Source organism: Scophthalmus maximus, chromosome 15 (genome assembly GCF_022379125.1).
Source record: "Scophthalmus maximus strain ysfricsl-2021 chromosome 15, ASM2237912v1, whole genome shotgun sequence".
NCBI lineage: Eukaryota > Metazoa > Chordata > Actinopteri > Pleuronectiformes > Scophthalmidae > Scophthalmus > Scophthalmus maximus.
In genome coordinates, this window is record NC_061529.1 from 9,316,053 (window position 1) to 9,435,000 (window position 118,948).

At 43.0% G+C, this 118,948-nt stretch overlaps 6 protein-coding genes and 1 long non-coding RNA gene across 13 annotated transcripts in view; 4 read left to right on the plus strand and 3 right to left on the minus strand.

Annotated features, from left to right (window-relative positions):
* Positions 1-4,617: 4,617 nt before the first annotated feature.
* On the minus strand, positions 4,618-40,802 carry rps6ka1 (ribosomal protein S6 kinase a, polypeptide 1). 5 transcript variants are annotated; one of them, XM_035609522.2, is made up of 23 exons: positions 40,218-40,802; positions 33,917-33,961; positions 16,625-16,678; positions 14,038-14,154; positions 13,825-13,906; positions 12,659-12,739; positions 12,435-12,514; positions 12,213-12,319; positions 11,340-11,377; positions 10,643-10,785; positions 10,481-10,551; positions 10,269-10,357; positions 10,077-10,141; positions 9,693-9,795; positions 9,236-9,366; positions 8,746-8,871; positions 8,481-8,570; positions 7,996-8,154; positions 7,661-7,822; positions 7,452-7,528; positions 7,249-7,366; positions 7,026-7,163; positions 4,618-6,581 (listed from the first exon to the last, which is right to left on the minus strand). In XM_035609522.2, the coding sequence occupies exons 1-23, from the start codon at positions 40,278-40,280 to the stop codon at positions 6,459-6,461; spliced, it is 2,262 nt and encodes a 753-aa protein (XP_035465415.1). In that variant the 5' UTR covers positions 40,281-40,802; the 3' UTR covers positions 4,618-6,458. The 5 variants fall into 5 exon arrangements, with proteins under 5 accessions (XP_035465415.1, XP_035465416.1, XP_035465417.1 ...); XM_035609523.2 differs by lacking the exon at positions 16,625-16,678 and having other exon boundaries at positions 40,218-40,801; XM_035609524.2 differs by lacking the exons at positions 33,917-33,961; positions 40,218-40,802 and adding an exon at positions 17,746-17,880.
* Positions 40,803-42,151: 1,349 nt separating this feature from the next.
* Positions 42,152-43,536, plus strand: LOC124849366. Its single transcript, XR_007029764.1, has 3 exons — positions 42,152-42,261; positions 42,529-42,683; positions 42,891-43,536. It is a non-coding gene; the product is annotated as an uncharacterized LOC124849366 (long non-coding RNA).
* Positions 43,537-46,571: 3,035 nt separating this feature from the next.
* cnksr1 (connector enhancer of kinase suppressor of Ras 1) lies at positions 46,572-70,581 on the plus strand. 3 transcript variants are annotated; one of them, XM_035609518.2, is made up of 21 exons: positions 46,572-46,751; positions 47,924-48,081; positions 50,084-50,286; positions 50,672-50,756; positions 57,368-57,412; positions 57,619-57,738; positions 60,098-60,157; positions 61,688-61,756; positions 61,884-62,012; positions 63,181-63,302; positions 64,612-64,757; positions 65,437-65,645; positions 65,772-65,805; positions 66,323-66,498; positions 66,752-66,825; positions 67,027-67,098; positions 67,425-67,495; positions 68,000-68,061; positions 68,165-68,255; positions 68,654-68,835; positions 69,205-70,581. In XM_035609518.2, exons 1-21 carry the CDS (start codon positions 46,700-46,702, stop codon positions 69,646-69,648), a joined length of 2,604 nt encoding a protein of 867 aa, XP_035465411.2. In that variant the 5' UTR covers positions 46,572-46,699; the 3' UTR covers positions 69,649-70,581. The 3 variants fall into 3 exon arrangements, with proteins under 3 accessions (XP_035465411.2, XP_035465412.2, XP_035465413.2); XM_035609519.2 differs by having other exon boundaries at positions 57,371-57,412; XM_035609520.2 differs by lacking the exon at positions 60,098-60,157.
* Positions 70,582-70,776: 195 nt separating this feature from the next.
* On the minus strand, positions 70,777-75,275 carry cldn23l (claudin 23-like). The gene is made up of 3 exons (XM_035609527.2): positions 75,006-75,275; positions 72,910-72,962; positions 70,777-72,784 (listed from the first exon to the last, which is right to left on the minus strand). The coding sequence occupies exon 3, from the start codon at positions 72,436-72,438 to the stop codon at positions 71,722-71,724; it is 717 nt and encodes a 238-aa protein (XP_035465420.2). The 5' UTR covers positions 72,439-72,784; positions 72,910-72,962; positions 75,006-75,275; the 3' UTR covers positions 70,777-71,721.
* A 586-nt stretch (positions 75,276-75,861) lies between these two features.
* Positions 75,862-85,149, minus strand: grhl3 (grainyhead-like transcription factor 3). The gene is made up of 15 exons (XM_035611190.1): positions 84,992-85,149; positions 83,272-83,446; positions 83,096-83,160; positions 82,016-82,292; positions 81,669-81,908; positions 80,903-81,014; positions 80,642-80,736; positions 79,900-80,058; positions 79,725-79,797; positions 79,500-79,624; positions 78,509-78,534; positions 78,314-78,396; positions 78,120-78,205; positions 77,902-77,966; positions 75,862-76,817 (listed from the first exon to the last, which is right to left on the minus strand). Exons 1-15 carry the CDS (start codon positions 85,006-85,008, stop codon positions 76,700-76,702), a joined length of 1,716 nt encoding a protein of 571 aa, XP_035467083.1. The 5' UTR covers positions 85,009-85,149; the 3' UTR covers positions 75,862-76,699.
* Positions 85,150-102,109: 16,960 nt separating this feature from the next.
* Positions 102,110-107,881, plus strand: nipal3 (NIPA like domain containing 3). The gene is made up of 11 exons (XM_035610453.1): positions 102,110-102,335; positions 102,542-102,610; positions 103,173-103,344; positions 103,501-103,560; positions 104,035-104,180; positions 105,109-105,205; positions 105,352-105,487; positions 105,663-105,751; positions 105,974-106,037; positions 106,359-106,453; positions 106,643-107,881. The coding sequence occupies exons 1-11, from the start codon at positions 102,300-102,302 to the stop codon at positions 106,825-106,827; spliced, it is 1,149 nt and encodes a 382-aa protein (XP_035466346.1). The 5' UTR covers positions 102,110-102,299; the 3' UTR covers positions 106,828-107,881.
* Positions 107,882-108,403: 522 nt separating this feature from the next.
* rcan3 (regulator of calcineurin 3) overlaps positions 108,404-118,948 on the plus strand; it is a 36,073-nt gene continuing 25,528 nt past the window's right edge. Inside the window, exons 1-2 of the mRNA XM_035610454.2 lie at positions 108,404-108,703; positions 109,770-110,038. Of these exons, the coding sequence (XP_035466347.1) occupies positions 109,826-110,038 (213 nt within the window). The 5' untranslated portion in view covers positions 108,404-108,703; positions 109,770-109,825. The remainder of the gene's footprint in view (positions 108,704-109,769; positions 110,039-118,948) is intronic.

The following is a 118,948-nucleotide window of genomic DNA, read 5'->3' on the forward strand; positions in this document are numbered from 1 at the left end:
AAGAAATTATCATCAAGAATACTGCTAATAATACCGTCTCACTCAAAAGCCAGTGATTAAGAATTTGTATAAATATTCCTCATTATTTCTGTCATCCTGCGCTGCAATTATTTTTGAATCCAATTTTTTCAATATTGCCGTATTAATGAAGGTCACAAAGATATTGCAAAATCTAATTATTTCAAGTTTTAAGTAGCATCTAACTGGAGGAGAACTGTGTTTGCATGGTCCTCTGAGTCTGGTAGTCCAATATATCAGAGCGTGTAACCCAATTTACAGCCGCTGTGATGGGTTTAATCTTCAATCTAAACACTTTGTCCTGGAAATGAAGTCCTGAGAGTTCTGCTGTCACATGTGAAGGTGACTTCACTTCACAATCACCTCGTCACCACAGTGCTGCACCTTTTAAAGCTGAAATCTGATACTATGTTTTTCAAATCAGCGTTTGTTGGAGCAATGAAGAGCAGTCTCTATCTATCCGAGATACATCATCATAAAATAATGGCTACATTCTCGCTGTAATATCTGCTCCACCAACAGCGACGCTTATCCTGTCTGTCTAGACATATTGACCGGTTCTGCGGCCGCATGGCAGAAGTGATATGATCAGAGTATGAAGTTAACACACAGTAAGTGTGTTGCGTGCACACGCACATGCATGAAATTGAAAGTGGTTTCTGGTGCGTTTAAAGCACCAAGATGTGATGTGTCAAGTAACTGCCTTCAGCTGGAGTGAGTCAAAACAACGAGGCTTTTAGCGGGTCAGAGGTGTGCGCATATGTGCTTGTGTATTTGAGTGTTCACTTAGCTCGTTGATTCCGTCTCATGATGGACATTGCACTGAATGCTCTTTCCATGCTTTTAGCTTTAGTGATCTCCAGAGAGAAGAGGGAGAAAAGGCAGAGAACTACAAAGACAGCGAAGCAAAAGGGAAAAGAGTTTGTACTTTTATGAGCCTATAGGAGAAATAAATGGCAGGAAACCCCAAAGATGCTCTTAAGGCCTTTATCCAGCTTTTCAAAAAAGCCATAACAGTAAGAAGGACTTTTGCAAAAGGGCTTATAACTCTAATGAGAATGACATGACAATTGTGGTGCTGTTTCATGTAGAAACTTAAATGTGTCATAAAATTAAATAATGTATAATGAAACACTGTTATTTTACGATGTTGTGGAATATCCACTGAAATTTGAGTGGGGGTGGTGTGGGGCAGAACACGCAACATGATCATTTACTCGCATGCGTTGCACAATTTCCCCTACATTTAGTCGGTTGCTCAAAATACACACGACGACTCGAGTAAGTTAAGATTTTAGGGATCAAGACAAGATGCTTCAGTGAAATTTTTTTTTTTTTTTCCAACTTGATGCTTATTCTTGGAGGAGTCTACCGGTTGTGCAACATGCCACAAACCAAAATCCACTCACTCTAAACTGATCCCACATGGTGCCGACATTGCTGCACGCACAGATTGCCATCATCGCTGGCAAACATCTCGAGCAACAGGACTTGGCCTGTCTGCAAACACCGGGATGCTTAACACAAAAAAAGAACTGTTTTGTTATTCCAAAGTCAAACACGCGTACTTGGACGCATTGTTTTGCTGACAGCCACGTACAAGACAAATTGTCTCTTCATCCAGTATGCAGAAATAATTTCAAGTGTGCCCAAACCTTACACATAACTCGTGCCCATTTCACAATTCCTTTCTGTATATTTCTCTCTCTTCTCCATTTCAGCAAAGTCTGCTCTCGATCTCTCACACTGAACCCACTGGTCCAGATTTCTTTAATCTGCTTGTGCTTGTGTGTGCGCAAGTGGAGGAGTGACAGATTTTCTGCGGCTGTGTTCTGTCCTATTAAAGTCACTGTGATTGAGTCTTCTGAGTTTCCCTAAGCCGCGGGGTCTTTGGCGTCAGAGTTCAGTGTTGTGTGCGGCTACAGAATTGCGTGTTAGCTGGGAAGCAATTTGGCAGGAGACATCCTATAAAGATGAGATCATCATGTTTGAGTAAGTAAAGTTTGATCTGCACAGGTGAGGATGGGAAAACAGCTGCCACTCACCTACTTCTGACAAATAAACTGGAATGGATTTCTTCTACGTTTAGGAAGAATTAACAATGTTATGGTTTAACTGTCCACTACTGGCATATTCAAAACACCTAAAAAAAAGACTGTGCTTTGAATAAATCAAATGTATGCAAAAGTAATTATTTTATAACTGATTTTACCTCTAGACACAAACATCCATCAAAGATAGTGGTAGAAAAACAACAACAACAACTACTGATGCTTAGTTTGTAAATGACCAAGAAGAAAAAGAAGTCACTTGTATACAGAGGCCTGAAATAAGGAAGATCTCTTCACAGCATTGGGAGCTTGTTGGCCAAATGATAAATGATGTGTCAGATATGGCCTCGATAGTTTAGAAGCATCTTTTCTTTTTGTCATATATGTATTATACTCTGCAGTAGCAGTGCTGTTGATCAGTGTTGGGTAACCTTCAGAGCTGGCGCAGCTATTATTATATACTCCACTATACATTGCATGTAGCATGTCATATTTCATATCAGTATCCAGAATGAATTGTGCAGTGTGTTTTTTTTTCATGTCGAAAAGCTACCATTGTGTTTGTGTGTGTGTGCAGGCTTAAAATAAATTATGTGAGACCGTTTTGTGTCCATAAAAATGATATATCGCCCTCTGAGACACGTGCTGCAGAGAGAGAGCAAGAGTGAGATCGAGTGTCAGTCTGAGGTTTTTGTGCTCCCATGTGCAATTCAACAGAACCTCCCAACCGTTACTCACATCGGCCAGAACAACACACAGAAAATACAGACTGCATCATCGCACACACTTAAATTAGAGAGGAACTTCTACTAAATTATTCAGGCCTGGACTGTGTCTCTTTTACAGATCAGACGAGGACCTGCGTCCACTCACACATATACTCCCACACACTGTCCCTGTTCCAAAAAGCGGAGACGATTCACCACTAGAACAGAGCTGCTTCAGCTGACAGCTGTGGTCAACAAGAGACAGGACCTGGATAGAGGCATCAACACCTTCTTCTCTTCTGAGACGGAGGACAGATGATGGGGATGATGCCGGATTTTTCCACTGTTCTGTAATCAATATCGGTAGCCTCGCTCTGCTGCTGCCGGCCGAGTCAGTCAGTCTGTATATATGTGTTTGTGAAAGAGCAGGAAATCATTCATCGTAGTGTGAATTACTGGTAGGATGACGTCAAAGTACAGGGAACGGAGCCCACTGGGACTATACTGTATCAAAGTATAAATGTGTCTGTGTATAAATAAGTTAAGACTTCATTTCTCTTTGCACATGATGATGCACAGTGCATATGTCAGTAGAATGCAGATGCGGTCCCCAAAGCAGGAGCAGCAGTTGCTGTGCGACGGTTATGTAAGCGAGTGCCGCTGTGCATACGGTATGTGGTGATACTACGAGTTGATTCTGTGAAGCAGAATCTGGTGTTACAGCGTTTGCATGATGGAGGGAAGAAAGACATGAGGTGGAGGAGGAGGAATGAGATGACAGACTGCTACTGGCAAGAAGATACAGATGGAGAGGTGCTGATGCAGAAAGTCATTTACATACAGATATGAATGTAAGCTGTCAACAGTGTGCATGTATAACTTACTATGTATAAATTAATTTACATTTGAAATACTTTATATGATTACAGATGCAGACTACTTCCTGTCCCTTTATTTCCCAGAAGGCTCAAATTTATCATTAGCTGAGATAAGCTGTGATTTTTAAAAAATATTTAATCGGTTGGTTTCCACATTTAAAGGCACCATGTAAAGAAACGGGTTGAGTAAACCGTAAAGTAAGAGTCTGCCCCATTAGACCTGGTCAGTAGGTAGGTCTGGATTTTCTGGCTTTTACATGAACACATGCTTGCACTTTATCTCCCTCCAGTGACCAGCAGAGGAAACACACCAGGCCGTGGGCCCACAAGAAGGTGGGAGCTGAAGGTCATTTAAACAGATGCATTATGGGGGATGGAACCAGTCCACCATTTTCTCTCCCTATACCAACGTCAATACTCAACTTAGGTTATCAGTGGATATAGACATAACGTACGACTGAGTATAAGGACATTTTGAAGAAGAAAAAAAAAATTGTCTGAAAATTTCTCGAACAAAGTTGTAATATTACGAGAATTAAGTTGTTACTGAGAAGAAAGATGGAATTTAATGAGAGAAAAGTTACCTAGCAATTCCTCCTCCACAAGAGAGGCAATTTCTTCCAATTCTGTGTCGTTCCTTCTTCAGAATATACCTTCCAAAGTCCTTATTAACAAATCAGTTGTGTAGCACTTTAACATTAACAATTATTTCCGTCTTCTCCACATGACAAAAAGTCATCGATCTCCAGAATCATGACCTAGTTACGGGACAAGAATAAATGAGAACCTATGTTTAGTCACACTCCGCTTGAAGTAAAATGTCATCTGTGGCTCTGGAGGGACTTTCAAAATAAAATTATTCTAATGATGTCATGGGGGTTATGGGGGGTAACTTTGGGTTTTCTAAATTTTTCACACAAACAAAAGAATTTTTTTTTGATTTTGAAGACAGAACAAGAGACATTTTGTTGTAGCAACTGGATTTTTTAATATTTGTAAGATATAAAAATCTTCATCTTTATCATACAATGACATCTTACCATAAATTTAGTCAAAGGAGGGGGAGAGTTTTGCCACCAAACAATAATTATAATAGAAATTTTGATCCCTTTTTGAGGTAAGACAGCTGGTTCATGGATTATTCAGCCACAGCACAGGCCTTCCCTTCTTCACATGTACAGTATCTTCCGGCTGCTTGGCTTGTTTTCACACGTTTTCCATGTAAGACATTCTGCCTCACCTGTAGGCACCGAGCTGAAAGCAGGATCCGGCCTATGAAGCTACTTACAGTGACGTTAGTCTCCAATTCAGTGTTAATGATAACAAAGAAAACGGTGAAATAACAGAATCAGCGGAAATTCAAATGAATGAAAAGGGTCAAAACACAAGACGGCTGAAGATACTCCACGCTGAGAGTAGGCCTGTGTGATATTAACAACCAGTGACTTGACAGAATTTCCGGGAGAGAGAGAGGCTGACTCAGACAACAGTCAACCCCATCCTCCCTACATTTCAAAAACAGAAGAGGAGCCCTGTACGCCAGCAAGTCCACGGACTGTGATGTGCTCAGCATGTCTTTCCCTATTTTAAATCAGCACTTTCTTTGGACAAAAACAAACAAAACAAACAAAAAAATCAACAACAAAAGCAGCAAACACAGGAAACAGCATTCAATATGCATTATCCGAGAAACACAGTGGGAAAAGAAGGAGAAAACAAGAAAAGCTAAATAGCAAATATAGAATTTTAACATGCCACACTGTTCCTTGGGCAAGTTTTCTTTCACAGAAAGCCACCTATTTTACTAGTTTTTAAATTTTTTTAGTAGTAATAAAAATAACAGACATCTCAGATGGTTGCCAGCAGGAGGACCAAGCAGAGTAAAGGGAGAGGAGAGAAGAAACAAGGAAGCCACATGACATCATCACATCACCAGACCATGCACATGACCCTGCAGCATCCCGCAAGACAGTACACACTCATTCACACACGCACACAGAGCAAGTCATGCAACTGACACCCACCCACACACTCTCTCTGTAAAACAAAACACAAAGCAAAGATCGACATTAACCAAAACATCAGCATTTGACATTTCCCAGAATTCCCGTATTCTGGCTGTACCAAAGCCAAAGAGGCCTTTTATGGCAGAAATGTTCAATATTTATATCAATAATGCTCCATTAAACATCAGCTGGACAGTACTGCGGGCTGGTGCTGTCGGCACAGATTGATTTGGCAGCACGGCCGCTAATATAAAGCTCATCAACTCGACAAAAAGAACAGGAGGACGAAAAACAGAACGAAACAGAACGGGCGGACAGACAGACCGACGGGCGTGCAGCAAGCTGAACGACAACCAATTACAGCAGCGATGGCGAGAGAAAAAACTTTCATTGTCACAATCAAAACAGTGGCTGCATCCACTCTGTTGGCATGTCATGCACATACGCACACACATACATACACACACACGCGCACACAGCCACTAATACATCTGCCAAAAACCTGCACCAATTTTTTTTCTTTTTTTTTTTCCCTTATCAACCCCCTCATCCATCTTCACTGTCTTTTTGTCCAAGGACATTGACCAACAGCAGCTGACAAGCCCGAACAATGAGGATGACAGCGAGAGAGAGGTACAACTGAGGTCACGTGAACGGGGGCAGGATCACAGTCAACGTTCCTTGGCTGGTGGTGACGTGTGGACAGTGAGTTCCCGAGCAAGCCAACTGGGTGGTTTGGAGCCAGGAGGTGCGGTTTCGGTCGGTCTCCAGTGAGATGACTGGTCGTTCGTGGAGTCTCTACAGGGAGGTGGAGGGAAGCTTCTTGACGCGCCTCTGAGCGAGGAAGGAGCTCTCGATGGGCTTGAGCTCCGGAGTGGGCTGGGAGTTCTTCAGGGCGGAGTAGGTGGCCGCCATTGCGCCCTGTGCATAAATAGCAGCATGGTGATTGTAGCCAAAATAACTATTGTGAATATCCAGAATGTGCATATGAGAAAGAGAGGCATTCAGTAATATTATGATATTAGGCTGATATCCAGGAAAAAAAACTATTTCCAAAGTTATTGAGGTTTTGTTAATTTTACTCACACTTTCATTCAGTGCAACATAAATCATATGGCACCATTGTAACTAAAACATCCTTAACTTTTACAGGGACTGTTGGTCACAGTTTTTGTTTATACGAACTGTACAATGTACTACTCTTACTTGTTGCCATGTTAAAAAAAAAAACATGATTTAGTGAGTTATTAAAATTGTATCATGTAGAATAATAAAACATCGGATAAGGATCTGATAAGCCAGTGTTTCATTAAATGCCTCTTACGACCCCCCTTGATTAATTTAGGCAACTGGCTCAGTTGTTACCTTGACCAGTTTGGGGTCCTGGTGTGGGAGCTGGCTGTTGGGTAGTTTGTCTCTCTGGACAATCCAGGGGTGCCTGAGGACCTGCTTAGCAGTCAGTCTCTGGTGAGGATCCACATGGAGCATCTTGGACACCAGTTCCTAAAAGGGAGCACACATTAACTATGACACGGAGAAGGGGATAGGAGCAGGCTCGGGGGTAAAAAGTGCAAGTTAGAAGCTCTACCTTGGCAGCTTCAGACACAGTATCCCAGTTTCCTCCAGTCAGGCTGAAGTGGCCGCTGCCTATCCTGCTCAGGATCTCGTTGGGGGTGTCCTCAGGTCCGTTGGCAAATGGAGTAAAACTGGTGAAACAGAGGATAGGGTGAGCATGAAGGGCAAATAGTGACAAATAGGAATTGGTTTCAGAAGAGAGTATTTTGTATCTACCCAGCCAGCATGGTGTACAGTAAGACTCCCAGGCTCCAGATGTCACATCCTTCATCATAGCCCTGACGCTTCAACACCTATAATAGATAGTCGCGCACAGTATTTCAGTGACTAACGCATTTCATGTTAACATCATTCAAGGTTTTCAGTTTGAACAATATGCAGTCTCGACTGGTAAGAGGAGACTGACTATATGTCGACCTCCTCACCTCTGGGGCCACAAAGTTAGCAGTGTAGCACGGGGTCATCAGCAAGCCGTTGTTGGCACGCAACTGCTTGGCGAAGCCAAAGTCGCAGATCCTGATTGACTCGGGATTCCCCGACTCGTCCACGTAGAGGATGTTGCTGGGCTTCAGGTCCCTGTGCACCACCTGGAGAACAAGTTTACCATATTTAATGTTTCATAGATGACTCCAGTTTTACATAAAGCAAATTTCAATAACATGTTTGTCTAGATAATCTTGGTACATTGAGGGATGTGCTGGTCAATAAGGAGTGAGTAAGTGTACAGGGGCGTAGGATCTCGTTCCACAGTGGTGCTCACCCCCTGTGAGTGCAGGTACTCCACAGTCCTGGTGATGGTGTGAAGCACTGCGCTGGCCTCTCTCTCCGAGAAGAACTTCTGCTTGAGGATCCGATCCAGCAGCTCGCCGCCGCGCATCAGCTCCGTCACCAGGAACACCTGCTTCCCGTTGTCGTACACCTGAGACGGAAATGCACACAGAAGCACACGACACTCAGTGCACTTAACACCCGGGGAAAATAACAGTGTGATACAAGTGTGTGTTTTTTGTTATAGACTGTATATAAAAATGGACGTAGTCACCGGGTCCAGAAAGTGAAGCAAATGCGAAAAGTGCCCGAAGCCTGTATTCTCTCCTGCGAGAAACCGCTCCAATTATAGTTATCTCTGGTTTCAAAAAACCAAGATGGCGCTGGCCAAAAATGCTAAACTCGAGGCTTCAAAACGTCAGTTCGCAAACTAATGGGTGACGTTGAGGTGGGTTGCCACCTGGTTTTTATACTCACATCCTTCAGGGTTATGATGTTGGGGTGCTGTCCATATCTAAGTAGAATCTCAATCTCTTCAGAGGGGTCTGTACTGGTCTTGTCAATCATCTGTAAATCACAAAAAGAACACTCACATGAATTATATTCCTCATATTTTATTCTTTCCAATCCACAATTTGCATAATTACGCTTAATATGGTTTGACATCGCTCCTTCAGTGGTATGCAGGAGACAGGAGTAGTGATTGTTCTGTGTAGTGTGTAGCTGCGGTGTGTGTCCGTACCTTGACGGCGTATTCTGTGTTGGTGGCTTTGTGGACGCATCGTTTACAGACGGAGAAGGAGCCCATGCCGATATCCTCCTTCAACACGTAGCCGTCGCTGAACAGCAGGTTCTTCCCGTGTAGCTGCTGCAGAGGCAGAGAGGAAAATTGAAGAAACGGCTGTGAGCGGAGGCGTAACCGACCGACCGACAAGAGCTGACGAGATAGAAGGATGATGATGGCTTTTGCGAAGGAGATGAGAGGCATTTTCTCCTTCATTGTCTTTCTCAGTCTACCGCATGCAGTTAAATCGCTACTGCTGCCAAGCATGAAACAGGATCTGTTAAGCCATTTCACTCCCTTTTTCCTCCTATCTGCCGGCTCACACATTAGTGTGTTTGCTTTGCTTTTCTCTCCTCCATCACGTCTTCACCCATGGAAGCTGCTATACAACATGTTTCACTGTGTTGTTTATGAACAGTTACACTGCGACAGTTAACTGCAGTCTGACCTGGACCACTGGATGTGGCAGAGGCTGCACTGGCTCCGCTGAGCCGTCCTCTTCCAACAGAGTCGACGCGATGAAACTGAAGCCTCTGAAGAGCTGGTGCGCTCCGGCACTTGGGGGCACGCCAGGGGAGTCTGTAATATAATGATGCAAGGTCAAGTGTTTTTTTGGGGGGGAAAAAAGGGAGACTGGAAGTAATGCTGGAGATGTTCATGTTCAAAAATGCCACTGCAATAAACGGCACTTCAAACTAATGAATTTTTTTATGAGCACGGTAAAAATAAAGTATTACTGCATTTTGATAGTCTCGAAATCACCACAGTGTCTCCTTAATACAAACGACACCCTGTATTGATTTTATCTTTTCAGAACTGCTTTCAGGGAGGAAATAGACATAGACAATAGACAATAGACATTCTCACAAACCAGCGCAGAATAATTCTCAGCTTGGATCTCTGACCTTTAGGGGTGCGGGAGGTGAACTCGGAGTCAAAGTAGAAAGTATCGTCTGGACGCGCCACCGCCGGTCTGAATGGAGGCTTTAATTCTTTCCTGAAGAGTTTCTGAAAAGAAATAAAGGAACTTTACTTTCACTCATGCAGTCAATCTTAATTTATATAGCACCTTTTAAAACAAATCAAATGCTTTACAGGTAGCACAGGATGTCAAAACTCTGATGTAGAGACTAATGCATACCAAAATAAACAATAATTGAAAAGACAACAATAAAAGAAGGGTGGTTAAGATAAGAAAATATGAAAATGAAAAACAAGCATAAATTATACTAAGATATTAAAAGGTCAATAATGTTAAATATAATACCATAAGTACTATTAACACTTACATTCCAGTCTATGGTGGAGTAGAAACCGTGTCTTTTGATCTCCTCCGCACCGTCGGCACCCGATCCTGTGAGCAAAAACATCAACACTTAGCAGGATAAATCTCAACCGAAGACCAACAAGAACATTTCTGAAGAAAGACGGGGTGTAAACGCTGCCATCCGTGATCGTCATGATCAAGAGGTGAAACTGACCCAGCCTGTTGGCGGGATTCCTCTTGAACAAAGCCCTGAGCAGAGACTGGGCCTCTGTACTCAGGAACTGAGGCATTCCCAGACGAGCCCTGCAGGGAGAGACGCCACGACACACACAGCTTCAATTACTGCACCGAAAACCGAGGGAGGTATTTTTTTTTGAATCGCTACCGGCTTCTGCGTGATCATTCCTCCATGCAGAGGATACTCACTTCAGAATTAAGCCCATGGTTTCTTTGCGGTCCTTCCCTTGAAATGGCAGAGCCCCGGTCAACATCTCAAACTGCGAGAGATAGTAAACAACATATCGCAATTACAATCAGGGGTATGTTGAGTACACGCACTCATGATCACACAAAGTAATCGTATTTTACCATTAGTACTCCGAATGACCACCAGTCAGCGCTGTGGGTGTGTCCCTGCCTGTTCACAACCTCTGGTGCCATGTACTCCACAGTACCACAGAAGGAATAGGCTTTCTTCTCATGATCGATGGCTTCTTTACACAAACCAAAATCTAAAAAAAAAAATACAGGACAAGACACAGTCAGTGCTCTACTACACAGTATCCTACAGTACTGTACTACTTTACCCTGTCATTCTGAATCCGTGTCTTAACAATGTAGCCAGCACTTCCTCAACATCCCTGTTTATGTTTTTAATAACATATTCACTGAAGTGAATAGAAGAAGCAGAAAAGCAGCAGAGCTGGCTTAAACATGAATCTCACAACACTTTATTTGTCCTTCTAACCCCTTGTGACTTGTTATATTGCCTCCCTTAAACCTCCCAAGTTCACCTTTGGTTCAACAGCGGCCGCCAGGACCTGAGGTAAATAAATGGCCGTGACTATAGACGACAGTTAGATAAAGTATAATAATTAACTTGGGGGAGGCACACACAGGCCCATAGGCAGATATCTTGAATAGGCGAGCTAAAGCTGTCACCGCACTGTGAGAAATGGAGGTCAGTGTGTGTGTGTGTGTGTGTGTGTGCATCTGTGTGTGTGTGTGTGTGTGTGTGTGTGTGTGTGTGCATCTGTGTGTATGTGTGTTTGAGGAAGAGACTAACCTGTGAGTTTGATATGACCCTCCTCATCCAGGAGAATGCTAGAAGAAGAAAACATTGCCAAAAGTTAGGAAAATTAAATGAATACATTTTAGACTGAACTCGCCTTTATCTGTGGCACGCCGTGCTCTAATGTACTCTGGGTTATCGCTTGCAAAATATAGAAAATAACCTTTAAAACTTGAAGGGGAATTCTTTCCAACTTTCTGATCACTGGCAGTATTGTGGGCTAATGTTTGACAAATGCATTTAAATCTTGTTCTACCACTGCGTACACGAGGGTGTGCATACACACCACAAAGCCTGAGGGGCAACTGCAGAGGATGGGGAATGAATATCAACAGCTGGTGTCACTAATGAACCATACAAAAAAAACACTTAAAATGGAGAAAAGAAGACTTGCAAGCCGACGTAAACAATGCAGCGTCCAAAACATAAAAAGACTTTGCATCCAAGATGCTTGTTAGTGAGGAATGATACTTCCACATGTTTAAAGTGCAAATTAAAAATCCCACCATTTGTTTTTAAAGTACAATAAAGATACAAGGGTTTTGCTATAATTTTAAATGCTGATTACAAAACAGTGTCCTCTGTATTCTCACATGGGCTCACTCGGTCGTTTTCTGGAAATGTTACTTGGGGGCCGACAGAAAAAGTTTCCGGAAAATATCCAGGGCGACATTTGCGTTCTCACATACAAGAACATATCCAGACTTCAGTGCATGTCTGAAAGCAGCTTGAGAGGTAAGTGAGGCAGTTGTCTCTCACCTGCCTCTGATGTATCCAGATGGGTTTGGGTCCAAGGCGCACTGTTCGTCAAATATGCATTTGCGTATGTATTTTTCTGTATCTTCGACCGTACATTCAGTTTCTTACTTTTCAGGCTTCAGGTCTCTGTAAATGATGCCCAGGCTATGGAGGTGGTCCAGTCCTAAGGCCAGCTCTGCCAGATAAAACTTCACATCCTCCTCAGTGAACATCACCTGAGAAGACACGCAATCCAACAAGACGCACACAAAAGGGGGAGATGAAAGCATGAATCGCTGAAAAAGAATAACGCCACAAGAGCGAGACAGTAGAGAAAAACCTCACTCTCACCTCTTTAGAGAGTCTAGTGAAGAGGTCTCCTCCTCTGAGGAAGTCCAGGATCAAGTACAGCTTTCCTTCAGTTTGGAACCCTACAGACGCATGAAAGTGTCATTCAAACTTGATTCGCCGGGGAACACTTTCTGTTTAAAAGCGATAAAACTAAATCTGTAGATTCAATGAAGTGATTTCCAGGTTAGGGAAGTAGAGATAAATACGGCTTCAGGCCGACTCACCATAGTGCAGTTTGACAACAAATGGGTGGTTGACGTCTGCCAAAATATCTCTCTCCATCTTGGTCCTCACACGATCTCTCACTGAAGGACAGAATTAAACATAGACACTATTACTTGAGTGTGTGATGATCCTCTGGTAATGGTTGTCAATTAGGAATACATAATTGAATACAAATTAAAGACAGAAAAGTGGTGCTTGTCTAGCAGCGGCATGAGGTAATCAGGTTGGCTGTGTGACAAAAGGTCGATACTTTGCGGCTTCCTCGTCACACGGAGTTACAGTGTGGTACGGTAGAAGCTGGCAGGAGAACAGACTTGAGATTTTGGATTTAAAAAATACAGTACAATACTTAAATGACAATATTTAAATGATTGTGTTCCAACAGAAAGGTAAGTTAAGTTAGCGCAGTACACGCTAAATGCCCATGCCAATAATAATTGAATTTAAATGATGCAAGTGAAATGTGAAAAAATCTGCACAACTGAAACTAACCACATCTATTCAGGCGACTGTGAACAAATTGTGATTCCTTGATGTTTAGCGCGGAAGGAGATAAAACTCCCAGCAAGCTGTGGTGGTCTTAAACATATGACTGTGTGCAGTTCTGTTTTACAGGAAAGCCAACACCCTCTTACATGAAACCAAGGGTATTTTCACCTGCGGAAAGTCAATGACAGCACCACCAAAGTCAAAGAGAAAGCTTTTGAAAAATCCTCTTAAATGATCTCAGAGCTGAGGCAATGCAATAAACACACAGTTCTCACTAAAGATGATTATCCTAATCATCCATTAATGTGTGGATTCAGAAAAGAGTTAAAAATGCTCATCACAATTTCCGTTCCCTTTGAGGTGACAAATTCACACATGTTGCTCATGTACTCTGACCGACTGCCCCAAACCCAAAAATATTTTATTGACACAGTTAGGAAAAAAAGAGAAATGCAGCAAATGTTCACATTAATAGAGCCTGTAATCGGAATTATTTGGTTCAGATAATTTTTTTCCCAATCGCCTCTCAACACCAATTAAATCCTGTTCATAAATGTTGCTAGAATTCCTGCGAATTATGAGGGGGACATTTTCTCCAATCTACAAGAAGATGTGTCCGATCAGCTGGGTTCAGACGGGTTTACCAGCGCGCCAGTCACATCACAGGCTACTGTACCTTTGAGTGTGGCCTTCTTGAGGACCTTCATGGCATAGAGTTGGTTGGCATCTGGAGGGGTCACCTTCCGCACCAGGAAAACCTGCAATATGCAGCAAAAGCAAATTGTCATATCAGATGAGTGATTGAAAGTCTCAGATGCAAAGGAGGGAGAACAACAAAATGTGGGAGAGAGGGAGCAGCGGAAAGAGGAGTTGTGAGTGAGTGGGTCACCTTGCCGAAGGACCCCTGTCCCAAAACTTTGAGCAGCTCAAACTGAGAGGCATCGGCCTTCTCCGAGCCCTCTTTGACCACATGGGTAATGTTGATCTCCTTGATGTCTCCATCCTCCTGAACAGTGAACAAGCAGAGAGGTCGAGTTTAATAAGACAGCCTGATCAGAGAACTCATGGCTACAACAACAAAGACACTGTGCGTTTGAAAAGGATTGCGTGAAGGGAGGTGTAGGAGGCTGTAAAATGAACAGTAGATCAAAATGAAAGACGGCAGAAAGAGGAAGCACGGTAAAGAGAGCGATGTGTGTGTAAGTATGCGTGATTACACCCAGTGGGTAAAGTGTGATTTTTTTTTAATTTTTTTTTTTTTAATGGAGGTTTCTGGATATGATGACTGCAAGATAAAAAAAGGTGCATGCACACTTTCCTGCAATGGGTTTGTTTTTTTGCGGGGGACACAAGCTGTATAGTCTCCAGATGAACTTTTTGCTCATGAGAACTTCTCGGGCTCTCGTACAGGGTGGAGCACCGCAGGAACAGCTGACCGAGGACACTGCCGTGTCAACCTCAGCCACAACTCATCAACGCCCAACAGAAAAGCACCAACGCATCACCAGCGAGCATCGACAACATCAACAACAGGTCACACAGAGTGACTTCCCAGTTCTCTGTGTGTACCGTGCAGAAAAGCACTTCACTTCACAGCTGCTTACAGGTTTTAACATACATTTGGGACTAGAAAAGTAGGACGTCTTTGCTGTTCTACAGTGTAACCCCTGGATTTGTCATCTGCAGACAACCATGTGCAAGAGTGTACCTGAGGACTGAGGCTTCTATTCAACTATTGCTTGTGTATCTTTTATCATTTTCTTTTGCCTTTTATCTGTTCAGAGTGAGAGTAAAAGCTTGTTTTTTTGCCTCAGAGTCTAAAAGGCAATTTAAAGAGGTGACCTTGGCCCTGAGAAGTTGTGATGGGACTTTTAAACTTCTTTCTGACACAAGAAAAATGACACAGAGAAAATAAATAACCATGTGATCAAACCGTGTGAACACTACAGACGACTTTAGCCCGATACTTTATTTGACAACAGGAAACCAGCGTTGGTTGAACATGCAGGCGTTCGGCTGCAGCAGTTTTTAAATAACCACAACACAAACACTTAATTCCACTTCCCTGCTTCTTCAGCCAGTTACCGAAAAACCCCCAAAAAATACCATTCACAGCTCTCTGGAGGCTATTCAAAGTTTATTGTGCTGCCAAGTGTCACTTTACCGTCCAGTGGTTCCTCGGTGCAGGAGAAGTGTCAGTGCCGTTGCCTGTTGCAGCCGTTGATCTGCAGCAGTTGGAGGGAGCAGCGCTGTCGGCCAACGCTTTGTTCTTTTTGGACAGGTAGAAGGTGAGCAGGTTGAAAAGGCTGAACTTTCTCTTGTCCTTCTCCATCTCAGCATCGCCCGCACTGTTTCCTCATCCAGCCCGTGTCCATAACAACGCAAACACCGGTGCTGCGCTTCACATAAATCGACTTGCTCGAATCGCTCAGCCTCTGCCCGTTATCTAGTCTCTCTGCAGGGCCAGGGGCCTCCTGCTGCATTTTATCACTAACTCTTCATCTCCTTTTTTAAATCTTCCACTGTCCCTTCCTCTCCTCCATCTGTCTCCGTCTCCCACTCGCTTTCTTTTGCTCTGATTAGCCTGGCGTGCCCTCAGTGACTTAGTGCATCTGAAGTGAACTGGAACCCAAACGTGCAGGAAGGAAGAGCCTGCTCTTATTCTCACAGTCCTGCACCCAACCAGTCCCACACACACAGAGAGAGAGAGAGAGAGAGAGAGAGAGAGAGAGAGAGAGAGAGAGAGAGAGAGAGAGAGAGAGAGAGAGAGAGAGAGAGAGAGAGAGGGAGAGGGAGAGAGACACACACACAGAGAGAGAGACTGAAGACTGACACGGTTGAAACATTTTTTTCTCTCCTCACATTCTTGAAGATAGCACAGCAGCAACATCATGTGTTTCTGTGTCATCAGCAACTGCCGTTGACTCAGAAAACCCATTCTCTGTCACTTCCTTTTACCCACAATTCAACAGAGCAAGAAGCTAGAGGTAGGTAGATGGAGGGAGGCAGAGCGAGGACAAGGTGTGCCCCCCCCCCTCTCAGTGTCAACACAGTTATCCATCGTGTCACTGCCTGTGGATGACAGAGACTTTCCTGTCTCTGGCCGGGCATGTCCCTCTCTCTTCCCTCTCATAATAATCTATTCCTGTCCATCCTGCCTCTGAAAAGCGCAGAGCATGAGTCAACCTCTCTTGACCCAACGGTGTCATCCTCCAGTTTGGAGCAGATGTACATTTCACCAACAGCTGATAACGCAGCATCGCAGTCCGTTAAATCGGGAAAAGCTGATTTCGAAAGTGTTTACCGTTGCAGAATTAAATTTCCAAGAGTCGAAAAAATGACAAAGAGAAAGAAGGCGCTGAGGTGTGACAAAAATGTAGACATTGCTCATGTAAGCGACAGTGTGTTTGCCTGGCAGGGGAAGAGCTGCAGGTTGGCCTAATATGAGGAATCTGTACACATCTTTTAGAGCTTACCTGGCTTCTAATAGCGGCAAAGTCCCTCTCAATCCAGGTTATATGAGGCTCAATCTAGGACGGGAGCATGGTTGTGTTGGAATGGAGAAGTAACAGAGACAAACATCTGGCATTACATTAAACGTATCCCTACAGATGTATTGGACACAAACACACAAGTATCTTTGCAGGTGCACCTCACGCACGCACGCACGCACACAGACTCAGAAGAGGTTAGAAAGGGGCAAAATTGCGACGACACCAGTGACAGGAAACGTCTCTTCCCTCCTACTTCTCACTTCCTCTTTTCTCAAACAGATCTTACTTCCTTCCTGCTCAGTAACTCCGTAAGGGCAGCAGCAGCAGCAGCAGCAGCAGCAGCAGCAGCAGCAGCAGCAGCAGCAGCAGCGGCGGGGAGACGCGTTTCCCAGCATGACTGCTGCTCAAGAAGTTTTGGAGGACTGATCAAACATGAAGGTGCTGGCAATATTTAAATCAATAGAATTATCCAGTAATAAGTCTGTGTCATTTGACAGCACTGCACACGGTCACTAGACTGTGTCAAACCGGAATGAGTCACCATATTGGTTTATAATTTAATGGACTATTTAGTGCAACAATGGATGGGCTGAACAAACTAGGGTCGCAAATCGGGGGCATGCTGACACACGTGAAGTGTTCCTCGATTAGCACTGCCTTGAAAATCAGTTGCACTTGCAGATTTGGGAGGACAATAAAGTTTCAGTGCAGCCGCGAAACTAAGCACTTATGATTTGGGGTGAGAGGAGGTGGGAGAAAAAAGTCAATCCCGTCACTTCACGGCTGAGAAGGCGGCAGCTCGGCTTCACAACCGCCCTCGCAGATGAAATCCCTTCTCCTCGCATCCCAAAAATATGACACGGACACCTGCAAAGTCCCCGGCATCAATCACATCCATCACCCTGGTACCACACACACACACACACACACACACACACACACACACACACACACACACACACACACACACACACACACACACACACACACACACACACACACACACACACACACACACACACACACACACACACACACACACACACTTCAAATCAAAAACAGAGGTTTGACGGCAAACACGCATGAAAAAAGCAGCCACTTGCCTTGTGCGCGCGGGTTTTGGTTCGGAACAAGAGCCTCCACATGGCACTGATGCTGTCACGGTGACAACTGGTAACGACTCTCGGTCTTACAAGTGCACAGCCTCTGTGACAGAATTAGCCAACACTTTCTGTGTGCAACACACCACAATGAGAGATACAATCGGAGCGCACAAACACGCCGCAAAATGGGAAGTGAAGTCATAAAAGTGGACATGAGCAGCAGAGATGTTGCAGGAGCACAGAGCAGTTCCCGGCAAGATGTGATCAACAGTCAAACAAAACGGATATTCGCATTGCATATTTGAGCACTTGTGTTGTGATTACACCCGCAGAAAAAGGGGAGAAAATGGGTTTCATGCCGACGCACAATTGTCAGGAACCGGAGAGGTTCTTGAGAAAAAAAGAGGTTTTCAACTCCAACCAAACCTTGAACTACTACTGTACAATGACCTTTCACGACGAGGGTCTCCAAAATGCATTCTGACACAACTCAAAGCTAAAACTGACCAAACCAAACGCATCGGTTGTACTTAGAGGTTTTATTTGAGTTAGCACTTGAGCGGATAGTGTACTGCGCAGCCTCCCCTCGCGACACACACGGTGTAATGCTCTTTGGTCAACACCAGGGGCCAGTGCAAGTCCACAGCCCAGCTGGTGGGAGGGGAGGGGGGGTCACCAGAGAAGTGTGAGAAGTGTGTTATGAGATGGAGCTTTAGCCAAGTAAGGGCATGTTCACATTTTTAGCTTCGTGCCTCCTCTAAATCGCAGTGCTGCGTCTGACATCAATTACACCGGGGGGAGACGTAAAGTGGGACAGAACGGGAGCACGGGGGAGACGGTCGAGACTGAAGAACCTGCCCAATCACGGCGGTAAAGTTCCTCATAGGATCAAGCCCTGCAGCAGCCAGGCCTTGTTAGAGTGTCTCAAAGAAATGCACCAAAGCTCTAACCTGCTCAATACCATGGTGAGGTCCAAAGAACAGAGTCGAAAAAAAATTGGCTGAGGTAAAGGAGAGACAAACGAACAAAAAATCGGAGCAAGAAAATGAGTTATTTCAGACTGTGAGCGATCTGAAAGACTCGAGACAATTGCAGTGCTCGTCTCTCACTGAAGCCTCTCCTCTTTCCTGGAAAATGGAGCAGCAGCACCTGCACGATTTCAAATACATGACAGCCCCGGACTGTTGGAACAGGGAGGAGGAGGAAAAACAAGAAAGAGCCCAGAGAGGGAAGAAAAACCTAAATGACTATGAGTTCGTGGAGGGAGACAGTCTAAACATCCATCCACACCACGATGGTACAGTCTCATACTGTGAAAAACACTTGATTTTTGTCTGACGATGCCGCACCGTGGGTGATCTTAGACAACATGGCAGCATTGCAGACCCAGAGTCTGTCCCGTCATTGACACTGACGTCGCTTGGGCTCTGTGACTATACATCCACTGCTGGGATAAAGGCAGAAAAACAGCCAGTCTGAACTGAGCAATATACGTCTATAGGTGCTCCTCAGATTGACTATACGTGTGCGCTGATGTATGGGAATTTAGAGATGCCAAAAGAGGCTCGTGTTTGTGTGTCTTTGTAAGAGCGAAAGTCCAGACATGTCTGCAGGCAGGCACCCAAATCTGTCAGGTGAGAGACAGGAACAGACTCTCTGTCCTCTCTCTTCCTGCATAAGATCGCAAGACATGGGCCGACGAGCGGCGCTGCTATATTCGGCAGGCAGGGCTGACTCATTCATTCAGACAGTGTCTTTCTCATTCATTTTCTTTCATTTCCACTATGATTAACGGACTGTTCCTGTGGCACACCTTCTTTTCTCTTTGCTCAACAGCCCATCCATCCGTCCAGGTTCACGTCGTCCTTTCCCCTGACCCATTCGCTCTCTCCCTCTTTGCACTTTCGCAACGCCCGCTGTGATAGGTGTTGCTAAAGTAGGCGTAGGGTTGGGTGGGTGGCATAAGTGGGAAGAAAGAGTGCTGCAGATGGACATTCAACTGGTCCAGATGCAATCCACAGACATCCCATCCATTGCTTTACTTACAATATTAACTAAGCCCGGGGCAGACAGGCAGAGAACAGATTTTGAAAAACATCATAAAAGAAGAGAGAAATTGACAACATGTAAAAAAAAAAGATTGCGATCAAGCAGGGAGAATAAGCCAGAACAGAGAACTAGCAGCACTGCATAAAGTTAACGTCTAAATCCCTCACTGCTTAACTTGATTATCTCCGTCTTTGCCAGTGAGGCTGCTGTTATCCCGCAGAACGATGGAAGACAGGAGCATTTAGAGAATAAGTAGAGAAAGAAGAATATCGAAAATTAAAGAATGATGATAACGGGCAACACTTGCTTCTGACATCCATTCAATGTGCCAATATCTTCTTCTTTTTTTAAGTCAGTAAGTGCTTCTCAGTACATTTCATACTGTATAGCACACATGAAAGAATTACAGATATATACAGAAGGATGTCACTGGGTTTTTGGTGAGTATTGGTGCCTATAGTCAAAGGATGTTTGTCACTGAGGAGAGGTGAGAGGTTTTGACCCTTGTCCCTTTGGTGGAGGGCACCGCGAGGGTTAATACCCATCCTATAGCAGACTGTGCCATCTGTCCATTCTCGTCATCCAGTTAAGATAAGATGAGATTGTCCCAGTGGGAAATTTGCCTTGAACATGACGTGCCTACAGCATAAAAAACCCAACAACAAACACATTCATCCACCACACATTCATCTCCATCAATAAGATTTATATAAAGTGCAATGTAAACCAGTGGTCAATGACACAAAAAACCCAATATACACATATTTCAACCTAGGAGCTGTTAGGGGCTTTAATGGACCTGGTGGTGCCTGCTGCATGTTCATATCATCCACACACATGTTGTTTTATACACAACCTAATAATGAAAAAACTGTAGATGTCACAGAAAACATTACAAAATACAACTAATGCTAGACACACAATACACTGCACGAAAAGGTATCACAACAGAAGAAGTCTCTGGAACATTGAGTCTCAACTGGGACGGGTGCTGGTTTTGTCAAATGCCATACACATGAGAATAAGATGACGAAGAAGAAGATACTACAGGAAATGTACCAGAGGTAGCACAGGATTAGATGCTACAGGAAATCCTGCACTGGCATCTGTAATATGATCAGTAAGATGATCGGCAGTTCCGCACTGGGCCAGTTGACATGAAGCCATAATGGCGTTGTGTAATATCCACAATGTCAGGAATCGTCAATAAATACATGGGGGGAATAACAACGAGGGACGTGACAGGGAGGAGGAGTAAGACAGAACAAAAGTAAGGATAGAGAGATAATAGGGAGCGATGGATGAGACAGAGGGGGAGAGGCATGAGTGGATGCTGGTTATATACACAATGAGGTCATCGGAGTTGCAGCTAAGCTGGCTGACTGCAGTGGAAATGTGCCGCACTCTATAGCACCATGTAAGGAAAACACACACACACACACACACACACACACACACACACACACACACACACACACACACACACACACACACACACACACACACACACACACACACACACACACACACACACACACACACACACACACACACACACACACACACACACACACACACACACACACACACACACAGTACAACCCATAAATACACAAACAATAACATCGCCTGAGCTTTTAATCATCAGTCATCTTTAATTTCTATGTTCATCACGTAACCGTTCCCACTCTCAGGGTTCAAAGTCCTCACACCAGCCACGAGCAGTCGGAAATAGCAGCTTCCTATCTAAGTCAATACTTCCTGCTTCATCCCTCGCGTGGTTCTCTCCTGTCTCCTTAAATATCAGCTCTCAAAACACACAGGCATAAATCAAAACACTGGTTTTGTGCAACTCGTCTTAAACGCTCCTAATCATTTGTGTATCTGACCATCAGTCTAGTTCTTAAATCTATTGGGAGCACATTCATGACAAGACAACGTCACCACCGTATACTTGAAGCACATGAAACACACATGATGGTTAGAAAGCCAGGATCATTTTTCTTTTCCCAAATTTGAGGCTTCAATCCAAAAATGTACATCTGAACAGGAATAGACATGACATTCTGACAGATTATTTCTCACTGTAAATATCAGATTTTATTGATGCTTTTTGGCAGCACAATGCAACTTTGACGTATCCTGACGTTGATAAGGTGATAGCATCAGAGCATAATTCACTCATGTTCCTGGTGATTTGACAGTCCAAACGTCACTCTCTTTTCACAATGTCCACTGGTACTGACACAATAATCCGACTCACTGCAGTTGAAAATCAGGAGTCAGCTCTCAAACCAAACAGAAAAAATATATGGAAATATATATAAGGCAGGTTACTGCTCTGTGGCTACCATCCAGGGATGATGAATAGTTCTGTTGTTTGATCAATTTATTTGGAAATAGATGGAGTGTGAAATATATGGTTGTTAATGCAAGCGTGTCCTCTATGTCACACTACACTGCTGCTATGGCAACCAAGGTCAAAGGTTACATGCTCCTGGGTGCAACACCTAAAACTGCTGAGAAAGAGAAAATGATGAAAGGGAGAGAAAAAGAAGAAAATGCGAGACATTCACTTGATAAAATCAAACAATCCAATGGAAATATTTAAGGAGAATGCAGCAGAGGTTTTACTAAATCAAACAAAAAAGAAAGAAAGGGCAGAGATGAGAGAATAAACATAATCAGCATGAATATTAATGAGAACCTTAAAGGATGAGGGAAACTGGTAGGAACATTTTCCTTAATCAACCCTGAGAGGGAGAAGCGTGAAACTATGGCAACTGTTTTTTCTCCGTCTCCATTTCTCAGCATTCTCTTTGTATAACAAGAGGAGGTACCAGAGGCAAGGCCCCACACACACACACATTTGCCAGCCTCCATCTTCACAAACAAGAGCAGTTTTGTGCCTTCACACAACACTTCGACACGCAATTTTGATGCCCAGAATCCTCCCCTCCACACAGCCCATGCTGCATGACAGGGGACTTTTCTATTTTATTCTGTAAGGTAATATATTATGATGGCCTTTAAAGGTTGGCAGTGTGGCTTGTGACTATAATACCTGAGAGCTTTCAGAATACACAGACTTATCTATAAGACGTTGCACGTACTAACTGGATGATTAATGGTGCTGACTCTTTGTCAGAGTAGCCCTGTGTAATCATCACTACTGTACTTGAGTGTGTGTGTGAGTGTGCGTTTGTGTGAGTGAGTGAGTGAGTGAGTGAGAGAGATATGTTGCAGTCAGCATATGCATTCTAAGCCAAACTGATGTATGAATGAAAAAATCTATGAGTAGACCACTGGGGATTCATGAAATGTGTGAATCTGTGTGCATCGGTTCTTGTGTGTATAAATATATATATGCGTTATCATAAACCGTTTGCCTCATGGTGGCACAAGTCACACGCTTAGTAACGCCATGGACACAGTAACCATGACAACTAGGCCGGCAAAGCAGCCATGAATGGACGGATGAACGGCAGAAGTGAAAAGATGAATGGTTCATGAGTTTGAGGAGTATGCGATTTAAGTCTCGATTTTATTGGTTTTCTTGGACTTGACATGCTGCATCCCATTCACAGAGCAGAATGATCAGCAGAGGTCTCCTCCTCTCCCAAACAGACAGACCTCATGATTAAATCTGGTAAAAACACAGAATAACAGGACACAGGACATCAAGGAGGGGCTGTGAGCTGAACTGCTGCAACATTTTACTCAGCTTGTTTCTCTGATAACGTTAGATCCAGGCATCCAGTGACTTAAATCTTTCATCCACTTAAAATACAAAGTAAAAAAACAACTAAGATCTAATAAGAGTATGGTCAAAATGTGGCTTAAAACTCGATAAAAAGTCATGTTTCATCCAAAAATCGTTTTATTCATTAATGTGGCTTGATGAAGTCAGGACAGGCACTACTGTCATTTTACATTTCCATTGGAAGGACTATGAAATATTAAGATTATAACATTATGCAGCCAGGCCATAAGAGGAGCGCTGACACAAAAAGACCTATGGAACCAGGTTTGAGGAGTCTTGGTTCATATAATCAAAACCAAATATAACACCTTGATGTTGGCTTGTTTACACCCTTTCTAATTTAAAATTTGTCATTGAATCAAAATCTTATGACTTTGGTGAATATGGTGTTTTCATAACCATTAAAAATGATGGCTGAAACTACAAAAATATGACCCCATTAAACTTCAATAAACCCTGACTCTTGTTTAGATAATCACCTGAAGCAAAATGAATCCTTTGGGATGATCTGAAAAACTCTGGTGGTGAGATGAAGATCATCTTAACAGCATCGCCAGAAAGAAAAAGAAGGAGAGAGAGCGAGTAACAGAGGTTATTGTGTTCAACTGAATCCAGAGATTTAAAGCCCCCTTCAGGCACAGCAGCAGGCTGGGTAATGGGGCTGTAAACCATCTCTGTGTGTGTGTGTGTGTGTGTGTGTGTGTGTGTGTGTGTGTGTGTGTGTGTGTGTGTGTGTGTGTGTGTGTGTGTGTGTGTGTGTGTGTGTGTGTGTGTGTGTGTGTGTGTGTGTGTGTGTGTGTGTTTTGACAAACTGCTGCTGGCATTAACAACGTGTCTGCTGATGATAAGCTCAGATAAGAGGATACTCACTTGACAGACAATGCAATCGATGCCCCCCCCCCACACACACAGTTGCGCAGCAACTTCACTAACAATCACCGATTTACTGCCTCAAGGCACTGCTGCACGTAAACCACATTAAAATGCACACGCACCCCTCCCGGGCAATCATAACATGGTTTGTTAGCTAGAGGCAAACAATAAGGAGCCATTTTAATTTGTGTTAAACCTTCTGGAGAGGCTCAATTACCTCGCTGCATAAACACAACACTGGCTTACATCATAAAATGTAAGAATGTTAGAAATCAGAAGATTTTGTGTGAGTGTGAGTGTGAGTGTGTGTGTGTGTGTGTGTGTGTGTGTGTGTGTGTGTGTGTGTGTGTGTGTGTGTGTGTGTGTGTGCGCGCGCCTGCGATCAAAGTCTGTCCAGCTTGCGTAATGAAGCTGATTTTCCATTCCTCACTCTAGTTAACCAACTACCTTGCCACATAAGAAACAGGAACACCGTTTTGATTAATACATAACAGATGAACTAAACCTGGCTGCGACTATTCACTGGAAGCTATTGATTTGCTGAACGCCATTCAATCAGGCGGTACAATGTCAACCATCCTTTCTGAAAGACTTTCATATGGCCTTGCTGAAAAGCTAGCATTCAGCCCTTTACAAAAGGGTTCAGCCAGAGTTGATTTGAGGCGGTCGCCATCTTTGAGTGACTAACTTCACGGGGGGCAAAAGAAGTTTGGCTGAGAAACTTTGGCAAGAATAAAAAGCGAGCAGGATAAAAAGGGTGCAGGAAAATCAAGGATACCTGCTTAACTGATCACCAAAGACTTTATCTGGATTACTAAACAGAAGGATGAAATGGGCTTTAAGGAGGAGTGCTGAGAAGGTGTGGTGGTAGTGATGGAAGATAGGGGGGGTGAGGAAGAGAAGAAGAGGATGCTGTATTGGAATGAACAGAGTAGAATGATGGAAGGGCAATGAGAGAGAGAGAACATGAAGAAGGGCATCTTCAAGCCTCAGTGCCTTTTCTCATTTAGAAAGTCTGCGCGTGTGTGTGTGTGTGTGTGTGTGTGTGTGTGTGTGTGTGTGTGTGTGTGTGTGTGTGTGTGTGTGTGTGTGTGTGGTACAGGTATTACAAATGTTGTGGGGATCTAAACCTGTTTACACATTCACATTATGGGGACTTGTCTTTCTTATGGGGACAGAAAAGCAAGTCCCTGTGTGTTTGTGTCATCAGGGCTCAACCAAGAGGCTGTTTCCACTTGTTGCGATCGCAGGTATTTTTTATCGTCTGATGAAACAAGAATCAAAAGCAGTAATGACTCGTTCACACTACAAAAATTTGAGCCCCATCCAAGATTGGAGCCAAATTGGGCTTCAATCCTGCAAATCGGAAAATGCTGTGTGAACTCTTCAAAGACGCGATTTGAGAAATCTAATCTCCTCCTCCTCCAAATAGATTTCTAGCAGACTGAGTATGCGGACTAATCATGCGACAACTACAGTCATTCAGATAGCAGGACGACGGCGTAATCGGGGGGTTATCCTGGTGAATGATCACGTAGTGTGACCCCCACCACCTGTCGCCAGACAGTCATGAAGTGTGAACTGCACAGTGATTCTGACGACTTTGAAAGTCACATAGTCTGGCCTTGGCATAACTGACAGGTCTGGTTGTTCCTCGTCAGCCTTATCACATAATAATCAAATGAGCCACACATTGCAGCCTTTGAAACTGACACATTCATGCCCATCGCTGTGTCTGATGTAAGGAGGCGGAGAGGTGGAGAGCCAGAAAAGTCACACGCGAATAGATTGAGTGTAGAAAAGAGACGTGTGGGACGTAATCAGGTCATGTGGCAACGCCCATGATGGCAGCCTCATAATGTCACGTCTGTATGATCAGATCTTAAATATGTAATTGAAATGACCACCAGCGGCTGATACATCACTGCACTTTCACAAAAATCTACGGAGCTAAAAAAAAGAAAGAAATAATACTAGGAATTAGGGTTTTCACCATACAAAACAATACTCGATGCCACAGTAAAAAAAAAAAAAGAGGTCTTAGGCACACAGGATTATTAATTTACATCTACACTGCAGACCTAAGGATGGTCTCTCTTGTGCACTCCTACTTCTTTAATCCAACCTTACATGACCCCAGAATTTATGTGGCTTCAAGTGACAATGGAGTCTATCAACCAGCAATCTCTCCAGCACCTGTCGTGACAACAAAGCTTTGGGAAATAAAGAGGCAATGGGTGGTGAGAGAGAGAGAGGGACTCCATCAGTATCTTGTAATGAGCCCTCATTTTGAGGTTTTCAATGTGCACAGTTATTCTGAGTGATTTAATTGTGGGAAAATCATTTTCTGCCACCCGATTGCCTCCTGACATGCTGTGCGTGGCGTGTGTCTTTAATGAACAGCTCTCGCGCGTTACTGTGAAAGATAACTAGTAGCCGATCACACACCCAGGAAATAAAAGGAGGCGCTGAGGTATGAAGGGTAGGAATGTATGATGCCACGGGAGGAAGAAGAGACTAAAGAAAGAGAACAGAATCATAGGGGGGGAGGGGGATGGGACTGCAAAGAGCATCAAGTTCTGTCAACAGATCAGCACATAATCCAGATTAACAGTCGTTTTAGAGGCTTGTTAACTGTCGGAGTCAAGTGCAACAGGGAAGAGTCTCCACTACCTGATCGCATCAAGGAGCAGGAAACAGTAACTAAGAGAATCAAATTCTGCTTCAGAGGCAAACACTGCACAGCTTCTTTATCTGTGCTATATCAAGGTCCTGTGCGTGCGTGCGTGCGTGCGTGCGTCTACAGGCTGCCTCCAAGGTGTTCTGTCACAAAGTGGCATCCCAGACAATGCCAAATACTGAATTGTATAATGACCGAGCTGTCAGCACAACAATGCTACAAAAATACACGCCCTCGAGCTCGCACCCTGCTTACTGTTCTTACTGGTTGTCATGGTAAATGTGTTGACGTGTGTGTGTGTGTGTGTGTGTGTGTGTGTGTGTGTGTGTGTGTGTGTGTGTGTGGTGTGTGTGTGTGTGTGTTCCGGAGTCACGTTTGTAGCAATGCCCCATATTAAAATGTAAAAGCTGACATTTTTATTTCCCTTACTGCTGCAGACAGTTCAATCAAATTCTGATTTTTTTTTCTTTCTTGGGTGGGGGTGGGGGCGGGTGCACAAAAGGCTCACACAGACATGGTAACACTCACAAAATAGTCTTTCAGAGCTAAACAGCAAGAATTAAACAGACAGCTGCAATATTTTAGGGGTTATGTGCAACAGGAGGAACAACGGGGGGGGGGGGGCACACACATGGTTCTTAAATCTTAAGTTCAACTCAGTTGGGGGCTGAAAACTTCCCACGCGCAACCAGAGAAAAATGTAGACGCTGCCACAGACAGACCGACACAAAACACATCAATAGCATGTGCACAGACAAGACAGTAATGCATTGAGTGCATATTTTACCACATCCTGAGGCCTGTGATGAGATATAATCAGTCACAGACAGCTCCGTTCACTTCAGCCCCAACCCCGCTGCCCTGATAATAACCCCTCCCTCTAACCCTGCAGTGGAATGTGAAGTGTTAAGCTGTGCGGAGCTCCAAGGCGTGTCCAAACCTTGTTAAAACAGGCCTCTGCTCATTGGGGATCACAGCCAAGCAGAAATGATGCATAATGCAATACTCCTCTGGCAAGATTTCTCTGTTGCAAGATGGTGATCAGGTTAAACAAAACAAAACTAAAAAACTCACCCGGCTCACAACAAGACAAATGACCAAGCTGAAAGTGAAGATCCACAGCTGTCCACTGTGTTTACAGTCATTCCTTCCATAAAGTTAAATTGTATTTACTTTGAACCTTCATTAAGCTTGGGAGGACCACTGAGCATGGATTTCCTTAACCTGCAATATCATTTCATTTCAGACATACAAACTTTGTGCAGAACCAAATCTTTTATTCCCAAAAGTGACTGGGGGCTGACTGAAGGTTTTGTGGAAGGAAAAAGAAAACACGACACAGGACAATATGTAAATATAGCAGATTAGGTCAAATTTATAGTTCAAATATTGTAACTCTGCTCAGATTCATTTATTTTCAAGTAAACTGATTCAGGATCGCAAGTTTAGTGGTATAATCATCATAGTATTTGGAAATAATTCCTGGCGTTTGTTGGAGCTTGGCAAACAGGAGCAGCAGATGGTTGCGGAATAGTACCATATTCAGAGGGTGTCAGGTTATTTATTAAACACAAGAAAACTGATGTATGGGTTCCATGTTGCAATCTCCAGCTCATTGGAACTCCACAGAAAACGCCAACATTTGCTGAAAGACAACAGCAGTACTTTATCCTGATGGGAGTATGATCTTCAGCAGGAGCTCGGGGGCAAATATCACACACCTCTGCTGCAAAACTCCCGCATGCACAAACCCAGTTTCTTCACATAAATCCTACCATTAGTCAGCACAAACCCAAAGGGGCAAAGAAGTTGAGCGGTTTATAGGACGCATTGCATCAAGAGGTAACATGCAAACAGCCCCTGCTGGGATGTGGGCCGAGAGAAAAGGAGACAGCAAAAGCAGAGGGGCAAAAAAGAGGAAGAGACAAGCAAGTGAGAGGGCAGAGAGGAAAGACGTTGCCTTTCTTCCTGCTGTGTCTTGTTTCCGTCAATCCCTCTGATTTACCAGATTGAAAATCCTTGAAAATGTACAGTGCTTGCAGCATTACTAAGCAATACTAAAGAGAGTGAAAGAGGGGGAAGATGGGAAAGTAGGTAGCCCCCACATGAGAAGACTTCTTCTGCTGGGAAATGTGCTCATTTGCTCTCAGATGACAGAACTGATTTCCCCTCTTCTATACGTCCAGTGAATATGAACATACAGTCAGTCACTGCAAAGCTTTGTTATGTTATTGTTCTGTCTTAATGAGTGTCACTTAGCAACCACAACTATGCACCAAGAGGCGGGGATCGGCGCCCCATTTACTCTCACACAAATCCATAATGCACAAATGTCATGATATGTGGTCATCAGTGGTATGCAGGATGACTTCTGGAGTATCATCTACAGCTTCATTTTAGGATGACAGTAAAGCCAATGTTGCACAATGACCACGGAGACAGAAAAGACGGATACACAGACCCTGCTCACTGCAGGGAACAGATTGCATACGATCGTCTTTGGTGTATAATCTTAACTTCATCGAGGATTTAATATTAAACAGATAGACCGATTCTTCAGGACTTCTTCAGGAGCTTTTTGTGTCTACTTCTTTGGATTATATACAAGTGTGTGTGTGTGTGTGTGTGTGTGTGTGTGTGTGTGTGTATTTAAGAGTGTCTGTATGTAGGGGGAGGGAGGTGTGCAATGCCACATATATCGAGTGCGAGGTCAGGTTTGCAGTTGCCATGCCTACAACATGCATGCGCAAACAGAGAGGCTACAGAAACACACTGCACGAGGCCACGCAGCCTTGACTTTCCCCATTTCCTGACTCGCCAGCCCCGCAGCCATCTACGGTAGCCCAAAGGTCAAAAAGCTCATCATTAAATCCCGGCCTACACACTCTCTCTCTCTTTCTCTCTCTCTCTCCCTCCACACTGGTAAATATTTAATCAGTCCTGGAAACACTCAACACCAAGGGTGCGCTGAGCCCTCCTACTGATTAACACACACATGAGCAGAAAGGCGAGGATGCGCTGCTCGTGCAAGCCCGTGGTTAGCGATTCTGAGGATAAAGGGAGCTCAGCCAGAGATGTGTCGGATCACACTTCACAGAGAGCCGCGGGCGTGTGATCATTTGATTCACAAAAAAAATCCTTCCCAAGAGAGCCAAAGTGTGCGTCTGAAGTGCTAAGTTATTTTGCCACTTCCTCCTTTTTTTGGCAACCTGCACGCTGTGTCTCTCTTCAAATCACAAAGAACCTAAACTGTGTGACTATGTCGCGTCTGCACAATCGACCCAATTGGAGGGAGAACTATATACGCCAGGGCGGCCTCCTGTTTTCTCTCCTCTCTGTACTTTGCTTCTGCAGTCTGCAATTTGCTCCTCCCTCCCCTCCCTCTCCACTCTTGACAGGTCCCTTGCACCCGCCTTCGCTCCGCTGTGCCCTCGTGTCACTTCGCTCAGCACATAGCCACAGTGAAAAGCCATTATGTACATTAGGGACTACAAAAAAAATAAGTCACCGACACCAATGGAAAAGGCATTACGTCTTTCTGCTGCCTGCCCTCCAGCTCAGTAGGCGGGAGGTCATACTGGAGTCACGCCAACCGTAATGAAAACACGCACGCACGCACGCACGCAGGCACGCACGCACGGCCACACTTTACTGACAAACAATAAAGTGTTTTGAGTAGGAAACGATAACCTTGTGTATTTGAGAAAATAATTTGCTTTTCTTTTTCTTCTGTGACAGTCAGTGAAATATCTTTGGGTTTCTGGAATGTTGGCTGTCAAAGAAAATGTTTCAGGCATTTGTTTTGTTGAATTATTTGATAATGAAAGAATTCACTTACATAAAAAGTTAAACTAAAATCCCCTTGTGTAGACTCTATCTATCCATCTACCGAGCATATGTACAGTTTCTTCCAAAGTGGTTAAATGCTTATTTCTCAGGGCCCAAGGGCATGACTTCAAATTGCTTGTTTTGTCCAACAAGCAGAGAAAAACCAATAGAATTGTATTAATTTTTTTTATTTGAATGTCATTCTCTCTTTTACACTGCATGGAGACAATGGGACCTTGAAAAACCATTTAGGGAAAAGGAGGATCAAAATGGTTGACTTTCACGGGGGCTTGATTAGTCGTACCAATTGACAGAAACAAATCAACATAATAATTATGATGATCAATCGAGGTAAGTTTATCAAGCAAAAAAGAAATTATCTAGAGAATTTCCTCTTGGTGTTGGGCGGACAAACCTGACAGATGCCATTTTCCATTACCAATCGATGATAGTCATCACAACGTTGAGCCCAGCATTGCCTCGACCACCTGGTTGGGATCAACTGTACAACATTATCAAATGTGGTCACTCGAGACTTATATATGAATGGTGCAATTTACTTGCAGCCCTCGTCGGCACCAGATAACTACCTCGCTTCTTTCTGTTTTTATGAATCCCGCTTCCTGAAACAGACGACCCCCCCCCAAAAAAGGCTTTAAAATAAAAAGACCATAAAACCCTGCGACGAGCCGAGCCTCAACCGCTGCGGTCACCTTTACTATCAGGTTAATGGCTCAGAAAAAAAGCATGGGACGGACAAAGGCAGCACTACTGGCTGAGTAATATGCAGTTGCGTTTTTATTAAATTTTACACCATATGAGGAGTCGGGGGGCGAAATGTCAGGAGACAGTGGACGGATCAATCGTGCTGTGGATGTTTTCTCCGGGGACAGAGGACTGAGTTAACCTCACCAACCCTCACACACCGAGGACTATACCGTCACCTTTTTTAAACCTATTTCAGGTTTTAACATTCAGCCAGCAAAGGCACGTACTCTCTCCCTCCCTTGGTCTCTCAATTGTTACCTTTATGCCCTCCCCCGCACTCACCCTCCGCTCCTCCCATTAGGTCTGCTGGAGCCAGGTAACTCCCATGGCTGGAGTAGATAACAGCAGCCATTATCAGATTCCCAGCATATAAACGGCAGCTCGGCATCGATCATTGCCCTGCCTGCATGGTGCCAGAGCAGCCCGGGGACAAAGTCTCACCCCTGTGCACGACAACAACCCGGATCTAAAAGTGAGATGTATATATTTGAAAAGGGTGTTTAAATTCTGCTCACTTATTCTCAACACAATGCCACATCCAGATCCATTATCCATTTTTAAAATGTTCATATTATTAATAAACACTGTCCATCCGTCTCTTTTGCGAAACATGACTCCTGTAGACTCCCAGACACACGGTCTGTTTGAAGGACATCCGATTTAACAAGATTACATAAATGATCAGATTACTGATAAATACTCCACAATCAATTAGCACAGCGTGTAATGTACATAATCACAACACTGCGCAGGCCTGAGCCATGATTGAATATTATCGAGCACAGTGATGGTGATGTGATTAGGGATGGACCAATCCGGTGCAGGAAGGATTGACATCACTGCCGATACTGACCCGGTTATATGGATCAGGTGTCCGCCATGATGTGAGCAATCCAGTTTCCTAGTGCCACTGTAAAACTTGGTGATTATCATCTGTCACAAACGTTGGCTACCTTTGTTTTTAGTGCCCCTGCAATCTCTGACCTCATGTTGTCTTAAACAAAAATGACTCCAAACTGGTTAAGGAATCAAAATCATTATAAAGAGGAAAAAATTGTCATGCAGAGCAAATTGCAATGATTGTTCGGTTTTGATTATTTCATGTGTGATTTTGCACTCACTTGCCACATCCTGTATACATTGATATTGGAAAATATTGTGATAATGAAGTCCACCTCTGATTTTTCTAATATTATTCAAATCTGTTTAAAAGCCTGTGGTCCTTTTTTTATTTGGCCATCAAACACTAGTGGCGACCCCCTGTGTGCTGCATCCTTTTACTGAAATCCCTCTTCTTTCTTTCCTTTTTTCTTTCCAGCGCACTCAGCTCTCCTCGGTTCATTGTTCTGAACTGGAAGAAAAGACGACAGGCTCTTCGGAGCTCTTTCCCTCTTGAGAGCGAGGACAGAAAAAAAAAAAAGGAGGCTAAGCAAGAAAGAACAGTTCCTTGTCTTCAGCTACATGACTAGAGCGTAATAGTCTACGGGAGGAAACAGGATCACGTTTCACGTATGCACAATAAAGCATAGAGGCCAGCCAGGAGGCAGAAAAAGGGCTGAGTCAATGATTCTCGGGGAGCGTGTGTTTCTGTATGTACAGCACGTTTGTGTGTTTTTGTCTCTGTGTGAGGTGTTAACATCCTAGCAGGATAGATGAGCACATGCAGCGTGCGTAACACTACGCCCCTATGATATTGACCCAGACACATCGCAGGACACAGAAGCCCGCACCGCTGCCTGATCGGCCTCACCAGACAGTGTTCAACGCATTAAACTCCGGCCAGCTAATGGCCTCCGAGGGCCGCCAATGCAATTGCTAATGGAACAAATCAATGCACGGTAACACATTTGCGAGCATGGACGCGGGGGAGCGCGGCGGCTTTTCGTGCCCTACCCCAAGTAGAGATGGGAACGGCTCAGATTGACGACTGACACAGGAATTTGTCCGGGAGAATACTGTTCTCTTCCCTGTGTTGGTCACGCAATGGGTGACGCAGTTCCTTTGAGTCGTCAGTTTTTTCTATAGTCATCACACTGTGCAATCAGTTTTAAAATCATAATGACAAGTTTAGGCCAAAAACATGTCTATTTCCGCTTTATGCTACATGGATATGAATTGGTCACCTTTGTGTATGCACAGTATGTATGTATGTATGTAGGTGTGTGTATGCTTTTGCATTTGTGTATCTGTGTTCCAGAGAAGCAAAGTACCTTGACAGCAGGTGTGACTCCGTCCTCAGTGGTGCTCTGCCCATTCTGTCAAGAAAGCACGAGAGAACCAGTTAGTATGTGTAACAGTACATTTATCGTATATGTGTATGTGTCTGTGTGTGTGTGTGTGTGTGTGTGAGAGAGAGAAAATTTACTAGAACGAGAGATAGAAAGAGAGACGGGGAGACAGAGATACAAGATAATATTTGCAAGATTGCGTGGGTGGCAACAGTCCATTGTATCAAGCACTTTTCGCCTCCGCTGGTAAACCTAATAATCTAAGGCTGACACACAAATGCACATCCTTCATCCGTTCCCCACTAGGTGAGTCTTGTTGAAAAGGCTAATCATTGTTATTTGTAAAACAATGGCTTGCCACTGGTGATTCAGAAAAAAAACAACACGATGTTCATGGGGCAGAAGAAGTGGGCGGCTAACACTGAACAACATTACAAGGATTATATTGTATATCTCTTGCACACAGAGCAAAAAAAAGAACAACAAGGAGAGTGATGAAACAGAGAATGAGGTGATTTTGTCATTTTTAACAAGCAGGGGTAATGATGATGTCATGTCAAAATAGGATCACGTGTTGGTATACATGGCTACATATGGGGCAGACAGGTGCTGGAACTAAAACACATCATCAGTAAGACGAGCTGTCGAGTAGAACTCATGACATCCAATAGGATGTTGAATTTTATTTATTCCCACCAAAGCAAGGCCTGCAAGGCCTCTAGCCATACTGGAGGCTGAAAAACATGAATGAATTTAATTAATATTAGATGCACTGTGCAAAGGGAAGTTTTTTGGTTTGTTGTTTTGAATCCATTCATCCATTACCAGTTGTGGTCCAGATCAACTGACTTTCAAATCCTAACATGGGTCAAACTCTGAAAACTCAGGATCCTACATTTTCCATAATGCAACTCAACCTGCAACCGCAACTAGTAAATTAACTAAGTTTAGTCTTGCGCCACTGATGGATGTGACAATAAATCTCTGGTGATAACTGACTCCTTGCACGGATCAAAGAAACACTCCTGGGCGCAGAGTCAAGCAATTTGGCCGAAAATGTGAGAACAACCAAAATAAATCAACTTCCCCCCCTTTTCCGCTTCTAGCTTTGTTTTTCCATTACAGGAGGGCGACCCGAGGCTGTTAACTTCCTTCATGCCCTCTTCCTCCTTCCTCTTCCTTTAGACTACACAAAATAAGACAGGGAGTCAACACAATGACAAGCAGTGGCCCTAACAATCAAACACTAAACCTCAAGGGTACAGAGCGGGTGGAGATCCTGAGGGGGGCAGAGGCAGCAACATCTGAGTTAGTTTACTGGGCTCAAAAAGAATGTCTCCTGAACATAAAGAATGCAGACTGGATCTAATTAACTTTCACTGTGATACCCCACAATACATTCTTGACTCCATTTCAGGTTTGTATTTGTTTGGGCAGCTGGATGTTTTTTCCCTATATGGCATCAGCTGTATATTGGCTGCGTGCTACAACCACTGGGATTTTTACTAGAGTATATATATATATATATATATATATATATATATATATATATACACACACACACACACGCACATGCCGGCAAATTTATTGGCTGAAGTAAGTGGCCTACATATATGATGTTCGATATTTGCTGATATGAAAACCGATACTGAAAATTATATATATATATATATTATAAAGAATATCAGCCGATATTTCAATATTCAAAAACTTTCACTGCCTAAAACCCGGAATGATTAACTTTAACCAAACGTTTTGTATTGTCTGAGCTCCAACGTGACGTGGAATACGAGATGTGGAAGCAATTAAGCAACCAAGGGTGTGTTCCAGCGGTGAGAATTTAAAGAAAGACCCAGAGGAGTTGCGGTGTATTTTGCTGAAATGAACTTGGCAGGCAAATTGAATCTCCCTTTAAGGAACTCAGTATTCTCACTTCCCTCGTTTGCTCCACTTTCTGATTCCCTCCTTTTACTTATCTTCCCTCAGTAAGGGGTATGTGGTGTGGTTTCGTTTAACCCAGGGTGGTGAGGACCAGCAACGGGAATCCAAAGTGAGTGAGTGCAACTGTCGGAGTGTGTGTGTATGTATGTGTGTGTGTGGTCAGCAATGCCTTCCCGTCAACACATTTCTACCTCATTAGTTCTGCATGGCTGATCCAAGTGGCCCATTTCATGGTGCTTTCCCTCCCCTGTACTTCCTCAATGAGCAATGCTTTGTATTCACCGCCGGTAGTTGAGATGAGCACAAACCAGGAAGCGAATGCAGGTGACATGTTCTCAATTTCTGCCGGTCCATAGATGCAGCCCCGACGTTTTTGAGCCAAGAACAGGCCAGCAGCGTTTAGAAAGTTCTGTTTTAGGTGCTCAAAAACTCTGCAGTAGTCTGTGTCATGTTTTAAATGTTGCAAACAGTTTAGCCCATAGCCTGGTTTGAGTCTGGATATGCTCAACGGAACATTTCAAAGGAAGAAAGTTTGTGATCGTGACTGCGTTTGAAACAGATTGCAGTTCACAAGAAGACGTTTACAGGCCACAAGCATGCAGAAAAACCTTCCAATCTATTAAGGAACCAGAGTCCGACGGAAGAACGTTTAATTAGACCGAGTAAACCATCTCAGAGCGATGTTGGTGTGTGCATTTGATAGATAAACCTGTTTGAACAGTGTGATAAGAACAATGCTGCCCTGTAACTAGGCAACTAAAAAAAAACACTTTAACTGTTCTTTGTTGGGGTCTTTGTTGTCATCTCACCTGCCACTGAGTATTGACAACGGATCACATTACTAAGGGCCTCTTTTGGTCAACGCCAGAAAAAGGAAGTAGCTAGTTTTAGTTTTATTTTTTTTTTAGTCTGCCCTCAAAGGTTTCTGCCTGACATCAGCGACAATAAAAGTCTGGCGGGAAGAAATCTGCTCCACTCCCCGTAGGTAGGACCGCAAATTGACAATACGCAGCCTCTGTTTCCAGGAATGATTAACTTTAAACTCCAAAGGAATGAGAACTCACTTTCTCGCAGCACCTTTCAAGCAGAAGGGTTTTGTTATCACATGCCCACCCGGCCCGCCTACACTACCACAACCCTGCTCAGGTGTTCCGCAGGGCACACCCAGATAAAAACTGCAGCCGAGCCTACACGCACGGAGTGAAGCGAAGCGCACTTACATAAGTACAAGCACAAGTACTTGAGTGTACACTGCTGACCGACCACACCTGGCTAACAAACACGGCATGCATTCCTCTCATTACCTCCACTTTCTCCTCTACACATCCCACATTGCGTAATGGAGAAAAAGACTCCACGCCAGTTGTACCAAGTCTCTGTGCCTCTCCAACATCATCTAGGTTTGCTCGGCCCTGCTCTCTAAACCCTGGCTTGTGCAATCCTGCTTGCAAATGCATACACTTTTACTTTGAACTTTGCCCCCTCTTTTGAAACATAAGGAGGGCATATAAAGCACATTACATGACAGTATGGAATGGTTTGAAGCCCCTGCTCAATAGACAAATTTAAATCTAGACTGGGAACAATATTTTTTACCAAACATTGCTTTGACATCACCTCACTTCATCATCTATGTCGTCTAAGGGACAGGAGAAGGCGCTGTTAGAAAGGCTTCTGTGCGAGGGCGATAGTTCAGGTTGAAGAAGTGAAAATGGCAGGTTCACACTAACTGATAAGTTAGTGTGAACCTGAGAGGTGAAAGACTAGCAATGAAAATATTGCATTTTTCAGGATGGTCTGGCCCTATCCCCTCAGAGGCATAAACCCAAAAAATCTAACCAGCATCATTTCATAATTTCACAATCACCTATGTGGATCAATGAAATGAGCCTAAGTAACAAAGTGACACTTGAGTTTAGTTTTGGCAGGGAAGGGATTTTCCCTTTTTTTTTTAAAACGATCAAAAAGGAACGTGGCTCCATGTGGCATATCGGCAGTGAGAGACTGACCGCTAAATACTAGCAGAACTAAGTGTGATTCAGATCTTCAACAGCAGTGACCAATGCAGGAGGTACAGTGCAGTGACTCAACTGGGACTGGATGGGGTTGATTTGTTGGCAGTGGCTTTATCACAAGGGAGTCACTGAGGATTAGTCCAATCACGACAGACGTGGTCTGATGGCGAATAAAAAGGCCTTAATTACATTTTGGGGGGGGAAAGCTCTGTTTGCACATTTATTGAAGGGTGAAGGGGGGGAAAGTAAAACTCTCATCAGTCAGTGTATCATAGCACGTCTAGATGAGGATAGTGTTCCTCCCTTCCATCCTCCAGCTTCCAAATCTGCCTAAAAGTGTGTGTCCCTGTCCGTCCCATCTGTTGATATGACTAGTTAAGACTCTCATTGCTGTGCCTCCGCTTTTGACTCTCCCAACATGTTCGCTGGCATGAGCACCCAGTTTCACTTGCTCTTTATGCTCGATCAATCTGAGACCCGAGCCGACTCCCGCTCTCTGCCATCGGGAACCAGAGTGCGCAGCTGACTGGTAGCTTGGTGACGGAGACAAATGGCACCGGTCCCATCCCGACTGGCAGGGACGGGTGCGATCGAATGAATAACAGATACTTGATTTCGACGGGGCAGATGCTGATACATAAGAAGAAAAGTGATTTGTCCTCCTGATGCACACAGGCTGATATTAACACACATATACTTCGCAGGCTCTGTGCCACCATCTGTTTAGCTCCCCAGCCAACTCACGAGCAGCAGCAGAAAACTGTAAATAGTGGAGTATGCTGAACTAACTAACTATGTCAAGATGACAGCGTTTTTTTTTAAATGACCTGAAGTGCTTCTTTCTGCTCTAAAAACCAACCGCAACAACTGCATCTCTTTCTCTCCATCAATCCAGATTTTCAGCCTCCTTGATGTAAGTAGTGGTGGTACGCTTCTGATTAATCGCATGGCTTGATGAGTTAAGACTCATTAACTTTTCGGCAGTATTCCATTAAATATGGCCTCAAGTTTAATGAGAAAAATCCAGTTTCTGAGAATCACGACAGCCATTTTTCACTCACAATTTTGTTTCGCAAATCCTTCCTGTCAGAGCTATTCATCAGCGCAATCAGACATTGGCAGCGTAATTCAAAAGAGCCTTTTCATACAGCTAGACAGACTGTAAGGGTTATATTAAAGGGAAAACAGTAAGGGACATTTTCTAACCCTCACCCTATTTCTGCTCATAAGAACCATAAGGTTAATGATGCATTTTCACCAAGCAACCAGTCTCCTCGAGAGGCAATTGATGAGTTCATGAATAATGATGCGGCATCATCAGAATAATAGGATCTGGACAACATTGGGGCGGGGGGGGGGCACACAATTCTCTCGCTCTCTCATCCGGTGTTCTGAGGTTTCCTACAAGGAAACACTGTGTCGATAAAGTCATCCTCTACTTGCCCTGTAGTCATTAGACACGTAAATCATAGTTGTCTGATTATAAAACACACAAGCCGAATGACACTGGTGGCAACAAGTGCAGGTGTCATCATGTTTGCACCACAATCTATTCGCACGGATAACAAAAAGGAAGGGGCCCCCGCTGAAGACAGCTCTCCACTGACACTGAAATGAACTGACGAGTGAACAGTGAACTGAATTCGAGGTGGTGCAGCTCTGACAGCTCAGCCTGTTGGCTCATATACTCTAATGACCCCTGCCCCTGTGGGCCCCTGGGGGCCACTTCACAGGTGAGAGCAGTGACAAGACAGTGAAGACGAGTGTGTGTGTGTGTGTGTGTGTGTGTGTGTGTGTGTGTGTGTGTGTGTGTGTGTGTGTGTGTGTGTGTGTCCTTTTATATCACTTTCACCCTCATGAACTGGAGCTGCTCCAGACCAAGAGGGTTAAGTGGAATTCTAACTAATTAAGAGCCATTTGAAAACCAATGATGGGGAATGAATTAACGAATGAATGAATAGTTTGTTCTTTGGGTGAAGACGATCAAAACAGGACAAACTCCGAGTGTATCAACGAGGGGTGTCCTCCGGGGAGATTGACAGCCCCAGTCATCACATTTTGAGAGCTGGCCTGATTCATTTGAAGAACGCCGATCATACACTGTGATTTATTTATGAAGTTGACTCGCTCCCAGCTACAGTGAGTGAGCTGCGAACAAGTCTTAACTAAAACCAGCGGAGTGGGCCCTTGGAACTACACAACTTTAAATTGAGGGGAGGATGTGCTGATTATATATATATATATAATTTTTTTTATCAAATCACGCCTTGTTCCTACGATCTTTTCACCTGCAAGCATCAAGTCAAAGGAAATTCGGCGCTCGTTACCTCCGCGTCGAGCTGCACCAGTTCCATCGTGGGCCATGGCTCCGCGATCTGTGCAAGAGGCATTCTCGCAGGGGTCGTCGGTTTCGCCCCTTCCACGCGGCGGCTCGGAGGAAAGAGCCCGGGTCGCCCGCCGGTTCCCCGTCAAGTGCAGCTCGCTCCAAAGGTCCCGGGCAGCGCGGGCTCCTGGACTCTGCGCTCCGGCGAGACGAGGCGACGCGCACGCAGCCGCCGCGCGCACCGAGCCCGGGGCTTCACAAACAATTGTAATCCCTCTCGGCCGCCGACCCCGGCGTCGCTCGGCCCCTTTTGCGACGGGCAGGATGAGAGCACACCGACACAGCGCCTCCGCTGCGTCCAGCGTTTACGCGCGTCGGCTGCTTTCGGCGTTTGCCGGGGCAAGAGGAAGAGGAGAGCGGTGCCCAGCAGTGGGATCCAAGCGCCCGCGACCTGGGCTGTGCAGGCGTCTAATGTGCCACTGAGATTCTGTGTTGTGTTTGCGGTCGACGTCTTCTTCGCGGCTTCTTCCTCTCCCTGTGCGCTTAGTTGAGATTTCTCCCGGGGCAGAAGGAGAGGGGGTGGTGGTGGTGGTGGTGGTGGTGGGGGGGGGGGGACCTCGCTCCGTCCGCCTGGTGGGGTTGTGCGATGCGCGCAGGGACCTCGCTGTGGCTCCGTAGTAAGAGCAGTCGCCAACTCGAGCTGTCATTGGCCAGGCTCCGACGGGATTTTATCCGGCCCCCCCCCCTTTTTTTTTTTCTTCTTTTTTTTTTCTATCCCTTGTGGTTCCGCCCAGGTGTGATCGTGCCACCGTCTGGCCGGAGAGAGGAACTGCAAATACGTAATGCAGGGCTGCGTAATGCCTGGCGTCAACGGACGGGCCCCTGCTCTGCGCCTCCATCGCGCAGCAGCAGGTGCACCACCAGAGGAGCACACAGACCTCGGCCTTCAAGGGAAAAGGCTGCCAGTCACCTATGGCAGCCAAAGAGCACGGAGGGAATATACGGCTGTGTAACATCTCCTGGTGTGAGATTGATCCCAAGAGGTGCAGGATGTCTCCTGGAGTCTGAAGTGGCTTTGCTTTTCCCAAACTTCTATATATATATATATATATTTATATATTTATTTATTTTTAAATTTACCACATCACCCCTTCCTCTCTAGGCCTAAAACAACACGCACTGTTGCACAAAGAAATCCCATAAAAGACAATACAATGATTTTAAAGAATAGAATAAACTAGACGTTGGGGTCGTGACCAGGGCGGTTTGATTTCGTCCGGACATTACGCCGTCGCTGCAGTCTTTTCATTGACTACTTTTACTGATCTTCAGCAATATAAATATATAAATAAATAAACCTCCACCCTCCACTTCTCTGCTTCATTCACTGCCGAGTGGATTTTGCTGTTGGCCAGCCTTGGTTACTATTGGCAACTGGAGTGCATCAAACGATCTCGCCGTGGATGGTTCAGATCCATTCTTTCTTTTAAAAATTCAAATTAGGGTGAAGGAGGCATGGCATTTCATAGAGGGAATTTTTTTTTTTTTTACAATTAACTGGAATGGAAAGTGGAACTCATGATTTGGTGCTTGTGTTTTTGAATGAGTGCTGCTTCTGGCTGCCACACTAGTAAAGCCTCTTTATCACACTAACCTGCCAATGCAAACGGAGCTTTGTTGCAGGTCAAACACAGATATAATCTGTGGAGGAAAAAACACACAACTCCCATCTTGTGCAATTGCTTATCGTGTTCTTGGCTTTTGGACTCTGTATCCAAGCTGTTACTACACAACACCTTGTCTGCTCACTCCAGACGAAAGTGTCTGATTCATTCACGTCTGAAGGCTTTACTGCTGTTTCAACACATTCATGTATTTTTTGTAACATATGACTTATATTCATGTTTTTTTCTCACTGGCACCTTCTCCTCCACATTTCAGAAGGACTGTGAAAGTCAATGGAGGCTTTCCCTTCAAAGCGTCGATGTGCAGCTGATTTATCTCCCCTCACAAATCCATACCACCCCACTGAAAAGGGTGGTTGGAAGGTGAGATTGTGCCACCTAAGGGGAGGGTTATCCATCATGCTCTCATTGCGGTTATCATATTCAAAGTCACTGTCCATCCCAAAGCTCACATTAACCCATCGATTTGTTTCTATGATGGATAAGCAGCTGCGGAAGGGAACACTCATGGCACCTCCTAATTCTCTGTTGGTGTTTGTTATTTAGTGAAGGCATGCAACAGAACACTGGTCCTCTCCTCTTCTCTTCTCTTCTCTTCTCTCATCTTTTGTCCTTGTCCATTATGTACAGGTCAGCTCCTCTTTCCCTCCAAGGATACCAGTGGATTGATGCTGGACATTTCTCATTGTTAATGCCTCCTCCTGTGCCGCATGATCAACTACAGCCTTTGATGAAAGTTTGATCCTGTGGCAAAAGTAAAAGGGTTCAAAAGAGAAAATGTATAGGTATGAATTAAAAAAGATTTTTTTAAAAGATGATCCGGAGGAATGAAAAGTTGTGTCAAAAGGCCTGGAAATCAATACAACTGTAAAAATGAGGGCCACTCGCGGATGGAAGGAAACGTCCCAATTTTAAAAACAGACAAACAGCCATTATATTGATTGACATTTTTCAAAGAAGTACAGTAATGTGCATTGCTACTGTGTCTGCAGGGAATCTCCTTCTTCTATTCCTGGTGCTCCAGTGACAACACAGATGACAGAGATGACTCAGAGGTGTCTCCCATCCATCGACAGAGACTCCAGGGAAACCCCACCCCCCACCTTGGACTAGAAATGAAGCATCATGGGAAAGATGACTCAGTCCAGCAGCTTGACATGCACAATGCGAGAGACTCCACCCTGACCTGTTGGGTGTAGTGATGCAGAAATGCAGTGTGTTTGACGAGGAGCTGTCAAACGCACGCCCTTTAGCTGAGCGGTGACAGAATAGATTTGACCGGATTTAGTCCCCAGACGACAGCCTGCAAATTAGATAAATGGATGCAAAGATGGCACTGTTGTTTAACCTCATTTGCAGTTGGAGCTGAAACCACAGAGGAGGAGGAGACGGAGAGTGATGTCAAGTATGCAGAAGAAGAAAACATGAGTATAACATCATAGTTCTCTCCTCTTTAAAAACACAGCATTAAAAAAAATGAGATTATTTTGTGAAATAGCAATTTGTATTTCTTTTCCCTGATTTATTTCTTCTTTTATATGACTCCCTTCAGGCGTAGTCACACTGGCATACACAGACGTGTGTATATTCTATGTTCATCTATGCCGGATGTTCCTTTATTTCTGTTCTGTGACTGTTGTGCTTGCTGTCTGTAGGCGATTTCTTTAATTTCTGCTCCTGGGTTTTCCCCCCACTATTTGGTTTCTGCTTTTTCAAATGTTATATAAAATAGTAATGGTATGATTTCCTTAATTACTGCACTTACAACTTGGTGTGAAAGTAAATCTCTCTGAGGAGGCAACTCAGTGTAGCTGACAATCTGTTGGAGTAACTTCACACAAAGTCTTAAATAATAATATTTTAATAACCGGTCCCCTTTACTTTCCCCTTGCTGCCTGCCATAACAAAGATGAGTAAACCTGAAATGCACCGAGTTTATCTGTCGAGCAAAGTGTTTAGTTAATCCAAGGGATTAATTTGTTGATGCAACACAGGAGCTAGGAATTTACTTCACTTAAAGTCAAGTGCATCCCAGCGCTTTAAAGCAACACATTAGATGCTATCTATCTGTACAACACAGATAGATACAGGATTCAAATGCTAATGAGCATGGGTATTCTCACTAGCCATGTAAAATTCATCTTAGTACAATTTACTTCAGTTCCATATTTAATAGTTTGGGTGGGTCAGGTTTCAGCGAGAGCACTTTCAGATCCTTGATGATAGTTGATGCGTAGCTGCGCTGAATAAGCTTCGTGTGTCTGCATTGCAAAGAGCAACGCCATCAGTCAGGCAGTGGCGCAGAACAAATGAATTAGCTGCTCAATCGTGAAGCACTGCTGTTTATCCAGTCTCCGCTGACTGACTATGGCATGATATTGATGATATTGTATGATTCAAAATTCACTCTGGGCCCGTGCCTGTGCAGAGATGATGAACAAAGAGTGTTATTGTATTTCAGACATCAGTGGACTTATCATTTGTCATAGAAATGGGCTGACGGGACAAGAGAGTGTTATTGATCCATGAAAGAAAAGGAAAAAAAGATAAGGAAGGGGAGAGAAATGAAGACGGGCTGTAGATGTACAATGTAAAACACAGTGTTTCCCAGTGTTGGTTGTGAGGTGCAGTCTTGTTCCTCTTAATCACAGCAACAGCTCCTAATGCAAAAAAAGGCATCTGCAAACGCCATAAACACGACTGGAGTAATGGGTGTGCTGTCAAGCAAAAGCAGCGTGTCGAGGCTTGAATCTGTTTCTCTGGTATTTGGGCTGGGCGAGACGACGGGGCCGAGCACACTGTCTTTACTGAACACCACCTCTGAGATCAAGTTCAGCACAAACAAGCATACGCTAACACATCATCATGGACATGAATCAAGCCATCGTGAGGTGCAGGAACTTTACAAGTCAATAAGTATGTCCAGATTCAGACTGTTTGGATCCATCAGCATTCACAAAACTCCTACTACTTCAATCTGGGGACTAAGTGTGTTAATAAGCGTTAGTTTTCCTGTTTAATTAGTTCTTTTTACTTAACAAAAAATAAAATAAAAATGATATATATAGATGTAAATAAGTCAAATCACACAGGTTTTAAGCGATTATAAACTAGGATTCTATCTCACATAATTGGTTTTAAAATAACACGATTAGATATCCGAACATATTGGCATGAAGCACACACACATATATACAGTATATACCACAGACATGGGGGACAGTGCCATTTCGCCTGCTGACATATACGAATCCCACGTCTCCCCTTCCTCTGTCTGTTTCTCTCGGTTGAAAGAGAGTTACAGCAGGGGGTGCCAGATCAAGGCAGTTCTTTTATGGCCGTAGCCCTTTCATCAGGCGTTGACCTTTACCTCTGCGGGGACATTCAACGACAGATTGGTTGCAAACTGTATAATATGAGACGTGAACAATGATTTTTGCTTCTTTCCCCCGTGATGCTCAAAGCATAGATGTCACAGTTCATTCACTAAAACCTTACATTTCATGGTCATGGGCATGAATGGAGCACACGCTGATTCAAAGATGTCGAAAAGTAATAGATTAAGTAAATTCAACGGGTTTTGTCATGACTCATATAGTCGCCTCTAAGAACTCGTATTACTGATAATAGAATCTTTGAACCCCCAAGCCGGTTATTGCTCAGCTTCTTTGTTATGATATTAAGTGCTGAGGGAGAATAAATAATAATAAATATACAAAAAAACATTGTCTTTGGCTGCTAATTCCCAAATAGTCTATGTACACGACACTGCATCAACATAAGATATAATATAATACAAGAATAGCCTCCTTGCGTTTTTCTCTTAAATCAAACACTCCATGTTTGTGCAGATATGGATAAATTATTCATGCACAAAAAACCCTCAAGTAGCACACATCGGACTTAACTACCGATAAGTGTTCTCATTGTGTAAAAATATTGAGCATAAATTAAATATTGATAAAGTTAAGGCAATGATTTCTTGACCTGGAGTCAAAGCAGTTCAAAGGATAAAGTAGGAAGCGTTCCCGCGAGAGCAGCCTGACCAGTGCACTTGGAAAAGAGGATTAGATGTGCTGGTCTGTGCAGGGGCGAGCAGGTTTCCTTTTCTTTTTCTTTTTTGCCCTTTAAGTCTTGTGACAATTGAACTCACCGACTGTATGGGAAAAACTTGAAAGAATGCATCAGCAACTGAGGGAGTTATGTTTCAAAAAATGCACATCGTCCTCTTTCCCTCTACGAATAGCACAAGTTGCTCTGTAATGCAACCGAATGCAACGCTCACCGCTCAGGAACAACAAGTTACGGCGGGAACCTCTCTGACTCCGCACTATTCTAGGTTATTGTTGTGTACAGTGAGTTACACTGTACAGGTGTTGTTGTCACACGTCCAGCCCTCGGTCCCTTCCACATGCTGCTGCGTGATCGCCACAGGCTCTGCGCCTTTTCCTTTTCTTTTTGGATGATGATGACGTGATTGTACATGAAAAGTATGAGGGAAGTTATGAATCCTTAAAGCTGCAGCACCTTTTACCGTTTATTCCTCCAGGTAAGCAGGGGGTGGGAGGAGGGGGGAGTTGGGACGGGAGGGAGGGGTCTTTGCTCCCGGTCGGGCCTGACTGTGTTCCTATTGGCTGACGAGCAGGGGGGGACTCTTACCTGTACCTGTGCGGAGGAGTGCCACTCGTCATCGTCCGGCTCCGAATCAGCGTCGACTTGTCCTTCCTCCTGCAGCGCGGAGTGGTAGAAGTCGGCCAGGAGGGCTGGAAGCTGGACGAGCGACTGCAGCAGGACTCCGAGCATGGAGCCTATAACGTCCTGGAGCGAGGAGCGAGTCGGCGAGTGGCTGCAAGGTGGGGATCATGTCTCTGTGTGTGTGTGTGTGTGTGTGTGTGTGTGTGCGCCGCACAGGTTCTTTGGCTCGGACGGCAGAGTCAGAAATAGAAGCGCCACACAAATCCTGTCGGAAGTGAAAGGTGGAGGTGGAATGAGGAAGTGGCCCGCGCGGGGAGAGGAGCCACAACAGTGTCACCAGCAGAGGAGCGGAGCGATCGGAGCCTGAACGTCGCGTCTCCACTTCCAGGCCGTGTTGCGTTCACGGGCCTGATCGGTTTAGGCTCTTGTATAATGACGTGTTTATTTATCGGCCCGAAGTTAATGTGAGCCATTACTAGTGGTACATTCACACGAGTGCTCTCTCCAAATACACTTGTATATACTTGTACTTCATTTGATTATCTCAATGCTAGTTTTTGCACTTCCACTTCCCGCTATTATTGTTAATAACATGTGATTGTATTTATTCATCATCATCATCATCATCATCATCATCATCAACAACAACAACAACATTAAGATTGAGAACATTCAAAACATAAGATCAGTATAAAGTATGATACCTTTACTTGACGGATTGAAGTACCAAACAGTAAATGAAACGTTTTTTTTTATAGCAAAGTACATCCTACATATTAATTCATCAATAATTATAATTATAATTAACAAATTACATAATAACATAATACTGACAGAGATCGTTATATTTAGCATGGACCACGTTTACTCTTAATACCTGCACATTTAATTTTTTGTCCATAATCTTTTTTTACTGAGGTAAAATATTTGAACACTTTTTCAACCACACGTGTAAAAAACACTTTTGTGCCCTTTGTGATTTTATTTTGAAGTTGCTATTGTTAAGTCATCACTTAAGAAAAACTTACAGTGACAAGAATTGATATTCGCCTTACAATATCAGTGTCATATATATGTACATGTATATATATATATATATATATATATTTTTAGCAAGTCAATTATAAATAAAACATCTATTCTTTCACACATCTAACATGGAACACAGCGGATGTCTTTTAAAAAAAATTTAATTTGATCTTATGCCTCTGTAAGTCCATGCTCACTCTGCATGTCTCTGCCTGTACCATGTGTTGTTCTGACTATGTGGGGGGTTTCCATCTGTACTTGTTCCTTGCATGTGTTTAAAGTGTTTGTGTACTGCGGCCAGGTCTGGATGCGCCCCTGCATCAGTACCCAGTCTTGGAGTGGCAGTTGACAGGTGTGGATCTGCTCCAGTTGACCTCTCAGGACCTGGAAAAGTTGGGAGTCCATAAGATCGGACACCAGGAGCTCATACTGGAGGCGGTGGAGAAACTCTGCTCCCTGGTGAGTGAGGGAGCTGAATCGTGTGTGCGTGTGTGTGTGTGTGTGTGTGTGTGTGTGTGTGCGCGCGCGTGTGTGTGTCTGTGTGTGTGTGCAATAAATATCCATGACAGCGCTCTGTGTATCCAAGGCAGTGTGTGTGTTGTTGAAGTAATGTGCAAGGAGAGGTGTGCTCTGGATATTTACTGAGTAGTCATCTTCCCGTGTTGTTGCTGTTGTGGAGTATTTGTCCTGACACTGTTTTTAGATCCTGCAGTTGCAGGATCAGAACCAGCAGATGTTGGAGAAATCCAGCCAGAATTCACAGCAGCTGCTCTTATTGCCATATAAGTCCAGCTTCACGGAAATTCCCAGAGCCTTTATAGGGAAATGCACAAGGTTTGAGTTAATTGCTTAACTTATCCCTTTATTTTCAAATCAAAACTCCCCCCCAGTCAAGCACATCTTTGGGAAATAGTTGGTTTATTTTTGTAGCAAACATCCAAAGGGCCAGTCATGCAACCAAAGCAGATTTCAAATAACAAAAGCTTGCACTTAATACTTTACATGTAAATTTCCTCAAAAGTTTGCAGTCATCTTCCACCTCCCCTATTATTTTCTATCCTCTTTTCCGTCACCTAATACATTTTCCAAAGTTTTAGGACACTTAAATATTCATGTTTGTGTGTGTGTTGGGGGGGGGGGGGGGGTGTTTCCAGAGTGGCCTCTACTAATTTAGCCGGATAGCACCAGGCAAGTTTCCAGCTCTGGTGGCGCAACAACATCAGAATAGAGCTCAGGCTACTTAAACTGCCTGTTGTTCAATTATTGAAACAACAGTTTCACAGATTGAAATTAGTTATTATATTAGTTGTAACAGCGTCAACAGTTCAGCCCAGTCCTGCAGAGAAAGCAAAACAAAAGTGCACTTCTGCAAAATTGTTTAACATGAGACGAATTCACAGAACCCATACATGTGTATGTGTATGTGTATGTGTACGTGTGTATGTGTGTGTTTGTGTGTGTGTGTGTGTGTGTGTGTGTGTGTGTGTGTGTCTGCTTCTCATCCTCTCCTCCCTGTCTGTCTTGATGCTCCGTGAAGTGCTAACACTGTGCTCATTCATAAAAAATAAAAAAACCTTTAGAAGCTCACATGAAACAGAGCAAACACATTCGAATGCGCAGTTACATAATTAACAGCCACAGCGTTGAAAGGGGCCATGCAAATTCATGAACACTTGTTAATAGAGGATCGTTCCGGCTGGTCGTCATGTAAACCTCTTGACCACCAATGAGTGGGTCACGACATTAAACCTGCCCCTCCTACAGTCGCCGCGCAGTATCCTGTCTCACGCCGACGTGTGTGAGTTCTCTGGGCAGAAAAACTGTGATAACAGGCTTATAAAAGAGACATGAGAAGCTCTGTCTTGTTAACCCTTCGAAGTTATCTCAGTTTTATTTAATCCCTCGCCACAGTTTGATTTGTCATCTGCGAGAGTAACGAGTTTGTGGTGCCTTTGATTTGTGACGCAAATCTGTGGGGTTTATTGAATATATAGTCTTTCCCCATGAAAAGGGATAAACAGATACCAGAATTTTAAAAAATGTGATAGCATGATACCAAAAGCACATTACTGTATGTTTTTTCGCCTCTGTTTCTCAATAGATTTTACAAAAACATCTATGTCAAAATATGTATCAATATCATGTTATAAAATGACGTATATGATGAGAGATGATACCATACCATACCATACGTATTGCTTACTTCTATGTCATGAAATACATTTTTTAGGTTAACTGTGATGAACTTGTTGACCTATCAGCATTGATAGGTTATGTATTTATGTATTTCCACATTTAGTCTCTCAAAAAGGAAAACATTTGTCTTAGTAGACACTAACATCAAAGGAATACTCCTTTAACAAGTCTCACGTGTGTGTGTGTGTGTGTGTGTGTGTGTGTGTGTGTGTGTGTGTGTGTGTGTGTGTGTGTGTGTGTGTGTGCGTGCGTGCCCTCTCTCCAGACGTATGGTATGGGTGGAGAGAACCTGCGGGGTCTGACAGAGAAGCTGCGCGCCGTCGCCCACACCCTCCAGATGGGCATCCAGAGCCGCTGGCGCCGCAACAGCTACGACGGACGGAGCGCCACCAAGCTGCCTGCCGGAGTACTGCAGGTTGTAGTGGAGCTCGTCACCTCCGCCAAAGGACTCTTCTTTCTGCTCAACAGGTTTGTAAAGAGGGGGCTATCTAACTTTTATATATGCTGTGCTTGAAATCCTGTTTGATCCTGCACTTATTTTTTCCACTCAGAAATGTTCTCTGCTGTGTCTTATGAAAATAGTTCCGGCTGTAGTTTTTGTTGCTGTGGTTTTTTATGTAAAAATGTAAATGGGAATGTCTTGTTTACATGTTGTCCCTAAAGTTTAAACCTGCTACATACAAGTCCCTTCTGTTTGGTGTCCTTTGTTTCCTCTTTTGTGATTTTACTTGATCCCTAATTCGTCTTTGTTCATTTTAATTACCTGTGTGAAATTAAATCTTTGGACTTGTTCACAGTAGGTCCTTCCAGTCTCTATCCAGACTCATTCAAAACACAACGCCTGTCTTTCCAGGTATCAGTTTCTACAGCTCAGTGGATACACTGCCACCAAGAACATCTTCGGCTACTGCAGAGAGCTCGGAGCAATCGTCCACAAGGTCGGTCCATTAATGGCTTTAAGGAATCAAGTACATACAACTCTTCTATGTCTGTCCATCTGCTGTTGGCCATCAAGAATTCGGTTTTACGCAAGTGAATTCTTTCTCTTTTATCTTGGCTGTGTGCAAGTTTTTTCAACGTTTTGCTGCACATGTGTTCACGTTTATCTATAAGAGGAACCACACATGACCAAACCATGTTTCTAGTGTCGTTGTCATGCAAATTAAATTTCCGAAGAGGAACTACAGCCTGTGATCAGCCCCCAAAAAGGCAACCAGAAAAACAGAAGCAGGAACACACTCCCTGTTCCTCAGTTTAGCTTGAGTAATGCATTCTTTATCTTTTACATTCCTGGCATATTTCAAAGGGGGCAGTAGGTTGAAGATGCTCAGGTTTGCAGGATTGTCAAAGAGGAGAGCTGGGGTTTGTTTGTGTTTACCCCTTCCTTCATGATGGGAGGGAAGTTGGCAAGGAAAGGCAGGAGGAAGAATATTCATGCCTGGGTGAATGTAAAGTGGTTAAAAAAGTTTTTCACGGGCTGCAGAAAAGACAGGCCTGGATATGTTGTAGTGCCTAGGGGAGGCAGGGAGGGAGGGAGGGTGGGAGGGAAGGGCAAAGGGAGGCAAAGAAAGAAGGAGGAGGCTGAGAGAGGGATTGCACCGCCACTGTTAAATTACCTTTGACTCCTGGGGGAGTGTGTGTTACTGAACACTCCGCAGAGAGCAACAGGCAGAGAGAGAGAGGGAGAGAGAGGGAGAGAGGGAGTGTCTGAAACGACACTGCAGTGACATTAGAGATAAAGAGCATGAAAGAAGGGAAGAAGACGTGGTGAAGATGGTGCCTCAGAGATAGCAAGGGAGTGACGTTTAATGAGAGAGAGACAGCATTAGGCTCAGCAAAGCTCTGGGTGAAAAAAAGGCAGCTCAGTATTTACAGGAGTTTATATTTAGCACTACTATAGCCAACTCTGGACGCCTGCCCGGCACGACAGGTACAGTTTACACCTCTTTGAATGGATTCATCTCCACAAAGTGATGATGCTTTTGCTGCTTTCCCCCCCGCCACTATGCTTAAAATGACCTAAGTCTACTCTCAAGTGTGTTTTCTGTTTCGTATTCAAAGTTGTTTAGACGTACTGTAGTCGCCATATGGGGAATTGTCTGAACCAGATTTTGCAGTTTCACATGTTTCCAGTTTCACGACTCCTGCCATTCACAGCAGTCACAACAGGCCTACGGGACTATGGTGTCGGTCTCTGTGTTGGTGTCAGTAACATCGTTCTCATGGAGGGGAAGGAAGGAAGTACGATTTTCAGAGGAAGATTTAGCTTGTTGACTCTTGATGGGATGTTTTTGCCACGACGCAGTGAATCACATTTGGGCATGCAGACTTGTGTTTTCATTCATTGAGTATTTAGCGAGTGGTATGTACGTTAAAACCTCCACAGCTTTTGTTGTTGGGCCCTCTCAGAGGCTGATCATCGTTTGGCAATGAGTGGCCATTGTTTGCTCAATTCCTGTTTTTGAATTTGGGCTGTTTGTCTGCATGCAGGTGTTTTTTAAAGGTGAGAATCAATGTCCATAAAGAAGTAGATTTACACCACGAGCATGTTGTCCACTAAGATCAGGGGTTAGGTAAATTAGCCGACGATTCGCTCACTTGTCGTCGGCCACTGAAGTAAAAGCCGTTGGACGGCTTTTTTTTTTTGGACTTCCCCTGTTCTCTAACGTCACCCATTGAATGTGTTCAAGGTTTAGGTTACCTCAAAGTAACTAATGCCATTCACGACACAGCAGCGGTAATGAATAGGGTAGATGCACATCTTTCTTTTTTGCAGGTGCAAGATTTATTAATAATAAAAAAAAAGAAACTTGGCAGATGAGCTGAAAGGTCAGTTTTGAGCAGCTGCTTAACAGACCAGAGAAAATGAAGAATCCTCCAGCACAGGGGTTCAGACTTCATCCATCCAACTGTCGTCATGGTATTATCAACCTGCCGGCTGTGCAGAAGAACACATAGTTTCTCACACACACACACACACACACACACACTTGTAGAGTGTACTTTACAGCCGAGTCACATTACATCAGCGCGTGTGTACCGTACCATAGCAATCACATCAAAAGCATTGCATCTACCCTATAGCCTATGCAGATTTACACACTCACCATTGCAATGTAAGTTAGCTCCTGGCTAATTGAGGCCAGTGACGCCCTGCACCCGTGACATGTGCCGTGCTGTCAGGAGGCCGCAACTTCATCATCTGTGTCTTCTGTTTTTTTTTCTTTTTTGTTATGAAGAACTGCATTCACATTATCCACACCACATCTTTTGCATCAATGAAAGGCCTCTTATTTCCCGTTTGGCTCTGTGTGCGCGTTTGAGTGTTTGCTTCTCACACCCTGAGGGAAATCAAGGTCAGCAGTCAGCTGGTGCTGTTGGGATCCCACACTGGAGCTGTCAGGTCTTCCACAGCAGCACACACTCCGTCTGCTTTGAACCAGCTGAGCAGCAAGCAAAGTTCAGGAGAGAGGGACAGACAGAGAGAAAGAGGGGCAGAGGGAAAGAGAGTTGTCTATTTGAACTATGAACTTGGATTTTTCGAGCACAATGGACTTTGAGGCATTACGTGAAGGTATGTCGTATTAATGTTAGTTCTGTTTTTGTTACAAAATCTTACTTGCGCTCGAAAGTGCCTTGAATCTCCAGGTGAAAATATAACTAAGAGATTTTAATGTTTAACCTCTCCGGTTTCTCTTTGAAGAACAATGAGCTTCAGAGACAAGTCTGTGACTTCTTTTTTTAAATTTTTTATTGAAAGGGTGACATTTTGTTTTAATACTTAAGCTATTGTAATATTTAACAACACATGATAACAACACTCACAACACAATCGACACGTTCATCGATTCTGAGCTGCTCTCAAATGACTTATTACAGGCGCAGGGGGCAGAAAATCATAAGAGGCTTAAATACAAACAGGACAGGTTGGCAAAATAAGGAATGAAAAGGCTTCAGCCATGTGGGTTGTCAGAAGACTTCAACTTTTATTATGTACGGGGCTGAAAAAGAGCACAGGAGGAATCTAAAGCCTGGAGAGGAGTGACAGAAGCACGAAAGACAACATGGGCAGGAAATGAAAAAAAGGGGAAAAATGATAGTGAGATTTGGATGGAAAGATGAGGGGCAGGTGTGAAAGAGATCTAACATGGTAACAGTAGTCTCCCAGTCTTTTTATAGCAAGTCTGTGACCTGGTGGCAAATATCTAGTGGTGAAATCCAAGTGTATAAACAAACTTGCAGACATGACTGGACTTGACAAGACAAGGCTTTTGGCTCATAAGCCTTTGATATACAGTTTTTTTTCTAAATTGAGCCGCAGATAACAACAAGAAAGACATAAGAACTTACCCTGTTCATTAGTGCACTATAATCAACAGGCCCGGTTTGAACATGCACGTACCTTCATGTGTGTTAATGCATCGTTCTGTGTTAGTTTCAGCCTTTCTCTGTGTGTGTGTGTGTGTGTGTGTGTGTGTGTGTGTGTGTGTGTGTGTGTGTGTGTGTGTGTGTGTGTGTGTGTGTGTGTGTCCATGGCTGCTCACATTCTTGTTGTCTCCTTTTTCCTTTCAGAATGCTACACCCACATAATAACTTGTCTTTGTCTCCTAGACAACTATAGAGAGAATAGCTTTCAGGCACAGAGCACTGCTGTAAAGTTGGCTCAGCCATCACACCTAAACACAAGCTCAACCCAATGCCTTTTTTCCTCGAGCGAGGTAGATGCATGTTACATTACAGCTATGACGACGCTGCAGGTCCCTGTCGTGATTTACACAAAAATGTATTTCTGTTAAGGTAACTTGAATCTTACTGCGGCACATTCTGCAGGGGGTTGTCTCGCTTTTGTCAACAGAGTCTGCAGCAGTTTCTTATCTTCTTTTTGTTCTTGTTTCGACACAAAGCTCCAAAAATCATAGTGAAATTATCATTTGGGTCACTAAAAGAACTTCATGTTTCAGCCCCTTGTTCTGGTTTAATAGATGGAGAATCGAATCTGTACAGATGGATGAGACCATTTACAAATCTCACGTGGCAAAACCCGAGGGGTTCCTGGAAAAAACAGTGTCAGTTGTTTTCAAGTGAACTATTTTAATTAATAACTTCAATGCTAAATGAATAGAAGTGTTTGCTAGTGGAGTGAGAACATGCTAGAGGCTTTTTGGATCTAAGCAGGTCTGTCCCATGCCAGTCCTCTCTTCTTGTCTCCTCTCCTTGTCCCTTGGCTTCCCTCCTCTTATCTCGTCGTCTCCTCTCCTCCTCACATGTCTCTGCCTCAGAAATGAAACATTGTGACGCATGCAGAGGCATCATATTCTTAGTAAACACACTAAGTGCATGTGTGTATGTGTGTGTGTGTGTGTGTGTGTGTGGTGTGTGTGTGTGTGTGTGTGTGTGTGTGTGTTTGTGTCTGTGTGTGTGCAAATACTTTGTAACTGCATTTGTATACGATACAGTATTTTGTTTTTGTTTAGACACACTTGGCATTTGTTAAATAACTCTTAATTACATCAGAAAGTGATGACATGTGCATACACCACGCCCTCCTCCCGGCATGACATCAGTTTCATGGCAGAAGTGTACCTGTCGCCCGCTTCACACACAGGAAGGTGTCAGTTCCTGTTCTGGCCTGAGTTGGACAATAAATGCAGAACAGGTTGTGGAGTTGTGCGGAAGCTTCCTGTTCCAAATGTCTAAGAAGCAATGGTGAGGTGCTGGAAAGAAAAAAAGGTTTTGACGAGAAGCAAAGGCAGAAGTGGTAGGGTGGTAGAAGAGGTGGCAACGAGTTTTAATGTCAGTTACTATTAGCACAGATGTCACTTACCATGTGGATCTGGTCAACTCTTGAGTTCAGCTTTTACCCACTTGCTTAAGACTGACAGGGAATCCTAGAGTGTCTGACCTCGGCAGAGTGACCTGGCTTCACAGATATTGAACAATATGTGTTCTTATCACTAATGGATCCGGTGTGTTTTCCACCACACTTGCAATGCTGCTCTACGATGTCGTTTTGTCTATTTAACTTTTGGATAAGATAAGATGAGAAAAATCAAGACATGACAGGATAAGATAATAAAAGACAAGATGAGATAAGATAATATTTTATTAGTGCCACTACTTTGAAATTTGCCATGGATTGCTAATTGTCTACAAACATGCGTGGTCCTCATAGGAGGAAGTCCCCTGACTTTGATAATCTTACTTCTGATGCAATTTTACTGTAGTCAAGTGTGTTAACAACCGTTGGATTGGTTTGTTGGTAAATTTGGTGCAGCCGGCCATGTCCCCTTAATGGAATAACTTGATATTGTTCAATACTTTTCTTCACGACCAAATGCCTGCAAAACTAACGATATTCCCACGAGCCTGGTCTTCTTGGGGTTTAGTGGTAAATAGCAAATGTATGCTGACGTACATAGCTGCTGGAATGGTCTGAAAAACTCTGTCTTGTGACTGTCTTTAGTTTCCTGTGGTATTAGCATGTGACGCAAACTACTTTAGGCGTCTGAAATTAATTCTAGATACATTTCCAGATGCATTCAATCGCAGAGGACTGTTTTGCACAAATATGTCTCGGCAGCAAGCTCTAATCTTTCTTCTAGTTAAGTTCCCTTTTCAATTTTTTGCAGTGCGGCGTCATATCCTCGGACAATATGACAATACAGCAACGTGCACAAAACAAACACGGGGCAGACTGGTTGAAGTGTTTCCTGCAGCAGTCATGACAGACACCCCTTCCAGTCATTTCCCGCTCCCTCCCTCCCTCCCTTGTGTCACAGCCTTTAATTAGCCCAGAACTCCGACCGTGTTCACCGTTGATCCCTTGTTACATTTCACAGGGATTAGTTTCCCCTTACAGTCCTTTATGTAACTCGCGCATCATCAGGCATTGCAGATTATCTTATATAACAGTGATGGTATGTGACTATTAGTCATATTCAAAAGTATTCCATACTGCACCTTCCTCTCCTAAACTCATCATTCTCTTTCATACACCCCCCCCCCCTCCCCCCTCCCTCCTCCCTCCCAGAAACAAGAGATTACACAGTTTACTTCCACTGTACGCAATCTATTAACATTGACTTTCTGCATGTCTGTGTGTGTGTGCTCTAACTGCACACATGGGCCACACGGACTGAAGAGTGTGTGCGCATGTGTGCTGGTTGGGGATTAGTGTGAATCCTTGGATTAGTTGGATTTAACACACCATTAGAGGTGTTGTTGTCCAGTGCCGCGCTGCCAATTTTGTAAACTATTTGTAATGTTTCATGACGGCTATTTATCTACTTGCCTCACGAGAAGCTGCTCTTTATAAAAGCCAGTTGAAACACAGCCAGAGGTTTAATTGGAACAATGCCATCTTTTCCCTGGTACCTGTGGCCTAGCTTTCACTTCCAGACTGATGCTGTGAGGAGGAAATAGGACAGAGTTTTGAGTCAAATTGTCCCAGTTCCACAAATCCATATCGGCATTATGTGCTGTAGGCTGCTTGTGTCATTTTGTTTTTTCCCCCGCTTTGTTAAACTGGTACTCTGATTCACTCATCCAGCAGGATACTACTGTCTATGAAAAGGAGAAGGACATCATCTCTGTAGTAAGTGGCGCTAATCAGCTTTATATTTACTAATGTTATTTTACTTTGTCTATTACACTTAAAATGTTGTTGTTTCCTTTGATTTCATCAAGGATGAAATGAGATGCTCTTGATCGTATGCCAAATTGATTTAATATGCATGCCAAACAGATCGTAGTGCCAACCGACTGTTCCTCTGAGTTAATTCTTGCTTCTCAATTCTCCAGTGCCGTCAGTTAGTGGTGGTGTGCGATCAGATCCTGAACTCCAGCGCCGAAGGGCTTCTTACCCACACTGCTCAGCTCGAGAGTGTTGACCTAGTGCCCGTGTCACCTGGCGATCAGCTGGTAAATACGTCCTCTTGGTCTTTCTAACTCTGACTGTTTACTATCAGATGTCGAGCCAATGAGATGTCATTTTTTTAATGTAACGTGTCACACACAGATGCAGATACTCTATATGATTTTCTCTGATTTACTATATTGAGTCCCAAGTTTACTGTGCCATTTTATACATTAACCGTAGTACATTAGTCTAAATGTAACTTTCTGATGTTAAAATCATACAAAATTTGAAATCAGAGGATTTAAAAATGCCTTAATTTAGTTTCTATTCAATCACCTATAAATGGTCTATTTGATAAGCTATAAGAAGTATGGGAGAAACTGTTAGTTGATTATTCAGTTTGTCAATCAACAGAGCAATAGCTGGCAACTTTTGATTACCAGATTGTTTAAGGCAATTTACTAGTCTCTGGTGTTTGGACTGTAATTTATACTTAACAAAAAACGTGAAGACTTTATCTTAGGCCCTGGGATATTTTGATGGCCTTTTGTCACAGGATTCTTATTTTTTTTGCATCTGTGCAGCATCTTCTTCCATATTTGAAATGGTAATGTTGTTCTTGCCCTGTTCTATCGCTTTCTTGACAATCAACGCCTACTCTGTGTCTCTCTGTCTCTCACTCTCTCTGTCATTTCCAGCATTCATTTTCTGCCTTCATTACTGCCTGGAAGTTTCCATCAGCATTTGGTTGCATTCATCACTTCTGTCATCTAACTCAAGGTTCTCTCTGAACCCATTTCTTTTCTTTCTAATTGCTTAAAAACTTACTTAGGAAAAACTCTTTCTAGTTATAATAGCGGCCACACATCTCATCTTCAGCGTGTTGTCTTTGCAGAAAATATGCATGTTTTTAGCCCCCTGTCATCACATCATCACGATGTAGACAAGCTTTGGTTTTGTTTGTGTTTCTCTCCGTGAATGCATAATCCCATATATCTGTGGGATGCTGCAGGTGTGTAGGAGGAGTGGCGCTTAGCTAAATTACTAGGTGTAGCTTTTGTTTCAGTGTTTCTAGTGCAAATGGATCATTTTTACAGTTGCACTTAACATCTGTGCAACAAAACTTGATTTTCCTGAACTGACAGAGAGGAATTGATTGGAGCACATCGGCAATAACAATGTCTGTCCTCCAAAAGATTGAGGGTAAATGGACCTGTAATCCGCATACACTGAATGTACAAAACATCATGTACAATTCAGGAAGTAAATATGAATCTAAATATAAAAGCACATTCTTTCCTGTTTCATTTTCCTCAAATTGAAGTGTGCACCAGTCACAAAGGAGAAGGTGGAGATTGCAAAATCATTTCTAAGATTTCTGACAGTTCAGATATGAATTGTATGAAAGAAAAGTGATTTAGCAAATTAGAGACCCAGCCGCTGTCATTGTGTAGATCAATGGTAAATGTCTGAACTGTTTGCATAGGTGATGATAGCTTACTACATTATGTGGTTGTGAAGTTTTCTCTGGTAATTGTAGTTCTAAAACCCTCCAGATTATTTACCAAGATGTCATCCAAACCCATAAAATATATTAATACAGTGGCATAATTATACTTAATAACTTTTATAAGCACTAAATAACATGTGATAAATAGTTTATAACACACTGTAATTTATCTGTACGCAACAGATTTTTTTAACAATGTACATTTTTGTCAAAAATAGTAACTTCTATTTATATATCATTATAACTATCATTTACTACACTGCCATTAATCTTCTGTTTATCCGCCAGCCTCCACAGATTCCTTATATTTGATCTGTTCTACATTATTGGATTAGTTTTAAACCATGTATTAAATGTATTCATGTGACTTATAAATGCTAAATAGGGAGTTAAAGTAATTTGACATCACTTTTACACTGATCTATATAAGATACTGTACATTTCATGACATTGTCATTGTTTCATAGCTACAGATTTTAAATGATTTAGTTCACAAAATACATATGTGGGGAAATAAACCGTACATTAACAATAATGTATCCTATGTTGTTTTTATGAGGGATGAGAGGAAATGGTTTCTGTTCCTTTAAATTCAAAGTTTAAATCTATCCGCTTTTCTGTTGTCATGTGACATGTATTGATTGTGTGATCTGAGGTATGATTAGTCGGATCTCCCCATTCTCATTATGAATTTGAATAATCAATCAGGGCGGGCTGATGGGTAATTACAGGCTAAACCATCAATACATCTGGAGACAGACATCAATTTTTCCACAGACAGAGCAATGTACATTATAGTGAACCGATTTGACTCAGTGATGTGACACGCTATATGGCAAAGCTCCTGCTACGTGCAGCTTTATCAGTCTGAAGTGTGTATAAGCCCATAACATCATTTCTCTTTCTCTCAGGGGATTGAGATAACGTCCACTGGCTCCAGTAACCACTACGTGACCGGCACCGCTGCTGAGGTCAGGGACTCGCATTTACTTCCTTTCTTTCACTGTTGACTCACAGGTCACACAGAGTCAAACCATCGCTGCAACCTCGGTGCGCTTAGCCAGTCCGTTGAAGAGCAGCCATGACTCACAACTCCAACCACAGTTTGCCTCGTCGTAAGAGGCCCATGCAAAGAGCAGCGGGTTACATCCCAAAGAGTCTGGTGCCTCACAGTGTTTCCGTTTTGTCTTTTTAAAAAGAGGCAGAAAGCGGAGACTTACGTGTCAGAGAGGAACACTATAACTAGTTATATCTCTGTCGTTCGCGTTTCTGCAGGATATTACACACCTGCAATCGCTAAACACTGACATTGCTCTCATCTGTCTGGCTCTGTTTTCAATTTTCAGTTATATAAAGCAAAAGTAAAGAAGGGGGATTATAAGTCAAAAAAACCAACACATGAACTCTCAATTGTCTTTTTGGTGAGAGAATTAAATTTTGTGTTTTTCTGTGCAGCAGGAGAATCAGTATACAATGCTCTCTTTCTCTACTATGAATTCTGCTTTTGCACAGTCTCGCTGTTCATGAAAGCATGAGTTCCGTACCAGGCAAAAGAAATCCCAGTGAAAGTACTTTTGTGTGACACGTTATTTTTAGCTATTGGCTTATCTTTTTTTGCTTCGTTGCTTTGTAATAGAAACCAATCTGAGCCCCTGTGCTGCAAATACTTTGTATACTTAAACACCTACTTGGGGCTCCGTGTTCAAAAGGCTGCGGTCAACATGTAAACAGTCAGTGCATGACACATCATGACTAACAGTATCTTTGTCAGTGTATTTGTCGCAATTGTCGTCTGGAATTTTTTCCATATTTACAACAAACATACACATTGAGGTGGAATATTAAAGTGGATAGAAACCACAGATGAACCTAGTGAATAGGAATTATGACATTGAAAGGCTAAGTGAGTGTGGATTTAGTTAATTTTACTCGAAACTGATGAGACTTTTAAAACGCATAACTGCTTCTCTGGGAAAATGAAACCATCCTGTAGAAAGAGCCTCAGCTTCTCTGAGATCAGGGGGATGGTGAAATAAACAAGTGAGTGATGGAAGGGTGGAGGAGGGGTTTTTCAGCCAGAAAAAAAGGGAGGGCTTGTAAAATGAGAGTGAGTGTAGCGCTCCAGAGTGACAGAAAGTTGGAAAGGTTTTTTTTTCCCCATGATGTCAGCATTACTGTACCCTGGACTCTGCTGCTGCTGCAGTTGCATCACCACAGTTGACTCCTAAAAAACAGATGCGACTTCTGCCCACACAAACACACACGCGCACACACACACGCACACACACACACGCGCGCACACACACAAACACACGCACACACACAAACATACACACACATACAGGTTACATGAATGTGGGCAGGATCTTTGTACTGATACACACATAGAATGTGGAAAAAAAGAACTGAACTTAAATAAAAAAATATAACTCCAGAGGTTATTGTGCAGGGTATTTTACTGGATTTTGTATGTTTGAGGTTGTTTGTTCCTCCTTTTGCAGCCCTTGAACGATGTCTATGTGAGGATATTGGCGGGTGATGAAGTGATTCAAGTCAACAACCAGATAGTGGTGAGTGATACAGTGAATACAGTATGTGCATGCACGTCTGTCTGTATTATGGATCCTGCCAGTTTTTACTGTCCATGCAAAGTGTCTGAATCTGTAACCTTCATCCTGGAATAATTGCCTGTGTCAGGTGGGCTGGAGCAGAGCAAATCTTGTGAAGAAGCTGCAGGAGAATCCCAGCGGAGTGACCCTGGTCCTGAAGAAGATCCCCGGGTCGGCGCGACGTAAAGACCCGGTCCCACAGGTCTCCTCCCCACAGGTCAGGGCATCATTGAAGTCATTCTCCACTTACCTCATCACTCCAATAATATTAACTACTTAGGTAGTCAATGAAATGTGTGGGTACATGTTCCATTTTAGGTCACAGAGAAAGGATTGTGTACTACCAAGGAAAATTGGTATAGATATATTACTGATCTTCAGAGGATGATAATGAATTTTGTCAAATGCCATTAGAATAATTGAATAATCACTATGATGTTAGCTCCGTTAAATACTTTGATAAGTAAATTAATCAAACCTTTGGATTTAACGAACACCAGGGCAACTTATGGAGTTTAAGATAGAGATGTGTTCAGTCTATCATTACATCAGTTGCTTTGTCAGCCATGTGTCATACATAGCACCTTCACCGGGAACATCACATGCTCAGAACAGTGGAAATGACACATGCATATTCACACTGTCTACCGGTATTCTGGAAACTCAAGATGAGGATTTGATTGCTCATACTTTGACCCACGAGCCTGCGGGCTTGAAAACCCAATCTAGAAATGTTCTAATCATCTGTGAAGCCATTACATGATGCCCCAAGCCAACACTTTTATTGTTGCACACATACAATTTTAATTTGATCTATTACTCAGTTTATGATAATTACATCCGGGGGTGAAACATCAAATCATCCCCCAGAAACTGGATTGTTGCATCACTTATGTCGAGGGAACCCGAACCTTTCTCTTCGATTTCTGTTTCACATCACTTGGGATCCGTTTCCACAAACACTTTCAGTGGTCGCTATGCCAACTGTTGTTTGTCTGAATTGCACACTCCATCTGAAAGCACAAACACACTCACACACTTGGCATTTCACACCCCCTTGTGACCATCACCATGTTAATCTCAGATCTAGGCTGTGAGAGCACTGAATCAGTTTTGTGTATCAAGTCCTTACTGCCCTCACAAGATTTAGCAAGAGTTTCTGTGTGTGTGTGTGTGTGTGTGTGTGTGTGTGTGTGTGTGTGTGTGTGTGTGTGTGTGTGCGTGCGCGTGTGTGCATGCGGCTGTGTGTTGTCGACTCATCTCCCGGTCTCTCAGAGCGAGTGGATGGAGACCTGAGGAGAAGGCACCATTACAATCCACATGACACCCGCCTCCTTACCCCTCCACTGACTCACATGCCTCTATATCTGCTGATTTCATTTCAGGAAGAGGAAGAGGTGAGAGACGAGAGGTCAGAAGAGGAGGAGGAGGAGGAAGGGGAGGGGGACAATCCAAGGCACTCCATATTTGAGAGGGTCGCAGCTTCTGTCAGGTCCCTGTCATTTAGGTGAGAGCAAAAAGTCTGTTCATTCTGGGTTTACTATACCTATTGTGGGCAGTCGTGGATTTTAATGTGATTTTTACAGCAGTGTGATAAAGTTTTCTGATATATCAGCCATTTCTTTCAGTTGATTAGCCAAAAACAGAAATAGCCAACTGGGTTATTTAATCCATAAACAGTTTCTCAATTGATATTTCCATAATATTGACTCTTATAATAGCAAAACATACCAGTATCATAATATGAAGGCGGCGGTGGTGGTTAGCACTGTCAAAAGAAAAGTTTCAGTCGTTTGAGAAGAAATGCCAAGATGCAAGAGCTTTATTGTTGTATACATGGCTGGAGCCAATCCCAGCTGACATTAGGCGAAAGGCAGGGTTCACCCCGGACAGGTCGCCAACCCATGTCTTGCATGTCTCTGGACCGTGGGAGGAAGCCTGAGTACCCGGAGAGAACCAAGGCATGCACTATGGAAATTAAGCATTTTTTTTTTAATTTTCCCGAAAAACCAGTAAAATGATCTGTAATCCGTGGGAACTCCCAACTTTCTCCTTCCAGCAAGTCTGTTTATAAGCATGATGACGGATCTGTATTCATACTGAGCAGATTGGACATGAGTCTGGTTCAATAATTTACCAGAGATTTACTCAATAAAGCTGAACCTCCCACGAACCGCTTTGACCTCATTAATCTGCCGGGGACCGGCAGGTTTGCAATGAGGTCACAATGCAAATACCATAAATTCCACTATACACACCCGCCACCCACGTCTGACGGGAAATGAGACAAGGGGAAGAGATGAGGAGAAAGATGAATAGATGAGGGAGTTGTTTTGGGGCAGAGATATATAAAGGTGATTGAGAGGCAGAAAGAGACCGTGGAAGCTGATGGAGAGCAGGCGAGCGCAGACAAATGGAGGGAGTGGGCGGGGACGATGCATTAAGGTTGTAAATAATCCTGTCACGTCCTGATACACTGCAACTCGAGTGTGAGGGAAACAAACAGGCAGAAACTGCGGGCAAACAGAGTCATATTTCATCGCTTCAAATGACGACACAGGTTGTTAATGCTTTTTATATTACTACTGAACTGTTAGACACAGGATTTACTTCATAACAATATGTCTGTAAGGGACATCTCCTCTTTTGTTTGTCAAACACACTTCCATGTTCGCTATTTGCTTACTTTTCTGTAAATTGCCTGCTTTTCGATTGTTAATTCTACAATCCCAGAGGTTTTGTGGAGTCACCTTAATGCACCTTCAGTGAGTTGTTTCAATTGTTCGTTTTTTTCTCCTGTTGTTTTTACGTCACAGGAAAGCCATCCACGGGCCAGAGGGACCTCAGGCGCCTATGGGACAGGAGGAATCGGAGTTGTCCTTTGACAAGGAGCTGGAGGGGAGTCTGACCCTCACTTCCGATCAAAACCAACAAGGGGGGTTGTCACCGCTGTCCGCCTCAGGTAAGAAATGTTGATGCAGAGGAAATCCAGGTTTTCATTCCTCCAACGTCCTCGATATGTTTCAGTTGTTAAAGCAGGATGTTGACTGAAACGTCGTGCAGAGAGGGGTTCGGCAGCGAAAGCGGTCTCATTTAACAGTTATGAAAAAGGAAGTATCACTTATGCCACTTAATGTATCTTTTGGAAAAATGTTGAAAATGCTCTATAATGTAAAGAAGGAAATCCATGATAAAAGATACACTGTCAGGTAAAAATAAAAACGCCCTTTTTACAGTGAACTCCTACTGTAATCATTTTAGACTAATTCAAGTTTTTTTTAGCCTCAATTCACCACTTTTTCACCTGATTCTCTTCTTTCCTGTTTACCTTTTCGGGGACTTTTTAAGTGAATATGTTGCTTTTCATTTTACTGTGACATTAAAGAGTTTTCAGACTCTGACCTCACTTGGATGAGATGCCAACAAATCACAAAAATCCTGTCTTTTTAAAAGAAAACAGTCAAAAGTCATTGATAGCTTGGTGGATTTATTAACATTTTTATTGCTGACACCATTGAAATGTATTGCTCAGACACAATGGTGGTGGATTGAAGAAAGGATCATTCAATGTGGATCACAGACTGTTCACACAAATTCAGGCCGGAACACTCACAGTAATCGTGTTTCACAAACGTTCTCAGGGGAGACTGAGGGTTCGGACAGCTCAAGAATCTCCCCAAGACTCAGGAGGGACCAGTCGCCGACGCCCAGGACTCCTTCACCTCTCCTCCTTGGGTCATTCAGAAGTTCTTCACCTCTGCTCCTTGGGTCATTCAGAAGTCCTTCGCCTCAGGGAGCCAACCAGGAAAGAGCGAGCATCAGTTCCTGTCCGGAAATGGTGGGACACACGGTGAGAGGAAAAGAACCAATGTTCTCTGCCGGAAATCTGGGTTTCAACCACATCAGATGATAGGATTTGTTTTGCTGTAAAGTACATCTGAAGCTCTGAATGAACTCTGAATGATTCTCTTTTCAGGGTAATAAAGAAACTAAGAAGAGTTCTACAAAAGGTACAGTTCATTTTTCCTTTTCATAAAATCATAAGGACATAATTAGAACATTCAGCCGAAACCAGGTGGAGCTGAAATAAGAATGGGGTTTACAAGAGTCTAGACAGATTCAAAAACAAATTGAGCTCCAATTTAGAGGCAAAATGGGAAAAAATACAACTTTAACATCATCAGATCTGTCTGCAGGACCTCAGTATTACAGTATACCACTGTTAACTGCCTAATGAAAAGAATTTTTTCGCAAATCAGTGCATACAGATTTTAGGTTCATTATATGCTCCACCAAAACCAATGATTAGCCAATGCATTTCTATGCTTTCTGTAATGAGTCTTCTGGGTTTGCTCTTTGAAAAAGTCCCAAAATAGGTGTCAAAAATAATGTATATACCAACGTTTCCATAAATCAGGAAAGAGGTATTATAATAATGAAGTACACACTTATCGCCACCAAGAACTAATTCCTTATTGCGCCCCCCCCCTATTCTAAAACTGACATCACCACCGTATGTCATTTAAGGAATGACGACGGCGCTGAGTCGGCGTCGCGTGTCCTGCCGTGAGCTGGATCGACCCGACTGCGACGGCTGGCTGTGGAAGAAGAGGAAGGAGAGCAGTGTCTTCATCGCCCAGAAGTGGCAGCGCTTCTGGTTTGTCCTCACGGGGCCTTCGCTTTACTGGTACACCAGCCAACAGGTGGGAGTAGAAAAAATCATTTCATCTCCTTGAACCAGTTTAATGATGTCATTGTTTTAGTATTTTACAGACTGTAACTTGACGTGTGATTTAAAATATTACTGGAACATTTTATTTTTTTTTAGATATGAGGGGCGTTTCCAAGTTATTTCAAACTATATTAAAAAAGATCATTTTTAGACAATTTATCCCAAAGACATTTTATACATTTAATATTTTTTTTCCTGTTATTTTCTTTCTTTTGTTTCTACAGGACGAAAAGGCGGAGGGTCTGGTGAATATATCCAGCTACAACATAGAGAGCGCCGGAGAGCACAAGAGAAAATAGTAAGGATGAACTCAATGATACCACCAGGCTTTTTCACATTTTTTGTGAAACATATTGTGGAAGATCTGATTTGGTTAAACACAGTAGGTAGATTTTTTGACGCAGGAAACTGTGCTTTTGATTTCCTCGTGACAGGTTTCTTGTGCTCCTCGATTCACGTGTTGTTTGTGACCCTCCTCTCTCTGTCCCCCCTTCACCAGCGTGTTCAAAATGTGCCACCAGAGGTTTCACAACTTCTTCTTCGCTGCTGACAACGTCAGCGACATGAGCAAGTGAGTTGAGTAAATAACCTGTTGCAGAGTGCATCCGAACAACAGCAGGGTAAGGACTATAAAGGAGGATCTACATTGTGTTGTTGTTGAGCAACACCAGCTCCAATACAATGAAGTAATTCATTCATTTTATTGAAAACAGCGAGGGGAGCACAGACGTCAAATCATACTCTCACAGTTGTTGGTCTGCACTGCCCCCTACAGGGGGCTTGTTTTAGAACTCTGTGCCGTTTTCAGTACTGATCATTTCTGTTGAATATCAAATATGTGGAAGCATAGTTCCAAACATAAGTGATATATTGACTTTATTGTCCTTTTGTGTCCAGATGGATTAACTGTCTGATCACTACCATACAGAAGCACAAGAAGCTCAGCAGGGGCCCTGATAGTGAGGAGGGTAGGTCGATGATTTACTTTTACCTGCCACCTCATCACCATCACCGACTTAAATATCCATGTAGTAATTTCTATTATTGAAAATTTCTTGCACCAGCACCTCTGTGCATTATTATTATTATTATTATTATTATTATTATTATTATTATTATTATTATTATTATTATTATTATTATTATTATTATAATAATAACAATAATGCCCAATCGGCAAGTGTTGCTTAGATTTCCTCCTTCGTCTTTTATCAGAACACCTCACACTTATTTCCTCACCAAAGATGATATCAATAGTATAATATTGAAGTCCTCTTAATAGTTGTAGCCAACGGACTCAAGGGTAAAGTGGGATAAAGCATAATTACTGTTGCTATGGATACCTGCATCTTAAACCTATGATTTGCCAGTCAATGAAAAACCCGAAAAGTTGAATGTAGCACACAAGAATTGTTAGAATACTGACATTTGCAATATCATGTGTCTAACGCCGGTGTTGATTCGTGAAACAGAATGTTACAGTGAGACTGAGTCGGAGAGCGAGACATCTCCGTCACCACGCAGGAGAAACAAGGTCAGTTACACATGCTTGAACACACAAACACACACACACTCACACACGCACACACGATTGAGAGCGTCGTTCACATCGTAACGTGTTTCATTTTGTGCCTCAGAAAGTGCAGTCCCACACTCTGCCTCGCCCCAAGGGGACGGCCACTAGGGTGATGTTGTCGAGTCCTTCAACAGGGGGCAGCAAAGGAGCAGGTTTGTACTCTGTCTCTGTCTCAACTCCTTTCTTGTTTTCTCTTTTGCTTTCTTTTTGTTTTTCTCCTTCCATGAATAATTTCTTTAATATGTGGAGACGGAGTTCCTTTTGATTGATGTTTTAATAATTTGTGTTGAGAAAAAAAACTCTCTTCTCCATGTCATGTTGTTTTCCTGACTTTTCCCCTGCGGATATTTTGTCCAATCTGCTGTCCACAAACGGATGGTGCGTAACAGCTGTGTGTGTGTGTGTGTGTGTGTGTGTGTGTGTGTGTGTGTGTGTGTGTGTGCGTGCGTGCGTGCGTGATGTTGTCAGCCAAGTCCCACTGCCCCGTTGTGTATTTAAATGTAAATGTCTTTCTCCTGTCACTTCCGTTGTCTTTGCCCCTCGTGAGAAGGGCCCCCAGAGGATGAGATGGGTCAGATGTTGAACAACATAAAGGAAGGAGGAGTTTCACTGATCGGCCACGAGCAGCCGTTCACACATGACCACTTCAGGAAATCATTCATTCGCCGCAACAAGAACCCTGTCATTAATGAGAAGGCGCACACGCTCCGGGCCCTGCAGAGCACTCTTAAGGTGAGGAGAAAAGTCAGTTGGCAAATGGCACAGGTTTTTTATTTACTGTCAAGACACGACATCACACGACGACATACTGACACAGAGCAACCACCTTGTTGGAATCATGTTCTTTATAATCATGTATTTGCCAATTAAAATCATTAAATCAGTGTTTTGTGTCTTAAGTTCCCATATTTATTTTGCTTTTGATTGAATTCTGCAAGTTTTATTGACAGTCTTGAAGGAAGAGATCAGGTTTAGATCAGGGCGATTTCTCTGGGGGAAGTTAACCTGTGCAGCAGGCGTGCCTCTGTTTTCAATTTGCCTAAAGTAAATATAGATTTCTTACTTCTGCGTTCTCACCGAAGTGTCCCGTTGTCTCTGCAGGCAAAAGAAGCAGAGCTGCAGCAGATCAACAAGATCTTGGACGACTCCAGTCTGACAGCCTCAAGGTACCGTCAGTGGAAGGAGCAAAACGAGGAACTAGTGCAAGAAATCGAGAAACTGACCACGCTCAAGGCCTCCAAAGGTGGGGACGACGCGCCGGTGCAGGACGTGCCTGCTGCTGCGGAGGTTGCCTTGGAAACTGTCTCTACGGAAACAGCCGCCGCAGAGACGGAGGGCGCATACAGACTGAGCCTGAGTGAAGGGGAGCAGTTAGTGGACGCGGAGCCGTCTGATGTCCTGCTGGAGATCCCACCGGGCTCTCCGAGCACAGACACCAGTTCCGAGTTAGAACTGTCGCTGGGGTCGCTGCAGGATTCGATAAACCAACAGCTGAGTGAGCTGGTGGAGAGCGGAGAAGCTGCCGAAAACTACTTCTACATTTAAGACCGCGCCGGCAGAAATCACGCCACTGCAGAATTACCCTATTCATCGAAATCAAGCGAATGGGAGATTCTTGTCATGCGACAGTGTGAGAGCAGCTCACTTCACCAAATGATGAGTTTAGACAAATTGCCACCAAATCCAGTATATCAGTCAAATGCGTCAGTGCACATGTTATTGGAAGCAAAGTAAAGCCTGTACTTGCTCAAAACAAACACGGCGAGTTTACAGCAGAGAAACGAACAATTTGCCAAGTGACAAACTGAGTTCAGAATATATTTAAGTGATTCTAAGACAGTTTTGTTCTTCTCATGATATAAAAAATATCAAGTAGAACTTTTCTTAGAATTCAAAGATCATTTGTAATATAAGTCATGCCTCTTGTCATGTGAGATGTAAATACAATTTTACTTTTAATACTGTATGTATTTGTTTATTACCTTAATAAAGGTATAGATTTTAAAAAATATATTTTGCACAGAAAGATTCACCTCAGAAACACTTTTGTTGTCGCTCCTCTTTGAGCCCAGCTGCCCTGCACATCTACTGTATGTGTGCCTGTGTTTATACGACCCATTAGGCAGAGAGACTGTTCTGGTTAAGTGATACTTATTTCCCGAGTCGGCCATGAATGCAGCAAAACAGTTGAAGACTCCTCAAGTGCTGAGATGTCCGATGCGACCCTGCTCCTCCTTGTCACCGCGAATCTTCATCCGCTTGATGAAAAGGGAGCGAAGCAAAAACTGAAATGTAATGTGGGAATTCCACCGTTGGGTCTTCAGATTTCTCTCTCATCCATTTTTTTTTAAACAGAGAAACAGTTTTAACTGTCTCGACATGTGTATGCGCATGCCTTTTGTGCATACATTCCAACCTATCGAGTCTCCTTCTCTCAGAAAGTTGTTATCACTTCTCTGAATAAAAAAAATAATGTTAGAAGTTGTTCCTTTATCGACCATTTTTTTTTACCTTTTCTTCTGGCCAAAAAGAACAAATTGAAGTTTGATTAATTTATAAATCTAATGATTCCAATAATGGGTGAAAATTCTGAAAAATGGTGATACACAATGTGAGGTTTACTGCAACAAACATCCAACGAAATTCGATGAATGAACTCAGCATACGCAGTAATAAATCTTTCAAACTTTTTATTCAACGCAGAATGCTACACCAAATATGAACACACTGCAACAAGTATATCACCAACGACGAACATTTTTACAAAGAATTATCAACAAACACCCTGTTGTCCAATAGTAATGTCACATTAGTAAGACGAAGGCTCCTTGGTGACGGTGACATACAAAGATCAACCCTGACGGACAGATGGTTATATAATTGGTCTTTTTCATAGCTTGCAGTGACTGAATCCAAAACATTAAAAAGCAGATTTCGCATCCTATTGGAGAAAAACAAATTGGTGGCTGATTTTTTTTTCCAGGTATTTATCAGTTTACCACAAATTTCCTTTAACAAGTAACATAAAACTACAGATGAAATGCAGCTCTTATGTTTTATTTCACAATGGTAATGAGTATAATGAAATGTTAAACTAGCTCTCCCATCCATCTGCATTTGAAGCCCTAACATTATGTAAACAGCTGCTAATCTGCTCTTACAGTTCACCACAAATATTTTTACATTTCACAGTTTTGTTCGGATACAAACAAGGTCATTTTTTTCCTGCTAACAGTACAAACGCATGGCTACAGTGTGGAGAGGCAGCAGCACAGAGACACTTCAGTCGTGTTTCACTACATGTTTCACGCAGTAAAAGGCAACAGGAACTTGAGCTCTTTCCAACCACCATGATCTTAATGAATCCGTGACAATCTTTGTGCGCCGTGATTCATCACTTTGGATCTTACACCCACAAATTATGTCTCTGCCAATGTCAAGGGGCGATTACATCCATCAGGTTCATACCTGACGTTAGAGTCCAATAATGGTGGTAATGCTCTGTGGTTCATTTCTAAATTGACTCGCGTCATTGAGTGGCCGATAAATGAGTTTATGAGTTCGAAGTTGACATGATCGAATGTGTATCTTCACCCACGTGGTCTTTAGGTCTTGTCTCTAACAGGTGACGTCATACACGTCTGTCTCTCCCTTGTTGGGAGGACAGACAGGTAGCTCCGGGCAGGCTGGGCATCTTGGATGTTTGAAGCTGAAGAGCAGAGCACTGCCGCCCAGCACCTGTAAACATGAACCCAGCCACCCAAAGTACAGCGAGCCGGCCGGACGCAGGCTGAGGTGGGGGAACCTGTGGTTGCTGATCCCTTGACTTGCACCGACCATCCCCAGTCGTCCGAGGTTGTGGGTGTAAACCCCGAGGGCGGTCAGGCTCAGGAGCCCAGCCATCACCACCAGGAGTCCACCTGTGGCCGTGACGCCTCTCAGAGGCAGGTCTGTCCAGCACCGGACCCCAATACAAGCCAGGATAATACCAGTGCCGCACAGGAACAAGGAGGTCAGGACCAAACCTTGTGCCAGGCGAACCCGCGGGTCCCTCTGGTATGGACCTGCTACGGGCCAGCACTGTTTCAGCTCCGAGTGCTCCACCTGCAGGCAGCTCTCCCAGAGGCCGTCGGAGCGCAGCAAGAGCAGAGCCTCCACTGACTTGACCCCCATCCCCTGACCTTTGACCCCGGGTCGAAGGAGTGACCCCGGCCCCGTCATGCCCAGACGTGCTTGTCCCTCTCTCCAATGCGGGGTGATGGCAGCAGTGAAGACGAGGACCAGTCCCAACGGGGAAAATACAATCCCCATCACCATGGAGGCTGGAGTTTGCATCGTACGCGGTACAACCCTGATTCTTCAGGAGAAACTCTCAAGAAATATACAACTGATTTGTTTTCTGTTAAAAAAACAAAACAGTACAACAGTGTTCAATGTGCTCTCCAGTGGGAGGTAATTAAAAAAAAAAGAGACGACAGTGCCTGCTCCTCCTCCAGACAGTGTTGTTCGTTATTATCATATATCAGTGTCATGGGAGCCCTCAGAACACTGTGGATTTACTCAGAAGAAAAATTTTGACAACACAAACGGTGACGATGAAGAGGATAAAGCGTCTTCTTTTTCATTTCCCACGGTCCAGTCGCAATCACAAATATCTCCTCCGACCAGACTGCTGATCAGACTGTGATGCAGGGAAACAGAGAACTTAAAATCTCAGATTTGTTCCCGAAAACATTATTAGCAAAAGCAAAATACAAAGATCAGAATAATCAAAGTTCGGCATGCTTGATAAACATCATCCATTACCTGATCCTTGGATCTCTCCTGCCTTCTCGCTGAGGATTCGTCAGTCTGACTGTCTGAGGGAAAGAGAAAAGACTCAGATACGGGAGGAGGCGGCGTGTCACTGAGGTGATGGAAAGAGAGGGAGACAGGAGACAGAGACGTGAGACGAAACGGAGGCGTGAAGCGGAGCAGAGACGAGATGGAGGTCTGGCTTCACCGCTCCAGTGCCGGACACGAAAAGACTGAACGTCGATGCCTGGCTCTGTTGCTAGGATACGATAACCTGGGCATGACAGTGTGTGTGTGTGTGTGTGTGTGTGTGTGTGTGTGTGTGTGTGCGTGTGTGTGTCTTTATTTATCCCAACACCTGGCTTGACTCATCTCTATGCAAAAGCTAATGGCCCTGCTGTTGGTGATGGCGGTTGGTCGGTTGTTTCTTTGTCACATTGGACCCTGGAGGGAATTAACTGGGTACGAAAATGTGTCAGGCACCTGCTGGATGCAGAGTGAGTCCAGCTACAGACTCTCAGTCGCGAGGAGGAAAGACAGAATGACCTCGAAGGATCAGGACAAGAGAACTTGACGACACAAGTGGCCAAAGGCTACAATATATGGGCTGTAACAATAATGACTGGAGCATCTTACACTATATCATATGTTCTCTACATGAGAAAAAAATGGTAGCAAAAGGATGCAAAAGAAGACAATTTTATTGGCAGGGCATGATAGGTGATGTCTCAGGATTACTTTGGTGCAGCTTCAGTGTGTGAAGGAACTTGAATAGTACTAGTGTGTAACTGCTGTGAGGGTCACAGTCCGACGTAAAGCGCCACGTCAACGGTGTTTATGAGATTCACAGTTTTTCATATTTGAATTCACATTCTGGGTCAGATGAATCTGTGATTTCTTTCAAGTTCCCTCTTAAGACACACTTTTAATGGAGAACCATTCCTGATTTTACTTTTTAAATTTTCTTTGAACTTTCTTTGAACTATTATAAGACACATTTTTATGCGAATCTGAATTTGTTTAATTTAATAATTTTGTACTCTCAAAGCTTTTTTTTTAAGCTCTGATCTCACTTGCTATTTTAAGTGTTTTGAAAGCTGCTATATAAACAATTTATTATTATCATTATTATTTCCAACTCTTTTATTCAATTCTGAAACTGTTATGTCTCATTTCTTTGATTTAGTGCCTTGTGAAGCACTTTGTAATTATTGCTATTATTATTATTATTATTATAACATTGTTGTTGTTGTTGTTGTTGTTGTTGTTGTTGTGTTGTTATTATTTGACCTGAAATAAATGAATCTATCAATCTAAAAATGAAAAAAAACAAACATATAACAGACATATGAATATACTATGTACAAGAATAGAATATACTAGGCTATAATAAAATAGACAAAATAGAATAGAATCGCCTGCCTGGATCTTGGAAAGAAGGAAAGCAGTGAAGTGGATTTTCATAAAAACATACCTGTGTTCATGTGCCATCTGTATCTAAAACATATGACACATTGTGATTGGAAACATATGTTTCCTGTTTTGCTTATGGATTGATTTATTGACATTCGTGGAAAGAGAGAAGATGACGGACACGTGAATCGGAGACCTGACGCGAGCTGTCAAGACTCAACCACTTCTCCGAATTAAATTGGTTTGTCAAGTAGGCTGTAGGGAAAAGTGTTGCCTTACTTATAGTTCACGGTATTTTGAACACAGGTATTACTTGTTACTTAACCCTATGTCTTCTCAATGCATCAAGAGCAGCGTGCTTCCGCATTTCATTTCAATTAGATCAATATCAAACGCTGCACATGCCGAGTTCATTGCCACTGCAGTGATTTATTGTACATGCACTGACACCACAAATTGCCTTATTCGCTTTGATGTAGAAATGGGTCGGAGAGAGGAGGCGTGGGAGCATCTGCAGAGGCACAGCACTGAAGAGGCAGCTCGCGAATTGAAAATGATGAACAATACTGTATTGGTTTATTAATAACCTCATCACTTTCTCTCACACGGGCACATTTTGACTGCAAAGACACACACACACACACACACACACACACACACATAGGGACACAGCCCATGAAGTCCCAGTCACTTACCATTCAGGAGGGGATGTGTGTGTCTCACTGCAGATCGCTGGCTGATCCTCTGCTCTCGTCTGAATGGTCAACATGTTTCTCTCTCTGGCAGCAGATGGTGCTTCATTATTCTTGCTCCCTCTTCCCTCTCGTCTGTCTTTGCCTCAGCAGTCTCCCCACCTTTCTCTCTGCCGTCTAATTTTCTCTGTCTTGATGTCTTTGTTTGTGTTTGTCCTTGCTATCCCCCCCCCCCCCTTGCAGCCTCCCCGGCTGTCTGCGTCTCTTCTGACTCTCTGTCTCACTTTCTGTGTGTGTGTGACTGCCTGCCTTTCTCTTTGACTTGCTGAAGGATGTCTGTGTTGTATCTAGGACAGAGTGCACCGCTGCTTTCCCAGTCATTGTCACCAAATAAGGAAAAGCACTGAGCTTTTCTGTCCATGCCAACACTTCAACATGTGTGCCGCCTGTTTTGGGGGCACGCATGGCTGCTGCAAAACAACGCAAAACATGATTCTTTTTGTTGTCTTTTCACCTGCATATGGCCCAAACCTCCACAAACCCCATTGCCTAAAAACATACTAACCCATGAATACAAGAAAAAAACTGAAAATAAATCTCCCTCCTGCAGATGGGTTTCATGCTTTTTTGTGTTTGAGATAGAAGATAGCGCAATCAGCTGATGCTGCATTTCCAATATGCAATTCACCTCAAAAGGCTAATTATAATTGTGCACTCACACACACACACACACACACGCACACACGCACACACAGAGGAAGCATTTCATTATTGTTTGGTTGTTCCATTGATAACTGCAGCTGTGAACGGTCGACTTTTCAATCAGATCTTCATGTGTAATAACAGAGAGAAGCTATTATGAATTTCATTTTTTTTTAATTTTCTTACAAAAAGGGGGCAAGATTTGACTAATACAACCAGAATTGCCATGGGATGATAATGAAATATTACAGGGATACATGTTTGCTTTGAAATGATGCATAAACGTACAAGGGAAAACTTTTTACACACATTCTTTAACACACACATACTATGAAAACTTTTTTCCAGGCAGAAAAAGAATCAGTGGTCACACAACACAGTCAGGAACTGCCCACAGCTTTGGGCTCAATGATGTTTGACACTAAGTCTTGTGTTTTTTATAGGTAGAAATGTGTGACTTCAGGTTCTGAATGCAAGCCGGCGTCGGGCCATTTTAGTCGTGAAAACGCACCATTGGCTCTCGCAGAAGAAATGATGAGTACACTGAAAGCAGCAAGAATAGCGACCTCTTAAAATGCTGAAAATACACTGTACACAGACCATGCACCGTGCTCTGTAAAAAAACTTTTTTGAAATTCGTAGCAAATTGTGGAAAATGGATTTAAACATGCACGTGGCTAGTTCATAAAACACTGTCATATTAAAATCTATTTACATTATATATGTACAGGCTGTTCATTATAATTGCTCTTACGTTAAAATATTAAATTCAAATTACAAAATGATAAGAACTGGGGCGAGTGGTATTTACAATATGAAGAAACGGTTTGACATTTGGTCTGAAATCAGAAAAGCTGGAGCGGCTTCTTCAATCCAGTTCTCTCGGCGCACATAGTCTCTGACTGGGCAGTGCTTCGACAGGTGGTCTAAACCGGCAGCTGGGATTCATTTGATTTTTTTCCATCCGTCAATTCGAGCAGGCGGCCGACTCGTTCTCATACTTCGACGAGGGTGACCTGGAACTGACCGGACACCACCTCTGACATCTCAATGAGGAAGGCCGACTGGTTTGTGTAGTGTTCAATGATGTTGTCGTCCATGTTGACAAATATCCTGAAGGAGAGATTCCAAAAAAGAAGAAGGAAGAAAATCAGTGCACAGAACGTGGGACAACCTGTTTAGACAAAAAACCTCTTCGACTCATCCTAAAATTGGTCGTTTTCCTCTTTTAAAATTGTCTCTGGTGTGACATGAGCATCTGCTCGTCAGGTTTCCTGTCAGGCCAACGTGTCATTTGTTTTAAAGAAAGCACCTCGGGTGAAAAATACAGTGACAGCATCAGCAGGAGTAGTTAATCAGGTCGCTCTCCTCCTCCTGCTGCTGGCACTAACACTAGCCTGTGCGTCTTTAAGGCTTTTAATGTCTGAACTAACTTCATGCATTCTGCCTGCGGGGACGGGACTGATTAAAGACAAGAGCAAAAGACAGGAGGGAGGGAACTGCGGGGAGAATGTAACCCAACCTGTTGGCTTAGCTGCTCCCGACGCGGCGATAGCTGCCGGCAAGCCGAGGGAAAAAAAATCACCCAAAGGTGTTGCAGCCTCTGTCTATCGTCTCAAGACTCGGGGTCCGCTGTCAATTCACAGGCAGTGACCCAGACTATGACCAGCGTGAACGTCTTTTAGCCAATAGACATACAAAAAAATGTCTTATTCTGATTCAGATTTGACCTATAATGATAATTATGTTAGAAGTAGACTGAGAACACGGTCCAACGCACCACGTCCATCAGCGGTTGGCTGGTGTCAACCAGCAGCTAGTGACTCTGAAACCTCTATCAGACCAGATATCTCTTTCAACGACTCAAAACCCCCTCTCGGATGTCCCGAAGAGATGAAGACACGAATGAGGAACAACAATTGAAGATGACTCATCTGCAGGACTTCGTCCTCCTTTCTTTATTTTTGGAGGAGCTGTAATTAACGAATTCCACCGGGCCGAGCCAAGTAACCTACCGACCCGGTCTGTCAACTTGAGCTTCCGTGAAAAGGTGCATTGAAAACAAAACTTAAGTCCTGAATTTATGCCTGTCGCCTGTGTCGAATACATGGCTTTAATCAAGTGTGTCAGTGTTAAGCCAGTTGTATAATGGCAGTGCATTAGACATGTAAAAGAACCACAACAAAAAGAAACTCACCCTCTCTTGCATTTTTTGTAGATTTTCCCGATGGTGTCTCTTTGCACACCGTACTTTTCTGAAATCTGAATCGGAATACAAGATGACAGTTAGTGTGACATTTCCAGCTGAAAGAGCGACGGTAAACTTGAGGGAAAACATACGGCTAACGCTATGTGGGCATGCGTTTGTGTGTCTAAGAGTGTATTTCAAGTCAATTTGAGCCAAATGATACTTACAGCTTCCTGTAGGCCGGACAGTGTCGGCGTGCTGAGCATGAGTGCATCAAACACCTCCTCAGCGCCCGTCCTCACGTACAACATAACTAATAGGAAGCGAGAAAAATGCTTAGGTGAGAAAAGGTTCATCATAGATGGTGATGGTGATGATTATCATTATTATTATTATCAGACTTGGAGTTTTCTATATCTACCTCTCTGTGGGTCTTCTCTGCGGGCTTGCTTGGTCGGAGGGCTGTTCTGCTCTCTGTCAGGATACAACCTCTTCATGGAATTCCTGGCAACACAAAACAGTCACATTTGAGAAAAGGCAGCCACTGTGTGTCTATTTAAAATCGACCTGATAGGGATTAAGAGCTGTTTGCCTTGTGTTTACGATCTATGCCTACCTTTCAGTCTCGTCCATGGGAGCGGCCTAGAGAGACAGAGAAACAGAGATCTGATTAGATTCCATTGATAAAGAAATTGCCTAATGTCCCCCTTCCTAGCATTATCTGTGCGTAACCCCTTCAAAAAGAAAAGAAAAAAAGGAATGTTATCATTTCTTTAAGGCGGCATTTCCCATGACCACTAACAGAGCCACTTGCGCATGGACACTGATGGAGAGAGGCAGATATGACCATCCTACGCTTTATCATATTGGCCAATCAAAAGACATTGAGTTATTAACGACAGACTGTGGGACACTGTAATGTGAAGTACTTTAGTTTTTAGCATTTGTTCTTTATTTCTTTCACCCACTGTAATGTAGGGAACGTGTATCTAAACAGTTTCTTTTTGAATCATCTCTATACACACACACACACACACGTTCACACACACGTTCACACACATCCCTCTACAATCCATACTGTGGGAAAACTGGCCTGTCTGAACAGCGCACTCCCCTCTCTGTTGTTGCAAGTGTGTGTGTGTGTTTGTGTGTGTGTGAGTGAAAGAAAGTGGAGACATGAGGGTGGCGCACACTGAACGTCGGGTGCCTGTCAGTTGCTGCAGCACCAGGTGTGAGTGTGTGTTTTCGTGTAAAAGCCCCTATAGCCTAATCTCAGTGTCAGTAGCTGTAGCGGCTTGTACCGGTGCCTGGTTTCGACTGCAATTAGCTCATCTGATGTCGAGTCGGTGCTTCACCTCACTTTCGCTGACACCATCCCCCCCCCCCCCCCCCCCCCCCCTTTTTTTTTCCCACAACCCACTACATACTTTCCCACAGTTTTTCCCCCTGACTCTCTCGTGCCTGTCCTGTGGCCTGCAGCGATTATGAGGAGATCGGGGAGCGGGGGGGCCCGGGAAAATAATTACCTCGACAGAGGAGAGGACGAGAGAGAGAGAGCGGCAGAAAAGGAGGAAGCGATAGTAAAGTATAGTAATGTGCAGGCCTACCATGCGCTGTAAACTGGAGAGGTGTGCTTCTGGGATAAAGAGAACTGGCTGGGTGATGTGGTCATCCAGCCTCTGGAAGAAGGTGCTTTCACTGCCCATGGAGCTGCTCACTACAGACTTGTTGGCTGGAAACAACGCAAGGATGCTCACAATATTAGAACACGCTCTCTTGCATCGTGTCATCATCTTTTCTTTCTTTTTTTAAAGGAGATCTTTATTTCTCACCGTTCTCACTCGTGCTCTTTCCCCTCCTCTTTCCCCTCTTCCTCTCCTCGTCGCGCATCTTCCTCTCTGCGCCCTGAGGAACACACACTCACGTGGTTACAATACTGACTCGAGCTCAGGACCATTGCCAAGTTTAGCGGTGAGTGGAGCGGAGTGACAGCGGTCGGTGACGAACCTTGTCGCAGAAGATCTTGACCTGGCAGGCGGCTCGGTGTATGAGCTGGTTGGATCCTGAGCTGAAGTCGTAGGTGTCGATCTGCAGGTTCAGCGGCAGGCCTTTCACTCCCTTCTGAGAGGAGAAGTCTGTGCTCAGGGAGTTGATGCCGATGTACACCTGGAGAATGAGAAATTACACCTTGTTTGCACGTGGCTTTCGAGCCGTGACATCATGAAGAGAGGAGGAAATTTGCGACATTCACGGCCTGATACGACCGTTACAGTTACGGATAATTGGTCTAAAAAGCACCGGCGGTTCTCGCTGTCCTGTCACCTCCACGTGTTTCTTTCACCCTGTCTTCCCCCTATCTTTTTTAAGATGAACCATTTAAGCACAATCTTAAGCCTCTTTATCCTCCCTTTATCCCCTCTTTATCACCACTTTATTCTCTCTATCCGCTCCAGTTTTTTTTGTTGTTGTTGCTCACAGCTCCCTCTCTTCCTGCTTCCAGCAGGTTTGGTGGCCCCACCCTTGCACCTTTGGGCCGCAAGAGAAGCTTGCATAAGCCGTTGTGGCCCTCGCCTGCTGTGGTGAAAGGAGCCTTGTGGCCATACACATTTCTAGGATTCCTCCCCTCCCTCCTCTGCCGCTCCTTCTCTCTCCTCCTCCTCCCTTTTCTACCTTTCTTTCCCTTTCCTTGTCTCTTCGGAGAAAGAGCTTTCAATTGTCACACACTTGTTTGTCTGTCAGGCGTGTTTACCTTGGCTTCTTCACTGGGGTTCCAAACAAAGGAGAGAGCGTTGAAAGCCACCTCTTCGATGTGGCTAATGCCACTGAACACTTCTTTGTAGTCCGCTATAAAAGAAAGAAAGAAAACACTTTAATTCTCAGGCTTATAATCAGGTAGGAATGCTTGGTTGATTATTTTATGCAACATACTACCAAAAAAAACCAAAAGAAATATTATGTGTGCAGGTGAACAGTGCCTTTGCATGTGTATTTTCGTGTGAGAGGAACATACCGATGTCAATGACCCTCTGCTTGACGGTTGGTTGCCGCGCATGCCAGTGATTCCAAAAGCGGAGCTGCATTTCTGGGCTCTTGTCATTCTCGAACACAGCCATCACTACTGTCTGAAGAGGGGGAAAGAAGGAAGTCGACAGACAAGCAGAGAATTAGGCGCATTCGTCAAACCGAATGTGACTCACTAACACCTGCCTATATTTCCATGAGTGACCAGCTCCGCTCTAAAAAGCCAGCATGCTTCTTTCATCACTCCAAATCCCCCTTTTCTCCTCACATTGTCATCAGTTATTTGCAGTGAGCTGCTGTGTGTTTGTGCGTATTCTTATTCTCCGATTCGCTTGACAAAGAAAAGGGTTGTCGCTTATGTTTTTCTAACCACACCACACCTTCTCCCCTTCCTCGTCCACTCCTCTTTCCCCCCCCCCTGTTTGAGCTGAGCTTAAAATCCGCTGCACTCTGGCCCCATTACACCCTCGTACGAATAAATTATACAGGGCAGGACACTGTAATTTGAATGGTTCCAGCCCAGTGTGCAGGGTGTCAGCAGGGAATTAGTCACAGAGGAGCTGGGAGGGACAGATATATGGGAAGGGTTGGCTCGATGGCATGCAAAGTATTTATGTCTTCACGAGCCTGAAGCAAATAGTCGCAATTTTTTTTTCCATAACAATTACGTATTAAAAAACAAGAACAATGGAGATTAATCTCTGACAAAAAGAAATCTGCTATTTGCCTCCAGGTGATGTGTCACCATGACTCACTTTGACTTTGCTGTTGGTGAGGCAGGCACTGCTGTCCACTCCCTGGAGAGTGATGGGGTAGAACTGTCCCTTGTTCAGGTAGACCATGGGCAGGTCGCTGGACTTGTAAGTAGAAGCCAGGGGGGCGCCCAGGGAAAACTGGAACTCACTCCTGAATCTCTCAGGTGGGGAGCCAGTGTAGGAGCCAGAGTAGACTGGGCTGGACGGGTCCTCTGGGAAGGGATCGCTGTAGGGAAGAGTCTGACATCCACAGCAGGATTTTATTATTAAAGGAAAGTGTGAGACGCCCAAAGACATAGATAATTGGTATCGGAATATGAGCTTTCAAAACACGACCCGACGCTTACCTCACTGCTGGGGTCGGGGAAAGCGCCGCTCTCCGGCCACTTCTGCAGCAGCGAGTCGAAGATGATATTGAGCTCCTGTTTGTCGTAGGTGTCGCCCACCACACTGGTCAGCGTGGTGTAGGTGTCTGAGGTGGTGGGACCAGAGATGGCCAGGGAGGTGTTCTGCTTGGATCCCAAGGCTTCCTGAGGATGGCTGGTGGGAATGTTCTCGGAGAGGATCTTCATGACGTTGGCGGACGCCTCCAGTGACACGAGCTCATTGGTGTTGCCCGCGGTCCTGGCGGGGCGGAGGCGGGAAAGAGGAACAACAGAAGTGTGAGGTCAACATGACCCGCCAGCACTCCACCAAAGGTACCAACGGAGCAAAGTAACAAACTGTCGGGCGTCTTTAATATGACAGAGGCCCCGCAGACAGCCCGTGCAAACGCACAGCAGTCAGCAAAAGCACTTCAGCTCTGCACACACACAGCTACTGTGAGGTAAGCTCGCAGAAAGACGGGGTTTGAGTCTGGGTGGGAACTATTTGTCCCTTAATCCAGCTTTTTTTCTTCTCTGTGTTTGAGTTTCTCTGTTGAAAATGTTTGAGGGGACAACACTGCGCCCCAGCCAATGGCCATTTCTCACCCACCTAAGACGGAGGAGTGATAGGCAGCTCAGTGCAGACAGAGAGTGGAAAGCAACCGTTTGTCCGCCTGTTGTGAAACTCTTGAAGCGAGCCGGAGATAATGATAGGGAGAGGATAGATGGATGGAAGGACTGGAGGGGGAGACAATAATCCTCCTGACTTTGTTTGATTTAGGGATTACCCACTCACCTGTTAATGACCCCCCCCCCCCAAAGCCCTGCCTTTCTCTTTCTGGATTATTGACACTCTCTCATACGTTTAATTCAGTGATAACAGAGGATGGGATAGACATAAAAGGAAGACATTTCATTTTTAAATGATTCCTTTATATATATATATATCTGTGTGTGTGTGTGTGTTTGTGTGTGTGAGTGTGTGTGTGTGTTGATGATGATTTAGCAGTGAATACCATGTACCAGATAAACATTAACAACTATGACTGGTGGAGCTCTTACCTCTCTGATATTTTGTTGATGTTACTGCCGCGGTTGCAGATGGCAATCTTCTGTTCCCTCTGGGTCTGGAAAAATCAAGACATTAAGGTTCACAAACAAGGTTTTGAAAGTGTCCGACAGATGGAAATGTAATTCCCTCTGGTTTCCCATTGACGCTGATTCCACTGATTATCTACCTTGCACTGTTCATAAAGCATGGTTAACGCTGCCAGGTCATCCCCCGACTGGAGTCTGGGTTTGGAGTGGTTCTGCTCGGGGACAGGGCTCTCCAGGTAGGACCAGGAGTCCATGCCGTAGTTTGCGTAATGGTTATAGTTGAAGCTCTCGCTCTGAAAAACTAGTCCCAGAGTCCTACACACAGGAGAAAAGAGCCAAAGTGAGTCCATTGAATAGACAGGTTGATTTAACGTATGAAACATTTTAAATAATCCAGCAGCCCATTAGAGGAATAAACACGTGCAAGTGCTTCATGTTTATACTTATTTGACACATGGGGGTGGACAAACTGGAGTTCAGCAGCAGTAGAGCTGAGCCTCGGAGCACTGTACATACTTGCCCCTGAGCATGAAGGGTTTCGATTGCAAAACCACAAAGCTGAGTAACATCCCTCAGGAGAAGTGGTGTCAAAAAAAGTTTTTTAAAAAAGCCAAGGGGCCACACACGCACACACGCACATGCACACACACAAACACACACACACACACACACACACACACACACACACTTTGTGAGAGGAAAACAAACTACATTCCTGGATGTTGTATAAGCTCCCTCATTTGCATAGATCTCAAAAGAGGTGAGGGGATTATCTTACTAAGTAAATAGAAACCCACAACCGTCACAGAGGTTTTAGATATCACATGGAAATAAATAAATAAGTAAACAAACCAATAAAAACCTGTGATTCTGAGGATTGGATTTGTTTGGAGAGATTTAGGATCGCAAAATATCCTGACTGGCGGAGTAAAACTCCCCTTTTGAGTTTGCCTGAAGTAGGTGATGAACAAATAGCAAGTTTGTTCTGGATAAAGAGTAAATCGGATGTGCTGACAGAAGGGGAAGAGCACAGGTGTTCACACGCACAGCAGGATCGAAGCTCAAAGAGAAATCTATGGATTTCTCACGGGGATTAATGGGGAGTCCTGGATGCATTGGAGCATGGCACCGGGGAAGGAGAGAGATGCACCATTTGAACATGGAGCAGTGGGGATTCTAAATTTGAAATGTCAAAATACTACAAACTCATACACCTGCTCCAAGATGCACCTGTCTCTCTCTCTCTGTCTCTCTCTCTCTCTCTCTCTCTCTCTCTCTCTCTCTCTCAGCAGGCTCAGAAAAAAAAAAAACTTCATGCAACACAACTCCATTAGTCACTCTCCATTTCCCCCTACAACCAGGAAAAGTGCAGATGTGTTATTATACAGACGCAGGGTTGGGGGGCTTGTGTCTAGGGTTTCGCCATTATGTAATTCAATGCATTACATGCTGCCGTTGCCCTCTGTCTCTGTCCAACACCTCGAGAGGAGATTCCTATTTCCCGGTCTCCTTTTGTGCTCCGAGGCCCCAAGGTGAGTGACAACACAAGCCGAAACAGACCCGCTATAAGCATGTGTGCGTGCGTGTGTGCGTGCCTGTGTGTGTGTGTGTGTGCATGTGTTAGGACTATGCATATATCAATTTCCCGAGGAAAACAGAAATCTTTCACATGGGGGTCTCATTGCAACAAACAAGGGGGAGGTGGTTTCTGTCCCGCTGACTGGAATGTGACATGGAACATTTGAGTCTAAACCTAAATGCTTCATCTTCGCTGATGAACAGTATGCGTTTTAAAAAACTCAATCTTGATGAAGCACAATTTTATCCCAAAACAGAAGAAAACACCCTCACAGAACTTACTCAGTCTCTTTGGTCATGTCTCCGGTCCAAGTCAGCCGGACTAGATTCCTTTGATTTCAGCTCCTCACTGTTTCCCTCTCCCTCTGTGCCGGTGAGTCTATCAGTGTTGCAGAGAAGAGCAGTGACACACAGATGAGTCAAGTGTTGTGATTCCCTCTGAGCCGGGGCCCAGATTTATTTCGTGCCTGCACAGTTTCCCTCTCTCCTCTGATTGGCCGAGGGCGGAGAGACAGGTGTCTGATAGGACAGGTGTAGGATTATTAACTCTTCCCAGGCTGGAGAGAAACTGCCTTGCATGTGTATGAGTGTGTGCAGTGAAGTGAGCACTTTGCACGACAATCCAAGGCAGGGGTGCCATGAATCTCATTATTGCACTGGATGAAAAGAGTGAGATTGGGGATCCCGGAGGTGTGAAGGGCTTGGTAATGAGACTGAGAAAAGAGAGGAGAGGTCTGGAACTCAGCTTTAACATGTTAATAGTTTATCCAGTATCATTTTTCACTCTCCCCCTTTACTTCCATGTCATACACAGGTTTTGGTCTCTTTATTTTCAGGGGATCATAGATGTAAAGATGAGCACTATACTGCTGTGGCCAAAACTCGGGAGAGGTTGGCGTAAGGGAAGCAGAGCTTTTTTAAAGATATGTTTTAAAGCCAAATGGAATTGGAAATGTTTTAAAGCTTTCAGTATTTATTCCCTATACTTTTGAATGACACATGTTAAAGTTTAGCTTTTAGTCAACATATTTTAATTTAGTTGAAACATATGTTAAACTTAAAGTATTAATAGTATAGGTGTCCATTGTGCAGTGGTCCCTTTAAGAGGTTTTTATGAGAATATATATATATATACACACACATATATATATATACATACACACAATTATAATTGTTTAATTTGATCCTAATAAAGTGTTGGACACTTTCCTTTATAACAATAAATCAGACTTAATTAAATGATGAAAAGATGTTTTTGTGAAGAAGAAAAAATAGATTTGTTAAGTAACTATGTAGTAGAGTCAAAAGTCCAATGTTTTCCTGGGAAATGCAGTGGAGTGGAATAAAAATCACAAAAGTAGTATTTTGTAGTAGTATTTAATGCCACACTAATGTTAAATTATAACCAACTAAAATATAAACTATTCAACTCTATTTTAACGAAGTATTTCAATAGCCGATATATTTCTGACCAACAAGTAATGCAGGGATTAGAAAATAAATGTTTGTGTTAAGTGTACTTGGGATTTAATTCGGGTGAGGAGCTATGAAAAAAAGACTGGACACATCTTGTACAACATTGATTACAAACATCGATCAAGACTACAAGGTGAAATATTCAGTCCTCAATGACTGCACCTGTAAAACACACACACACACACACACACACACACACACACACACACACACACACACACATCCTAACGAATAAAACTGAAGCTCACAGCTTACACTACCAGGAATCCAAGAGCAGTGAGCTTGTAAGGTCTTCATTTTGGGGATATTATCTTCCACCCACACACTGTAACACACACACACACACACACACACACACACACATACACATACACATACACACAGACAGCAAGGTGTGTGCATAATTTTATGTAGCTGTTTATGCATTCGTGTGTGTGTGTGTGTGTGTGTGTGTGTGTGTGTGTGTGTGTGTGTGTGTGTGTGTGTGTGTGTGTGTGCAGCAAGCCCCTGAGGGAATATGGCATGGTAACACACAGGGGTGCGTGCTGTGCAGCTTGCCCACACACTCACAGCAAGAATGAAACACACACACACACACACACAGAGCCCTGAGGGCAAGTTGGCATCGACTCAAAAGAGAAAGAGAAAGAAAGAAAAAACTTTCTGAGTACGACACACCTTCATCACTCCACCACGTACGGCCTTAAAGTGCATCTAAGCAATTAAAGTTGATTAAAGTAATTCAATCTATTGCTTCATTTTATGACTTCTGATCTCTCCAAATGCAGTTAACTAAAATCATTTTGTTTTCCAGCCCCGTCCCCTCAGTATCAACATAAACTCTTCATCTCATTCAGACATAGTGTATAAACTGTAGAACCACAAGAGGGAGGGAAATAGAGGAAAGAGGCTGTAACGAGGATGTGGGTCTTTTCCACAAAGTGACGAGCTGGGGGTGTGAACGACTTCTCTCGTCTGTGGTTTCCTTCTCTCACACCCAGTATTTCTTATATTTTCTCTATCTGTCATCATTAGCGCTGTGAAGCGCTATGTTAAGCTCTTTTATCCTCCCTGTCTCACTGTCACTTTCTCTCTCTGCAGTTTAGCGAGAGAAATATCTTACAAGGCCTTGATGCACACATCAAAATTTGGTGCTCAAAAATGTGCAGTAACCTATAAGGAACCGCTGTGTATATTTAGTATGAATAGCAAATTTTGTCTTATAACACAAAAAATATAGTGTGTGTATATATTTATACAAAGTTAAGAATTAATGAGACATTGTATGATCTCGCTGCGAAAAAAAGATGAAATTGAGGTTAAATAATTTCCGTACAATTTAACTCTTTCACTTTGGTACTAATTATATAGAAAGCGGAGACAATGTTCAACTGGTCAATTTTTTGCTAGTTTGACACAGAACTTTGTTTCTCAAAAATTAAAAAAAAAATTTAGAGAATAAAGTTTCCCATAATAATAATAATAATAATAAATGAACAATTTATTTGGGTTTGTGTGAAGCAGTTTTTTCACGAATCTGGTAAGACCAAACCAAAATTGGTGACTCTGAGTTTACAGAACACAAAAAGATACCCAGAACATGAGGATATTGTTTTGGTAACGTCGCAAATTTAAATGATATAAAATAATCTCAGATATATAACATCGAATCTGTAGGACAGAAATATACCTTTCTTTTTGTACAAATGCTGCCAATAGCATCAGTAAAGTTAAATCAGAGCAACCTTATCAGTCTTTTTGTTCAGTGATGTACTTTCATCGCTGAACATTATTTCATCATAATTGTGTGTGTGCGTCAGTGGCCCCACAGAGACCTCTGGCTCAAACTGACAAGCTAAGATGGATGGACGTTCAAGCGACTGGCTTTCATGCCATGAAACTCACGCATGGAGCGAGAAACCGAGATCCAAGTGTCCCGGTGCTTTGGACTGTTTGTGTGACTGCTTGTGTGCGTGTGCGTGGTGAAACACAAACAGAGGTCAGTGCCAGCTCCACGCACCAGTGGCGCTGAGAAGCGGATCTCTCATCACGTCCCTCCTCCCACTTTGTATCTCTCGTTCTCCTTTTCCTGTCTCCCACCAACTCTTCCTTTCACCTGGGTTTCCCGTTCCTCCTTTTTTTCCCTCACGACTGTTTGACCAGTGAATCTTATCCCACCCCTGCCGCTTGAGGACATTGTCAACACTCAAAGACTCAAACCATAAAACGAACAAGAACAACGCAAGGCCAAATGAAAGCGAATAAGAAATAGAAGGCGACTCTTTTGTTCTGTGGCCGATCCCTCTCATCAACTCACACTCACAATACATATCTCTCCATCTCTTTCTTTTTCTATATCTGTCCATCTGCTCTAATGCCTGGTTTGTCATGGAGGAATGTGTGCCGAGGGTTGACAGAGATATAAGGAGCCCGGGGCATGTTGCTCTGCTGCTCACACTGGGAAACTACTGTGAGTTGTGCACCTGTTACCGTAAAGCCCTGGCATGTTTACTGCAGCTTCTCCTTATCCACTAAACGCCACCTCTTCCTTAACAACTTGAATTTTCTACCTTTCTCCACTGTGGCCTGATATGAATTCAGTTTGATTAAGATGAGCCAAATGTCTGACATTATAAAATGTTTCTGACACTATTGATGGTCTGGGTTGTCCAAACCCTATCACTTCATCAAATAGTTTCCTTCTGTGTCAAAAAGCCCTGTCTCTTCCATGCCTCCTCTGTTGCTTCTTCACTACCTCATCCTGATCTTATCAACGCATGCCGCTTTCAGGCTTGCAGGTCAAGGGAGAAAAATGTCCGTCCCAGACATCAGGGCCTATTTGGCAATGATGACACGAGTCTGAGCACCAGCACGCCTAATGGCACTACTGATTCTAAACATGCTGCTAAAGTATCAAACATGATAAAAAAAATTTGTTGAACTGTATATGAAATGTCATTTTACATGACATGGTGACTCCCTTTTTGCCTGTTTGGTTGATGTACATGCATCTCTTCCACAGTCAGCTCAAGCACCATGGTGAGCGTTGACAGCACTGACAGACTTTCGTTGGGCGCCAAAAGCTGCTGAATATTTGTAAGGGAATCAACTTTATTATATTTCCTGAGAAAAGAAGATGGCACAGACTAGAAAACCATTGGGCTCTTATTTGTTAGAAGAAGGTAGGAGCCAAGTGGCCTATCTCCCAGCGTCAGTTATTCCCATACCCATCACCTCTACTACCTTCAGTAGTAGAGGTGATGGGTACGGGAATCTGGCATAATAGGTATAATAGGTAGGTATCTGGCATAATCTGGGTTCAGCCAAGAGCTGATACCGAGGCCATAGTGTCAATGCAGGTGCGTCTTTCAGCATGACAAGCTATGGTTGCTCATCCAAAAGATGCTTATGAGTCCATTAGTGGGCAGAAGAATTTTCACACGGGTGCGTTCATGTGAATGTGTTTGTTCCTAGAATCAGCACACTGATCTCCGAGTGCCGTGTGCAGCGGGTTTACCTCCGTGTGTGTTTGCTTGATTTGGCCGACCTTGGCCAGGTGCTCTGACCTCCTCAGACCTGTGATACTGTGGTGAATGGGGGGGGCCGCCATTCAGCAGGATCCCGCTGTCACTTTGTTTGGCCTGGACTAGAGAGGCTCCAAGAGTCTGGAAAGACTCTTCTCACCCCCTCCTCATCGGCCCCACTCCTTTCTACTATTCCACACATTAGCCAGCAGCAGCCACTCCCAGAAACTCCACACTGCCCCGAGTGAGGGATCAGGACCGGGGGGTGAGGAGGAGGTGGGGGGTGTGCGTGTGTGAGGGGTGTTAAATTAGAGGAAGAAAGGGTCAAATTAAGAGCTGATGAGGTGTCAGCAAGAAATATAGGGGAGGAAATTAAAACGGGGAGCTGACAGGAGCAGGGATTTGGAGCTCCACGGCCACTGGAGAGTTTCAGCACTTTGGCATGTGCATGTGTTGCGACTGGGCGTTAGGACACTGCACGCCTGGGGCAGGGGCAACTGCAGAGGAGAATACGCTGGTTGCATTGCTCAATTAGAGTACATTTCTCTCTGAGCCTCGCTCCGGGGCAACTGCGGCGCTGCAAGGGGTTTTTACAGGGGAATAAAATAGGGAGCGTAGTTTCGTGCAATATCATGAAATGAGCACAAAGTTGCAAAAAAGACATTTGAGATCTGGAATTTGCCTTCGGGTGACAATGCAGGTATGGATTTGAAGAATAAAAGATCATTTCTACAGTCAGTGGGTTCTTTTTAAGGTAAAAAAAACAAACATAATTTTTAATCATGTCGAATGTATTTTCCTGATCACAAAAAGTATTATTTGCCAAACCTTAACCAAAATGCATCCAACCAGGTTTGTTTACATCCCAAAAAATTGGCCCAGCTTCTTTTATCACACACCAGCAAATGCATTGTCAGGTGGCAGAGAAGACCCATTCTGTCAAAGACATTGTAAGATTCCGGAACTTTTAGCCTTCTGCCTCGTGAAAACAGCTTCAGCTCCCGAGAAATGATCAGAATTCTCTCCAAGGACTCTGTGGAGTTCAACAGTGACAGAGGTGGAATCTGCTCAAATGATGTGAGAAGTCGGAGGACATTCCACAGGCTGTGTACTTTCATAAACTTGATATTACTTCTGCATCAATTCACACTGTCCTTCACTAGTTGACGTTGTTTCTACAGTGAGACGGGCAGTAAGAAGGACCGTTTGTTTAGGCTAGTGGAAGGTCTGTTGGTATTTGCAGTCTGTGTTGTGTTTGTACACCTTCATGCCTCCCTCACTTCTGTCTCAGACTGTGCGTTAGGCCTCCGGAGCACTGGTATGAACACAACGGAAAGATGCCGTAAGATAACAACAGCTGCAGAACAGCATATGCACACTGTACATAATCACACACACTCTCATACACAAAGCTACGATTAATCACCTATGCATCTCTCTTTCTTTTTTATTGAGGAGTCTCCAAGAACACCCACATGCACGGCAACAGACACACAAACAAAAAACAATGGTGGTAGATACGGACAAGTGATAATCTTGTCTATCACACAAGCCACATATCTGCATCGTCCCTCAGTCCCCTCCACTCTGCCATGATGACTAACAGACAAATGAATAAAGTCATGCCACACAGAGAAAAACAACTGCCAAGGAACTGGCACCATCTGATATTTGGAAACCGATAATAGCTATATTGAAATATTAGAGCTGTGTGAGTTTATGCACATGTCTTTTTATGAGGACTGCAGCAGGTTGACACGAGGTGGATCAAAATCAAAGTGCATTTGAGACATTCTTATTTACAAAAAAAGGAAGGGATTTTCCATTTATCTTCATATTCATTCTATTACTGTAAGTAGACCTTACGCTGTTGCATGTTGGTCAAGCTCCAGCATAAATTCACTGCAAGCAAAATACCTCCACCCTGTCACCCACGCATGATTTTTGATAATGAGATTTCAGCAAATATCTCAGATAGTTGCACTTGCTTTAAAAAATATAATCTAATAACTAATATATGTGGTCACTGATATATGTGTAGATGTTTGGTCATTTTTGACAAATTCTCAGAGTTTTCGTAATTTCGTAATATGTCCACGAGGATCGGGTGATTCTGATGAGGACACATATGAGGACACATTAACGTGTTTATGTGATGCAACCCACACCTATAGTAACTGTAGATGTAACACACTGCAAAACATATTAACCAAACCCATGTTTGGGGGGGGGGCACAATATCAAGATATAAAGTGAAACTAAATGCATATGGCCCTGTGATAGGCTGGCGACCTGTCCAGGGTGTACCCCGCCTCTCGCCCAATGTTAGCTGGGATTGGCTCCAGCGACCCCCCGCGACCCTTAAATGGATAAAGCGGTAGACGATGAATGAATGAATAAATGCATATGACAGAGCAGGATGCTGTTAGATGGACACACTCACACACACACACACACACACACACACGCACACACACAATTTATGGAGTCTTGGTCCCACCCAAACAGAGAGCAGGTACTTATCTCCATATCAGGTTTCATTCTGGAGCCTTAGGCCAGAGAACTTCACACCATCTCTTCTCTGGAGGACGTTCTCATCCGCTGCGACAAACGAATAACACACACACGTGGATAATTGACTCAGGTTGATCAAACACTGTCAGATCTGTGCAGTTAAGAGTTTACAGAAAGACCTATATGATTTAAAATCTCAGAAACATCGTTTTTAAATTAAAGTTTTTATAAAGTTTTACTCATAGCTTTGCAGTAAGTTATTATAAAAAAATAAGCTTTATTTGTATCGCACTTTTCTTAACAACGTTACAAAGGGCTTCGCAAAAGGAGAAAAAGAACAATAGAACAACAATAAAATCGAATTTATATTAAAAAATGTAAATTCACAGCGAGGGTGCTCTGTTTAAAAAACATGTATACAGAGGGGCATGGTTTGTGTAAAGCCTTGAAAGCCATCGATAAATCTTACAATCAATGCGGAAAACATACCGGAAGCCAGAGCAGCGAGGCCGGAATCAGTGTTACTTGGTCACGTTTTCATTAACCAGAAATAAAACTTAGCAGCAGCTCATCTGTATGGTAAATGTGAAGCTGTAGCCAATCATACACTTGGCTCATTTTAGACTGGAAATGAGTAAGCGGCTAGTTTGGTGATGGCGAGGGATTATGAGAACAATGTACTCTCGTCATCACTGAGATCATCAACCAGCAGAGACTACACAGGTTAGTTTCCAGTCTTTGTTCTAAGTTAAGCTCACTGGCTGTAGCTTCATAATAACTGTTCTTTTGACACGACAATTGCACTGTGCAATTGTATTTACCAAAGTGTCACAACTATTACTTTAAATACAAATCTTGTGAACTTCAATTTACAGCAGGAAACATATCAGAGTTTGCACATTTATGGATTATCCATTTCAAGCTGGTTTCAACTTTTTCCACATGTTGATGTACATGTTTTCAAGCATGGACTAAAAGAGACTAGCTGCTTGCCTATAAGAGGATAGTCACAATATGCAGTAGGGATATTTATGAAATGCTCAAACACATCACACACAGATCACATCATCAGATATTTTTAATACAAAATGTGGATCTGCCAGGTGAGCTCCCTGCGTCCTCATAGCCTCAGGCCCTCAGACGCTGCTGAGACTGATATTATGGTTAAAATTTTTTCCTGCAGGCAGTAACACGACACGCAGGCGGTGTGGGTTCACAGCAGATACAGTGCAGCTCATATTCTCCACCAAGAGATGTGATATAGCCGACTGGCGCTGCAACAATCTGCCCTTTATCTCTGACAGAAAGCGACACTGATGCAATTAAAAGACAAAATGTTCCTTAAGAGTGTGTATGCGTCAAATGTTGATACATAATTTTTTAGTTTTGGTTTTTGGGTGTGTGCCTGTTGCGACACACACAATACGCACAAGTTACGTATAATCTGTCACATGTCAGGCACGGACGTTCACTTGCGGGTCAAAGTCAAGTGGAAACTGAAGAAGATGAGGGCAGCACTGAGAATACCATGCTCGTGGGAAATGACACTCAATCACACACACACACACACACAATATCAATTATCGCTCTTAAATGAAGCAGGAACCGCTTCTCTACACTTCCACTGCCGATAAGCAACTGTCTCTCTTCCACTCTCCCATCACCTCTTTCCTTTCCCTCCCGCCCTCCTCCCTCTTTTCCTCATCCACTCATCATCCCTCTCTGTCCCTCTTCCTCTATGGATGAGTGGTGATGTTCCCGTGGGATAGTGGAGGAGGAGAGCTTTCCAGGGACTGTTGCTTCACCTTCCCAAATAAAGCAGGGAACATGTTCAGACCACCTCACCCTGGCTTCAGTGATAAAACCCATCTGACAGAAACAGAATTTGTTTTGCAGGCATGCCCTCCTTGTGCACACATTCCCTCTATTTCTAACGTGTCTCTCAGGTCCTTCTGTATTAAGTCAATTGAATTAATGTTGAAATTCACTTCGATCAAGAGAGACGCTTTTTTTTTTTCAAGGCACCTCAGGGTAAAGTTTACACCGACTTGCATCATAAGTTCCCTCTGATTAGGGAGAAGAAAAAATTTCCATGTTCACCTGTGATACTTCCCCGTGATCTATTTCTCTCTCCCTCCCTCCCTTTTCCTTTCTTCGTCTCGCGCCCAGTTTCAGTCTACATGTCCCTGCTCGTCGGAGAATTAGAGGAACCACACACTCCTTTTTCTCCTCAATCCTCTGGAACAATGGCAGCGTGCCCTGCTCAAGGGCTGCAGCAGGGTGCGCCCCGCGCCGCACATGAGGAAGCAAGGGGGGGGGGGGGTTGACTCATAGGCACCCAGTCCCTGTGACCTCTAAGCTTGATCCACATCCAGAATCAGTTACCATAGTGATAAATTTATCTGTTTTTCACTGTAATAAGTCGACTGCTTATCTGTTATCCTATAGGGATTTATTACACTAATGCCCTTCTTAAAGTCAAACATTAAAATCTTTTGAGCAGAACTTCGTTTTCTTATTTTTTTTATTATAACTTTTTTAACTTTCTCCATGAAGTCCTCATGGAATAAAGTATGGTTGTTGAATATTTAAGAATCCTTGCAAATTAAAAATGTAATTAATTTGGGATGAGAGAGTGCCTGTTCTTGGTTATTTAAAAGTACCGTTGACCCAGCGTTCGTGTTACTTTTCATAATTTTGTCGGGTTATTTACCTATTGTGACAACGGTTAAAATGGTCACAAATGTTCTGCTACTTGTACTAAACAAGGGATTGTTTATATCACCAATCAGAAATAAATAGTGGCACCATCTTAAAAGGAAATAGATTAAAATAGTAGATTATACTACCCATATAAAGAGTTATAAAAAACTAATTTTATTTTCGGTGCTGTTTTTTGTGTGTATTTTTTTTACCATTGGTAAAATCAAATTCATATCAATTGTAATGAAATGCAATAATCTGACAATGGCTTTTCTTACACTGCTCTCCATCTATTTGGCCTCTGACACCTGACCACCTCTTACTGATGAAATACATTCATACATTCATATAATTCATCCCCTGAAATTGCAGAGAAATGATTGCTGCGAGGTAGAAAAATTACTTTTTAAAAATGTGTAACATTCACAAAGGAGGAAATGATCAGTGTTATGGCCAAAGCATCAAACAGAGAAGGATGTTTGCCAAAAACAAAATGAGTGAATAAAATCTAAATACTACGATTACTATAGTAGATGAACAGTATGGCTTAAGGGGACATTTTACATGGACTGAATGTTTTCATTTGATAAGCAACTGACACAATATCTGAATATGATGTTGACCTGTAAACGACATTTGAAACATCTGATTACCTAAATCAAGTCAAAAAGAACAATCAGGCATATGATAGAATATTTAAAAGACAATTTATGCGATGTTTGGTGTAGATGCAGTGATGAAGCTGTGTGCACGTCGCATGAATAAAAGATTCACAAAAAGCAGCAAACACTTAATCAAAACTTTATTGGGCTGAAAAAAGCACCTGTTAACCTGTGCTAACACTGCTGGGTGCTTTCACATAGACCCGGTCATCATGGCAATGGGAACACTATAGTATATGGGACCAACATTCCCTTTTAATTAGACGAAGCGTTGGGTTATTTCAGTTAAGTTCAACTCACATAGTCTCTTTGAGTCAGATCAGGGCGACATGCACCTGCTATCGTATGACTGTAGCCTCTCCTGAAAGAGAATTCACCTGCCAGGGCAAGTGGGGGCGGAGGGTTGGGGGAGAAAAGGGGGGAGGCAGGGAGAGAGACACAGTCATGCCTCCAAGACAAATGCGACTTGTCACCCGTTGAAAAGAAAACGCAAATCTAGGCAGAAGTGTAAATGGAAAAGCAGAGAAGATGTGAGGAGGAGGAGGGGATGAGAAGGTGTGGAAGAGACAGAAAGACGGGGGGGGGGGAGGAGGAGAAGGAGGCAGGAAGGGAGGGAGGGAGGGAGTTGTCGTCTCCTGCAACAAGTTTAACCTGAATCCAAAGCTAACAAGATGCCGTGATTGCAGGGTGCTGAAAATATGAAGGAACAACCAAAGACAACAGGAAAAAAAAGAAAATCAAACACAGGCTTTTGTTCACTATGGTCTCCTCTCCTCAGGTTTCAGACAGATGAGTGTTGTGTCTCTCTCTCTCTATCTCTCTCCCTCTCTTTCTCTCTGTGTGTCTGTCTATCACGGACGCAAACACATACACAAACAGACAAACCCCTCACTCCCCGGAAAGAGGCAGGGCTTTAATAGTCCCGGAAAGAGATGTAACAGACGTGCAAAGTTGCGTGCAATCCCCCATGACTCAGGTCTTGCTGCACTGGCAAGCAGTCAGGAATCATGCAGGTAGCATCTGTAAGGTCAATCGGCATTAACACACACACACACACACACACACACACACACACACACACTCCAAGTCAGAGCACTGCATTTATACTTTGAATGCACACGTCTCGACCAAAAACAGGTCTGCAAAACATGGGTTACATGTCAGAGCAATAGGGAGAAATGGTGAAAGAAGTATTCAGATAGTTTTCTTAAGTAGCAATATAACATGAACATTACAAAATACTTCATTACAAGTAAAATGCATTTTAAATCTTATCTAAATCGTATCTGCACAATGACTGCTTTTTGAAGTGTTTTCAATTTCTAAGATTGTACTGATGTGTTGATTTACAAGAAGCGTTTTCATGGTGCTGGTTGAGAAAGAACTGTTGAAATGCAAATACAAGTGTCTTAAAAAACCTACTTAGGTGCAGAACTTGAGCAGATAAACTTAATCTTCAGAACAGCTTTTCCTACTCACCTCTCCCCACGTTTTGTTTCCATCATAAGGCTATTACTATGCCAATCAAAATCCCAGAAAAAAAGTCTAACCCTAAAAGTATTTTTGCATAAACTCTGAGATTTCTCATTGTAATAAGTGGAGACCCAAAATGAGGGAATAAAGAAAATCATTAGCTCATCATACACACACATACACACACACAAAATGAGTGTAATGCAAACACCAGAATTCACTGCAAAACAGAATTCACTGCAAAACAAATACAGTATGTCGGGGTCAACAGTTAACGCAGGGTATCACCTTACACTACTCATAACTGCAGGTGAGGAAAAGATCATAAACCATGAGCTGTGTTGAATGTGGGCTCTCACAACAGTGTCTGTAACTATGATTTTAAGTTTGGAATCCAGGGTTTGGATCAATTACATAATAAAATATAATATTTGTCGTTTTGTATTTATTGTAATGTAAAATTATACTGAATGACAATTGTGTGTCACCGCATGGCCTTGAGAAGCAGAGCTGAATGGGATCTTAACATTACAATCATTGAGCATGATGATGGTACAGTATGAATGTTTTGAAGCCTTGAATCATAATAATGTATCATGACAAGAAATGTCTGGAGAAATATGAGTCATTAATCCACCAAAGATTTTAAATGAATGCATTAAAAAAAAAATTGTCATGTGAAATTATGTGGAATTTATTGTGAGAAACTATAAATTACTTTTTTTTAAGCAAAAATTATCTTTTTTACATTAACTATTCATAAAACAATCACATTTTCTTGTATCATTTTTTGTGTGGCTTTAATGTATATAATCTTAAACTGTCTAACAATTAAAATGACTGTATGATGACCATGAAATTATATATGATCTAGGTAGAATTGTAATTCGCAACCCTTCTAACCCTCCCCCCATGTGCTCACGCAGAAAGAATTCTCTAATTACAGAGATTAGCAGACTGTAATTCTCCGCTATTACATAATGACCAGGTATGATGACACACAGAACAATAAAGCTGCAAAAATAAGGCCACTAGGAGATAAGACGGACACCGCTTTGTTGTTCTGATTATTATCTCAGTATCAGATGTTCTAGGGCACAATTCCTCCATAAGTGTGTCTGTACACTTAGTGATGTTTAACAAAGCTGGAAACTAATAGTTCTCATAAAAAGGCTGATATGAAAGAGTATTGTTGACAATAAATATTTTCATAAGTTAAAGAACATTGTGGGTCTATCTTTGACATGAGAAATTATGTTTGAGAGAGTGGACATCAAGAAAATTTGTGATAACAATTTGCCGATCGTAAAAAAAGAGAAAGTGATTCCTCTGGCAATAATCTTAAATAATTTGATTTTTTCCCAATGCAGATGTCAGATACACTGCACAGCAAATGCGAATAAGACCCAGAAAAACCCAATGAGAGAAAAAACACTGTTGCAAATGTATCTTCATGGCTGCTTTTCGTTTCTCCGTATCCGTACTATTATTGTTATTAATAACTGAAGCATGTTTCTTCATAGGCATGGCACACAATGTCACCGAAACTAGTATTCTGGAGGGATGCCCAAAAATCACAATTATAAGAATCACACCCACAGTCACCAGATACAGTGTGCTCGACTAAACTCAAATATTCAGACCAGCATTCTTCATAATCTTGTCACTGTCACTCGGGACTCATTGCTAGAAATGTTCCCGACAAGCCTGGACTTGCGGAAGATTTAGGAAAAGCCTGCTTTTCCACCAGCGCTTCATAACGTGTGAACATTCCTTCACAAGATGGAGAACCAACTCATAGAGAAATTACTTCCTGTTGCAAGGTGCATGGTACAGTACATCCACTTCATTCCCCTCTCCTATCTAACGTACACGCATTCTTCTGCCATTACAAAGGGATGCTGGTCTGTTTGGTTTTTAAAACAGGCCTGGCAGTTAGAAAACACACACTGCCATGCTTGTCACCAACGTCCATGCATTCCTAGGGGACGGCGCCCACGCATCACAAGGAGCTGGCACAAGTATAAGAAACCAATTATAATTTGTTGATAAGGTGGTGTAAAATGTCCTCTTTTATGGCACGAGGAGGTGAATATTCATTGTCTGGCTTGACAAAAGGAGTTGAAGGTGAGAAAGAAAGAGAGAAATGTAAATTATTGGATTTGTAAGCCAAGAAAAAAAAGAAGCTCCTTGTCTCTTGTAAATTGGAAGAGTCAAATACCTTCAAAATGACAGGTTTTTCAACTGGGTGCCAGAGGTGTAAAATTTCAACAAACACACAAGATGTCAAAGGAAACTTATCTGTAACCTGAAGCAAAATATAGAAGCAAAAAAGCCTTTGACTTAGTTTTCTCTCTGATCGCTACCCTGGAACAAGCACAGGGAAGGGAGGTCGTAGACTATTGGATGAGCCGAGAGAATTAGTTGATTATATTATTAGTCCACTGACAAGAAAATTTGGCAGCGGCAATTCTGATAATCAGCTAATTGTTTGCATTACTTTTAAATTAGAAAATGTGAATATTCTTTATACATTTACAGACAAAATTATTAATTTGTAAATCAATCCATAAGAAGAACTCCTTCAATATTTCATTAGTCAATCTACAAAAAAAGCTTTCTAATTATGATAAAAAGCAACAAATCACTGCATTGCATCACATCAAGTCAATCATAAACAATTGACAACAATAAAGATGAGGTTGACTCTAAAATTTGTTTTGTGCACTGATTGTGCAAAGGATTCTTGTTTTGCAGTTAAACTCAAATACATTAAACAAACTAAATAACAGTTAAACTAACTAACTAAACTGAATCAGCAGCATTTCATTTAAAACAAAACTGAACTACACAAAAAATGAAGTGGTAACTGGAACCATGCGAGTTGTCAATCAATAATATTGTTGTTTGCTACCATTACACTCTTCGCACTTTGATAGTAAAGTGAATTGGAAGGTTTATTCATTTTGGACACTTCACATTTGAGACAGAGGAAAAAGCCATTCACCCAAATACCTTCACGCACCTGTTAACAGCCTGAGGATGAAGCACCTGTTCAACATCTGTACCCACACACACATACACACACACACACACACACACACACACACAGACAGACAGACATACAGCCTGACCTGTAATCACTGTCTGTGTGATAAATGTCTACGGCCATCAACACCATGTCTCATTCCAACCAGTTGTAAAGGGCATTGAGCTGGAACAGGCTTGGCAGGCGAGAGGCACTTTGTAGTTTAGAAGATGTTTTAATGGAGCCACAGTGGCTATAGAGTTGAACCACCACTCACAATACTATTCAAAATTACTGACCTGTATATAGTATAATATAATTGCAAGGCGTGGCTGAACGCCTTACATAAAACATTTTGATTTGAAAGGTGCAATTTTACCAGCTACAGTAACCATCAACAGGTCATAGCTCGGTTGTGCAAATAAATGCTCACGAAAAGCTCTTGCGCTCTTCTGAAAAAAAGGGGAAACGCACTTCATTTCACATGTCACTGTCATGAAATCAGGTATTTACAGTTTCAGAAAACTGCAAGAAAGGGGCGAGGTTAAATGCCAATCAAACATCAAATTGAAACAGTTAAAATTTGCATTGGGATTAGCATTGATTTGAGCACAATGACATTGTCAGATGTGGTGTTTCACTCCCTCTGCTGGTTAGTGGATGAAATTTGAAGAGTATATAGGTGGGTTTTTTTCCGATTTTTTAATCTTGTTTTGTTGAGCGATATCAAGTTGGCATTATCATTATCAAGTTGAAGTTTAGGGTTTTTTGGTGGCAAACTTAAAGTTTAAGTTAAATCTTGAACACGAAAAAGCTGAGACATGTGGGAGACTTTGTTAAACCGCAGTCCAATATCATAACCAAAGCTCCTGAACTTATTTGTAAATTTTCGTGTCAACCTCTCATGTGACTCATCAGTTGCTCACACGATTTATACATGGAATGAAAACTCTGCTGTCTTTCAAAACAGTAGTTCACACCCTTCTCTGATCTACCTTTGTGTTTTCCACAGCTCCTGTTATAGAAAAACTATTGCTGACGTAATGCATCGTGTCCCTCCTTCACTGCTGCAGTGGCACAAAGAGAGGGACGAATGTTTAATGCCATGGTGAAACAGTCATGATCACGCTTTTTTCAGGTAGAGGAGGGGCTGCCAAGATCCCTCTGAGTGATTAATATGTTTCGAGTGAGGGAATAGCTCATGTGTCATACTCATTTGTGAAAATCGGGTCGGGTTGTCATGGATATGAAACAGATGAAAAAAATAGCATCAGGCGTATAGATTTGGTTTCTGGCTAATGACACCGGGGCCATGCTCTAAATCAGATCAGAGGATTTACTGCCATTTGAGTGCCAGTTAAACTGATCAATACCCGCCTCAGCTGACAATGCCCATAGATCAATCACAGCTCAATTGTGTAGCCTGCCGTCCACAAGTGGTACTGCAACCTGAGGACAAGACCACTGCAAACCATAGCGTAAACAATGGAATTTACAGGAATAAATTTAGTTGAATTTAATATCTAATTAAAGGGTTTTTGTTTTACTTACCACAATATGCTGCTTTCTTGTTAGATTGTCAAATGTGTAACTAAGACTCAGGTGGGTCTTTACTATTCTTTCCAAAGTCTAGGCTCAGAGAAGGGTGACCGAGCTTTCGCCATCAGGGCCCCTCGACTTTGGAACAGCCTGCCTGAGGAGATAAGGCTGGCAGAGTCTGTGCCTTCTTTTAAGTCACTTTTAAAAAAAAACATTTGTATAGACTTGCCTTTATGCGATGTCGTCTTTTTTTTATTATAAAGATATGTGACCTGAAACCCGTATCATTGTTAGAATGCTGATTTAAATTGTCTGTGATTAGTATGTTTTTGTGAAATCACGTTGTGAAGCTGCTCCTGAAAGGTGCTACATAAATACAATTATTATTATAATTATTATAAGCGAAGTAGAAGAAAAAAACCGTCGCCGTCCCCGGTCACGTGACGCGTGCGCAATGTACGCTTTTTGCGTCAGCTCATTATTCAACCCGGAAGTGAGATGGTCGTCGACTCGAAGGTGGCGTCTCCCACTTCTCCGCTCTTCCACGGCGCAGAGCCAGAGAAACAGAACTCGAACACATGAGCGACAACGACGCGATGCCACGCCGACACTGTGAAATGTCTGTCTACTGAAGAAGAATGAATCACCTGGCTCTTTGAAGGGCGAGCGGGATGGACATGTTCGGGGCCGACGGGGGCTCGTACACGGTGAGACGCTCGGTTCACACACAGGAGTTGACTTCGGTTGGGTTTGCTCCGTTCGGCACTTTCGTCAAACTGTTTCAAACTTTAGTGTTCGGATCCTGCCAAAATGTAACGTTCAGCTGTGCGAGTGCCGTAGGCGCCCAGTTAGTTTCTATTGTTTCATGTAACCTGACTGATTACAATACATTTTCTATTTTTTTCTTCTTCAGGACAATCTCATCGGGACGTTGCTCGCTATTTTTGGAAACGTGCTCGTCAGTGTCTCCTTGTGTATTCAGGTAAAGAGCCCCTGTCCAAAATATTAGTACCCTATTACCTATTATTATGTTTGTTGCCTGGTGTGCCATCCAAACACCCTGACAGTATGTAATATATGATTTAATGTCTCACACATGGAGTAGTGTTGTGTCTCTTCTCTCTGCACCTTTCTGGATATTTTTTTTTTTTTTTTACCATTATACAAATCTCTAGTGAGATCTTCTCTTGAATTTGCAAGTTGTGTCTGAAAAGGTTCAAGCGAAGAGCTACGAAAAGGATTTCAGGTGTCAAAGAGCTGTCACGTGTGGCGGTCATCTTGCTGGAATAACCCTATCAGGCCGGGCTACGGCGTCACTACGGTGTTGATTTAAACTTGTGTGGATGAAATACAATTCATCACCTCGTCGTGATTCACCACCGTCATTTGTCCTTCTGCGCTTGTAATTTACAACTGTAAAATATCTACAATATCTCTGCTCTACAACCAGCCTGCTGCTTTTTTTTAAAAAATTGTTTGCTTTGTTAAATATCTGTGTAATACAATCTGTTTACCTTCTGTCTGTGTTACCTGAACACCTGCAGAAGTACAGCCATGTGACACTAGCTGGAACCAAGGACCCGCGGGCCTTCTACAGCGCTAAGACCTGGTGGTGTGGTTTTGTGCTCACCTGTCTCGGGGAGGGAGCAAACTTTGTCTCGTATGCCTTTGCCCCCCTCGCTCTCATAGCACCTCTTAACGCTGTGTCAGTTCTGAGTGAGTACTTCTTCTTTTTTTAAACTACTCTTCTGCTATAATGTGTTGGCGGAGATAAATTGTCAGTATAATCATTGACATAGTTGTTGGAATAATTGAAACATGGAACAAGCTGAATGGGAAAAGTCTGCATTATTCCTTGTGTTTTGTTTTCAGCAAGCTTCATTTTGGGCTTTATTTTTCTGCGCGAGAAATCTAAGCCGAGCGACTTTGCAAGTAAGTCTATCATATTATTTTGGGTAATATCTTCATGGTTTAATGTACTTATTGTAGGTTGCTTTGGACAAAAGAGTCAACGAAATTGAATTGTAATGTAATATGTATGTGTGGGATGGAAGATGTACAGTTGCACTTGGTGCTCACATGCAAATATCATGGAAATTGGGCCATGGAATGCAAATTCTTCAATAGCTCCATGGGACTCTGCAGACTACATACCGCCTCCTCAGCTGCAGTTATATCGGAGATTACAAAATTGAAAAGTTTGTCCATATTTTGGAAATGTAATTCTGTAAGACCATACAAAAGCTGCACTATTTTGCATGTCCTAAACAGGACTGTATCTTGACTTTGAAATTCCTTCTACTGTTTCTTAATATCCTAAAATATCTTTCTCCTCCTTGACACTGAAAGCTTTCAAACATTTTTTTTAGTTTTGTAGTTTCATTTATTTTGTATACCTCTTTTCAGAGCGTTATGGGCTTTCCTTCCTGGGCTCCGTCTTAACCATAGGAGGAACGTACCTCTTTGTAGCATTTGGACCAAACTCTCATGAGAAACTCAAGGCAGAGAACATCGTGACGCACCTCGTCGGATGGCCTGTTCTCTTGTATCTGGTGAGATATATTTTCATTCACGGACACAAGGCTCTGTAAACATTACTCATTTGTTTTCCTCCTTCGACTCAACTGTGCTTTATTTCCTGCCCACACTCGGCAAACACACGTCATTTCTAAATAATAGCCTTTTAAATATTGACATCTTTTGTATCGCCATACACGAACGAAAACCGCAGGATCCTCAAGACAGTTGCAGCATTGTTAGAAATGTTCTTCGATGCCTGTGTGCCGACAGAATACATTTAACACACACCTGTTGAACCCGTCATTTATGTTCCACTGATATAACTGCCTCAAAAGCAACACGAGAATCCTGCAGTACAGGTTTGGTGACTCTCATGTTCTGTTTCTGCTGAGAAGATCAGAAGTGTTCACTCAACTCAGTGGTTACCTTTGAGGCTGCAGTTTGTCACGTTAGTGTGCAAAAATCCTGTGTGAGTGAAGGTCCGTTTATGATTGTGCTGTTTATGTCTCCTTACTGGGCATAATTGCGGGTTTTGAACTGATCCACCAGGTTTTTCCGTCAGTGACTACTTTGAATCACAAATACAAATGCACTTCCGTACATGAATCATAGGTCGAATATCAATTCCACTCCCTGAGTTGATGTAGCAATGGCCATAACCTAAAGTATAGATTGGGTAAAATCGGCTCCTATGAAAGTATTAATGAAAAGCAAACAGTAAGAGATCTACTTAACTGGTTTGTACCACAAGGCTGCTGTACTGTACTGTGTCCTGTGTCGTTCTTGGATTTATATAATTTGGTCATCATCTCCCTTACAAATTATTTTCCACAACCTTGCAAATGTCCCGGTCTTCTTGACCCCGTGTTATTATTCAGCACAAATGTTTTGTCTCTGGCTGTTACTTCACTTCCCGTTCATTAATTTCCTGTTTGTTGTTGCTGTTTTCCTTATTGACAGCTGCTGGAGGTGATCATGTTCTCCCTGCTTTTATACTTCTACAATCAGCGCAGCGCTCAATATATCGTCGTCATTCTGCTGCTGGTCGCCCTGCTGGGTGAGTCTGCTCCACTGAAGACCGTCAATTTATTAAGTCAAGCTGTTGCCGTACTCTGCTGGGATACATTACCCCTTAAACTGTGGTGAAAAAAGTTGTAGTCGTTTGATCTGTGTCTAACAGAACTTTTGTTGGTTGGTGCACAGGCTCCGTCACGGTCATCACAGTGAAGGCGGTGTCGGGCATGTTGGTACTCACCACCGAGGGCAGCATGCAGCTCGACGACCCGATCTTCAGTGTCATGTTTGTGTGCATGGTGGCTTCAGTGGCCTTCCAGGCCAGGTGAGATACTGGAAGATCAAAGACGAAAGGGTTTCCTGAAAGATGCATAGATTGGCTTGATATTCAAGTTTTTATTCTTCTTTTTATGGTTGAAAAAAATGATGATCATGGTCGTTCCATATGTTTCATTTGATAGTCATTGTTTACTAATTTTTTCGTGTTATTCTCTTCTTAGATTTCTCTCCCAAGCGTGTAAGCTGTACGACTCCTCTCTGGTTGCCAGTGTCAACTACATCCTCTCCACCTCCTTTGCTATTGTAGCTGGTGAGTTATTGCATTTTTTTTTTTTTAATCTGGATTGTTTTTGCCCGATTTACTTTTTAGTTTCTATTTTTTAACAGACGTAAGTTTTCCATTGGACTTACAGGTGAAAACATTTGGTTGTCCTGAAAGATAGAGCAGTAGCAGTAGATTCTTTACCTTAGAAGGCTCTCGTAAGACTCACAACATGGAAGTCATTAGATGTCTCTCTCTGTTACCTTTTAGGAGCTGTGTTTTACTTGGAGTTTAACAAAGAAGATGTCCTTCACATCTGCATGTTTTTCTTGGGGTGAGTGATCATATCTTTATTGGCCGTTGTGTCATTCCTACCACATGACTATAAATCATTTTTCGATCTGTTTAAGCTTCAGTTTGTGTCTATAGTCCTACAGGATGCAGAGATACTTGGAAAAATGCATAATCTATCTATGCATGACTTCATTTTCCGACTTTGTGACTTCCTGACGATGTCACCTAGGGAATATTTTCTGATCAATATAAGCTTTAATTTTTCTGTAATTTATGAAAATATCTTTGAATTAAATTCTGTTTTGTGGACCTCCCTTTTTTGCATTAAAGCTGTAACGGTTTATTTTGTGCTTTTGTACAGAACTGCATTGTGTTTCCTGGGGGTTTTCCTCATCACCAAAAACAGGAGACGGACCAAGACCTTTGAGCCGTATGTCACTATGGATATGACCAATGGTTTGTATTAACTTAACTTAAACACTGAACGTCACACTGCTATCTGTTTAGAGTCATGGAGAAGAACCGTTGTCTCATAAACCCAAATCACAAAGTGACGTGTCTGGAAGCTAAAATAGAAAGTTATTGTTTATTAACAACATTAACAATATTTCCAATCGTTACTTATTAACCTTTATTTATCATCAGGTGTCCCGACCATTCATGACAAGGGCCTGGTGGTGCAGTCAGAGTTCAGTGGCTCTTTCTCTTATGGGGCTCTGGTCAACAACGACGGAGTGGCCCCGGCAACTCTACCAGTCGGCAACCAAGAACAACCGTCGGTCGGCTCCACTGAGGCGTCTAGCAACCTGCCTGACCTGAAGACAGATTAGAACCAAAGATTTCCTCCGTTGGTTTTTTTCATTCCCTTTTACTGCATCCAGCTATAAGTAACATTCAAGGACCTTGAAAGACCAAGTGGGTTACAGTCAGGTCTTTTCACACATGAAGGAGACCAGCGTCCGCTACAGTCGGAGGTGTCTACTGGGTGTTTTTAATGTTCCCTTGTCAAATTGCACTCCTCCCCACGTTCTTTCCTCTTTGAAATGTCTAAAAACCAAACCGTGACCTTGAGAAGATTTCTTTTTTTTTGAAGATATCAACTGTATTCATTCCAAAAATGAACAGAAGAAAACTTAAAGCTTCTTTGTGTTTTTGTGAATTCACCATGAAGTGTACTGCCTCATGCTGCATGTCAGCTGCACTAAAGACTGTTCCACGACTGCTAAGTCAGGTTCATTCTCATTTGCTCAGTAATGGGAACTGACTGGAGGAACCTACAAGTAATCTGTTCTTCCATTGAGGATTGTAAAGTTACTCTCTGACTTCCAGGTTCCAGCAGTGTTGAAATGTAGCTACAGACTTTACAATAATTTGCCAATGAACATTTTGACTTCTAATGACTGCCTCTACCAGTCTATCTTATGTGAGCGGCTTTCACTCCACAGTTTCTTGTTCATGGGGTATAATTGTATTTATGTTTTGTGACCAAACAATGGGTGCAATTGTTTTAATTTATTGTATTTATTATTTTTTCTTTTAACGTGCCTTTGAAAGTAGCTTTACACTGGATAAATTACTGTAAGGTGGTAAATAACATAAACCATGTAGGTAAGTTATTCTAAGGCAACTATAACCTGTCAGTGCCTGTCAGAATAAAAATATTAATCTGAATCCTCTGAAAAGTAAAGAGGAAGTTTTGGACAACTCAAAAAGAAAGGAAATGAAGTAGAAAAAAAGCTTTGTGAAATTACTTGTGGTATTCAACTAGTTTAACAACTTAGTTTGCAAAAGTGTTCTACTTACAAAGGTACATTTTAACTTTTATTTTTGGAAGTTAAATATTCCTCATGACATTTAGAAATAAAAATCAAAGTATGTAGCTAATGTTGTTTCTTAGTGGTTTGTATTTCAAATGGAGTTCTCTGTGAAGATTGAGATTTGTGGTATTTCTGCACAAAGGCATCTGGACCAGCTTGAGGCTCCTGAAGATGCACTCCTTTAGTAGAAATTTTAAATGTAAACTCATCTTTTTCTTTTCATTTTTTTTTACAAGCTGATAAATTCTGCAGCAATAAATTAAGTATCCACGTAAGTAATGAATAGCTGCAAATAGAATATTTTTTTCCAAAGGCATCACTTTGAAATTTAAAGTCTGTCTCCTACACTTTCACTGACGCTGTTAAAGTCGCGTGTCATATAAAGTCGAGCATTTGCAAAAAATTTAATTTAGGAGATTAAAATGTAACTTGTAACCATTGCAAGGAGGAAGAACCTTTTTTGTTTGTTTGTGTGCAACAGGTGGAAGCAGTGAACCGAGCCGGATGCCGCCTATAGCAACATGAAGTGTCTGCAGAGATGTCACCGCCTCGTTGGGATGACACAGGTGATCGACCCTCAGGCCTGCTGACTTCCGACCATCAAAAATGTTCAACCACAACTTGCTGGTTTATCGCCACCAACCTTGAATGAAGCGCAGCAGCATCCTCCCTCTCGGCGCAGCCTCATTGGTCGCTGCCGCTCTCCGCCGGCATTTCATTGGTCTCACCTGCCGCTGGATATTGGGCTGCATCATCAGGACCAGTGTCCGGTGATCCATCCGGTGGATGACGGACAGCTGAGGGGCCTCGGACGAGTCACAGCTGATTCAACAACAGACACCCGGATAAACCTTCTGATTTCCGTTTCTGCCGCGTTCACTGACTGTGGGTGAGTTAGCAATGGTTTCCATTTGAGTCCGATTATAGAGAATTCAAACAGTAACTTCCGCCCGGCCTCAAAAGCGATGTTTGTCTTTGGAAACAACGGTTGTTGCTATTGTTATTTATTTTTTTTTCTCTTCTGCACGAGCCCCTATCGTGATATCAGGTGGTTCCCATGGTGTGCACGTGATGCACATTCTGATTGTCACGATCATCGACCGCCGTTTACCCTGTCAACATGTGACGTCACGGCGTCCTCTGCTCTTCTAGCCTCTGTTTGTTCGTCATTCAATAAACATGTCAGGGTGGATATGAGGTCTATATTCATTCAGATGAATTTTTCACTTTGTTATTTGTGATGTTAATATTGAAAAGATGACATTCGATAATATGCACCTCTAGATGGCGCTCTATCCCCAGTACAATGTCGGTAGGAGTTGGTCGTTTCCTCTTGTTAGGGTCAGACTAATTGGCTTCATCTATCAATTCTCTTTTATGTATGATTATTGGATAAAATAATTATTTACTGATCACCAGGGGGTAATTTGGGTGTTACAGCAAAAGACAGATGAATACAGGTAAAAAAAAAAAGAAAGAAAAAAGAATAGAATAAAAATAAAATAAATCAGAATTAAATAGAACCATATTAGCACAATTAGACACAGGACACAAATTTGCTGGTGTAGCAGTGCACCCATTAGCTGTATGCTTAAACCAGTGATCTCAAAATTATGTCATAAGTAGCATCAAGTCAGAGTATTAGTATTGTGTAGATATGGAATGTATATTTCCTTAGATTTTAAAGTTTGTCCACACATCTTGCTTGCTTGTAGAGCTCATAAAATTATTAGATTTTAAACATGAAACAACACAATTCATTATCTAGTCGAGAAAAAGGAAGCAGCAACTATTTTGACAGCTGATTCATTCCCTTAATATCAAAGTGCACAGCTTCCATCCTTTCACGTGTGATTTTTAAATTTAATTTAAATTCAGACTTTATATTAATCTTATCTCCCACCTTCTAACCTGTTCTAACCTTTTCTAACCTGTTCTAACCTCACCTCTCCTAGTTTCCAGTGTCTGTGATCTCCGCCTCCCAGTCAGGAGTCCACTGAAAGGCTTCTTCATGCTGCAAGACAGCTCCAAAGCGTGGAGCAACGGCTCGGAGGCCTACAGCAGCGATCCTGAGGAAGAGGAGAAGGAGGAGGAGGAGGACATGGTGTTTGGGGAGAACGATCAGGACGGCATGGCAGAGGAAATGATGGATCTGAGCGACCTCCCCTCATCGCTCTTTGCATGCAGCGTCCATGACACTGTGTTCGAGGACGACATGCACAGGGTGAGATGACACAAACCACTTTCTGTCTGTGTGTGTGTGTGTGTGTGTGTGTGTGCGTGTCTGTGCGTGCGTGCGTGTGTGTTGTTGCGTCGATTTCTGTACGTTTGGCTCATCCAGCTGAATGTGTCAGCGCATCAGAGATTCAAAGCCCCAGCAGCATGTGCATGATGTCATCCACTGCTTTTGCTCCAGTCCAGACATGGTCTCAAGCTGCGTTACATCGGCTCCACAGCAAAGGCACCCACACACACACACACACACACACACACACATCTGATGCTGTTATTTATTCTCCAGGGAGCATGAATGCAGGGCAGTGGATTACAAGTTCACTCGCAAAGAATCATGAGTCATACTCTGCCTTCATCCGTGTGTCCATTCAAATCATCTGACCAGCTCTATATTCAGTGTGTTGTTGTGCCCACCTGTGCTTGTAGATGGTGAAACAGAAGCCACACAGACAGACAATCAGACAGACAGGTTAGTTACATGTCTGCCCAATGCATACTCCATCCTGTACATATTCTGTTAAGGTCTCTTTAGCATGTGCAGAGTCTGTGGGACAGTAGCATGAAAACTCGGGTCATGGATCCTGTTGGCTGGAGGAGGATACAAAGGCAATACTTTTAATTTTCTGTCCCCTTTAATCAAATTATACTTTTCCTACCATTCCTCCATCAAACCTTACCGTCCACCTCTCTAAAAGCTGCCCCGCCCCCCCTCATCTGCTGCATAAGTTTTCTCCTCTCTCTCTCTCTCTGATGACTTTGAATATTCCCCTCCTCTCTCCCTCTCTCTCTCTCTCTGAAGCGTTCTTTATTTATCCTCTATGTATGTAAATGCAAAGCAGAGAGGCTAAATCTGGCGCATGCACAAAATCCCTTTAAATGAATCACTCCCTGCTTTGTGAGTTTTCTGTTTGAAAAAACCCATCGCTCCCAGTGGTGGAGTCGCCCCCCCCCCCCCCCCCTCCCCTCCGCACTTCATTATGATTCACATTCCCGGCTTTTAAGTGGAAATGCCACCCACACACCCTTCAGTCGGAGCATGTCAATAGCTTGTTCTCTCCATATGGTTCGATAAATTGAGCTTGGCTAAAAATAGAAGTTTTGTCATTTGTTTAAACTTTCAAAATGGGGACAGGAAGGGATGAGGTATGAAATAAAATAAGAAAAACAACAGGTTGCTTGTGATATGCTCAAAGCTTGAACAGGAGCTTTGAAAGCGGTTGTTTTTGGCTTGTAGCAGTGCTGTTTGATTCTGCCCTCACACACATACACACTCACTCATGTCGCCTGTAACTAATTCTGAATTCTAAAATTCAAAAAATTACCTTAATTTTTTTTGCTGACGGCTAATAACCTGACTTCTCTAAACTCAGTGCCTACATCCGCCGTGAATTGCAGGGACATGGCAACCTACATTTCTGTGTCTTTGGGCTCTTGGCTCTCTCCCAACACCGACATTACCTTCTGTCTCTGTTCTCAAAGACCGCATGCATGCAGGAGGACGGCTTGGAGGATGGGCTGTTTCTGTGATCACTCCGTGAGGGGGAGGGAGGGAGGGAGGGAGAGAGAGGTGTGCCCCCATATTTACAAGAAGCTCTTAGCAGGCTATGAAAGCCTTTTCCTTTCTTTTGCATTAGTGAAAAGAAAAAGTAAAACCGAGTGGCAGACTTTTCTCTTTTTTTATCTGCAGTATTTTGTTCCCCCTTGAACAGCTTTTAAGTAAAAATGGGGAGACGCCTTGGAAGCGCAGCCGAGGTCGGGTCAGGTCAGCCCACCTCTTCCACGGAAGATGAGATTGGGTTTATCATTCGGTCACTATTTATGATTAACAGGTCTGTAGCAAAATGTTTCCATTGATTGTAAAAAATGGTCAAATCTTTCTAGTTTGATTAGTTCCATATGTATGAGTACAGGGTGAACATGGCTGCAGCCGGTGTGGCCTGTAATTCAGACATGATTCATTAGCTCCCGCAGAAAACACAAGTGTGTACAAGGAGTGCAGGAGTTAGAGACAGAGGTGTGTGTGTGTGTCTGTGTGTGTGTGTGTGTGTGTGTGTGTGTGTGTGTGTCTGTGTGTCTCTGTGTCTGTGTGTCTGTGTGTGTGTCTGTGTGTGTGTGTGTGTGTGTGTGTGTGTGTGTGTGTGTGTGTGTGTGTCTGTGTGTGTGTGTGTGTGTGTGTGGGCACTGAGCAATGAGGTGAAGTGGTTTCTGTGCTTGTCAGGAGAAAGGTCACATCGTCCCTCATAATGGCCAGTGTGTATCAGGCCCAATCAGCACATGAGCAAAGCTTGTATTGCTGCTCCTTCTGCTTTCAGACGGAGCTCTCCTCCATCCAGAGACCGCACAATCAAACATGCATCAGCAAAGCAAGCAAGAATGTTTTTAGATCTCGCAGTCAACGGAAAATACATTTCTCAAGTTACTTCTCTGTATTGTTACAGGATTAAACTAAATTAATTGAATTCAATTAAAAAGTTGAAGTAAATCAATATGTTTTTTGTTATTAAAAGTAGGTCACATTATATAGCATTAAGGTGGTTGCTTATTATGATGAACCCTCGGGGAGTTGGGAGTTGATTCAGTTCCTCTCAATTTCCACAGTCTTTCAGTTCACTGTTTTGGTTTTACAACTCACATCTTTACTGTTTTACCACAATTGGGGGGTCCCCACAACCAGAATGTGCGTTGTGGGGACAGAAACGGGCCCAACAAGTTTAAATGACAGTTTTAGGGTTGGAATTAAGTTGGTTGGTTGGTTGGTTGGTTGGTTGGTTGGTTTGGACAAACGTTTGTTTTCTCTGGGTACTCCGGCTTCCCCCTCACAGTCCACAGACATGCAGACTGGGGTTAGGTGAAATTGACCGTAGGTGTGAATGGTTGTTAGTCTCTGTATGTCGGCCCCGTGATGGGCTGGCGACTTGTCCAGGGTGCACCCCGCCTCTCACCCACTGTCAGCTGCGATTGGCTTCACCCCCTGTCCCCTCGACCGGGAAAGGATAAAGCAGTATAGGTAATGGATGGATGGATAGAATTATGTGTGTTACATGCCCACACAATGCATGTATATACTGTGTGCATGCTGCAGTGTCACTTTAAGGCCCGGAGGTACTATAGCGCACTCACTGGAAAACTTCTTTTCAACGGATCTCTTTCCCTTTGCATTATTTGCTGGGAACTACAACAGTCACACGTGATGTACCGCGGTCTACACGAAGGGCCTCATGTGAGAAGTGTCTCACACTAACATGTTAGCGTGGTCACCGAAATGAAAACAAAAACATTCCACACATGCCACGCAGTGCAGGCAGTGCGTCCTGGTCTTCGGCCATGTCATTCACTGCAGTGTCTCCTCTCTCACACACATACACACACACACACACACACACACTCCCTAAAAGACGTCAGCAGGCATCGCTCTGCCATGCAGTAAAGGAGTTGCCTGATGTTTTTTTTTGGCTGGCTGCTACAAATGCACGCTCTTGTTAGTGATACGTTTGCATGTGTCAGACTTTAGACTATTTTTGGGTGTGTGTCTCGGGGGGGGGGGGGGGGGGGGGGGGGGGGGGGGGGGGGGGGTGAATGTGAGGGAGCGGGTGTGCTTAGCAGGCTGAAGGTCAGACGTGATGCAGTGCAGACCGAGTGAGTGCCGCCGGCCTCCTGCTCCTGCTGTGGCCTGGATATTATTCTGCTACTCTCTGACCGGGGTGGTCTCACCAGCCCGGTGTGTTTGTTTTGCCTCCACTTATCAAGCGGAAGAAAGCGGAATGCAATTTAAGGAAAGCAGACAGTAGTGGAAAAGCACAGTTTGACTAAACTGAGCTGTTATGGCACTCAGGGCGTGAAAGTATTTTGCACCTTTGACAAGATGACAGTGTTTTGCGATGGCAGATTTCCACTTTTGCTCTGTACAGGCTGCTCCCGGTTGACACATTTGTCAGTCTTCTGTCGGTCTGCTTTTTTCTTCTTTTTTTTTTACACTTTTCAGTGTTTCGCCTGTATAGAATTATCCGTAGCGCAATATCAACATTGACTCTCCGGGGCTGTGACAATGACTGATAAAATCATTTTCAGTGGTATTGTAGCTGTTCCCACCCTGACATTTTGCACCCTGGGCAACCACCTGTGTCGCCTATGCTGTGAGACAACCGTGGCTAAGTGAGGTGTCTCTATGAAATTACCTTGCCCTTTTTGAAAAATAACTTCACACAGCTAATCAAACCCAGTTACATTAGTCTGCGATGTCCACCTGCGTTTCTACAAGAAGACTAAGACGAATCTACAGCTATCTAAAGACAAACATCCCCATGTTCTCACCATGATGAAATTGTTTTATTTCAGTTTTGGGTTTTTTTCCTTTACAAAAGCTTCTGGGAAATATATGTATATATTGGGTTCTTTGATGTGTGGCGTCGATTGGTTCTGAGCACAGTTGCTTTGATGAAAAAAAGAAACGGTGGCTCGTCTTCCACAGCCCCGCCCTCGCCCGCCGCACCGGTCTGATTATGAAACGACACGAATTTAAACGCTACGTAAGCTGTTGTGTTATTTGTTCTTGGTCATGCTCCTGTGATTCTATTTAAGTCAAGATTATTTCCTGGTTCAGTCTAAAAAAAGAAACGTTCTGTGGGCGCTTTCAAGAATGGCAGCTCACAAAACAACAACAAGAGTATGATCTGTCATATAACTGATGCCAAGTGGAAACGGACTCCCATGAATTGAGGCGTAGCTTCAATCACACAGTCCATGAAATAGATAATGTTCTGCGGATGATTGCTTTCAGGCCGGGATGTGTGAAATGAAGGAGCTGAAATGAGCCCACAGGCAGTAGGAAGTTAAGCTGATTGCGAGAATTAAATGATCTTTTTGTTTGTTTATCCATATAGTATTTGAATATGTCGAGATATATTTAGATATGTTTCATAAATTGAAAGCGTTGACTTTGCTTCTTGCTCATTCCTGTTTTTCTGTGTTTCATGTGTTCTCTGGCCTTGCCTCTCCTCCTCACCATTGAAGTCCCTTTCTAGCTGTTGTCAGACATGAACTCTGGAAAATGTCTGGAAAATTGAGTCCGGACATTTTCCTTTCACATATGATGAGCGCAGACGAAGATCCTCTGAGTCAGTGAGTGTTCACACCAACAGGAACATTCCCAGAACATTCCGCTGCTGTCTGGGTGGAGCATTGATGATAATTCCGTTGCGGAAAGCAACGTTTGTGTTTTTGCTTACAGTCGTCAAACACGCCGACTCGCTCGCTGGGAATTTCCCTGCTGCATTCTCACATGGGCTAACTTTGACATCTTCTGGAGATTTTGCTTGTGGCCTGGCAGGAAACGCTCCGGAATATGTCCAGCAGCAACATTTGCGGACATTTGCATTCTCATGTACAGCCCCTACAGCAGGACAATGTCTGGAGCAACATTTCCTCTCTATTCATTTGAAGTGAATGAATGGGGAGCTCTTAAGAGTCTATGGCTTCTTTCTCCCTCTTTGTTTACCTCCAGATAATAGCCCCCACTCCTCGGAGTGTTATCTCTGAAGCTCTGAGAACGCCTCCAGCCCTTTCCTCCCTGCTTCTTTTTCCCTTATTATTTGTTGTGTCTGGTACTCTAGCAGCAGAGATGAATGCGGGTCGGAGAGACAACCTGACCCATCCAAAGATTTGACCTGATTTCAAAGCGAAGCAATCAGTGGGACCATCGGCACGTGTCGCTCTGTTCCTCCTCCTCCTCAACCTCTGTCTCTGTCCCGCTCACACAGCTATATGACAGCTCATCCTAAGCTGCTGCTGGACTCGGTTAAAATACTGAACAGCTGCTGGTGGCCCACCAGATGTGGGCTGTGAACCAAAATGTCTATGATGCTTTTTGTAAAATCTGTACTCTGAATGTAGAGCAGCGTTTCTATTTTTTTTTCTTCATTTTTCTAATTTGCACATTGTTTGGAGATATTCTAGAATCGTTTTTTTTATATTCTGAGAAAAAGCACATTTCCCACTATACCCTAAAAAATGTCAATACATAACGGTGGTAAACATTAGGTGTAATATTTGTGTTTAATGTCTCTCATGACGACATTATACGTTGGTTAATTTCCAGACTTGGGATCCCATTGATCTGGTGTACTGGATGGTGAACTATGAATTATTTTCATAATTGATTTAACTATCTAATATTCTTTTGATTAACCACACAATCCTCTACATGTAAAAAAAACAAAACAAAACATGCACATCACCAATTTTTTAAGTGTTTTGTTCCAGTTAAAATATATATATATATGTATATATATATGTATATATATATGTGTGTGTGTGTATATATATATATATATATATATATATATATATATATATATATATATATATATGTATATATGTATATATATACATATATATATATATATATATATATATATGTATGTATATATATATATCTTACAATCAGAAAGGCCGTCTGGAAGTTGTCATGTAAAACTCTCATCAACATTTTTCACATCCAAACGACTAACGCCGCTGCAGCCTCTCTCCCTCGCTCACATTTCTGCCTGCTAGTTTGTCTGCAGAACTCGAACCACAACATGAAACAAGATTTCTATCTTTGATGGAGTGTTGTTGAAAGTGTGCTGCATTTCTTCGTCACAGCGGAGCTCATGCTCAGGAAACCGTGCTGTCATTTGCACCTGACGTGAACTCTCGCTCTCTTGCGCCGTGTCGCTCTCTGATTCAAATCCATTCTCTTGCTACTTTTAGTCCGTCTCCAAACCATCCGCGTGTTATCTGTGTTTACCTCCCTGCTCCTTCTCACCTGTACACTCCGTAGATCCGTCTCTCTGCCCTCTAGACACTCTTTCATCCTCTCATCCCTCTGTCTCCCCCTGGCTCTCTGCGCCTGTACTTGGCTGCTTGCTTTATAAATAGCTTGGCCTAGATTACAGCAGCTGCATTGGCGCTGGCACGATGGGTTGGTTTGGCTGGGACAAGTGAGGTGGCCTGTCGTAACAAGAGGTTGGCAATGAATGGAAGGAAGGTGTGTGTGTGTGTGTGTGTGTGTGTGTGTGTGTGTGTGTGTGTGTGTGTGTGTGTGTGTGTGTGTGTGTGTGTGTGTGTGTGTGTGTGTGTGTGTGTGTGTGTGTGTGTGTGTGTGTGTGTGTGTGTGTGTGTGTGTGTGTGTGTGTGTGTGTGTGTGTGTACACTGTGCTTCCTTTCATTCTTTTTCTTTCACATCACATGCGCACGCACACACACACACACACACACAGAAACACAAACACACACAGAAACACAAACACACACACTTGTGTGCATCCGTGAGAATTCTTGTCATATTTTCATGCTTTTCTATGATGATTTTGTTGCAAAGAACAAAACTTCTTTGTCTATGTTTATTTTCAATTCACAGATCATTTATACATATTTTTAATTGTTTAATGTGTTCTGTTTCCTGTTGTTTGGTTCTGTGTGCGGGTGCACATCAACATTCAAGTGTGTGATCATGTGAGCATGCGTGCACCAGTCCACCGTGATGATCCACTGCCCTGATTTCCTCCCACCTGCTCCTCTGCAGACCTCCTCTTCAGAATACAAATTGTGCTCGTCAGTGAGTCTGAGACACGGCGTCTCAAGCCTTAAGCGTCTCGGCCGCCGCTCTGCCTCCTCCTCTCCTCATCTCTTATGAAGAACCTCGCGCACCCTGGAGACGCTGCGATAACTAGAGTTCTGCTGTTCTGTTCTTTTTATGTGCACACAAAGAAACAGAGGTTCAAATGGAAAAAGAAGATCAGACAAAAATATTTCCATTTCCTAAAATCTCTGCGTCTCCTTCTTATGTGCATGTTATGATGCATTTACAGGTTTGGTGGTCAACAAAGTGTTTGTAATTTACTCTTATTATATATGTACACATATACAGTATTCTGCAGTACAAGTTTTCAGTGTATACATTTATCCTGGAAATTGGAAATCCTCCATTCGAATAAGCTATGGCATTATCATTTCATAACTGATAATGTCACTGTTAAAGAGATATGCAGATGGTGTTATGGCATCATTTGAAATGTCATGATGATCTAAATTTTCTGTAAGATATGAGTGGTCATTCTTCTCAGAGTCTAATTTCAAATCAGAAATCTGTCTGAGCTTGATATTTTTTCCTCCACGAGTCTTGTTCAAGGCGTGCACACTGTGATCTGAGAGAAGGAATTGTGAATGAGGAGAAGAGAATTGAGAATGAGGAGGAGGAGCAGGAGGAGGAGAGCTGCAGAATGAGGCCAGAGAGGAAGAAAAGTGCCTCATCATCCTCAGTGATCCATACGTATCAGCAGCGACAGAAGGGAGGGATCAGAGGAGCACATCAGGATAGGGTTAGTGTACACTGCAGACCATTAAATTGTCCATGTTGCACTTGCAGCTGCAAAAGATGGATTTTCTAACCATGTATCTATTCACTCACAGAATAATTAAGGCCTTATGTCTTTTAATTGCATGTAAAATTTCCCAAAATTTGGATTACACAGATTTAAAATAAACAAACGAATAATCGTAATCTGATTTACAAACAAATAGGCTTTGTTGATATTGAATACATGAACCTGGATGTTACGAATTTGAAACAAATTTTGATTTGTTGAATATATAAATATATATAAATCCGGTTATTGTTACCATTTGTCCATCATTTTTTTTACTATATCAGTTATTCATCCATTAACTTTCCAGGGCATGTGAAGATCTGATTTTGCTAGTTTAAAAGTTGAAAAAGGTACAAAGTTCAAAAGAGCTGCACCAAGTCTCTTAATTAATCATGGGTATATTTTGGGCATATTATGCAATAAACCATCGTGAGTGCTTTCACCTGTTTCCTGTAAAAGCCAGATGTGCTTGGACCTCGGTGTGTGCCTCTGTG

Excerpts from the sequence above, each read along its gene's own strand:
- cldn23l (XM_035609527.2), bottom strand. The coding sequence starts at position 72,438 with ATGCAAACTCCAGCCTCCATGGTGATGGGGATTGTATTTTCCCCGTTG.
- grhl3 (XM_035611190.1), bottom strand. Across the intron at positions 78,206-78,313 it reads CAGAGAAGACCCACAGAGAG|TTATGTTGTACGTGAGGACG; the intron begins GTAGATATAGAA and ends GCTTCCTATTAG. Across the intron at positions 76,818-77,901 it reads TACAAAAAATGCAAGAGAGG|GATATTTGTCAACATGGACG; the intron begins GTGAGTTTCTTT and ends TCTCTCCTTCAG.
- rps6ka1 (XM_035609521.2), bottom strand. The coding sequence starts at position 15,480 with ATGGAGAAGGACAAGAGAAAGTTCAGCCTTTTCAACCTGCTCACCTTC. Across the intron at positions 10,786-11,339 it reads GGGTCATATCAAACTCACAG|ATTTTGGTTTGTGTAAAGAA; the intron begins GTTAGTCTCTTC and ends TTTTTTTTTTAG. Across the intron at positions 7,529-7,660 it reads CTAACTTTGTGGCCCCAGAG|GTGTTGAAGCGTCAGGGCTA; the intron begins GTGAGGAGGTCG and ends TATCTATTATAG.
- cnksr1 (XM_035609518.2), top strand. The coding sequence starts at position 46,700 with ATGGAGCCTATAACGTCCTGGAGCGAGGAGCGAGTCGGCGAGTGGCTG. Across the intron at positions 50,757-57,367 it reads TCGGAGCAATCGTCCACAAG|CAGGATACTACTGTCTATGA; the intron begins GTCGGTCCATTA and ends TCACTCATCCAG. Across the intron at positions 68,836-69,204 it reads CCCTGCAGAGCACTCTTAAG|GCAAAAGAAGCAGAGCTGCA; the intron begins GTGAGGAGAAAA and ends TTGTCTCTGCAG.
- nipal3 (XM_035610453.1), top strand. The coding sequence starts at position 102,300 with ATGGACATGTTCGGGGCCGACGGGGGCTCGTACACG. Across the intron at positions 105,206-105,351 it reads GCTGCTGGTCGCCCTGCTGG|GCTCCGTCACGGTCATCACA; the intron begins GTGAGTCTGCTC and ends GTTGGTGCACAG. Across the intron at positions 105,488-105,662 it reads TCAGTGGCCTTCCAGGCCAG|ATTTCTCTCCCAAGCGTGTA; the intron begins GTGAGATACTGG and ends TTCTCTTCTTAG.